The 123,170-nt window shown below is 38.2% G+C and overlaps 7 protein-coding genes and 1 long non-coding RNA gene across 15 annotated transcripts; 4 read left to right on the top strand and 4 right to left on the bottom strand.

The window, feature by feature from the left end:
• The first annotated feature begins 17,684 nt into the window (after nt 1-17,684).
• Nucleotides 17,685-21,400, top strand: LOC137941324 (mannose-6-phosphate isomerase 1-like). Its single transcript, XM_068786683.1, has 5 exons — nt 17,685-18,231; nt 18,737-18,904; nt 19,727-19,936; nt 20,039-20,305; nt 20,952-21,400. Exons 1-5 carry the CDS (start codon nt 17,812-17,814, stop codon nt 21,261-21,263), a joined length of 1,377 nt encoding a protein of 458 aa, XP_068642784.1. The 5' UTR covers nt 17,685-17,811; the 3' UTR covers nt 21,264-21,400.
• A 683-nt stretch (nt 21,401-22,083) lies between these two features.
• Nucleotides 22,084-25,794, bottom strand: LOC137940489 (small ribosomal subunit protein eS7-like). Of its 2 annotated transcripts, none has more exons than XM_068785583.1 (6): nt 25,690-25,794; nt 23,946-24,037; nt 23,794-23,867; nt 23,457-23,580; nt 22,402-22,584; nt 22,084-22,305 (listed from the first exon to the last, which is right to left on the bottom strand). In XM_068785583.1, exons 2-6 carry the CDS (start codon nt 24,018-24,020, stop codon nt 22,186-22,188), a joined length of 576 nt encoding a protein of 191 aa, XP_068641684.1. In that variant the 5' UTR covers nt 24,021-24,037; nt 25,690-25,794; the 3' UTR covers nt 22,084-22,185. The 2 variants fall into 2 exon arrangements, with proteins under 2 accessions (XP_068641684.1, XP_068641685.1); XM_068785584.1 differs by having other exon boundaries at nt 23,946-24,045; nt 25,690-25,770.
• Nucleotides 25,795-32,453: 6,659 nt separating this feature from the next.
• Nucleotides 32,454-66,069, top strand: LOC137941891 (glutamine--tRNA ligase-like). The gene is made up of 23 exons (XM_068787502.1): nt 32,454-32,887; nt 33,439-33,489; nt 33,581-33,652; nt 33,839-33,938; nt 34,426-34,521; nt 34,777-34,838; nt 35,569-35,664; nt 35,756-35,851; nt 37,522-37,674; nt 37,751-37,806; nt 42,767-42,857; nt 43,069-43,155; nt 43,291-43,488; nt 43,567-43,665; nt 44,033-44,164; nt 44,251-44,387; nt 45,037-45,136; nt 45,713-45,808; nt 45,959-46,059; nt 46,163-46,268; nt 46,378-46,467; nt 59,876-60,005; nt 65,786-66,069. The coding sequence occupies exons 1-23, from the start codon at nt 32,756-32,758 to the stop codon at nt 65,881-65,883; spliced, it is 2,379 nt and encodes a 792-aa protein (XP_068643603.1). The 5' UTR covers nt 32,454-32,755; the 3' UTR covers nt 65,884-66,069.
• A 5,621-nt stretch (nt 66,070-71,690) lies between these two features.
• LOC137941629 (MYB-like transcription factor EOBI) lies at nt 71,691-73,704 on the bottom strand. The gene is made up of 3 exons (XM_068787121.1): nt 73,267-73,704; nt 73,044-73,173; nt 71,691-72,702 (listed from the first exon to the last, which is right to left on the bottom strand). Exons 1-3 carry the CDS (start codon nt 73,385-73,387, stop codon nt 72,087-72,089), a joined length of 867 nt encoding a protein of 288 aa, XP_068643222.1. The 5' UTR covers nt 73,388-73,704; the 3' UTR covers nt 71,691-72,086.
• Nucleotides 73,705-74,357: 653 nt separating this feature from the next.
• On the bottom strand, nt 74,358-86,883 carry LOC137941630 (uncharacterized). Of its 3 annotated transcripts, XR_011110422.1 has the most exons (8): nt 86,833-86,883; nt 86,445-86,513; nt 86,259-86,327; nt 77,420-77,642; nt 76,599-76,733; nt 75,407-76,014; nt 75,180-75,234; nt 74,358-75,078 (listed from the first exon to the last, which is right to left on the bottom strand). It is a non-coding gene; the product is annotated as an uncharacterized lncRNA (long non-coding RNA). The 3 variants fall into 3 exon arrangements; XR_011110421.1 differs by lacking the exon at nt 77,420-77,642; XR_011110423.1 differs by lacking the exon at nt 77,420-77,642 and having other exon boundaries at nt 75,180-75,282.
• Nucleotides 86,884-95,257: 8,374 nt separating this feature from the next.
• On the top strand, nt 95,258-96,824 carry LOC137942014 (transcription factor BEE 3-like). The gene is made up of 5 exons (XM_068787676.1): nt 95,258-95,707; nt 95,816-95,929; nt 96,071-96,136; nt 96,222-96,290; nt 96,388-96,824. Exons 1-5 carry the CDS (start codon nt 95,300-95,302, stop codon nt 96,577-96,579), a joined length of 849 nt encoding a protein of 282 aa, XP_068643777.1. The 5' UTR covers nt 95,258-95,299; the 3' UTR covers nt 96,580-96,824.
• Nucleotides 96,825-99,587: 2,763 nt separating this feature from the next.
• LOC137941712 (cyclin-T1-3-like) lies at nt 99,588-111,915 on the top strand. 4 transcript variants are annotated; one of them, XM_068787242.1, is made up of 7 exons: nt 99,588-99,685; nt 100,633-100,952; nt 102,136-102,217; nt 109,565-109,699; nt 110,275-110,450; nt 110,544-110,695; nt 110,806-111,915. In XM_068787242.1, the coding sequence occupies exons 2-7, from the start codon at nt 100,792-100,794 to the stop codon at nt 111,501-111,503; spliced, it is 1,404 nt and encodes a 467-aa protein (XP_068643343.1). In that variant the 5' UTR covers nt 99,588-99,685; nt 100,633-100,791; the 3' UTR covers nt 111,504-111,915. The 4 variants fall into 4 exon arrangements, with proteins under 4 accessions (XP_068643343.1, XP_068643344.1, XP_068643345.1 ...); XM_068787243.1 differs by having other exon boundaries at nt 100,681-100,952; XM_068787244.1 differs by lacking the exon at nt 99,588-99,685 and having other exon boundaries at nt 100,885-100,952; nt 102,120-102,217.
• A 638-nt stretch (nt 111,916-112,553) lies between these two features.
• On the bottom strand, nt 112,554-114,816 carry LOC137942050 (gamma-glutamyl peptidase 5-like). Of its 2 annotated transcripts, none has more exons than XM_068787726.1 (4): nt 114,435-114,816; nt 114,175-114,330; nt 113,709-113,876; nt 112,554-112,830 (listed from the first exon to the last, which is right to left on the bottom strand). In XM_068787726.1, exons 1-4 carry the CDS (start codon nt 114,783-114,785, stop codon nt 112,696-112,698), a joined length of 810 nt encoding a protein of 269 aa, XP_068643827.1. In that variant the 5' UTR covers nt 114,786-114,816; the 3' UTR covers nt 112,554-112,695. The 2 variants fall into 2 exon arrangements, with proteins under 2 accessions (XP_068643827.1, XP_068643826.1); XM_068787725.1 differs by lacking the exon at nt 112,554-112,830 and adding an exon at nt 112,875-113,444.
• Nucleotides 114,817-123,170: the final 8,354 nt, after the last annotated feature.

Here is a 123,170-nt window from a genome sequence, read left to right on the forward strand (position 1 = left end):
GACAGCGTCGCTTCTTCCCCCCCCCCCCCTCCTGAAACTAAAAATCCTTTCTCATTTCCTCTTTCTCCTCTCCTCTGCTCTGCCTTCGTCTCCCGACGAATTTTTTCCCCCGACCTTCTTCTCTCGTTTTCGCTCTCTGCTCCCTCTACTCCTCTCGCTCGGCTCTCGTCTTCGTTCTCTGCTCCTCTGCTATCTCTGATCCCTCTACTCTCTCGCCTTTATCTCTCATTTTTGCCCCATCTCCCTCTCTCGTCTCTTTCTCTCTCGGCCTTTCTCTTCCTCTCCCTCTCTCGTTAGAAGCTATTCTTGGTTCTCTGCTGCTCTTGTCAAAAGCTATTCTTGCTTCTCCTTTGTGCTCACATCCTATTAGAGCTTTGCTTGTTGAAGGCATGAAACAGCTTCCTGAAGGAGACTAAGCCCTTTATTTTGAGCCAACCATGTGACTGGAGCCAAACATGCTCTCAACTTATTTCACATTTATTATTTCCTAACAATTGCATGATTAGGTTGAAGACAAAATGTTTTTCTATCCATGTTGGTGTCCTCTCTTCATCCAGTTCAATTCCATTTGACCATCAATTTAACAGGGTATTTTAACAGGGTGAATATTTAATCATCTTTATGAATTCAAATCATGAAAAATAGGCAAGGAAGAAGGCCAACAGATATGTGGGACAGTAGGAGAGTTTTTTTTTTTTTTTTTTTTTTGAGGTAAAAGATGTTGTGTAGGTGAGGTTTAAAGTTGTGATTTCAATGTGGTGCTTTCTCTTAAATCCAGCCTTTGTAAGATAATTACTTTGGCTGACCTCATGTTGAACTCACAATATGTATCCTGCACTCGCGTGTTTATTAGATTTTCTTCTTAAACTTTCTTCTATTTGATTGCATCATATTGTGATTGGTTGGACTTAGTAGTGTTATTGTTTAAAAGCATCACTACTTCTGTCTTCTTTTTTTTTGTGGTTTAATTTAAAGATGCATTTTGGCAGAATTATTTGCAAGAGTGGCCAAAAGAAGCATCTTCCATGTTTAAAAAGATCTTTGAAAGCAACAATGTCAAGTTTAAGTCTGTCCAAAAGTGACAAATGTAAGCCATCCACAACTATATTTCTTTTATTCTTTATTCTTTATTTTTTCCCTTAGAAGAGTTTGTTTTTCAGTCAATTGTTGTTGTGGACCATGAGATCAATCTCCCTCTAGTGCCCAAAGTTAGATAATTGTAATTTATAAACAGGTTTTATGTGGCCTTTTTGGTTCCATAAGAAAGTGCTCAATCAGGTTGCATAATCATGGTGCCCTGTTTATGTATGCATGTGTGGTAAAGTTATAGCTTCACTTGCAAATGGAACAGTTGGTCCAGTTGTAAGGTTAAATGACAAGGAGAGAAGCATTCAAAACTTGACCCCAATGACACTGCATTTCTTCATGGACATGTGAGAATATATGTTGTTGGACTATTGAACGAATTATTGGTGATAACTTCTGGGTCAAAGGAGCTTATGTCAATCTTGAAAGATCATGTTGTTAATGTTTTGGAGCGAGAGTTGGAAGTGAAAGTTGATAAGTTAAAGACGGTTCTGCATAGTGCAGCTGTATAGAAGATTGATCTTCTTGACATCCAAGCATTTTCTCTTATGGTTTTACATCCACCAATGTCTGACAAGACAATGAGGGGAAAAATGAAGGGGCTTTAGAATTGAAAAATGCTCAGGAGACTGTTAGGAAGAAACTAGCAATGAAATGCTTAATCACCATTTTAAAAAATTGAAACAAATGCAGGGGTTCCAATCTGAAGCTTCAATTGAGATAGAGGTTAGTGTGATAATTAGAGAGGACTGCTGGAATTGGCATTGGAAACTACAGTCTGGTGTAAAAGAAGAGATGAGAAACAGCACAATTGTAGCTGCAATTGTTGGCAAAGCTAGTTAGCTAGCTTCTAGCATCAACTGATGTTGTGGACATGTCTCAAATCTAGGTTTTGCTATTACAACAAGCACAATTTTTGTATTTACTATTAGATCAGCTACACTGGATTGAAGGGTAAAGAGAGGTTTTAGGTTCCCACAAGCCACTCTACAAAAGTGGCAGAGATACTTTATAGTAAAGGATTTTTATCACCTACAAAAATGGCAGAGATACTTTATAGTAAAGGATTTAGAATGAATTGTAATCATTAATTGGTTAATTATCCAATTGCTAAAATTAATTAAACCATTATGTTTATTTATTATATTCCCTTATGTTATTTTTTAATTTTTATTAATTTTATATGATATATTCCAGTCACGTAATTAGTATATTAATTTATAATGAATTGTAATCGTTAATTGGTTAATTATCCAATTGCTATAATTAATTAAACAATTAGGTTTATTTATTATATTCCCTTATGTTATTTTTTAATTTTTATTAATTTTATATAATTTATTCTAGTCACACGTAATTAGTATGTTAATTTATAATGAATTGTAATCGTTAATTGGTTAATTATTCAATTGCTAAAATTAATTAAACCATTATTTTTATTTATTATATTCCCTTATGCTATTTTTTAATTTTTATTAATTTTATATAATATATTCTAGTCACACGTAATTATTGTTTTAATTTATAATAAACTATAATCATAAAAGGTTACTCATTCTCTTCTTTAGTTAGAAAATGACACTGAAATCTATTTTCCAAGCACTAACACTGGAATCTGTTTTCCAGCCACTTCAACTGGCCTAGACTAACACCCAAACATGAGTTGGAGTGGAAGCAATTCATCTCACTTCAATTCAATTTTCCACTTTATTGTGGACTAACCCCCCCTAACACCCATTTCGAAGATGAAGATCATGTAGGTGCATAAGATTAAGATCAAGATCAAATTTCTAATTTGTTGACTAACTCCACCTTATGTCACCCAATATTCAGTCATAGGCACTAGGGGATTATCCGTTATATATTTGGTCATTCTTTTTACCCTAAAATATATCAAAATTGATGTAGACCATTTTACATAACTCGATTTATTCAACCAGATCGTAGTTATCTAAATAGGCTAAGAAAATTTTATATTTGAGCTTTAGTAATCTCTCCACTGTAACTTGTGTGTTGGATTCAACTATTAAATATTATTGTTAGAAGATAACCCCAAGCCCACACGTCCAAGTGTAATAGAAGATGGGTTTAAACCCATAAGATAAAGGAAAGCCACACATCCAAAAGATGTGGAAAATGGGCTCAAAACCAACATATCAAGGAAAAAACCCACAAGTCCACAGTGATGGCATTGATATAATTAAGTTAAGTTTCAAGGGTATTATTGTAATATTATAGTTCCATAAATCTATAAATTGAGATTAAGGTTAGGACAATAAGCCTATAACCTCTCTTCCTCCTGTTTTCACACAATGGGTGTCTGTCTCCTTTTCTCTGTGAACTAAATTCGTAGAGTATTGAAAATCAACATGGTATCAGATCATTGATTTTCAAAACTCACAGGTATGGTTTTCAAGTGATACCTGTCTTTCTCATATTAATAGTTCATTTTTCTCATATTAATGGTTTTCAAGTGATACCTGTCTTTCTCATATTAATAGGAATTCTATACGCATAAAAGGACTTTAATATAGCAAAACATCCAGAAATTGATGTCCACAACCTTCTAGTGACTAAGCTAATGCAGAGCTTCAAGTCAACGGAATACATGAGAGAGACCTTCGGTTGGATGCATTACAGTGCACCTGCTCTTGGCTCATCTTCAATGGCTTAAGATAATATTATTGCCTTTAAACGAGTATTGTTTTATGATCTTCTCAAATACAGTTGAAAGAGTGGGAGTTGTTTGTGGTCTTTCATCCGCATTGGCTGAAATAGATACGTTAGAGCAGTTTGTATCGCTTTTGTTCTGGATTGTGCACCATTTGGATTCTTCTTCAAGCTGAGGACTGGATCATTGTTGTTGCCGGAGAAGACGACACCGACAAATTGATTTCATCGTCCGAATCGACTTAGTGACCGAAGATATAGAAGGTTCAGACAGTATCCGAAATAATGAGTTCGGAGCCTTTTTCGAATTTGAAAGTATCTGAGTTGGACTGTTCTATTTCTGGAAGTTCTTCATTGGCAACCAGAGGTGCCTTCCGTCTATCCTCACGGAAAACATGATGTTGTTACCTTCTTCTTTTTTTCAGAAAATCTCGTGGCCTTCCTCTGTGTTGTCGATTGCTTGCCGATTTCTTCTAGGCTCGGACTTGCCAAATGATTATTATGCACGTTGATTATTTGAGTTGCTGAGAATAGAAAGAATTGGCGGCATTGCAGTAGAGGCTTCGAGCAGACAGCTCTGCCTCTGCTGTCTCCTCGGTCTCCTTCGCTGGCGAATCTGTTAACAGCAGCGACAATAGTTTTTTCGGTCACCGCCGAATCATCTTGCCATCTTTCCCTGAAGCCATTAGCCACCTTTTTCTTCGGACATTTTATTTTTCTGGAAGCTCCATGCTAGATCGAATTATTTACGAAAAGTTTCCTTACCTTTGCCGAGAATAACTCCCGAGTTGGCCTCCCGGATTTCAGCGAGTCAACAATAATTCTGCTCCGTTCGAAAGCGGGGAAGATAATGATTTTTTCAGAATTAAATTTCCTATTTAGGGGGGTTTAGTGCACGATGAAGTGGAAAATTGAATTGAAGTGAGATCAATTGCTTCTACTTCAACTCATGTTTGGGTGTTAGTCCAGGCCAATTGAAGTGGCTGGAAAACAGATTCCAGTGTTAGTGCTTGGAAAACAGATTTTAGTGTCATTTTCTAAATAAATAAGAGAATAAGTAACCTTTTATGATTATAGTTTATTATAAATTTAAAACAATAATTATGGGTGACTATAATAAATTATATAAAATTAATAAAAAAATTAAAAATAACATAAGGAAATATAATAAATAAACATAATGGTTTAATTAATTATAACAATTGGATAGTTAAACCAATTAATAATTATAGTTTATTATAAATTAAAACAATAATTACGTGTGAGATGAATAAATTATATAAAATTAAAAAATAACATAAGGGAATATAATAAATAAACCTAATGGTTTAATTAATTATAACAATTGGATAATTAACCAATTAATGATTACATATAAATTAATATACTAATTACGTGACTAGAATATATTATATAAAATTAATAAAAATAAAAAAATAGCATAAGGGAATATAATAAATAAACATAATGGCTTAATTCATTTTAGCAATTGGATAATTAACCAATTAATGATTAAAATTCATTATAAATTAACATACTAATTACATGTGACAAGAATAAATTATATAAAATTAATAAAAAATAAAAAATAACATAAGGGAATATAATAAATAAACCTAATTGTTTAATTAATTATATCAATTGGATAATTAACCAATTAATGATTAAAATTCGTTATAAATTAATATACTAATTACGTGACTAGAATATATTATATAAAATCAATAAAAATTAAAAAATAGCATAAGGGAATATAATAAATAAACATAATGGTTTAATTAATTTTAGCCATTGGATAATTAACCAATTAATGATTACAATTCATTATAAATTAACATACTAATTACGTGTGACTAGAATAAATTATATAAAATTAATAAAAATTAAAAAATAACATAAGGGAATATAATAAATACACCTAATTGTTTAATTAATTATAGCAATTGCATAATTAAACCAATTAATGATTAAATTTTATTATAAATTATTATACTAATGAAATACAACTTCCATGGGTTGTGATCTGTTTTTTTATCAGAAGTAGAACAGAAAATTCAAAAGAAGCAGAGTGATGACATCCCACAATGGCCAACATCAATGGGTCTTCAATAGATATGCGTTCAGTGCCTTAACATGTATCAACTGAAGCAGCATAGGACTTTGCAAGAGGAAGGAAAGCATTGCAAGGAAAATTCAGATTTTTCACGTTATTGGAGTGTTAGAAGTATAGTATTAGTTCTTAATGTGCTTAAGTTGTCAGTTTATGATTACTGTTTTAGTTTCCTTGGGGTTCCTATTGTATTAGTTTATTGTCCTTGGGGTTCTCTGTGGCAAACTCACCTCGATCAAACAGTCCATGGAACCCCAAGGAATCATGGTACAATAGGATTAGAAAAGGAAAAACTTTGAGACAGAAATTTGGATCAAAGCTAGTTTCTCTAGTAGATTTGGAAGTGACAAAGAAAAAAAAGTTTGAACAGAAAGCAACACAATGAATGCACTACTCTCCCATACAGAGAAAAATGCAGAAGAAACCTAAAGGTGAGCCATCATGTAAAACCATTCTGGTTCCATGTTCACTGAAACTCATATGCAAATTATTTCTAGCTTTAGAAGCCTTCTTTCTTTCTTTCCACCACCTCCTAGATGTCCATTCCTTGAATACATCTATTTTCTCTACAAATGTAACATGCCTAAGCATTTCTAGAAAGAACAATAACTTGTGTAGCAGTGAACTCAATAGACAAGCAACAAGGATATTAAGAAGATACAAATAGCAGATTGCAGAAATCCACTAGCCAAAACTGGATGATTATAATCTTCTCACAGACATTTCTTCAGCAATCACTAACCTAATCTTGAATTTGGATAAACCATTGATGGTAATAGGGAAAAATTTGTTCCATCTGCAACAAAAAGACAACAACCATCTCCTACAGAGTATTTCTGCAGCATTGTTCTGCAAGCTGCCAAGCGCCACTTTTTTTTTTTTTGAGATTGCTGTGAGGGACCCTGAGTTACCAAGAAGATCAGAGAGCATTCACAACTTAGCACCTGAGAAATAAAATCAACTGATCAGTAACAGTTCTCAAGACAAATCTGTTATCGCAACAAAATAAATTTGACCAGTTCTACATGTAAACTTCTGCAAGGAAAAAATATTTTTCAAGAAAAGCAGCAGAGCCAAGGACTTTTACAATCCTCAGTAGCAACACCTGCTTCTACAATTTCACTAATGCCCTAAAGGAAAGTTCCTTGTGTCTTGTTCTGGAAATAATACCAATATACCATAAGAAACCAACCCCGGAAAAATTCTCAGGATAATCCAAGACAACAAACACCACTACTGGAAAGGAAATAGGAGAGAAATTGCTATGATTCAACAAGTGATGAGAAAAGCAGGATTAGTTAAGCCACATGGCTACAATGAAATTGATATTAAGGGTAGACATCATGCTCTCTGTCTAGGAGATATTTGCAAAAGCTGAGTTTGGAGTGGAAATTGAAGGATGCGGGTCTTCTCCCTGACACAGTCTGTGTTGCATGGCCTGAATTCATAAGAAAAGGAGGAAAACCTCTGTAGTCATAGTGAGAGACTGGCAATTGAATTTTCTCTCATCAACACTGAACCAAGGACCACACTTCGAATTATATAAGCCATATGTATGCTTACAGAAACTACTACATGTTTCTTCAAAGTTATTGCTAATTTATATTAGAGTAAGAAAATTGGTTTCACTTATAACTTAATTGTGCATTATTTTGTATCAGTCGGTATCTACATGGCCTTTATGTTCTACAGAAGAAATTTTGAATGAAATGAGTTCGGTGGAGCTACAGAGGCTATTTGCAAACCATTTTGGTCTGTTATTGTCATAAACAGTTTGCAAGATCAAGTTTGGAGGAAAAAACTATTTAGAGCCAATGATTCAAGTATAGAATAGAATTAGGCCCTGTCTACAAGCTCCAAGACCATCAACCAGGCCTAGCTTAGAAAAGAAGTCACAAGGTATTGGAAGCATTGCAAGTACAGCAATGGACCTCCCGTCTTTTACTGTAGATTCTGAGACAAACCCAGAGGCAATATCATTTATAGCATCTCTGCTCTGCTGTAACTTGCAACAGACTTGGTTTGAAAGACAGAAAACAGAGGATCACTCTCACGGGATATTTGACTTTCATCCCAGGCAACTGATTCAAGGTTGCCTTGGCTAATGCTCCAAACAAGATTACTACAAGAGAGAGACGATCTACGTCGTTCAATCCTAAACAAAAGCTACTCTTCAAAACTAAACCCTAGACCTTAAAACCCTATAAGTCCCAAACCCCAACTCTAATCCCAAAATTAAACTCTGTCAACACGAATTTGAACCCTATATCCCATGAACCCTATATCCCATAAACCCTAACCCTACATCCCAAAATTTGGCCACAATCAAGATAAATTACGCACAAAAATTAAAATTAACTCAAACACAAAACTAAATTAGTTGAAAAAAAATTAGGGCTTCGGATTACCTTCTGAAATTTGGGGGAAATCACCGCCGAATGGGGAAATGTAAGCCCAATGGAAGAAATCAACGCCTAACTGTCGAAAATTGAAGAAGATTGAAGGAAATCGAAGGATATCGAAACTGGAATAGGTTAAATCAAAGGAAATCGGGGGAGGAGGAAAGAGAAGAGAGAACGAGAAGGAAGAGGGAGGCCGAGAGTGAAAAGAGATGGAGGCCTAGAGGGAAAAGAGAGAGGGAGACGAGAGAGGGAGAGGGAAGAGAAAGGTAGAGAGAGAAAGAGACGAGAGAGGGAGATGGGGCGAAAACGAGAGATAAAGGCGAGAGAGTAGAGGGAGCAGAGACAGTAGAGGAGCAGAGAACGAAGACGAGAGCCGAGCGAGAGGAGCAGAGGGAGCAGAGAGCAAAAACGAGAGAAGAAGGTCGAGCGAAAAAATTCGTCGGGAGATGAAGGGCGAGCAGAGGAGAGGTGAAAGAGGAAATGAGAAAGGATTTTTAGTTTCGGGGGGGGGGGGGAAGAAGCGACATTGTCGCTCGCGGTAAGTGGATGATTTGAAAAAATGGGCGGAATCAGGTTTTCGTCGTTTTTGCCTGAGGAGATGAAACGGTGTTATTTGGCTTCAATTCAATTCATTTTGCACTAACACCTTATTTATGATGACCTAGGTAATGCAGGGGGAATTCATTCCACTTCATTGTGGACTAACCCCCCCTTAGGTGCTGCCTTGCTGCTATGCCGAGGCACTGTTTTCGCCGAGTCCTTCGGCTTTAGGGAAGAAGACTCACTTGCCAAATTCAATGTTTTCCTAAGTTAGGAAGAGGTAGATTAAATCCGGCCGCGCCTATTTTGACCCAACCCGGACCGGGCTGACTTAACCCAGCGACATTGCCGACCCGAGTTTAGCTTATGTTCTGCCGAGTTAACTCAGCTCAACTCAGGTCCAGTTCAACTTGACTTGGCCCGTTTGTTTTTTACCTCGATATACATATTTGGGTCCCAAGTTCTATACCTATTTCTTCCGCAACTCAGCTACATTGGTTTACTATTTGACTCGATTCCCTTTCTTTGGCTAAATTATTATTTGAAGTATTGATAGTTCATTCGTTAGTCAGCATATTGTTTGGTGTAAATACTCGCATCGGATTATTTCATGGGTTATTTTTTAAGGATTTTTTTTGGTACGTGTTATTGGACCCAGACCATTTTTAGTTGTTGTTATTGTATCTCTTTGGATAGGACATTATTATTGAAGAAGGACTTCTCTGTTTTTTTATTATTTTCAGCATTGGCTATTGTGATGAAAAAGAAAACATATGGTGGCCCCAGAATATTATCTTCCCAGTATTTACCCATTACCCCTTTAATTGGCATTTTTACTCATACCATTTGAGAGTCGATGTCCTGTGGACGGACACAATGATAGAGGAGTTTTATTACACTTTTGAACATTGCTTATAAACCCACTACCTATAAAAGATAGGAGTGTGCCCTGCATCTAGGGGTGGCATCGAGTCGAGTCTAGTCTCGAGCCTAAAATTGTAATCGAGTTCGAGCCCAATATTTTTATCGAGTTCGAGCTCGAGCACGAGCTCCAACCTATATTTAAAACTTTGCATAAAATACAAGTCAAATAGATTGTATATAAAATTATGCATACATTTTACATAAAATTTGACATAACCTCTATTTAAAATTGGACATAACCCCTATATATTAACTCAGCATAAAATTATCTATACAACATGCATAAAATTATTCATAAAAACTACATAATTATATATAATCAAACACAAAAACATTCATTTGAAAACCAACACTAGTTTTGTCCATTTATACTCAATCAGATCGTTATGATTCAAGGACTAAAAAACTAGATCACGGAGATAGAGAAAAAGTTTTAGAAAAATAGTTTTGGATGATTTAATCGTATGCCCATTTTTTGTTTTTTCTTCAGAGCATGGATTCATACAGCAACAGTTCTAAAATGCTATCAATCTATTTTTTTCTGAAAAACTTGAGTGGAGTTAACATTAAGAGAGTACCTCAAACAATTTGAGTATCTTCAAGAGCCATGAGGAAGGGACAGTCAGAGTTCAAGAAAGAATTTTTTTTTCACTTACTTATGATCTCGCACGTGCGAAAGCCACACTAGCAAAAGTCGCACGATGTCTTCGCGAGGGAGGAGGGGGGACGGGGCTCGGCTCGTTAACTCAAACGAGCCTTATCTGGATTTCGAACTCGGTTTGAGATCCAGATAAATAAAATCGAACCGAGCCGATCTCGAGCCGCTCGCAAACCTGCTCGCTTCGATGCCACCCCTACCTACATCTAGCATGAGTTACTTGACTGGAGTATGGAGCGATGTCTTATGACTTAGACTGATTTTACGCTCACTTATATTATGCCAGTTGGGCCTCTTGGAAGAGACCACCAGCTTGAGGGGGAGTGTTGGAAGATATGGAGGACTGCCATCTTATACGAGAATATCTTATATACTATTTGCAACAAGTTGGGCGTTCATGATGTTCTCTCACCCCTAGCTTGAGGAGGAATGTTGGAAGATGGGCGAAGATAGGCTCAAACCTATAAGACCAACGAAGGCCCACACATCCAAAAGATGAGATCAATGCCCACATAGTGATGGTAGGATGGTTAATAAAGAGTCATCTCATAGAGATGATATTGATGTAATTAGGTTAAGTTTTAGGGGTATTATTATAATATTATAGTTTCATAAGACTATAAATTGAGCTTAAGGGGAAGGTTAGGACAATAAATCCATAACCTCTTTCCCTATTGTTTTCTCCCAATAGGTATCTCTCATTTTGTCCATGAGATAAATCCACGGAGTCTTAAAAATCAACAATTACTAAGCACCACAATTCAGTACACTAGACCGTTAATCAATCAAAGAGAAATACATTTCTCAAATTTTTATGCTTGTGTAGTCAAGTAGGCCCACACCGAAGTCAATTAGGGCAATTCAACACCCAATTCATTCAATTTCTAAGCAATAGTGATCAACTTAAAAAATTAAGACCATAAATCGATGAAAGAATAAAGTAATTATAATAAATTAGGATGATGCAAATCATATGAATGATGATGCATGCATTAGGGTTAATGACATAGGTAGATTTCAGAATTTTATTCAAATTGGGATTCACCAAACACTTCTAAATCCCAATAATCAACCAAATAGAATCAGTAGTCATTAGCCAAAAGACTAAGACAGGGAGAAAAAGGAAAAAAATTGAAATTTTTTCTCTACCAGTCCAGAAATCTAGGAAAATTCTTTAAGCAGATTGCTAAAATGGAGAGAAGGTCCACAAAAATGAATTAAATCAACCCAAGATGTATGTTACTGCTCTAATACAATGAAAAAATGAGATTTGGGGAGAATACAAAAGAGAAAATAAGAGAAAATAAGAAGATCAGCCTCACTGACTTGGAGAAAGTGCCAGAACAACATGTCCTCCATCTTTTTAATCAGGGTTTAAGAGATATTTTACAAAAGGATAAAAATGACTTTCAATACTCAAAACTACATATCTTCTAAAATATGTGTCTAAATTGAATAAAAATTGAACCATAGATAAAATAAGATATTATCAATCTAACAACCATATTATAGGAGAAAAATATAATATGGGAAATGGCCAAAATATGCCTAGCCTAGTATTTTAACAAAGACTATTATTGAGTGATTTCAAGTCCAATAGTAGATACAATAACTAGTGGAATTGCTTAAGAAACAAAATGAAAAGAGGCTCAATCTAACCTTGGCTTAAGCAAGTAAAATCTTATTGAATGACATAGTTTATATCACAAAATTTACACGACTTAAAAAAAAGCCTAATATATAAATTTGAGAAGGTAGAGAATGAAGAGAACAATAGGGGAAAGGGGCAATTCCCTCACCCTCCCCACCTTTATGTATCTTGACAAGAAAGGTAGAGTCAGAGGAGACAGGGCAGTGATCCACCCCCTTTCCGTATGCAATAGAGGACCCTCTCCCAAGTGAAGAATGAGAGACGCTTTCCTCTCCTCTCCATTTCTCCCCATTGTTATAAAATTTAGCTTTTCTCTAGACATCTTTGACTTGTGTTTAAGTTTTTTCAACATGAAGCAGATTTGAGTATCTTACCAGTGTGATCAATCCCCAACAAGAAATTCATGAACCACGTCGATTATGCTGCATTTGGGCAATTTTGTCATTCATTTTTCTTTCATTTATTTTCTTAGCCTCATAACTTGATCCCATAGACATGTTTTTGCATATATATTAGATAACATTGTCTTGACCCATAAGTCATCTAGTTCTAGATCAAACATTCTTTGTGCTGCAATTTCACCTAGCTCAACATCTTTGTAGAGAATCCCATATGACAACATTTGGCTTCATTGGCATCTTCATAATAAGATCAGATACTTCTCTCAAATCCCCCATTTGACCCAAAAGGTCAACCATGCAACCAAAGTGTTCAATCTTTGGAAAGATACTGTAAACTTTCTCTGTTGCAAGAAAATGTTGATATCCTTATTCTCACAACCAGCACGACAACATGCAATAAGGACCCTAATCAATGTGACATAATCTAGTTGGACGCTCCCTTAAATCATTCTAGAGAAGATATCAAGCGTGTTTGTGGCATGTTCGTGCATTGCAAGTCCACAAATGATTGAGGTCCATGAGAATAGATCTTCTCCAAGGACTTTGTCAAACACTTGGAGAGCTCTCTCAACACAACCACTCTTGGCATACATGCCTATGAGTGTTGGATCGAGGGACCCATTTCTATTCATCAAAGTATTCTCTACATAAGCATGAACCCATATGCCTATACCCAAAGCATCAACATTAGCACAAACTAAAAGCACACATCATCTTTAGATACAGGGTTGAGAGAGAGAGGAGAAGAAGAGAAGAGGAGGAGGCAGCTTTTGGAGAAGTCGTCAATTTGGACTCGGGTAAGACACAAACCCCCCTAACCCCTTTTATTAACTTAAGTGAATTTTAGAGGAAAAAACTCCTCTACCCCTCTATCATGTATACCTAATATCTCCATATATAAAAATCCAAATATTATGAACCTTATACCATAGGCACTTTTAAACTTCCTAAAACTAATGACAATCCTGTAGATACGATCTATTTTGAAAAATAACTAAAATATCCTTCCAATACATTTAACACTTCCTTTAAAGTTGAAGTGTATATATCATGTAGTCCCAACTTACAGAAAGTCCCAAACTCTCAATTGCCCAAAGCTTTAGTGAACACGTCACCAAGCTGATCACCTGATCGGACATAAGGATCATCAACTTCCTTCTTCTTTACTACATCTCGAATAAAATGACAATCTACCTCGATGTTTTTGGTTCTTTCATAAAATACTAGGTTGCTAGCAATAAAAATGGCAACCTGTTTATCATAGTACATTGTCATTGGTACATGAACTCATAAATTCAACTCTTGCAACACTGATCTCACCCACTTTATTTAACTAATTGTATAGGTCATTGCCCTATATTCAGTTTCAACACTTAACCAGACCACTACATTTTGTTTCTTACTTTTCCAACTGAGTAGATTACCTCCCACGAATACACAGTAACTAGTAGTATACTTTTTAGCTAGCTTAAAGCTTACATAGTCAGTATCTGAGAAGGCTTCTATTTTCAAATGATTGTGGAACCTAATAAATAAATTTTTTTCTAGGTGACCACCTCAAGTATCACAATATTCTCTGAGCTACCACTAAGTGAACCTTACGTAGGTGTTCCATGAAATAGTTTAACACACCAACCGGAAAGGATATATCTGATCTTGTGATAGTTGCATAGATTAGTTTCCCAACCAATCTATGAAATACAATCTTTTCCTTGAGTTCTTCACTTTGCTCGTCATAAAAGTTATTTCCAACTGCCATGGGTGTCTCTATAGGCTTTGTACCTAGTAAACCATACTCATGTAGCATGTTAGTGGCATACGTTCTCTATGTCAATATAATGCTAGTTCTACTTCTTGCAACCTCTATCCCAATAAAGTATTTTAGACACCTAAATCCTTTGTTAAAAAATGCTTAGCCAATTTTGATTTCATTTATTCAATACTTTGAACATCACTGCCTAACAAAACAATGTCATCAACATATATAACTAGAACCACAATGCCAAATGATCTTTTCATAACAAAAAATGGATGATCATAGTGACTTCCAAAGAATCCAAAAGATAGTGCAACTTGATTGAATTCTTCAAACAATGCCATGGGGCTTTGTTTGAGCCCATAAATTGCTTTCTTCAGGTTACATACCTTATGGGTTTCCCTCTACGCAACATATCCTGAAGGTTGTTCCATATATACCTCCTCTGCTAGGTCACCATACAAGAAAGCATTCTTAATATCAAGTTGGGAGAGTGGGCAATTCTAATTAATAACAAGTGAAACAAGTATATGAATAGATGTTTAATAGGCAACTCGAGAGAAGGTTTCAAACACATCAATTCCATAGGTCTTTAGTGTACCCTTTTGCAACTAATCGGGCTTTATACCTCTCAATTGACACACTTGCTCTATATTTCATTATGTAGACCCAATGATACCCCACAATTGTTGCACCAATAAGAACATCGCACAAACTCCGCATACCTCTATCTGTCAACACTTCCATCTCAACATCTATTGCATGCTTCCACTGTCTCAACAACAAAGCATCTTATACAAAGGAATGAATGACACAAGTGAACAAAGACAAGGTAAACCACCTGTACCCAGTGGATAAGGGATCAAAGGAAACATAATGAGACAAATGATGATGAGTAGAAGAATGAACCCCTTTACAAAGAGCAATAGGAATATCTAAATCAGTTACCTCCTAAGATGAAAAAAGTGTTCGAACTTGCAAAGAGAGGGAACTAGATCTTGTTGTGAACCTTGTTGCTTGCATTGATAGACCTATAAGGGCTTTTCTATAATCATAGATTGTGGCAAACAAAAAAATTTACCACTGGTACGAGTGCAACAACACTAGGAACTGTGACTGAGGTCAAACTGTTGTATTAGAAAAATAAAATAATGGTACATTCTCAAAGAAGGTCACATCAGCAGACATTTTTTTTGCAAAGAGAATGAGAAAAATATTTATATCCCTTTTGCATCCTAGAATACCCAAGAAAAAGACATTTGACAATATGATGAGACAATTTATCTGTAAAAGCACAAAAAACATGGGGCAAAGCAAACACGACCAAAAATTTGAAGAGAATGAAAATAATGTGTCAAACACATTCATCACTTGAAGAGGAATTCGATTACCAAGCACATAGGAAGGCATTTTGTTAATAAGATAACATGCAATAAGTTCAACGTCTCCCCCCAGATAACTTGGGTACATGCATAAGAATGAAGAATGTCCAAGCAATTTACAATAAGTGCCTATTCTTATGGTCTGATATTCCATTTTATTGTGCAGTAAATACACAAGAAGACCAATGAAGTATACCATGGTTCTAATAAAATGTAGCAAATTTATGATTCATGAATTCTAACCAATTGTGAGTACAAATAATATGAAAAGAAAGATCAAATTGATTTTTTTATTTTAAAGCAAAAAGTGTGGAATACATCAAACACCTCAGATTTCTCCCATAGGAGATACACCCAACTAGTGCAACTGAATTCATCAATGCTTACATGCATAAGAAACAAAATATTTGCATCCAAATATACTAGAAACTAGGCAAAGTCCCCATATATTAGAATGAATAAGTTCAAATGCTCTTTTATTTTTCTTCTAACTCAATGGAAAAACACTCTACTAATGTTTGCCTAGCTGACACAACTCGCATTGAACTGATAACTTCGACAAAAAAGTAGAAAAAACATGAGTCAACTTCTCATTAGAAGGATGTCCAAGTCGTAGATGCCGCTGGAAAGGTGAAACCGCAGTGTGTAATGCAGATGTAGGCAACTAGGATGTTCCTTCCAAGTGGTATAGTCCTCTCTCTCACATGCGGAACCAATCATCTTCTTCGTCGTGAGATCTTGAAACACAGATCAAGAATGATTGAATATCGCAAAATAATACAAAAGACTCAGTATTTTGACTAATCAATACTAAGTTATGAGGACATTTAGGTACAAGTAACACAAACATAAGAACCATAAATGGAGTCAGTGTGACATTACCGACTCCCTGAATAGGTGACATAGACTCATCATCTAATGTAACATGCATTATCAAAGAAGAATCTTTCAAACCAGTAAACAAGGTCAACATACCTAACATACTAGTAAATGTTCCTGAGTCAATAGCCCACGAGGATCCAGGACACACATGTAATATAGACATAGCTGACCTGGCTAGAGTGCTCGTAAGACATGAAGGTTGTGTACTCGATGTTGAGGATGAAGGAGCTACCATAGACATGCGTCAAACCAACTTTTGCATCTCATTAGGGACTTACCTATTGTGAGAAGAGACGAATAGAGACGTCACATTTGTCACATATATTATAACGAAAAGGCCAGGCTAAGTTGGTAAATTTTAACTTATTCGTTGACTATTTTTGGAAGACAAAAAAACATATATCCGCTTCTGTAATATTTAACACGTGATCCTGCACTATTTCTTTTATGATCCTCGCGTTGTTGCCCGTTTCGGCCATACGTCTCGGGTTTTTAGGTTGACATTACATGTCAAACTGATACAACGTATCGCCCGATATGTCTGCTAATATTTTATTTTATACAAGCTCGATGAAATGTTACTAATATTTCAATTTCAGATTTTTAAAACGTTACGTTACAGGGCCCGTATCGGCGGAGACGCACATTGGTGTGACGGACTTTTGCCGAAAAACTACATCGAATACCCTCCGGTATCTGTCGGCTTTAGCGGAACTAGAGCCCAAGAGGACAAAAAGGGAGGAAATTTCGCGGTCGCGAGTCGGGCATTGATGAGCAGATAAAGACTAGGAAAAAAGGACGGCGCCTCGGGAATCTCAAAAGGCCAAATGCGGCAAAAAGACAATCTAGAGCAGACGAGGAATAGAAGGCTCGAATGGCTTGTCTTGTAATTAATGACATGAAGGTGGTTAATTAAATGACCCTGGCATCGGATAAATACGGGAATAGATACGCGTGCCATGCCGCAGTCCCTGGCTGGCGCGCGACTTTGCTTCTCGAGCTACGTTCCTAGTAGGGACACCAGCTCGGCTTATAGCCAAGGGAGCCGTTTCTCTCCTGGTCCCCCCCCCTTCAGTTAAAGTCGGAAAAACCGTCACCGCCTCGGAACCGTCCCCATGCACCCACTCGGCGGCTCGGGTCTGAGACTCATTGAGCCGACTCTTTCTTGATAAGCAGCCAGCCATGAGCCGACTAGTAAATCGACGTTGAGAAGAGAGAAAAAAACGCCTTTCGCTGTCCCTCTGTATCAGGTCAGTTCTCCGGTCGTCGTCTCTTTCCAAACAGAGCAACTGAATTCTCTCCCGAGAATTTAAAAAAAAAAAAAAAAACAGAGCAACTCAACTCCTATCATGGCCTGTGTATCAGACCAGAAACATTCCCTTATAAACCATCCTTCTACTTCAACTTCTATCTCGGACTTCTCTGATTTATGTGAAATTGTTGATCGATCGTCCGTGTCTATGAAGCCACTGAGTCCCCTTCGTCTGCGATGCTCCGTCCAGAATTATGACTGGGGCCAAATTGGTGAAGAGTCACATGTTGCCACGTTGTTCTCCCGGAACTGTCTGGAGCCCATTGATGCCGGGAAACCGTATGCGGAACTTTGGATGGGTACCCACGCCTCCGGGCCGTCCTTTGTGGTGGACAGCGGAATTCATGATGAAACGGGGACTACCGTGTCTTTGAAGTCGTGGATTCGTGAAAACCCTAAAGCATTGGGTGAGAAAGTGTTGGCGAAGTGGGGGAGCGATTTGCCGTTTTTGTTCAAGGTATGTAAAGCTAAAATATGCGTCGCTTGTTTTATCTCTTTTGTAGTTTTAGCTTTGTTTTTCAGAAGTTTGCTCCTCTGTTTTTCTATGACGTGTGCTTTTTTATGGTATTTGTTCAGTTTGGATTTTTATCTCTCTATTGGAATTTTTCGAACTTTTTTTCGTTCTTCTTCTCTTTGATGCTAGTTTTTTCCCCCTCTCATTGCTTTTGGGTGAGGGAGGAATTACTTTTTACCTTTTGTTCTGTTTCAAGCACCAGAACGGTACTATAATTCTGCTAGTCTTGATATTACTTTTTTCTGCTGTTTCAGTTTAACATGGATCTAATCGGCATAAATTTCTTTATGTTTTTCACCTGTTTTGACAAAATATTGGTTCTATTTTGTATGTGTTATTCGGTAACTAAGTTTGAATCTAAAAATAGTTATCCGGACAAAAAAAAACGACTTGTTTCTGCTTATTTTATGGATTTCCTCTTGTTCGATTTCCATGTTATGCGTGGCAGGTTCTGTCAGTTGCAAAAGCTTTATCAATACAAGCTCATCCCGACAAGGAATTGGCTCGGCATCTCCACAAGTCACATCCAAGTATTTACAAGGATCCCAATCACAAACCTGAAATGGCTCTAGCCGTCACTGAATTTGAGGCCTTGTGTGGATTTGTCAGCTTCGAGGTAAAACTGATTGTACTTTGTAATTTATTTGGTGTAGTCGCAGTATTTTGTTGTCTGTTCAAACCCAATAAGATAGTAGAATCATTATCTTGTTTCAGAACGTACTTGCGAATCATATCCATTGAAGATCAAAGTGTTTGATGTAGTTAACCCTTCATAAATGCGGCATTTAAATACTTAGTTTGTGACGGATTAGAACGAGAAATTGGATTCAACTCAGCATGTGTTGTTGTAGTTTGGAGCTCATGAAGATTATCATATTGGTGGCTTTTGATAGAGAAAATACCATTCTGGATTTTCAAAGGCTACTAAGCCTTATCTTAGTTCTTTTGCTTGATTTTGTTTTATGTACTTCTAGTTTCTTTCTTCTAGACCACTTGTATCCATCAAAAGAGATGAATAATCCAAAACAAAATCCTTGTGCAGATTTTTAAGCTTTGTACATTCCAAGTATATGTTCATTGTTTGAAAGCAATTTTTTTACATTTTACGGGTTCAGGTCGTGATCGTTTCTCTCCCTGTTTTTTGGCTCTCCCATTGCTATGGCATTCAGGAAACCCACTTATGCTGCAACTTGTTCCTGCTTTTGCATCTCCTTAAAATTATAGTTTTTCTCGTCTCAACTTTTGTTCCCTTTTTTCTTGTCACCACTGCTATTACAAATATATTTCTGCAGAAATTTCATGCGTAAATTTCTGATGTGAATACTGATCGATTTGGAAAAGGCCTTCAAATGCATTCTCTGCTTTAGAAAATATGTTTTATAATGGTGATGAGTTAGATCTCCTTTACCATTTTGCTTGGGATTGCTATGCCATACAGGAGCTTAAGAGTGTACTTACTACTGTTCCTGAGATCGTGGAACTGGTTGGTAGCACTGCAGAACAGTTTCTCAAGATAGAAGAGCAAGATGGGGAGGAAGAAGTGAAATCTGCATTGAAGTTGATTTTCACCCAGCTTATGTCAACAAGTAAAGATGCAGTTTCTGAGGTGGTCAACAAAATGAAAAGCCGCCTGGACATGGAAAATAAGGTAGCAGGAAGTATGCAGTGATTTTTTTCTTGCTGCTATTCAGTGTAAACTGGTAGAAACTGATTCTTCTTTATTGGTTGTGATTTGTGTATTGCATGTCAGATGAGGGCATTAACCGATAAGGAAAAGCTAGCATTACGCCTTGAAAAGCAATATCCAGCTGATGTTGGAGTACTGGCAGCCTTCTTCCTCAACTATGTGCATCTTGAGCCTGGGGAAGCGTTATACCTTGATGCAAATGAACCTCATGCCTACATCTATGGCAATTGTGTGGAATGCATGGCTACCTCTGACAATGTTGTCCGTGCCGGTCTCACCCAGAAGTACCGGGATGTTAAAACTCTTTGTTCCATGCTGACATACAAACAGGTCAATAATACTGACTCTTATCCTTTGCACAGGGGGTTACCCTCAAACTTTGTATGTTTTCATGAGAAGTAAAGCATAAGGTTGGATTGAGATGCAGATAAATTTTTGCAACATGGTGGAAGAATTTCGTTTTGATGCAGAATATAGGGATGTCTATTCTTGCCTTCTTTTTTTTCTGGATGTTCAATTACACCAATCCAGTGTTGTTCAATTACCTGTTTGATGCCATCGTTAGTCATTGCTTTTGCTCTGCTTTTGACTTGTTTAAAGTTCTTAATGTTTGATGCCCTGCATCCTCCTAGCTCTTTGGTTTCCTCTGAATAAACAAAATTGCACATGGAGCAGTCATCTTTTCCTTCCTCTTACTAGTTTGCCGCCTCTGTTTTCCTAGTACTCTGGAGAGTAGGAGATTTCTTTTTCTTCTTTAATCATTGATATCCCTATGGTGAGAATCTTATCCTTGAGTTAATGATTCAAATAGTAATTGATTTGGCAGTACATCTATCTTCTGTTGTGGAACCTTCAAGTTTTCTCTGGATGGATTGCTAAAATCGTGACTCCTGTGATTCCTTAAGCCATCCCGCTTAAACATGACTGTGAAATGTTTTTTCTAAACTATGAAATCTTACAGCTACTCTCCGTGCAGGGTTTCCCTGAGATTTTGCATGGAGTTCCAGTGAACGAGTACGCAAGAAGGTACTCTCCTCCATTTGACGAGTTTGAAGTAGATCAATACACCCTCCCCTCGGCTGCGTCTGTTGAATTTCCAGTCACACCGGGTCCATCTATTTTCATAGTTGCATCAGGGGAAGGATTGATGAGGACAAGCACGACTGAAGAGATGATTGCACAGGGAGACGTTTTCTTCATACCGGCTGGGACTGAGATTACCATTAAAGCTCCGTTCACGGGATTGCTATTATACAGAGCAGGAGTGAACAGCAAGTTCTTGATATAATTTCACTGCTTCAAAATATGTACTTTAGTTAATAATTTAAAGTTATTTATAGTAAAAAACTTCAAAATGTATTTCTAGCGTAATGGGTACCTGTTGGTATGTTTATATGGAGAAATAAGATGTTCTTTCTTTTTTTCTTTCGTTTTTTGAAGTCAGAGACTCAAATTTAATAACAGAAAAGCCAACAGGTACCAGAACAAAAACTGATATTATGAGGTTCTTCTACATTTTCTTTGGTTCTCTCCACCTTTTTTGTGATCCTTATGAAAGGTTCTTCAAATAGTTTCTTTATTGGTAGGGAGAAGGTTAGATCTTGCACTGAAATAATTGAGAAGAGATTGGTATTCTGAGTTAAAGATATTTGCCACATATTTAGAAGATCTAAATAGTTAAATCAAGTAAACATGTTGCTGTAATTAAGGCTTAAGAGAGTCAATCAATAAACTCTCATTTCTTAGTAGGTGACTGAGAATCACTGAGCCGACATGCCGTTTTTGTAAGTCAAACTCGGAGTCCAACCATCATGTTCTTCTTCAGTGATCAGCTTTTACAGAGCAAGCCAGGAACAGAGTTTCATCTAGAGTGCCGTCTTCATGCTCCAATGTTTCGTCACTTGGAAGATTTTTGTTTTTTTGTGTTCTGGGATCAATTGAAGGCTAACCAAGATAAATCATCGGATGATGATTGAAGCAATAAGAATATAACTGAAGAGCCGAAGAGATCACTCCAATAGTGACAATCCTACCTAGTTGCCTTACCATGATTACAAAGATATAATCGAAACCAATTCTTAGTAAGACACAATATCAACTCATGATCCTACTGTAAAAATCTCAATAAATCTGGAATTCCAAAATCTAACCAGCATCACATGCCGACAGCAAATAGAAACATATTACAAAAACAGTTCTGGTTCCCAATTTTAGGCGTCTGTCACTGGATACTCAAACACAACATCTTTACCAGCAAGTTTCCGGTAAACTCCTGCAAATGTCTCCAATTTGTATTCTGTATTAATACGTTCCTTAGGATCCAAAAACACCTGAAAATACAAAGTGGAGGACACTATCAATTCAGATTATGCTAAGAGTACTCCCTATGTGATTTGGAAGATTATAAACATGCATTCTGAACTCACCTTCATAATCTTAGAGCCATCAAGGCGGTATCTGATGCGTTTCCCAACAATTTCTGCGGGGTAGACAACATCCTCCAATGTTGCATCATGCACGGCAGTAAGAGTGCGGCTTCGAGGTCTCACAGCAGCAGAACCCTTCTTGGGTGGCCTCAATATCCTCCGAGTGGCAATAAGGACCACATCCTAAAATAGCACAAGCATTAGATCACAAGGTGGTGTGGCAGATGATTGGAAAAGAATAACACCCATATAGAACATTATATAAAACTATGCACATGTTAACAAAGGCAGAACGGTTTAGACAAAGGTAACAGTCAAAGTTAGCAAAGCAAAAATGAGAATAACTATGGAAGCTAAAAGAATGATGAGGAAACATTTTGTTATGCATAAGAATATGAAGAGAACAAGAAAGCAAAAGACAACAAATGAGAAGACAAGAATAGTCCAATCGGCAAAACTCTTCCTCATTCACTATGTGAAACATAAAAATGTCCTGAAAACAGCAGCATAACACTATTGACATAGTAGAAATCTCAATAAATGCCCTGTGTTTCAAAGGAAACTTGAACCTATTCTTTCCTTTAATCAAAGCTTGAACCTACTTTAAATTCCACCAAATCAAAGGACAAATAATAATGTAGTACTGCTATTTTTCAAATAAATAAAACAAATGAAGCAGTCCTGTTCAAGGTGAAGAACAAACATATGAAGAGTTTATATAAAATTTAATTTCTCCATAAATAAATGGAATTTCATTCCAGTGGTGAGACTGAAATCTGTCGTTATGCTATTGACACTTTCCCTAATGAAAACCTCCAAAAATATCTGTTAATGATATTTTTTTAACGTCACACAGTAATCTGCATTAAAAGTCTAGTTTGAATTTAAAACACTTTCATCATTCAAAAAATAATAAATAATGCTTTAACAAAAAAGGGTAAAACCTGCCAAATGGACTAGCTGAATCAGTTGAATTGACTAGTAGTAAACAACTTCCCAAGATTGTCTGCAACTAAAAAGAACAAAGAAGGCATTATATAACAACACAATCCTACCTTTCCACTGAATTTCTTCTCCAACTCTCTCACGAGCCTCACATGAATTTTCCGAAAACCTTTCCTTAATCTATAAGGCACATGTACAACGACAGCTTTCCGATTTCCAGAAATATCCATTTGACTGCAAGAAGTAGTGATCATTTTAATAATTTTCTGAAAGCAGCAAGATTTCATTACATGACAAAGAAATAAACAGAAGCTCCAACTATAGCTTTATGCAGAACGAGACTATTTTTTTTTCATCAAACAGAAAGCTCCTTTTTGTCCGAAAAAAGAAAAAGGAAACGTTCATCAGCTTTTTTCTTGTGGAAAATTCTAAGAGACATGCTCTTACACAGCTGAATTTATGTAAAGATCCTTCAAGTCACTTTTTAGCTCCTGGTTGGTGTTTTCCAAATCAAACAACGCCTGTTAGGCCATCAAGAAAACACACGGGTAAGAATTGAAATTCAATCCAAATCTAATTAAATTATGGTAAAAATTTACCTGAGCCACTGATTCCTCAAATTCAGAGGGCTCCACATCCTTGTCCTTTTGGATTTTCCTCCTTGCCGTATACATATTGGTTCAATGGCCTCCTACAAAACTATGCTAAATTAGAGCATGCATAAGAAAGTATCAGTTCTATACATGCGCAGACTGATGCATGGAGATCATTAACCTATACAATACACTTAGAAGTAGCAAATACAAGGCAAAATTAAAACTCTTTGTCACAAATCAATATCAGACAGCCTAGAAACAAAACAAATAACGAGATAGAAAAATATCATGCTAAAAGAAACCTAATCCATCATTTTTTCAGCACCTGGGCAACATTCAAATTTAGATACTTCAAAAGAATGAAAATAAGGAAAAAAATTATAAAGGGGGTCACTTCATTATTTCATGAGAGAGTGATACAAGGAGATGCTAATCAGCTATAGTTTTCTTCTAAAAATCAGAAAAATGATTTTCAGAAATTTTTTAAAAAAGGGCTTCTTTCCTGAATAGTAATTGAGGAAACTATAAGAAAATCAGAATTGCAAGAAACAAATGCCTGCTCGCATTGGTTTCAAATAAAACGACACACATCAAGAATGTCAAGCAGAGGGGAAAACAGAAAAAAAAAAAAAAAAAAACCGTGGAACTCATCTTCTTTCAGCTCTTATACCTCCCGAGTTTTATCAATTTTTTCTGTTCTGTCCTCTACAAACCACTATTCATACATTTCCCAAAATAAAAAAAACACAGTAGTAATTATTGATAACTGTCATAAAAAAAATCAAGTACTGATTCTTATTAATTCTACTAATTCAGACAAATTTTAAAGTGGCATTTCATCATGATGAAGAACTAATTGCACGTAAGAGGTACGATCCACATTTTAATAAGAATTTTCAGGGATATTAAAAATGTGTAAACATAAGATCAAACAATACTTAACACTTCCATATGTCACCTCAAATAGTATATAGGGTATCTAGGTCCAAAACATAACAAACAAGGTTCGTTTTCATAAAAGACCCTGAGATCATCCAATGAGTTCCACATAAATCAAATAGATCGTACATAGACTAATGACCAGAGTATATCACTTCATAGCATGACCAAATTTAAGCACCAATTTCAGTCATATAGCCAAAAATACGTGGTCAAGGAATAAAATAGAACTATCTGAAAAAAACATTTGTAAAAAATTAAACTTTGTAAATCAAGCGAAAATTAACTTGATATTACCACACCAGTTTGATCCTATTAGCTCATTTTGTCAATCATTAGTTGCTCTACTTCTATGTCGTGGATAGTCAAAATGGGTGGAATCACATTGTAAAATCCAATATGCAGAAATATAACCGCATGCTAATAATAGATTAAAACTACACAACAAAACTATTATAAGACTCCGGGGAAAACATCGGCCACCAAGTGTCATATATAAACCTGAAAAGTTCGTATCCTCACTCTACAATGAACAATGAAACCCAAAAAAAGGAAATTGAATCCCAATTAAACATAGACCAGTAAAGAAATCTACGCAATTACCGATAAAAACAAACAGAGTGATGGAGCAAGAAGGATGGGAAGCGTAATTGAATTAGTTCAAAAACCTAGTTCCAATTAAAAAAAAAAAAGTGCTTATGTTGCTTACAAACTTAAGCACAAAGATGAAACCGACAGGTTAACTTTGACACCAGGATGAGAGCCAAACTAGAGAACAGAACGAACGTAAGAAGAGTAAAAAATATACCTCAACCACGTAAGACTGATAAAACAGTCGGATACGGAAGAGAAAAAGTATAACAATGTGAAGCACAATCCTCTCCGGCTCCCAAAACCCTAGTTGAGGTGCGAAGGACCTTTAAAAGCTATAAAGAACGGCAGAGATGGATTAAACCTCAATGACTTGGATTGATCTATGGAGGCGCTAGACTGACTCGCGAGTAGCGAGCTATGATGCAACTCTATTACCCATTCGAAGGAACGCTCTACCCACAAAAAATTTTATGCACATACACGTCACAATTAAATAACTTTTACCCAATTTTTATAGTTAAGAGGCAACTTAATTTTAAATTTTTTTAATTTTTTAATTTATCATAGGTAGGTATCAAAGGAGGTAGAAGAGGGTAGAAGCAAGAGCTAGAGAAAATGAAGTAAAGCCAATTTTATCCAATTATTCAATTTTTTTGTTTATTAAATGGAACAGTATGGAATAAAAATTATTATTCATATATATAATCGGATAATTTTACTAGTTAATACCTATTTTTATCCTTTTTTACCCAACCACTAATTATGTATGGGTATTATTATAAGTTTTTCCTTAGAAAAAACTTAGTATGCATGTTAATGTATAATTTTTTTACTGTCTTTAGATATTATAAACATGTTTTAATATTTAATTTTTAAAAAATTATATATTTTCTATTATTTTTACTATTTATATTTAATTAATCATTTGTTTACGTAGCCAATAACCAGGTAAATAAACAAAATCAAAACGACCTAAAAATAATCGAACAAAATAAATATGAAATACAAGTATGATAATAAGAACGATCTATAGAATAACCTTATTTTGTTTCGTCCATATATCATTTACACCCCTAGGAGCAATGGGGTAATCGCCCCCTTCTTAGTTGTTTTAGTTGTCTAATTGTGAGTACATCAACATCAAATTACTTGTAGTGTTTGATTTATCTCAAATTTCAGGTGAAATCGTTATATAACATATAATTGTATAATATGTAATATAAATTATAAGAATTTACGTTATAAACATTACAAAATATGACATGTAACACATAACGCCCAACAATTGACTTATTATTTCGGACTATACAATGAGAACCAAGTTTCGGGGAACAAAATTTTGGAAAACATTATGCATATTGATTTTGAGTAACACGACATATTATATTTAGGAAATATGACATATATCTAATTATGAGAAACACGATATGTATCGAATTTTGAGAAACATGATAATATGAAGCTTTTTTAAACACAATTAGGCTTCGGAAAATATGATATGTATTGATGTTTTGGAGAATATGACACATATCAGGTCTTGGGAAATAAGATATATATTGTGTTTCAATGAATTATCATGATACTCATTGGATTACTATAATACATACTCCTGATATAATTTGCCTCCTCTTCTAAAAATGTATAACTTTATCATTAAGCAAAAATTTCCTCCTCCTCATAGGTCCTACAGAGATAAACGTAAATGGGGTAAAATGATTTATCAAACTTAAAGACTAATTTTTACTTTTAATCGCAAACAATTGAATTCAACAAGCAAGAAATGCAATAAATAAAGTGAAAATCAAACAATTCACAAGTGCACAATGATTTGTAGTGATTCACAATCCAAACTTAAGTTGCTACATTCGCTCTTAATATATTTGCACGTTAGAGTTAAATCAACTAAGAATCAATCAAACAAAATTTATAGCAAAATACCACAAATATCCAAATTACAGTTATTACCCACACCTTTAGATTTACAAACAACAACTAGGATATTATAAAAGACTCAACTTCCAATTAGTTTACACAAGCCAACTGATTGGATATATAATGCAAAAATCACTTGTTTTATGAATATAACCAACTTACCTCTAATTAGGCTAATATTGCAATTATAAGATAAAAATGAATACACTTAATTTTGGGTGATTCTACCAAGGTAAAAACAACCCAAACTTAATGTAAAAAATGATATCAAAGTCAATTTGCATTGAGATATGTGGTTTTCGAGAGCTTCTATGGGACTTTCTCATAGGGAGAGTAAAAAACTCATAAGCTCAAGTCAGATATATAAGTTGAGCAAATTTAATTAATGTCAAATATGGGAACATGGGTTCAACTTTGAAAAACTAAGTACAATCATTTCATTTAAAATTTTTAAGAAAAAACATACTTAGCTCGATTTGAAACCTTCAAAAGAATCTTTTTTCAAATCAAAGGTCACACAAGCATGAGAGAGAACTAAAGAATAATTGAATTATAGCAATAAAAAGGCCATTTTCCACAAAAAAATGACATCTTATTCTATAGAAAAACATTACTCAAATGTGTAATAAAAGTAATTTTTTTTTAAACTATCGATAAAAATGTTAGCTCCCTTATAAGTTTTGATGAACTATGGAAGTTGAATTGAGATTGAAAAAATTTCTTTGTGGTGTTCTAAATTGCCAATGTTCAAATATTCATGTTGTATAGTGAGCCACTACTGAGGGGGGACTATTCGAATATCAACCTTATTCGAACATTCATCTATCATAAAAATTTCCATAAGTTGGTACTCAAGTAGTGCATCTAATTCAACACTTCATTAATTAAAAAAACTTTCTATTGGTTCAGGCCATTCAAATATTGATTTTAGTCGAACAATGGCTTTCTCAACAATGCTATTTGTTTCTCCACACTATACAGATATCTTCCCTATTCAAATAGTCGTCTTCTTGCCAAAGTTCTTTCTTGTTTCACTTTATTCAAATGTCACATTTGTTAGAACAACCTCGTTTACCTCTATTATTTCACTTTGGGAGTTTGTTCATAGTGGACAACCCTTTTTAACTTTGCCTTTTCTATTGTGGGAGCTCGTTCCAATAACCTTCACAATTCAAAAGTGATGTGTTGGTCCAGGTGACTTTTTAAGTGGTGATGAATTGAGAAGAATAATTACAATTAAAGTGTTTAATTTATAATTAAAATTTTAAATTTTAAACAAAAATACACACACAACAAGGAGACCAAGATTTTTTGGTTTCGATGTTCCTTACTGATAATCACTGCCCAATAACCCTAACTTCACTAATATGTTGTATTAGTTGAAATTACGAAAGAAATTCCAATTTTTTTTAGCCGAGAATGATACCAATTAGACTTCCCAATTTCTCCCAAAGAGATTCACAAACAATTAAGTTCTAGCTCTAGTGGGTAATTATTTTTTAGACAAAGATGTTAGAAAACCTCTTAAAAAGTGAAAATAGTATTAAAATAGAAAGCTTACACCTTATTTGGAGATATAGTTACTCCCAAAGTGTCTCCAAACTTTCAAAACTAGGTATGAATGAGAATGTGTTTGTAGCCATGGAATAACTAAGAATGTCAAAAACATGCAAGAGGATCGAAGGATTTGCCAAAATCAGAGTTCTCTTGTAGAAGGGTAATATTAGGGTTTAGGGAATCTTTCTTGACTATTTAGGTTTTCTAATAAATGCTCAATAATAGCTAAGGGATAAATTCGAGTCCCTATTTATAAGTTTTTTGGTGAAACTAACAATTTTAGTCAATTATGTAAAAAATTGTTAAAAAATGAGACAAATCGATCTAAAGTGCATGGTGTCACATATGACAAATTTTTAATTTTACCTATGAGGTGCTCAAAGGCTCCACAATCAATGATCCAAGGTGAACTACTAGAGCATGAGATAAAGGAATACATACCAATAGTATCAACTGTGGTGGTTGTGTTGCTTTGGGGAGCAACCATCATACTTGTAAACTTTTGAAATAAATCATCATCCTCTCCTGATAGAGTCAATCTTCTTGTAGAAGACTCTGAGAGTGCTTTACTATTGGCAGACGTAGTAGAGGTTGATGCTTGATTAACCTTGAAGTAAGGTGGTTTTCCATATAGGTTCCAACAATTTTCATCTAGATGGTTGTTGATCCCACAAAAAGTATACTCCCTTTGTTGACCACTAGTGTTAGAGGTAGGAGCATTCCCACTTCTACCTCTTCCTCTGACAGGTGTTTTTCCACCTCTTCCTTTACCTCTACTAGAATCGTTGTTTTGTCTCCCTTGGAAGAACATACTTGAGCTTTTCACTTGTTTTGGTTGACTGTTGGACTCCTTAATTACAATATGTGGCATGGTTGCCCATACATCATTAAAAGAAGGCTTTACAACTGGGTTAAGTATTTGACTTGGCAACATCCAAGTAGGGTGGTAGATTAACAAGATATATAGCCGAGACCAGGTCTTCCCTATGCTTTTTTTGTGTGGCAAAATCAAGTGCATATGGTTGTGTAACCTTCCACTCTCGTAGCAGCTCTCTGAATTAGACAAAGTACTCATGAAGATTGTCTTTATACTTTGTGTTGCACATCTCTTGAAAATTTCATAAATTTTTTGTAGACTATTAGGGGAAAAATGTAATTCAAAATTTGTGTCCTAGATCGCTTTGGCTGTCTCTAGGTATACCACATTGTTTGGCACATGTTCTTCTATATTATTAATCGATCAATTAATAACTAGTTTGTCTTCCTTCAACCACTTATGGTAAGAGAGTTGATCCACATGCATAGATGGTTGACTGATATGCTCAACAAGGTTTCTAGTAATTAGAAAACTTTTCACACATTGGGACTAAGACAAGTAATTACTCAAGCCTTAAGTGGAATTGTAGTAATCCTCAATGGATCACCTTTGCTAAAATTAGCATATGTAGAGGAAGATGAAGTATTTGTTAATTAAGATATTATGACTTACGATTTTTTATTTTTTTATTTTTGTAGAAAATCATTACCTTTAGGTGAACTTAGGAGGAAAGAGAACAAGACTTTATCAAAACTAAAAAATATTTGACGTTTTGGAATGCAAAACTATGTAATTTCAAGTGATCAAATTCAACAAGTAACAAACAAGGAAACCAGCCAATAGATCACACGAGCATGACCTCTTATTAAAAAAAATTGTTGTTTGGGATTCTAAACCAGAATTTGAATCACTCAATAATCAATGGTGATTAGAAAAGAAAAAAATGAACTAGGTGCAGGTAAGAAAGCAATAAAAAATAAACTAGAATGTTAAACACCTAGCCAATACTACCCAAAAGATCAGCCTGTTAGGAGCGGAAGACCTAGGTACTTAACCCAGGACCATAACATCACACCCCTCTTTTGCGGGACGACGTCCACGGTGGCCCACTTGCGACGACCCACTCCGCCAAGGTCGCCCCCTCCGCACGTGCAGTGGCCTACTCCGTCAAGGTCGCCCCCTCTGCATGTGCGGTGCCCTACCCAGTTAAGGTCGCCCCCTCAGGGATTCAAACGTGCGACGAGGGAGCTAGCTCTGATACCAAATATTAAGCACCTAGCCAATACTATCCAAAAGGCTAGTCTGTTAGGAGCGGAAGACCGAGGTACTTAACCCAGGACCATAACATAGAACTAATGATTACTTTCCCAAAACTATTCTTCAAACCCTAACTTATAGTTTTAACAACTTAATTGAGTAATCGCTCATGCTACTTGTGTGAACTTTTGATTTAAAACATATTTCAGAATCAAACCCATAGTCATAAGTTCAAACTTAGATTGTAGTTATACCCACGACAAAGCGAATTTGATAAACAATATCAATAATTAGTAAATTAACTACTTTATTGACGTGAGTTTAGTTGACAATCATTAATTTGCTATTCTGACAAGTCATGATATTTGAATATACTTGGGTAAACTATTCATTAGGTATTTTCCTAAAATTATAATGGTTACACGACGAAGGAAAGGTTAATTTGTTGGAGAAATGAGACCCGTGAAATTATGTACATCTATACAAACTAATCAAGTCTAATGTGATTGGAATGAAATAAGATCCTATTAGAAGATAATTAGACAATCTTTAGGTCTTACTTCCATTAGAGCATATGTAAGTCAAAATAAGATAAAATGTGACTACTTTGAATGTCTTTTGCCTAGTTTATGAAAATATATTGAAAACCTTACAAACCAAAAACATGAAAAGATTATTGAAAGTTCTTGGTATAGTCAAATTAGGCTTACATTTCCATAGCCTTACTTGGATAGTAAGAGCTAACGAGTTGGGCGAGTTAAAAAGGTAAAAAATTGATTAAATTCATATTAGGCATTATTACTTGGGTAGCTCATATGTCGAATAGTACATTGAGATATGACATGATCAATCGACCTACATGGGTTTGATTGATCATCCAAAATAAAGTTTGACATAACTTATAAAGCATGATAAATCATTATCTCAAACACGATCGATCATATGGAATGCGCCAGAAATATGCTATAAAGGGTGATTGATCATGCAATAAAAATTCCTTACTAATTTGGAAATGATACTTATTCAAATTGCCATAGTGAGAGTAGGTATTGTTTTCCATACTCAAACCCGGTTAGACACCGGTTAGACAATTTGAAAACCATACCTATTGCCATAAGAGAGTCCATAATGACTCTCCCTAGGTACGAGTGGGCACGAGTTGTGTTCCATAAAAGTCATTTAGCAAAAACCCATCATGGGTTTGGACAAGATTCAAGTCAAGTTCATAGGGTGAGATAAAATATAAAAATTTGAAGTCATAGAAAATCTACAATAATTTGTTGTAATAACTAGGTTCTTATAAAAAGCATAAGAACCTAGTTCAACTGGCATCCTTCTTCGTCTACTGGTGGAACCTTTCTCTCCTCTTTACAAATCCCCCTTATTCTCCCAACAGGGAAATGGTTTAATTTGATTCAATCGGTTGCCGGCTCAATCGATGGTTAAAACCAGGTTAAACTAGAAAGGTTACGATTGAGACTTGGGGTCCACGGAATATCCCATTCCTGTTGACCTTCAAATTGCAGATTCTTTTTGCTTACCAAGAAAAAAATTGAACATTCTTCTAGCTTCACTACACTCCTCTAAATATCTCTCAGCTTGGTGTTTTTGTCTGTCATCACTTTCAGCTTGTCGGTGCTTTAGGGTTTTATCATCAATTTCGACAGGGATTTATTTTCATAGATTGGGAGTTTCCTCTGTCGGGCGTGTTAGAAATATGGGAGTTGGAGAGGACGACAATAGAGAAAAAATGGATTTGTTCTTAAAAATTGGGTTGGACGAGAGGACAGCTCGAAATACGCTAGCTAATGCTAAGGTTACAGCCAGTTTAACGGCCGTCATTCACGAGGTACATGGATTTAGTTGGTCCTTTCTACATCGCTCATGTTTTCTGATACATTATTATGATCCTTTAATCCTTCCGTGTATTGTCTAGGAAGCCCGCTCTTGTTCTTTCCTCCTTGAAGTCCATATCATTTGTTTCTATATTCAACCTCACCATTCCATGCTCATTTTTCTAATTTATTTATTTTTATTGACATATTAATAACTTAATTACTTTGAAGATTTGTGTCATTGATCTTCTGGATACGTAGTTGAACATCTAACTGGCTTTTACTTTTAATAAAAAAGGCGCATCGTGTCTCATGAGGCCAACGTTAGACATGTTTCTTCGAACTTAAGTACTTTCATTCCCGTGTCCTATAGTATCCCTGAAAATACTTCTAGTCAGTTAATTCCACTGTGTTTGGACTGTGATTCTGCTAGAATTGATCTTCTTCATTACCTTTTTGGAAATGTCTTAATCTATACTCCAACTGCATGAACTAAGTTTTAAGCCGTTTCTGGTTAAAATATTTTTCTTCTTCTTTTTCATTCTTTTGTGTGTGAAATTTACAGGCAGGTGTTGTTGATGGATGCAATAAAACTGTTGGGAACCTTCTTTACATGGTATATTACTAGCGCCCTGAAAAGAATTTAGAAATATCAATACTGAGTGCCCCTTTCAACATTTTTTAACATCTTTTTGCCATCAAAACAGGTGGCCACAAAATTTCCAGCTAGTGCACTGAAACATCGACCAACTATGCTCCAATATGTTGTCTCATCAAAGGTGATAATCTCATTGTTTGTTGCATGTCTTCGATCCTTTTTACTGTTTCTTCAGAAGACAAGTGAAAATGGTATCATGTGCATATCCTTGATCTTGAGTTCCTTCAGCTGTCTGTTATATAATAGAAATTTGATAGTCCTGGTGGCTCTCTCACTATAAATATCTTTGTTTTTTTTTTCACGGCAGATAAAGAACCCAACTCAGTTAGAAGCAGCATTATCATTTTTGGGAACAGTTGGTTCAGAAAGTTTTAACATAGATGATTTTGAAGAAGCTTGTGGTGTTGGTATGCTCTTCTATAATAAAGTTTCTATTTAGTCACTATCACACAGAAACATCAGGTGGAATGTGTGGGCCTTATTTTGAGCAGATTCCTGTCAAACTTTTGTTAAGGTGTTTAAACCTCTCTGAACTGACATATTGTCTCAGCGGAACCCTATCATTGTTTGGCTAAGATGCCCTCAGATTTGTTTGCCACTATCATAAAACTGGCACCTGTGAACTTGACATGTAAAATGTTTTTGTGTCTTATCTAGCATAAAACGAAGGTAGCTTGCAGCTGGTGGGTCCAGTTGCTTTTTTTTTTTTTTTTTTTAGACTATTTAATATTAGGTTACGGTAGTTAAAAAGGTGTTTCTCTTTTCTGTAGGTCTATCCATTAGCCATTCCTTTTTGGCAATGGTTCCTCATCTATCCTTGTTCATTTTGTCCTTTGTTAATGAACTTCTATTTATAAAATACATTTATGACTAACATTGATTGTACTCAATCAGGGGTGAACGTTTCTGCTGAACAAATTGAGTGTGCAGTTGTGGAGGTTTTGAATGAGAATAAGGAAGCCATTTTGGAGCAGCGTTATCGAATAAATGGTCATTATTCTTTTATTTTCAGCTAATCAGAACTGGGACTTGTTTATTTATAGTAGTGTATACTTTTTTTTGTTATATTTTTCCTAAATGTTCTAGTTGCCACTTTCTGGTCCTTTTCATCCCTCATTCATGTTTTGACTTGTTAGTACCCATCATGGAGTGGATGCACTCATATTAGACAATTAAAAGACAACAAATAATACTCTGAGATCCCTTCTTTGGTTCTGATGTTTGATTTCTGCTCTTGTGTTCCAGTTGGCAATCTCTGTGGACAAGTTCGAAAAAAGCAGCCATGGGCAGATGCAAAAATTGTGAAGGTGATATTTTGCACTTTCCGTAGTTATATGAAATGAATGTTTATTATCTGAATTAATTTTTTCCTTATGTAGCCATGGAAATGACAGAGGGTAGTGGTAGACTAAGGTTGGAGGAGAAGGTTCATGTACTAGACCTCACCCTGGTTGGAATGAGGCTCTGATATAGTGATGTAACCAGAGAAGGGAACACCATAATTATAGTGTCTTGTGCTTTTTGGTTAAACAAGTTGGCTTGACTAACTGTAGTGCAATGAGCTTTTGTACCCTCAACTATGTGCTGCCATTACACTTTTTATTGTGTTTGCCCATTTTGAAGGAAGTAGAGCACATCCATACTAAGGAGTCTTTTTGTTATTGGTTGAGGGACCAAACGAGTAGAAGAAAGCTGAAAATATATGGATGGAAGTGGTGCAACTTATTGATAGAATAAGCTGAGGGTGAAGACGAATGATAATAATATTTACTCGTTTGTATTGATGTTGAAAAATTATTTACTTTTTGATCAGCTTATGAATAACTTCTATGTATTATAAATTGCTTGTTGATTGGTTTATGATTAATTTCTACATATAATAAACTGCTTGTTAATAATATTACTTTGTGCGTGAAATATAATTCTTTGTCTATACATGAAAGAGTGATGCCTAGTGTTACTAAGAGACACTGGATTTGAAATTAGGCACATTTCATGCCATCTCATTTTTTGATTATCGGCCCTTATCTGTTACAGCAAATGATAGATGATAAGCTTCACGGATTGCTTGGTGAGAGGACTACTGCTGATGATGAAAAGCCTTCCAGAAAGAAGAAGGAGAAGCCTGTTAAAGTAGAGATAGTGCACTTCCCTGCTTCTATGCTTATTTTAATGTTTTTTTCTTTCAAAACCAAAGAAGTATTTCTAGTTTGAACTTTTGTAGGAACAAGTTGTTGCAATCAATAATTCTTCTGCACAGTCATCTGAGGAGGAATTGAATCCTTTTACCATATTTCCCCAGCCTGAGGAAAATATGAAGGTAGTTTTGCTGTAAATTTTTCTTTTAGTTGCATCATGCATTGCTTTCTGTTCGACTTTCTTCTTTGAGCTTTTAAACCTTTTTTATCTAGTCTCGTGAAGCCTTTTGCCATTTGCTTATATTTTCATTCATCAGTGCTACTTTTCCTTTTTTGTTATTAGGTGTTTAGTATTTTTCTGTCTTAAATGTTATGCTGTCGACCAATTTACCCATTTTCCTATTTGAGGGGGAAACCTAGTCTTTCTGTTGTAGTATTGCAGTACTTATAAATTAAGGTTTTAAAATCTAAAAACAAGTAGGTTGTGGAATGATAAACTGAAAGTTTGTTCACAATAACCAAAAGAGAATGAAATGGGAGGTCAGGTTGCTGTGTGTTTTTTAAAACCCGCAATCATTCTTTTAACGCACAAATTGTAATTGCCCTCACTTGACTTGGCTTCTTCTTCTTCTTCTTCTTCTTATTCACTGACATAAATACAAAAACCTTCGTTATAGGAAAACTAGCATGTGGTATTTGTTGGGCTAATGTTGAAGGGTAAACTAATTTAAGCTTGAGAGGAAATCTTTGGTTCTATTTGATATGATCCTCAACACTGCTTCTTTTGAGAAGCTGCTTTCTTGAACTCTTTCTTTTTAATGCTCTTGTTGGTGGGTAAAAAGTCCTGCCTTTCTGTTGCTGCACATTGTTACACGTCTCAGGTTAGTTATCTGAGAGTGAGGCTTTTTTCTGGGAGTATGTCTTCCATAGAATCTCCCCTGGGTGAGTTAAGAAAAAGTTGTTTTATGAGAATAGTTGTAAATTAGCTTGGATTTTTTATTTTATTTAATATAAGTGATAATTTAATAAAGAAAACCAAAAAAAGATACAAACTAGAAGAGACCTTCCTTAACAACAAGGGATTCGAGGGAGGCTCCTTTTTTAGCAAGCGTATCAGCTAGAGAATTAGCTGAGCAGGGAACATGGGTCCAAGTACAAGTAAGGCTAGAAAATAAATCTGAACCTTGTTGGTGTTATAAATATCAACAGGCTATGGGCATGAATTTACTTTGTCCTCAATACAATATTTTTTCATGTTATAAACATTACAATATTATTTATCATTGTGTAAATAAAAATGTCCACATATTATTGGCATATAAGAATTTTCCCAGTAATTGTTAGAGAATCTAATTGACACTGAAATATTTGTATAAAAGTTAAATCTTATACTATCTAGACTAGCAGCCAGAACGGATCCACTGTTTTAGTGTCTAGGGGACAGTACACATCTGCTTCCTAGCAAGCATTAATTATGTGCACAGGCTGCAGTCTTTCGGACAAATAAATAGAGTGCCATGCCAACCAGTACCAAGTGGACAACAACCTAGAGAACGGTTGTGAGGAATTCGTTTTGGTTCTATTTACCTATCACTATTTTTAAGTGATAATGTTGAAGCTTAGAAAAAATTCTGATTAAATGCTCATCTGGATAATGTTGTCACTGTGAAGAAATTGCTTCATTTTCTTTTTATCTTTCTATTTAAAGTATTGTTTGCTTATTTTGGTTCTCTTCATTCTGGTTTTTCTTCATGACTATTTCATACTGGATAATTGCTTGCTTGTACTTGTTTGGTGTTTTGTTCTGTTTGCTGCGATTTTAAAACTGGATCATACTTTATGGGTTTGTCAGGTGCATACAGAAATATATTTCAGCAATGGGTCCATTTGGAGGCCTCATAATACAAAACAGAAACTTGAAAGGCATTTGGCAGTAACTGGGGGCAAAGTCTTCACTCGCTTCCCTCCTGAACCAAATGGATATCTACATATTGGTCATGCTAAGGTACGTGAAATTTGCTGTTAGAAAATATAAGTCAGCATAGATTTTCCTGCAATGACATCTCATAAGAACTTTACAGGCTATGTTTGTTGACTTTGGCTTGGCTAAAGAAAGGGATGGTTGTTGCTACCTTAGGTATGAGTCACTCTGTTAAGCACTTATGTTTCTGTTTTCTAAATCTTTTCTAGATTTTCTTATTTACTTAATTAATCTTTAGCACTATTTAAATTTAACTAGTGAGGTATTACTTGAAGAAGCCAACCTTGCAATAGAGGTAGCAAATGTGTAATGGGAGGAAGATTCATGTGTCCTACATCAACGTAGTTGGAATAAGCCTTTTAAAAAAAAAATATAGTTGGAATAAGACTATGATGATTTATTTTTTATTTTTATTTTTATTTTTTGGGTCTGAAAAGGGGTGAATTTTGATAGATTTATTTGTCTTTAGAGCTTTATCTCCTTTTGTAGTTGATGGTTGGACATGCAAATGTGTCATTGCATACTTGTTAACACTGAACTTGGCATGAATCTGATCATAATATGAAAGAAATGTCTGGACTACGAACGTTTTTTAAGAATTACAGCATAGAAATATTTTTCACTTATTTCTGTTCATGATTTTGTTTTTAAGCAAGTCATGATTTTCAAGGGAAAACTGAACAAACATTAAGGGAACACTTCCTTTACAACAAGAAATTGCAGGGAGGCTCATAATTTAGTACAAGAGTGAGCAACAAAATTTGTTGATCCGGGAATATGAGACCCAGAACATGAAATGGAAGATACAATCTCAGAAATATCCAAAAAATATCTCAATGATTCCAAGTAGGATTTGACAGGGAAGAGCACTAGCCAATCACTACTTTGGAGTCACCTTCAATGAATCAACCTTCCAAATGGGGGAGACTGCCAAATCATAACCGTAGGAGACTTACGAGAATGGGCATCTAAGCAACTACATGCTAGTTGGTGCCGAGAGGGACATTCTTCAGGCTATCAAATTCCTTCCTAGCATGAAGTCAAGTAGACGCAAGGCTAGTGGCATGACAAACAACTTCATCCACAGTACTGTACTTGTAGTTGAATATTTGATTGTTTCTTTTTTTCCAAAGGCACCAAAGGATGTGAGCAAGGCAGGCTAAGAGAGTTTGCCCATCTTGGGTATACGGATCCCAAGAGACAAACTATTCATCCTACAAATGTTTCGAGAGAGACAAAACTAAATACCCAATCTACTGAGAAGAGAGGACTAGACTTGCCATGCAATGGGGCAATGTAGAAGTAGGCGACTCACAATTTCCTCTTCCAGGTTGCAAAGGGGGCAAAAGGATTGAAGATTTTCAAGGACTATTTTCATGGGAAGTTGCTGATTAAGGGAGACTATAAAGTTGTCATTAGTTGGTGCTCCAGTTCGGTCTGCCCCCCTTAAGTGTCATTGGCCAATTATTTCCTCTATTGCAGATATTGTAACCTCAATTACTTGTACATGGAATCACATTCCTAGATCAGCCCAACTCCTTGGCTGATAGGTTAGTTAAATTTGGAACATCCCATCAATATCTCGTTGTTTGGAACGGTTCCCCCTCTTTGTAATCTTGCTTTTTTGAGCCTTTTAATATAACTTAGCACTATTTAAAAAGGGGGGAAGGGGGAAGGGGGAAGAGGGGGGGGGGGGGGGGGGGGGGGGTGGAGGAGGGCAAATGGTACTAGGAAGAATGTTGCCACGTTTTTGGAGATTATTTGTAGTAAGAATCTTCTTTAGGTGAGCTTTTCAGAGTAAGAATTTAATCTTGTTAGGATCCATGAGACCCCAATCAACAACAACATTATGTTCAACCAGGGGCCCTCACTAGCCATAAGATGCCGGTAAGCTGAAGAAACAGTGAACTATCCGCTGTCTTTGGGAAGCCAAATCATTTTATCCTTCACATGAGCCTGGATCTTGACAGAGTTAAGGCCATCCACAAAGTTGCAAGCAATAAGGGCTTCCTCATCAGTGAGCCCTCTTTTCAATTGCAAATTCCAGGACCCGTTCCCCTAAGCCTCAACAATAGTTATATTGTGTTGCTTCGTGATCTATAGTAGGGATTGGAAGGAATTAATGAGAGGGCCATTTCCATTCCACCCATTGGTCCGAAAGTTTAGACTAGTCCCATCTCCAACAAAGAATCGGGTTGTCGAGCAGAAGGACGGTAAAAGATGGAAGATAGATCTCCAGATTGGAGATAGACGTTTGCCTTCGATAATTCGCCTCGACCTGGTTATCTGAAGTTTTACAATAACCATAGGCTTCCAAATGGCAATTGAAGCGGAGTTAAACTGCCAAAACCATTTAAATAAAAGAGCCTATCCCATATCTCTAGTGTGTCAGATACCAAGTCCCCAAGGTGCTTCGGCATACAAAATCTTTCCAAACCACCAAATGATATTTGAACTCGTTGCTAGTTCCCCTCCATAAGAAATGCCTCTTGATCAATTCAATGAGGCGAAAAATAGAGGTAGGATAAGGCACAAATTAAAGAAAGAAATTTGGGAGCCCCACAATACAAAAGTTAAGAAGGGTAAGACGTGTAGCCTTCGAAAGCAATCGTCGCCTCCAAGTGGAAAGGTGCTTCTCATGATGCTCAATGATAGGGGCCCGAAGCCCCATCCAAGGCCTACTGTCAATTAGAGGGAGCCCGAGGTAAGTAGAGGGGAGGGTGGTGGTGGCACACCCCAGGGTGTCATCCATAGTATGGAGCAAATCTGGATTAATATGATATCCTAAGATGGTGGTTTTCTACCAGTTAATCTTCTGTCTGGAGGTGAGCTTGAAAATGCCAAGAAGAACCTTAATCCTCATAACCTGGTCTAGGATACCATCTCCAAAGCAAATAGTATCAACAACAAACTGCAACAAAGGGTTGTCAAATTCCTCTTGATTGACAATCACACTAAGCCACCCCACTCTTTTTTGTTGAGTAGACCATGGAGGACAAGTATTCAACAATGAAGTTAAAAAGGAGGGAGGATAGAAGATTGCCTTTTCTAATGCCTCTAGAGGCCTTAAAATACCCGCTAATTGTGCCATTAAGAAGGAGAGAGTAAGAGGCTGAAGAGATACAACTGCGGATCCAGAATTTCCAATGCTCTCCAAATCCTATGCACTCCATGATATCATCCATAAGAGCCCAGTTAACCTGATTGAAAGCCATCGAGGAAGCCCAAATCTCTTGAAATAGTCAAGGATTTCATGGGTGGCCATTGCTGAATCCAAGATGTCTCTCCCTCGAATGAATGCACTTTGACCACGGTGAGTGACCATCGGAAGGATAGTCTTGAGTCTATGAGTAAGGAGCCGATCAATAATCTTGTATGTGCTTGACCATCTCCTTGTAACCTGGTCTAGGATACCATCTTGGAAGTTCCACATTGGCTTTCTTAGGGATTAGGGCAATGAAGGATGCCCCAAAATGCTTGAAAGAAATGCCCTTGTCATAGAACCTGCAAACCATAGAGAGAATGCGTTCTTTCAAAACCGGCCAGCATCGCTTATAGAAATCTCCGTTACATCCATCAAGTCTAGGTGTCCGGTCACTAGGTAGGCCAAGGACGATATCTTCAATCTCTTTATCAGAAAAGGGAAACTCAAGAAATGCAACCATCATGGTAGAAATCGATGTGAATTGCAAGCGAAGGAGTGTTGGTCTAGCATGACATTCTTTAATATAGAGCTCTGTAGAGAAGCTAATTAAGGCATTTGTGATAGAGGCCCTATATGATGTTACTTCACTATCAATGAATAATGAAGTAACTCGGTTAGTCCTCCTTCTTGCTGAAGCCACTGCATGGAAGTAATGCCAGCCTTCTACACTCGTTTGCTAGCCCCCTTGGCATATCAGAGTCTACCTCGGCGGAGCCTTTGGGCCTCTTCAATGGTTTTAAGTATCTTCCGGGACCGCTTCTTTTGGCCCCTCATCATTGAGGGAGATTCAAAAGTGGTCATTGATTGGTGTGCAAAATCCAAAGCTCCCCTTGGAGACATTGAGATGTCTTTTTTGACATATCTAATATTGCCTCTTCCCTTGTACTTGAGCACATGTGTGCAGATTAGCCAACCACTTTGCAGATTATCAAGCTAGATGGGGCACATCTCTTCAATCATTTGATGTGTCGGGAGTCCCCTCTTAATTAGGTTGTATCTTTTCTGGTCTTTGCCTTAATAAATTCACACTTTCATAAAAAAAAAATAACTGCAACTCTTCGTCATCAGGCTCGCTTTCCCATTCCTCTTCTTGTTTCTGACCTTCAAGTCCCAACCTCTCTCTTCCAATTTCCTCCTCCAGTGAAGTCTCACATCTGTTTTTGTCACCATTCCATTTCTGAGACTACCGCTCGTCTTCCTCGCTGTTGTTTCTTCTCCTTTCTTGCTCCTTTTTTTGCTCTGGTTTTCTTTCTTGCTCCCTGAATCTTCATTGTCATGACTGCGATCATAATTTTCCGATCGTCACTGCTCCTCACAGTTTCTTCCTTCTCGCTGTCACAGTGCTCATTCTATCTTGCTCATCTTGCTCCCCCCATTAGGCTCTCAAAACTCACTGTTCTTTCTGTTTATGATATGAAAACTCCCTTGAAGTTATTCTTAGAATATGCGAGTTTCATTTCTTTTAAAAAACATCTATAGTTTTTCTGTTTTACTGAGGAATTGGGATTGTTGATTCTCAAAAAATTAAGAATGAATTGATTATGGGTTTCTCCTCATAACCATTTTAAGAAAACATGTATAAAAGGTAAAGGAAAATGCATTTATAACTTGATATCCAACTCTGAAAAGGTAGGGCTACATTTGAGTAGCTCCTTAGTGGGCTCTGCATGACATAGCTTCTGCAATGGTTGATGACTTCTGCAAGAGGCTGGTGGGTACTGAAAATTCTTTCTGAAGCTATGCCACCTCCACAATCTATCTTACTAGTACTGGTTGAAATATTGTCTGACTAAAGTTCTAAAGACTGAGTAGTTCGCTTTTTAATAAATCCGAGCAGTTAATTCATGCTTGGGTTCTGTGCTTCACATTAAGTTTACATGCAGAAGGTGATTTGTTTTTCCTGACATTTAGGTTTGATGATACAAATCCTGAAGCTGAGAAAAAGGAGTATATTGATCACATTGAAGAAATTGTCCAGTGGATGGGCTGGAAACCTTTTAAGGTAAGCTAATTCTCCATGATGAAGAGTGTTGATGAATTTTAGCTTAGCCTAACGTACTAGAATAACATGTTTACTCTCAGACACAAAACAGGTTCCTGGTAAGCATGTTCAATAGACATGACAACCTGTTTTTCATATGAATCTATTTGTTGTTGTTATTATCATATCATTGTTGTTAAGCAATTTTTATTGAGTTCATGAACTCCAACAGATTACTTACACCAGTGACTATTTCCAAGATCTTTATGATCTGGCTGTGGAGCTGATACGAAGGGGTCATGCATATGTTGATCATCAGGTTGTAATCAAATAGAAACAAAGGAATAAGTGTTGCTTATACATTGATGCATACATGCGAGCTTCAATACTGATGGGATAATTTGATATAAGAGGCTGAGATATCTATTTGTTTTATTTTGTGTTTGATTTTCAGTTGCCTGAAGAAATAAAAGAGTACAGAGAAAAAAAAATGAACAGTCCATGGAGAGAGAGGCCAATTGAAGAGTCACTGAAGCTGTTTGATGATATGAGAAAAGGCAAAATTGATGAGGGCAAAGCAACACTCAGAATGAAACAAGATATGCAGAGTGATAACTACAATATGTATGATTTGATTGCCTATAGAATAAAGGCAAGTCATATTTTCAAAGTTTTTGTATGTAACTTGTACTCAATTGCATTACTCATCAATGTTGTTTTGTTAAGGCAGTTTACTCCACATCCACGTGCTGGTGACAAGTGGTGTATTTATCCTAGTTATGATTATGCTCACTGCATAGTGGATTCTCTCGAGAATATCACGCATTCGGTGAGTTTTTATTTTTCCCAATCTCATTCCTGATCCATGATTTCACATAGATCTTCAAAAATTCGGGGACATCCTTTTGTTGGAACTTAGGAGTTTCTCTTTCTAAGACAGATTTTCATCATATCACTTCTCTCTTTGCTCTTCTTCTTAGGGTTAGTGGCCACTGATCTGCTATCTTACATTAACATCTTTTTGAACTCTGATTTAAATTTTGACATCATACATTTACAATTTTAGATATTGCTTGTTTTCATGAAATAACTTCTGTAGTGCTGAAACCTTAGACAGTCAGATTGACAAATTTGGGATTGGCAGCCGCTTTTGTCTGTATGAATGGCTTGAACCTGTTCCTAGCTTCATCTTGCAGCTATGTACTCTTGAGTTTGAGACACGGAGGGCATCATACTATTGGTTACTGGAAGCGCTGGATCTCTACCATCCTTATGTTTGGGAGTATTCACGTCTGAATGTCACCAATACTGTGATGTCAAAGCGTAAGGTGCAACTTTAAACTGCAACCTTTACAATATGGATATTTCGTTTTGAAAGTTCTTTTAATATTATTGCTTTGTTAAACTGCTGCAGTTAAATCGTCTAGTTACAGAAAAGTGGGTGGATGGTTGGGATGACCCTCGTCTAATGACCCTAGCTGGTTTACGTCGTCGAGGATTGACTCCAGCTTCTGTTAATGCCTTTGTTCGAGGAATTGGAATCACTAGAAGGTTCATATAAACTGCTTTTTTGTTTTGAATCTTTGTTATTTACCCACACAAGTACCCTATTACCTTTGAGACTTGAATTCATGACCTCTTAATAAGAACCCCGCTTGTAGTCATTGAACTAAAGGTTGATATAAAATATATGTTATCATTTGTTTATTTGTGTTTTGTATTATCTATGCTATTTATATATGGCCATTTAATATGCCTATTATGTCTGTGTTAGATAGTTTAATTGAGGTCTCATCTCTCATTGTGTGCTAAATCCCCTACTGTTGTCATTAAAGTGAAGGCTCAAGCTGAAAATCACTAATCTGTGTGTAATATATATATATATATATATATATATATATATATATATATACATGTCAATGGGATATATATATGATATTGTCAGCAATATGGCTGCATATAGTTCCTTTTAAGAGGGACCCGTGCGTATGTTGAATTAGAAGTGGAGGTAATTTTTTGTCCTAAGTATGAGGGTGACACTTTGTTTTCTTAGTTTTTCATTGTTGTACATTTCTCAAGGAAAGTGATAGTATACCTTGAAGATATGATGATGAGACTATTTCTTGTTATGTCATTAGAAATATATGCATATCTTTGTATAGCACAAAGTACTCACGTCCACCTGTATCTGATGTGGCAGTGATAACAGTTTAATTCGTTTAGATCGTCTTGAATATCACATTCGAGAAGAAATGAACCGTACAGCATCTCGCACTATGGTGGTGTTGCGTCCCCTTAAAGTATGTCAAGTAGTAGTTCCTTTAATGTGGATGTTGACATTGACTTTGTTGTTCATTTAATTTGGTTATGTGGTACTTGTGAAGCTAATTGGCTGACATATTGTACAATTTGAAATACAGAGAATTTGGTCTTCAGAGCCTTATATCTATTTATTCTTTGTGCAATTGGCTCTGTTGTGTAGCTTTTTTTATTGTTTAATTTTTTGGAAAAGTGAATGTTGACATTGACTTTGTTGTTCATTTATTTTGGTTATGTGGTACTTGTGAAGCCAATTGGCTGACATATTGTACAATTTGAAATACAGAGCTCTCCCATGAAATTTGGTCTTCGGAGCCTTATATCTATTTATTCTTTGCGCAATTGGCTCTGTTGTGTAGCTTTTTTTATTGTTTAATTTTTTTGGAAAAGTGATTTTTTATTAATTTTTATAATCTTGCTCTATTATGTACCTTTCATTTTCTTCCATGTGTATTTTTATTTAATATTGCTTTTAGTTTTAAGCTCCTGATTTCTGTAGTTTTATCTTCACTTTCTAATTTTCACTGTTTTTTGTGTTATTTTTCCATATTTTTCAGGTTCTTATAACAAATATGGAGGGTGGATCTATGCTACATCTTGATGCCAAAGTGTGGCCTGATGCTTTGGCAGACGATGTATCAACGTCTTATAAGGTGACAAAGATTAGAAGCTCTGCAGCTTATGGGGTTAAATATTTTTCAGATGTAACAGTTATCATCATTTTCTAGATGTAGCAATTTTGATCATTTTTCAGATGTTACACTTTTCATCCTCACCAATGACTTATATGTCTCCCCCTTCAGGTTCCTTTTACAAATGTTGTTTACATTGAACATTCGGACTTCCGGATTAAGGATTCAAAAGATTACTTTGGACTTGCTCCTGGAAAATCAGTCCTCTTGAGGTTTGTTGTTGATCTTTGTTGTCTCTTGTGGATTTTACTCCTTTTGTCTTTTTGTATTGTGATTGTGGTGCATCCATCTTCCTCCCGTCTTTTTGATACACAGATACGCTTTCCCTATAAAATGCACTGAAGTTATATATGGAGATGATAAGGAGACAATTTTAGAGATCCGAGCGGAGTATGATCCTTCCAAGAAGTCAAAGCCCAAGGTTTGGGGTTTTATTTCTTGATTGTTCTGTTTTATCTGAGTGCTATATTTTCCAAAAGAAGTAGCAAAGTTGGATGGTCGGAACTTATCTGAGCAACTGAATATTGCAGGGTGTTCTTCATTGGGTGGCACAGCCTTCCCCTGGGACTGATCCCCTTAAAATTGAAGTGCGACTGTTTGACAAACTATTCAAATCAGAGGTGTGTAATTCATGTTTGTTGGTTCCTTCTCATTTTGAGGTTCGCAAACTGCCTGTCTGTTGGAATGAGTTAACTAGGACCTGATTGTTGCAACTTTTTCTTTATCTGCATCACCATCATATGCAAAATGGAAGGTTCTTTTTATGCTTATCTTACTGGAGTTGCCTTTACATGAGTCTGTAATGTTAGGATTGGCTACTGCTCTAAGCAGGATTGGGCCAATGCAGATCTGACTTGAATTTTTCAGATTGCATGGATCCTTGACAGTACTGATCCAGGAAAACGAATACAGGTCAATCTGACCTGATTGGTTTGGAGAAGCAGCAATGTGACATTCATTGAGTTTGAAAATGGAAAATAAAACGTTCAGATTGGCAAAATCTGGGCAAGTCTGGATGATTGAGCTGTATTATAAATCCCAGTGTATATGGGCTTTGGAATTAATACTAGAACTGTCTATCCAGTTTCGAAACTCCCAATGTGAATCAGGTTCCTGTATGCTTCTAGAGCATTAGCTTCTTTATTTAAGAGTTCAACTTTTTTTACTTTTCATAATGATTAATAAATGAAAAGCAGAATAACAGAGGGAGAAACATGCTTCATCCCACGAGAGAATCCAAAAATCTGGAGGTTGATGGGATACCCCATCCTTTGCCAGCGTATCTACTGAACCATTTGCAGCACATACTATGGGTTGCCATACAACCCGAATACAATTGCATATTTCATTGTTTTCATCAAATGTGTCTGATCCTCCTCCTTGGAGAGCCTTTTATTAGTCAATTGATTACAAGTGTTGAATCTCCTTTTTCTATGAGTGGGTTGGTGAAATGCTGTGAATACAACCTTACTCCTGTGAAAAGAATCTTCAATTCTGCTTCTATTGAAACACGGTGCCCTGCTGGACTGGAGAAGGTTTGCAGTGTCTGACCTGAGCAGTCCGTTACTTTACCTCCAATCACTTCTGGCCAGGGGTTTCCAATAAATACGCACATGCCCCAAAGCATGTCCCATTGACTGCATGGATAGTAGTATTTCTCTAATAATCCTTCCAACTGATTTTTGTGCTCCTTTGGATATCCAATTTTTTTGTTCCTTCCATGTATGCCTAGAACGGCAGTTAGAGAAACCTTCCATAGTGCTCTCCCAGTTTTAAGAAAAGGACTTGCTATGTTGTATATATAGAGTTCAGATAGCTGTCTAGAAAACAGGTGCTTATGTTAAATTTGTTGAGAATAGCCCCGGATTTCATAACTTATTTTACACTGAAGGAACATGTGGCTGGCTACTCTCCTCTTGTCCACACTGCTTAATTAAAGAGTTTATCATAGACTGGCTTCTCTTGCTTAGTTCTTCACAGGTTAAGATTTTCTTTCAATGCTGCTTTCGATAAGAAGTTTAAAGTCTTTGCTGGTCCTTTTAATTTAAGTTGTAGCTCCTGATATCTTTCTATGATGCTTCATTGGGGATATAAAATTATGCTGGAGGGAAGAGCCCTGAGGAATCTGGGTTTCATATTGCTCTCTTCTCCTTGTCCTCTTATGAGATTCTGTCTATTTGCTATAACAGCCTAATGTGCTCATCAGTTTGTTCATCATTAAGATGCCTCAGAAAGTTGAGGTTCCAAGCTGGAGTTGAAGGGTTTTGAGCCCTTGACACAGCCATGATATGTTCTGGTTCATGGCAAGCCTGAATAATATAGGGAACTCCATTTAAAGTGCATTGTGCTCACCCAGATATCAGTCCAGAAGCACACTGTAGCATCAGTGAGGAGGCGCCTCAGATTTGGTGGGGATGTAACAATATGCACCCTCTTGAATGTCCCTTTATTATAACATTGACAAGGTTACTTGAACATTCGGTACACTTTTTTATTGAATTTCTTAGGTGTTGCATAATGTGGAAGGTCTAAGAGTTCTCATGTTATGAGCAACCTGATACATTTCAAACTTTTGAGACATCAGGTTTTGAGCAACCTGGAACATTTCCATTTAAATTTTTGTAAAATTGAGTGTATAAGATTGAATAGATAAGAAAGAGGAAAGAGAGAAAAGGAAGAAGAGAATTAAGAAATGCTGCAATGCGAGTCACTCTTCTCAGAGGTCAGAATTGGACCTCTCTCTTCATTAAGTAGGTCATTGAAGTGAAAACTTAGTACAATGATATAAATGCTCCTCTAGACTCAATTACTTATATCTCCTAGTATTCACATTTCAATTACTTATATCTCCTATTATACACATCATTTGAACCTGGTAATTGAATTCAATATACATAAAAAATAGCCGAATACTCTCCTAACCCTAGAGGGGATAATTAAGTATGTAAAATACCCAAAATACCTTTGACACTTACAACTTTAACACTCCCTCTCGAGCTAGAGCATATTTATCTAGAAGCCCAAGCTTGTTACAAAAAACCTCATGATCTTGTTTTTCTAGAGCTTGATTAAACACATCACTAAGTTGGTCAGTAGACTTGACATATGGTGTAAGCACTACTCCACTCATGGCTGTATTTCTGATAAAGTGACAATCAACCTCCAAATGTTTAGTCCTTTCGTGAAATACAAGATTACTTAGAATGACTATGATAACTTAATTGTCACATTTCATAGTCATAACCTCTTTAACAAGGAAGCCCAATTCTTATAACACAAATTTTACTCTACATAAGCTCACTAACTGTATAGCCATTGCTCTATACTCAATCTCTGCATAAGAATGGACAACCATAGTTGGTTTTTTGCTTTTCCAAATTACTAAATTGCCTCCAGCAAACACATAGTATCCCGAAGTAGATTTTCTATCTAGTTTAGAACCAATATAGTCAACACCATAATATCCTACAATTTGCAAATGTCCATCTGACTCATTATCAACTTTTTCTCTTGATGCACCTTCAAGTATCGCAATATTTTCTATGCAACTTCTAGTTGAGTCTTTCTTGGGTGCTCCATAAATTGGTTGACCATGCTGATTGCAAAGGCTATATTAGGTTTAGTCATTTTGGTATAAATAAGCTTGCCTACCAACCTCCTATACATAATCTTATCTTTGAGCTTACCATTGTCCCCCTCATGAAGATTATGGTCAACTTACATAGGAGTTTTGACAGGTTTAGCTCCTAGAAACCCATATTCATGTAGCATATTAGTCACTTGCTTTCTTTGAGTAAGAACAATACTTGCCTTCTTTTTGGCTATTTCGATCCCAAGGAGGTACTTAAGTGTCCTTAAATCCTTGGTTTGAAAGTGACTTGTTAGATGTTCTTTTACCTCTTCAATAACCTTTTTGTCACTGCCAGATAGCACTATATCATCAACGTTCACAATCAATAGTAGACCTCTTCAATATAAACAATAAGTGATCAGAGTGACTTCTCTGTGACATCACTATATGTTGAATTTCTCGAACCGGAGGCCATAGATCGCTTTACATTATCAACATACTTTTCCTGTCCTCCTGAGTAACATATGTAGGAGGTTGCTCTATATACACTTCCTCGAACAAATTTTCATACAAAAAAAGTATTTTTGATATCAAGTTTGTATAACTACTAGCGCTAATTAACTGAAATAGATATAAAAAATTGAACAAAAGATAACCCGACAACAGAAGAGGTCTTGAAGACATACACTGCATAAGTTTGCGTGTAACCTTTGGTCACAAGTTTGGCATTATACCTCCCAATGGAACCATTAGTATTATATTTGGCCATATACACCCACCAACATCCTACTATGGTCATGTTAGGTGGTGGTCCACACAAAGTCAATGTTCACTTATTAGTCAAAGCTTCCATTTCAACATCCATGGTTTGTTTCTGATGAGGTGACACCAGTGCTTCCTGTATTGGAGAAGGAAAAAAGCAGTTGGATAAGGATAATTTGGAATTTGACAAGTTATCGAAGTACATAAATTTGGAAATAGAATGTTTGGTGCCTTTTTGGGTACACACATTGAATACCCTTGAGAAGAGAAACTAGAAGATTCAAATCGCTAACCTCAGGAACAACAAACGAGGAAGGTGCTGGCATGGGTGGAGGAGGAGGCACTGTAGAAGTACTCTTGGAAGGTGTTCGTTGCTTGTATACTTGCAATGGCTTTGGTGATTCTTGAACAACTGCAGGAACTAGCACAACCCTTGGAACATCATCCATAGGAAACGGAACAACAATATCAACATCCATAGGTAGAGCAGTAGACTCGACTAACTGAGAAAAGAAAGGAACATTTTAAAAAAAGATAACATTTGTTGAGGTATACGTTTTCCTATTGATGGACAATAACATTTATACCCCTTTTGAGAATGTGAATACTCAAGAAACACACATTTAACTACTCTTAAGGGACAATTTATTAATAGAGGAACCATGATTATGAACATAGCAAACAAATCCAAATACACATGGGCAAAGAGGAAATAACTCACTGTCGGGTTCTAGGTATTTGTCCACCAAGTATAGAAGATGACATTCTATTAATAAAAAAACAAGTTGTGAGAACAAAATTTACCCCAATGATGTTTAGGAACTTCCATTTGAAACATCATTGTACGAGCAACTTTAAGTAGGCAGCGATTCTTGCTCTCAACCACACCATTCTATTGAGGTGTATACATACATGAGGACTAGTGAAGAATACCATTGGTAGTGCTAAAACAAACAAGCTTATTGGTCAAGTACTAATCAGCTCCCAAGAAAAAGAAATGATTGTACTTTCCTGGAATGCTTGTGGAATTGGACCTCACAGAAATGATCCTCCATCCGTAACCTCCTTTCCTCCTCAAAAGCCTCTATTGGTTTTATTTAAGAAACTAAGATTCAAACCATGGATGATCAGCTCATCCGTGATCTCTGGAATTGCTCCTCAATTGCTTGGACTGCTGTCCACGTTGTTGGCCACTCTAGGGGTATTCTGGCCATGTGGAACACCAACTTCATTGAGGTCCTAAGTGAGCACATTGTCTCATTCTCAACCAGCCTTACATTCGGGATCGTTACACTGGCTCATTGTGTGGGTATATGAGCTGACTCAATACATGGAGCGCAACAACTTCTGGGAGGAGTTCGACTCCCTCTCCCAACTTTGGCAACAGGTATGGCTAATCACAAATGATTTTAATGTCACCCGTTTCTGTGGGGACAAATCCCCTCTTTGTCGCTGTTATCTCTTCTTCCATGAGAAAATTTGCTGACTTCATTGGCGGAAGTGAATTAGATGAAATCTCCCTCTCAGGGAAGAACTATACCTGGTCCAATGGGCGCCAGCATAATCCTGTTCTCTCTAGACTTTGACCGTTTCTTCGCCAATGGAGAATGGCTCCAACTCTATCAGCAGACCATTGATTGGGTCCTCAATAGAATATGTTCAGACCATTGGCCTATCCACTTTTTATTTTATTTTATTTTATTTTTAGAGGGGCGTGGCGCGACTCGAACTCGCGACCTGACGCACCTTATATAAGAAGAATACCTCTAGACCAAACGACCATCGGTTATTGGCCTATCCTCTTGGATACCAAAATTGGCAATGGGGTCCTTGACCCTTCCGATTTGAGAACACTTGGCTCTACCAGGCGGATTTTGATAAGCTTATTACCGAACTCTAGCTAAGCATCGACACAGTGGGTCCTACTGCTTGGAATTTACCTCAGAAACTAAGCTCTTCAAAGCCCAATTGAAGGATTGGGCCTCCAACATTCGGACCACTGCAGTCGCGAAGAAAGCAGCCATCCTTGCTGAATTCGCTGATCTGGACAGCATCGAAGAATGTCGGCCTCTCTCTGTTGCTGAGTTTCAGAATCGTATTTCTCTCCAAAATCAGCACCAACATCTCTCCCATTTGGATCGAATCTGCTGGAAACTATCGGCCAAATTCAAATGGCTCACTGATGGGGATGGAAATACCCAGTTCTTCCATGCCATAGCTTCTGCTAGGCATAGGACTAACAAGGTCATGTCTCTTTGTCTTAATGGAGGGGTGACCTTAGACAGGTCCACTATTTCTAACGCTTTTGTTAAGGAATAGTCCCACATAGATTAGTGAGTATAAAAATCTTGAGTTTATTAGTTGGTAAAGAGGTTTCCTAAGTTGGCTAGTCATTTTGGGATAAGACCTTGGACCCAATTTAACATGGTATCGGAGCGGGTACTCATATGTGGGCCTGCACCTAAACTATCTATTTGTAAAGCCACAAAAGATGGCCTACACCTAAAACTATCCACTTGTAGAGCCTCAAAAAAGAGGGCCTACACCTAAACTGCCTACTCCTAAATTATCCACTTGTAGAGCCACAAAAGAGGGTCTACACATGAGGGGGAGTGTTAAAGAATAGTCCCACATAGATTAGTGAGTATAAAGATCTTGAGTTTATTAGTTGGTAAAGAGGTTTCCTAAGTTGGCTAGTCATTTTGGGATAGGGCCTTGGACCCAATTTAACAGCTTTTATAAGTTTTTTTATGCAGATCTCTACAAAGAGGAATGCCCTAGGCACCCTAAAATTAATTGTCTTCAACTCTCCCAAATCCCCTATCTATGGCTGCTGTATTGGAGCTTCTTTTCTCAACCCAGGAAATTTTGAAAGCCACTCTTGGAATTGCCGCTGATAAGGCCCCTAGCCCTGACGGATTTAATGGTGAATTTTATTACCGCTGCTGGCTTACCCTCAAGTCGGATATTCAGGCAATGGTGTAGGATTTCTACCATCTTGGCATTACATTCAGAAGCATAGGCACCTCCTTCATTTTACTAGGCCCCAAAAGTAACTCGCCTGAGCAGCTAGCGGACTATCAGCCTATAAGTCTCATCTCCAGCCCCTACAAAATTCTGGCCCAACTCCTTGCAAGAAAGCTCAAAGCTGCTCTTCCCCTTGTCATCAATTAAGGTCAATATGCCTTCATTAAAAATCGATCAATGCTTGACTCTACCATGGCTACGCATGAAATTCTACACCACTTCAAGATCTCTGGAAGACCAAGGTTTATCCTTAAGTTGGATATGCAAAAAGCTTTTGATCCGGTTAACTGAAACCTCCTTGATGACACAGTGGATAACATGGGATTCAGAAACAAATGGAGATTTTGGATTTGAAGTTGTATTTCTTCCGCACATTATTCCCTCCTTAATGGCACTGTGATTGGATACCTCAAAGGAATGAGGGGAATTCGACAAGGGGATCGTCTTTCCCCTCTTCTCTTCAAAGTTGTGGTTGAGCATCTCTCGGCAATGACTCTCGTTGCCTAGAATACGGAATGGCTACAAACAACCTCACCTCTTCTAGAGTTTGATATTCCCCTTCTACAGTTTGCGGACTTTTTTTTTGGAGTCAGTACTCTTGACGAAGTTAAAAGAATCAAGACCCTCCTGAATCTTTTTGAACTCACCTTTGGGCAGAAGGTCAATTGGAGAAAGACGTCTATCATTGGCATCCATATTGAGGACGACTTGCTTTGCCAAATGGCATCCTTCCTCGGCTGTGGGATTGGCTTACTCCCCATCACTCACCTGTTATGATCCTGGGGTTAAGTACTTGGCTTTCCGCTACCTACCAGGCCGGTCTTTTGGCTAGGTGCTTAACATTTGGTATCAGAGTGACCTAGAAGGGGCGACCTAGAGGCCAGATTAAAATTATTGTTAGTCTCAAAAAGTGAGTCGGGCCAATGTCGCTAGAGTGGGCTGCTAGAGTGGGCCACTAGAGTGAGCCGCCGTGGACGTCGGCTCATAACGGCGGGAGTATTGTTATGATCCTGGGGTTAAGTACTTGGCTTTCCCCTACTTACCAGGCCGGTCTTTTGGGTAGTATTGGCTAGGTGCTTAACATCACCTTGGCCTCCCTCTCTTCGACTGCTGACCCAACAAACAACTCTGGTATCCTGTTATTGAGAGGCTAGAAGGCAGACTTGCTACTTCGAGAGGTTGCCTCTTATCTAACGCCTGTAGAAACACTATTGAAATCTTGTCTCGCAAGCATCCGCAACTACTATCTTTCTTTTATGCGCTGCCCTGCCTTAGTATGCAATCACTTTGATGCCATTAAACACCGATTGCTATGGCGTGGAAACAGCGAGGTCTTTAAATGCCATTTGGTCAGCTGGATGGACGTCTGCCAACCAAAGCAGTGTGGGGGGTTTGGGCATTTGCACATTAGGGACATGAATCGTGTCTTTCTCTTAAAATAGTTTTGGAATTTTAACTTCAACCCAACGACAATCTAGAGGCCAATGATTGCTTCTAAACTGAAATTGAGTAGTCCTTGGTGGTTAGCTGGTGGAAGACGGAACCTGCTGTCCCCTCTATGGCACTCTTTCTTCCCCTTGCTCCACCACTTTGAGCAAGGTGTCAGGTATCCTGTGGGCAACCGCTCCTCTCTTTGATTTTGGTATGATTGGTGGATCGGCTCTGGTCCACTCTGCAACTCCTTAGCTTCCCTCCTCCAAATCAGTATGAGGAAGGACACCACCATTGCTGACATGTGGAACGCCTCCGAGAGCTGGAATATGTACTTTCGCAGGGGTCTACCAGTTGATGAATCCATCCTCATGGCAGACCTCCTTCAGCTTCTTTAGTAGATCAGAATTAGAGATCATTCTCTGGATAGTATTCTATGGCGCTAGAGAGTAGTGGAATTTTCTCCGTTCCTCGGCCTACCATATGATCGGTGGCTGGTCTGAGAACCTTGCTCCCCATGAGGCAACTATGGCCTTGTTTCTTTCGGCTCCCCCGAAAATCAAATTCTTTTTTTAGTCTGTCATCCGTAACAGCTCCTAACGGCCGACAATTTGAGGCAAATAGGGAACAATAACGCCACCGAGCATTGCCCATTTTGTAATTCTGAACAAGAAATCACGCACCTGCTTCTTCATTGTCACTATGCCTGGATTGTTTGGTGCAACATCCTGAACAAAGTCAACGTCCAGCTTTGCCTTCCGAATAGTCTTCTTGCGGCTGGTCACTTCATCCTTGGTGCTCGGTTTTCCAAGCTGGGAAAGTCTTTGCTCTTGGCCTACCTTGCTCATATTCCTTGAGCCCTTTGGAAGGAGCATAACAATAGGCGTTTCAATTACATATCTAGGAATGCTGATGAACTTTGTTGCATCTCATTGGGCAGATTTCCACCTGGCTCCACACCTAGAAAGAATTTGCTTGCTTCAAGGGTACTTCCCTTTGCAACAATTGGTGCATCCTGGCTAGCCTATCTGCGCCTCCCTACCCTCCCCCCAATATTACTTGGAAGCCCCCTCCACCTGGCTTCATTAAACTCAACTTTGATGGCAACGCTAGTGGTTGCCTGGGCATTGCAGGATTTAGAGGCATCTTCAGGAATTCCTAGGGTGCTACTCTCATCTCCATGCAGGTCCGATGGGCATTGCAGACTCCATTGAAGTCAAACTCTTTGTTCTCCTCCAGGGCCTCATACTTTTCCATGCCACCTCAGCGGGTACCTCATTGAGGGCGATTATCAGATTGTGATCAGATGGTGTTCCTCCTCCGTGGAACTGCTTTAGAGGCATTGGGCAATTTATCATCAGATTGTGGACTTTATCCCATCCCTCCCCCCCCCCCCCCCATGTTGTTTCTGGATTCTTGTACCTCGTTCCTGTTGTTTCTGGTTTCTTGTACCTCGTTCAGCCAATTCTTTGGCTAAGTAAGGTGCCTCCCTTCAAATTCTCTTTGTTGAGAGTGTGCCCTGCTAGCTATTGTATCTCCCCCCTCTTTAATAAACCTCTTATTTTCATATAAAAAATATACTCAAGCCCATTACCATAAAAAAAGTATGCAAACTATGTTTTTATTTCATTATAGAATTGGAGGAATACATAAAAAACTTCAGATTTCTCCAAAAGGAGATACTATTATTATCATCATTAAAGGAGACAAGATATAGATAACCAAAAAGACTCGAAACTCGATATGGACCTCTGTCCTACTATTATCATCAATAAAGGAGACAAGATATAGGTGACCAAAAAGACTCAAAACTCGATATGGACCTCATACATTTGAGTGAACAATCTCAAACAAACTACAACTATATTGTGGACGAAAAGGAAAAGATGATCTATAATGCTTCCCAAACTGACATGAATCACATTGACAAGCCAAAGTAGAAGGAAACTTTGGAAACAATTGACAAAGCTTCTTTGAAGATGGAAGTCCAAGCCTCGAGTACGAAAGAAAGTTATAGAACATTGCAAAAAAAATTGTAAGTTGATTTATAAACTACAAATTGATTGGAAACTTGGGAACAAATAAATAGAATCTCGAGACAAAGATGAAGTAACCTTTACTATCCCAACACCACTGACATAAGAAAGAAAATCATTTGCTAGTGTAACATTTTAAAAAGAATATGACTATCTAAGAAAAGAAAACACATTTGACATACTTGACATGTGTATAGAAGCACCTTAATCAATGATTGACTAAGAGACTAGAGTCACATGAAATGCTGACATACCTGAACTGGCCATAGTGATCATAGAAGTAGGTACAATTTGGTTTATGGATGGGGAGGAAGAAGTTAGTTGAGCTATACACTAAGCTAGTTGCTGAAGCTCATCAAGGTTTCAAGAAGAATTTAAACTGTACCAAAAGATAAGGACTACCCATTTTTTGTAGCACACAAGTCTGCCTAGGCAAGCTTACAAAATTTATCCCAACACTTATTTGAGTAATGGTTGGTACCCCTACAATGAACACACCTCCTACCACTTCTACTCTCTTTGGACCTTAGCCATGCCCTCCTAGGCCACATCTTCCTCGACCATGTCCACCTCTAGCCTTTGAGTGCTGTTGTGTTGGCTGAATAATAAGGGCAACAACCTTTGTATCTTTGTTCTCCTTACTACTAGGTGGAATTACAACTATTTCGACCTGAATAACCTCACTAAACACTTTGTTAAACATGTCAGTTGTTGCAAGAATTTGGGCTCAAATTTAAGTGGGCCTCCATCAGGACCTATTCGACACTTTCCAAATGGTGTTGGGGACTTGTGTGCTTAGAATTGGCAAGCTGCCTCTCTCTTTGCATGCTTTGCTCACATCCCGTCGTGTCTTTGGCTTGCACGTAATAACCGGAGATTTAAATCCAAATTCAGCATCCTGGAAAGTATTGTCTCTAATGTCGTGGGTATGATCTCTAGCTAGCTACACACCAGAAAGGAATTTGCCCCCCAGCTTGGTATATCCCTTCGCTAGAATTGGAGTCTTCTGGCCCATATGGTGGGTCCCAAAAAGATACCGGCCATGGTAGTGTAGGAGCCTCCCCCTAGCGACTGCCTTAAGTTAAACTTTGATGGGAGTGCTTTGAGATGCCCCGGGCCGGCAGATGCGGGTAGTCTTTAGAAACCACAGAGGAGACTGTTCTTTCCTATGCGAGGCCGTTTGGTATTGTCGACTCCAACACCACTGAAGTGACTGCCCTTCATCATGGATTGAAAATTTTCAAGGACCATCTTCCCGGGAAGCTGTTGATATAAGGGGATTCCAAAGTTGTCATTAGTTGGTGCTCCAGCCCAGCCACCCCCCCCCCCCCCCCCCCCCCCCCCCCCCCCCCCCCCCCCCTTTGGTGCCATTGGTCAATCATTTCCTCTATTGCAGACATTGTATCCTCAATTTCTTGTACATTGAATCACATTCCTATATCAGCCAATTCCTTTAGGGTTTAGGGTTTAGGTTAGCTAAATTTGGAACATCCCAACAATCTGTCATTATTTGGGATGGTTCCCCCTCCATGTAATCTTGCTCTTTTGAGCCAGTTAATATAATTCAGCACTATTTAAAAAAAAAAAAAAAAATTTGGGCCCAAACTATATCTTACTTTGGTCCAAACCATTGAGAAACTTTGCCACATACAACTTACCATGTTACTTTTGAAGATTTGTTTCATTGGTATTTAATGGATGATAAATCTCTCTCTTGTAAAATCCCTTGTAGCTTACCAAAGTAATCTACCAAGATCTATCTCCTCTTTTTAAGGCATACAACTGAGCATTACGCTGATATACTCTAGATAGGTTGTTCTTTTGAGCATATAATGACTCAAGAACAGTCAAATTTATTTAAGTCTCACAATTGATGACCTATCTCTTAAACCTTATATCCATACTATTGGGGCATAGCCTGATTATTTTTAGCCTCCTAATCATTTATAAGTAGCTTAGGAGGATCTTCTCCCAAATAATTACTTTTCTCTTGACTTTGAGGTAAATTTTAAAAGATTGACAAACTCAAATACTTTGAGCCACTCAACCTTTTCAGTAGCAATAACAATCACTTCCTTCTCTTCCTAATGCACTGTATTTTACCGAAGAAATAACTTCTCCCAAATCTGAAAACTTGCAATTCAGCCACACGATTCTAACCAGAATCACACAAACTCACCAAATTCCCTAAGTAGATGATGTGGGCCCACACAGGACTGATAAATTTAGGACATCAGATTGGCAACACGACAACAAGGCACAATAGAGGTTGTTGTTGCATGAAATCACTTTAAATTACACAATTCCATGCCAAACAAGAGATAACGCAGTTCTGGGAACTAGTCTGGGAGTTTACGCCAGCACCAAAATAGAGAGACATCCTCAAACAACCCTCTAGGGTTAAAGAAGGGGAAGAGAACTTGACTGAAACTTTACTTCAGGTGGATCGTTTGTTTTGATACCATGTAAAATTGCGTGGAAGAGAGAGAATAGAGAAGAAAGAGGAAAGAGAGAAGAAGAAGAAGAAGAAGAGAATTCAGAAGTCCCTAAACCCTAAATGTCCCTCTAGACACAATTACTTATATTTCCTGATATACACATCATATAAACCTGAAAATTGATCCTAATGTACTTCATAAACAAATGAATACTCTCTTGACCTTAGAGGGTAAAACCAAGTATATTAAATACCCAAAATACCCTTGACACTTGGAACTACAATATATATATATTTTAAATGCCAACCTCTGCACTGATATATTATCTTGCACATGGTATCCGAGGCCTGGCAAGAAGTGGATTTCAGACTACATATAGCTTTTGATGTGGAAGATGCTCAGTAGCCGTGATTAGCCAAATAGAGATGCTTGTCGTACTTTGAACATACCACTTCTTTCCCTAATTATGTTTACTTCTCAGTTGCAAGCTACCACATCCATTTAGCTAACAATACTAGGTTGATTTGTTTAGTTTCTTGATACCAGAACCAAACTTCTCATAATTATTTGAATTTTAAATATGTGATGTGATGAAAAATTCCTGATTTTAGAGAAAAAAGGATAGTTCTGACTATAGGTAGTCCTTTAAAGTGTTGAGAGGTCTACAAATATTTAATATTTGTAGCTGATTGTGTGATTTTGTTAAAAGTTTATTATCATTGCGAAACTAAATCAAGGTTTCACCATGTCTTTGTGCTTACAGAATCCTGCAGAACTTGATGACTGGCTTGCTGATCTGAATCCACTCTCTAAGGAAGTGATACCGGAAGCATATGCTGTTCCATCTCTCTGTTCTGCTGTAATGGGAGATAAGTTTCAGTTTGAAAGGCTTGGTATGCTGTTGAAACCTGTTAGACGGTTGTTCTGTTGTTTATTTTGAAATGCATTTCAAACTGTTTTGGTTTATTCCTTATTTTTTTAGCACGCTTCTTAATCAGCATGGTCAATTAATTGTTGTTTTAGTTGCATAAATAGAAATATTCCAAGTAGAGGTGTACTATCACATATTAAAAAATTAGCCTTTATATCATTTTTTACTTTTTTTGGTTATCTCCATTACAGTGGGTTTACTACTGTCAAGCCTAGTGAAACTGAAACTTGAGACCTTAATCTAGACCATTGCTCTGTAGTCCAAGTCTCCTTAGCTTTTTTTTTTTTTTTTTTTTTTGTGAAATGATGCTGAATTCTATTATGAGAGCTCAAACGAGTAGATTACATGAGGGAAAACCTTCCCAAACAATGAGAGATTGTTGGGAGGTTCCGAATTTTGCCAATTTATCAGCCAAATAATTGGTTGATCTAGGAAAAAGGTTCCAATTACAATGAATGGATGACACAATGTCAGCAATACAATCAGTGATTGGCCAGTGGCGCCAAGGAGGGGAGCTTTCTTTTGAACACCAGTTGATGACAGTCTTTGAGTCGCTTTCAATAAGCAGCTTGCCACAGAGCCGCTCTTTAAAGATTTGGAGGCCGAATAGAAGAGCACTCACTTCAACATTATTTGAATCAGCGATACCCACTGGCCCTGCATAGGATAGAATAGGGTCTCCACTGTTGTCTCTGAAAAGACCACCAGTTCCAGTCGGCCCAGGACAACCTAAAGCACTGCCATCAAAATTGAGTTTGATGCAGTCGTAAGGGGGAGGATCTCAGGTGGCCATAACCGGATTCCTACAGGGGCCAGCCATGTGCGCTATCAAACCCCAATTTTCTCGAAGGGAGACGCCTGATAGAGAAACAACCTCCTTCCTTGAATGTAGCCAGCTCGAGATAAGGCCCATTGCCTGAGAAGCTATATTATCCGGGTTGCTAGCCTTGGAGTTGAATCTACGGTTGTTTCGCTCTAGCCATATACACCATGGGACATGCGCAAGACATGCCGAGAAGGTGCCGAAAAGGTCTTGATGTAGCCCCATTTGGAGACCAATCTTCGGAAATATCTTCATCCAGACTTGCCATGAAAAGTCGCAATGTAAGAGAACATGCTGGATTGTCTTGTCACACACACCACAAAGGGGACAAGTGTGATCGGGGGCGGTGTAACCTCTTATATGGAGGTTGTCAGAGGTGAGGATCTGTTCCCTGATGGCCATCCATACAAAGAATTTGATTTTATTAGGCGTTGAGAGCTTCCATACCAGGTTTGCCTTGTGCTCATGCATGCTGTAATCTTGTTTTCTAATGTGAGAGTAGGCGGATGCAACTGTGAATCGGTTATTAATGCTGGGCTTCCATGTCAGTTTATCAACAGCACGCTCACGAATAGTAGTGTTGCTGAGTCTGGAGAGGAGACCTTAGCTTTTGTTTATTGAACACGATAAAAAGCTGTTTTTGTATGCATGCCTTTTTTTGCAAGATAAAATAAAGGAAAAGAAAAAAAAATCTCCCTAAAAGTAACAACTATGCTTCTATAACATGGGCATATAGTCCTAAAAATTTTATGTCGGATTTTTGCTCCACTGGGGACTAGTATTTTAATACTTAGTTTGTTTGGGTTTAGGAGCATCTTTTTCTTTTCTCTCTCTTTTTTATTTTTTTATTTTTGGCATCTTGGTCATATCAAGATGTGTATGCTCATGAATTAGTCAGACGTTTGTTAATTGCTTTGTGTAATGTGGACATGTGTAACACATGCCACTCTCGAGAGATATTCTTTGAAATAGTTTCACATGATCATGATCATGATCATTGTTAATTCTGACTTACAATTCTGTTCAAGTTTGCTACATGCAGCCTTCACTTGGTAGATTACACTAGTCTTAACTCACCATACCTGTCCATGTCATTTGTATTTTTTAATTTTTTAATATTTTTGAAACCAGTTGTCTTTCTCTAATCTCTTTTGGTACACTAGTCTGCCTTATTCAAACTTGCTCAAATAATCTGAAGTGACTAGGGGTGGCACTGAGCCAAGCTCGCTCGTGAGTGGTTTGGGCATAAGCTCAACTTGATTTGGTTTTTATCAACCTCAAGCCAAACTCTAACTCTAAATCAAGTTTGGTAACCAAAATAAGCCGAGCTAACATAAGCTAAAGTTCAGCTTGCAAGCTCCCTAGCAGCTCATTCCCTCAAGTTAAGGTGAAAAAAATTTCACTGGGTTCAAATTCATTCTCACCTATGACTCCCTCTCTCTCTCACTCCGTAATTCCTTCTCTAACCCATTCACAATAAATTCTCTGTTAAAAGAAGGTACTTTTTCTGTCTAAAATAGTAGATGTTGTACTTTTCCCTGTCAAAAACTATAAATGCTGTAGATATGTTATTGGGTTTTGAGCGGAGATTAACTTCAGGTGGGGTTTCTTCTCCTGCTTTCTTCCCTCAGCGGATTTCTTCTTTCTATCTTCTTCCATCCATGGTTTTGTTACTCAGCGAGTCGACTCGCCGACTTGGGACTAGCCTGAGTCGACTTGCTCTTTCAAATGATTGATTTGGGTTGGAAGGGCCGAACCACCCCAACTCCCTGAAGAACTGCTGTAGAAAATAAGGATCAGACAAGTCAGGTGGTCGAATTGGGGAGGCTTGCGGTTGCCGGCCGATTATCTGATTCATATCCATCTGGTGCTGGACGGCAAGTCTGGCCTCTTCTCAACAGTGATAGTCATTGTCCATGTCAGAGCTCTCTATTTTCAGCATCATCTCTTCCTGCTTAAATCTGTTGTCCATCTCAGACTCTCCATTTAAATACCTCCAAAGGTTGTTGGGAATTTTATAAATCCTTCCAGATGTCTTTCAGGAGAATTTAAGGAAACAGAGAATAGGGGATCAAAACTCACATTCCGGCTCCATAATTCATATATTGTCTGGGTGGAAAATTCTCCCTTCACCACTCTATCATTGCATCTTTTTCCTAGCTCCCATTTTTCTAGTCTAATGAGCTCCTTTGTTTCTGAATTGGGATCTCTTTCTTCTAGACGGAGGACCCAAATTGCAGAATATGGGAGAGAGGAGTGCATTGTGTGTGTCATTGATCAGTCTCACCTAATTAACCAGGTCATTGGAACCAGTTTAATAATATAAAAAATTATATTTGTAGTTTTCTTTTTGTAACTTTTGAAATTTTTTTGGCATTGTTTTGCTCTTAAGGAGCCTGTTATCCGAGTCGGACCGCTGAGTCGGGTGACTCGATCCGTCTTGGAAATCAGGTCTTGATTTCAAGTAAGAAAACCATGCTTCTATCTGCTCCTCTTCTTCCTCATCCTTTTGGCACTGCATTTGCCTCCACCCCCCCTCTTAACTTTCATTTTTCCATTTTGTAAATGGCGGTGGCCCCGCCACTTGAAGAAGGGGGTGTGACCCTTCCCCTCTTAACACTGGGAGGGGCAGCTGCAGCAGCCCCCTATTTTTGTGAATATCAGAGGGACGTTAGTGCTTTCTTCTTTTCTATCTTCCTCCCAACTTCTTCTCCTCTTCTTTGACCCAATTTCTTCCTCATCCCATTTCCTCCTTTTTTTTTTTAATCTTTTCGTTTTGTAAACAGCGCCATGCCACTGCCATTTCAAATACTGAAAAGGAGGCTCACACCCTCTTCCCCCTCACCTGTAGTCGAGTCGATCTTGAGCCAATGAAATTTTATTTGAGTTGAGCATTGGTTCATGTACTGGCTCTAGTTGAAGCTTAAGATCGAGCGCGCACCAAGGGGTTATGGAAGCCTAGCCTGACCTGCCATGGTTTGAGCTTGGGTCAGGTTATTGTCATCCGTAGTAGTGACTCTTATTATTTTCTAATCTTTTCAAGTTAATTTGTAGGCAATGGTACAAGAACCAGCCCTAACTATGAATCAGACTCTTTTAATCCTTTTGTGTATGTATGTGCTGATAGGAAACCATAGCAAAAAGTAATTGACAGAATTTTTTTGGTTGTTTGTACCATTTTTTAGGGATGGGAAAAAATTTCTCTTTGTTCCTCTTAATTCTTCTTGCCTTTAAAGAATGTTAAACAAGAAAGAAAAACGACGAAGGAACATTCAAGTGGTTCTTGATCACTCAACTCTTACTTCTACTTTTTTTTATTATTGATGGACGCAAACATTACAGTTAATTCTTCTATTGTATCCTATGGCAAAAAAAAAATGCAAGAAACTTAGGAAAAGGGTATTTTTCATCAGGAAAAGTTTCCAATAAGAAAATTAGTCAAAGGAAAAATGATTTTTTGTCATTTAGTTTTATTATCGTGTCATAAACAGGTCATTTATGTTCTGGGCAAGCATTGTTCCCAATAAACTGGCTGCAGTGTTCCCCAGTTTGATAGTTTGTTGGAAAAGTATAAGTTAAAACAGATGATTAAGTATAAGTTCATACTGTATGTGTTTTGCTTGGTTGAATCAGGTCAGAAAGAAACCAGCTATCAAACCAAACTGGTGCCTGTAGCATTTCTTCCTCATTTTTTCCAGATTTGCATTCTTTTGGAATTTTTGTATAAATTAGCAGTTTATATATTTGATTTAACACTGCTCAGCTCTAAGTTCTTTAAATTCAAAGGCCGGCCTCCGTATCTTGGTTACTGTTCAGGCCGTCTGTGTTTTTTTTTTTTTGAAAAAGATGTATTAATAAAACAGAAGAAAATTACAAAGTTTGAGGGAGCATTTCCCTTACAACCAGTGATTGTAGGGTAGCTCCCTGCCTAGCAAGTACATCTGCCGCTGAATTTGCGGATCTCGGAATGTGGGTCCAACATCAAGAAACAATTGAGTTAATATCTAAAATTTCCTTAAATGTATCCCAGTGTCTCCACGGAGGAGAAAACACTCTCACACCAACCAATCACCACTTTTGAATCCCCTTCAACTTGGAGGGGCCCACTACATCTTTCTTTGAAAACACGAAGACCGGAGAGGAGAGCCTGTAACTCAGCATTCGTAGAGTTAGAAATACCAAGGGGGCCCGCATACGTGAAGAGCTGATTGCCGGAATGATCTGAAATTACTCCACCATAACCAGAAATACCAGGGTTGCCAAGAGATGAGCCATCAAAATTTAGGCCATCTGTGTCTTCGCCCACTAACATTATAAGATTGAAAAACAACATGCCGATTTGAATGCAGAACCGATCCTGCTGTTTCTGAAATTTCCTAATAATGTGATCTTGTATGCTTGCCTTACTTTCCCAATTTTATCTGTGTCAGCTAAAATGAAAGTATCTGCAGAAATGTCTTTTTATGAACTCTATAAGCTTTGCTATGAGTAGAATAACCCAAAAAATTCTTATATCAGCCCTAGAATCAAACTTCCCTACTTTTTCGTTTGGTTCTTTCAATATGAACATTTTTCATCGTTTTAAAGTAGGTAATTTTGGGACCTTATTTGAATGGGAGCATCTGGAGAAATTTTGCTCAGAAAAAGTGCTAGGCCTTGCATGTGGCATAGAAGGGTAGCGCGGCAAGGGATTGATAAAGCAGTTTTCCTTGCTCATATTTATTCTGAGTCAAACATATTTTTCATCCATGTTATCTAGTAGAAAAATGTTGATGTACGAGGTGGAAGTCTTGAATTATCAGATTGAGGATGGATTTACCCTCCCACCCATTCCACCTAATAAAGCCAGTGAGTGGTGAGCTCAGGCGGTGCATTCAAACAAAATATCGAATTGAACACTCGATTTTTTATTGTTTCAGGTTATTTTGCGGTGGATCCTGATTCAACCCCAGAGAAACTTGTCTTCAACAGAACAGTCACCCTCCGGGATTCCTATACCAAAGGTGGCAGCAAGTAAGTGCGGCAAGTGCAAGTTTGCATTGTCAAATATTTTAGTCACTATTCAAAAGGAAAAGAAAAGTGATGTTATTGTGCTATGTATTTTTTTTCTTTCTTTCTTGAGAAAGATGTGCAGGTAATTTACCTGTTCTTGTAGTGGTTCTCACAGTATTACATGCATACCAAAATTTTGGCTTCCTTTCAACTGAATTGAATGATCAGTAGGTAGGGGGAAAATAATCTCCCCTCTCCCATCTCTAATTGCTTAGACCAAGAAGAGGCGTAGGGAGGCCTCTCCACCCACTCGATTTAGTGGAACTAAAAAATTAACAGGTGGGAGAAGAGCCTACACCACCCCCAGTCTCCATTCAAGTAGACGGTGAAGGTGAGGGTGGAGACCCCCCCTCGCTCTTCCTCTTTGCCGTTGGGAAATGGTGATCTTCCCATCAAGGCACTGGGTGGAGAATATTTCTTTCTAGGTGGGTTCCATCTCTTGCTTTGCTTATAATTTGTTGCTTATGTAGCAAATAACTGTTACCAATGGGCGTTTTAACTTTCACTCAACTTCGAACTGGCTGTCTTGATAACTTTATTTCATTTTGTATAATTAGCTAATTAGCTAACAAAAAGTTTTTAATTAGGCACTATGACAAAAACCTTAAACTTGTTACTCAGTTTTATGGCAGCCTTAAAGGTATACCATAATACAATAACGATATTGATATCGACTATTATGGGGTAATAATTGAGATAATAGAGTTATGCAACCTACATAATTTTTTTGTTTATGTACTAAAATATACATGGTTTGATGTATGTAACTGAAGGCTTAACATTAGCACGTTAGCACAAAGTGCATCGATAGCCTTTTTGCATTGACATGTCTAGTAGAGCAAGTGTTCTACATAGATGACCCTAAAGATGGTGGTCCATGGGTATGTTAAATAAAGGGTAATGAATCGAATTGTGTATGATTACTTCATAGTATCCAATAGGACAATGAAGAAGTAGTGCTAGTTAAGACAGATGTTCTATTTGAGTCTACTTCATTGCCACATTAAGGGGTAGCTGCTCAGATGTAAATAAAGCGACCAAATGGTAGTTTCATTATTGAGGAAGGTGAGGAGGAAGACTGTGTTAGAAGAAGTGTAAGACATGGGAAGATGAAGTTGGAGAAGAGATGAGGGAGAGGAAGATGAGGCTGAAGACAGAGAAACTGGGCGGTGGCCCATGATAGATTTAAACACAACATCACAATAATTAATTTTATTAATATGTAATTTAAAACATTTGTGTTGTGGTTCAACAACATTGACAACAGCCCGAGTCGAGCCAGAGTTTCCCCTTGTTCACGAGTGGAGGCATCTAACCGCTTAAGCCTGCAGTGTGACCCTTTGGTAGTGTAGCTTTGTAGCATCTTCCCTTTTTCTTATTTATAAACAATACTGATATTGTCTAATTTATATAGATACTTTTTCATTATAACTTTTCACATCCAAGCCTTCTACATCCCTTGCAGAAGTGATTTGGGGGGGTACTTATAGGGGCCAAACCATTAAGAAGGCACTGTATTAATTTTAAAAAATTAAAAAAAAATTATTTACCAGCAAAACTTTCCTATTACTAATGGATTTTTACATATTGTGATAATATAGAAATTAATTGATAAATACAATGCCATTGTTATTTTTCATCCAAAGATATTTGAAATAATATTTAAAATATATTTAATCGCCGACAGATACTTTCGCCACAAGTTTTTTTCACAATAAATAAAAATATATTGAATGGTAAAATTTTTCTGTAGACAAATAACTGTTTAGAAATAATATTATATTTTGACAACTATTTAAAAAAATTAAAATAAAAATAACTTCCAAAAATATGTCACCGATTTTTAAAAAAAATATTAGAATAAGAATTTTCATAGTTTAGGTGTCATAATTCTTTGCCAATAATTATTTTAGTAAAAAACAAAATTTGGTGAAATATTTTGCAGTCAATTATTTTCTTATTTTCAGCAGAATTTTCTGTCCAAAACATTATTTTTTACATGTTACCAACTGCAAAATTGGTCGATGAAAGTAAACTTAGTAGCAAAATTTTATTTTTTTTGGCAATTTTTCCCCCAAACAAAACTTCATTTCTTGAAGTGAATTTCTTAAAAATTGGTATTAAAAAAGGAAACAATTTGAGAAATACGAGCTTTAAACCCCTATTCAAAGTTATTTCTAGAACCTCAAACCTAGTGCCTTAATGCAATACAAATACTTTACATTTACATATAGAAGATTGTAGGCTAGAATATCAGATGCATTGTTAGGGAAAGTTCCATTAGCAACATGCTATGCCATAAGTGGCTCCACCGGTGCACTAAAATCTTTCACTAGTTTTGAGGCCAAGAAATCGAGTATTTATATTGATTTGCATACATTAATTTAAAATTACGAGTAATTTATTCTTGGATGATAGATACATGTTGAACTATTCTCAATACCCTAATTCATGTGTGGCTTCCTTTCGAAGTTCTTATTGTTAGATTAAATGAATTTCTAAATACAACATGAAATTCATAACCTATAAACGGAAGCGGTCACTTAAATCTAATCATGGCGATCAATTTCCATAAGAACAGACTTGTCTATTCGGAAACTCTTTGATAGAAAACACAGACTAGACCAGATCCGTAACCGCTTAAACTCCTTTTTCAAAGATGGGTCATATTTGAACGTGTCTAACACTTAAAGTATAAAAAGTTTTGAATGAATGGAGGTAGAGTTAAACTTTACAAGTTATTGGGAGAAACCATGACTTTTATGACCTGCTACAGGGTGATTGAAGATCATTAGAAGTTTTCTTTGATCTGTAGTTTTTGCAAACCTTCAAACTGGTAGCTGAATGCGAAAAAGAAGAACAGATGTTACAGTTTGGAGGTATCCAATCTTTGCTTTCGTATGGGTTGACAAAAAACTAGATCATTCTGTTGTTGTTCATTTGAGAGTCTCATGATTCTACAGGACTCCTCAGCGAAAAACATTCTCCCTTGGAGGAGTCCTGACAAAGGAATTCCAATCTGCCTTCTTGCTCTTATCGACTCCCTTCTCTATCTTCATCATTCAGCAGCCAGTAACGGCGTAGTGGGACCTAACTGAGACGATGTATTCTCCTTTCTGGGAATGAGAGAGCTCAATCTGTACATATTCTCCCAAGCCTCGACAAGTCCTGGTGAATTTATTTCGAAAAGATGTAAGAAAGGACCAGAAGCAGACCATCGATTCCTTGGGGAGGAGAGTATCCGGCAACCCCTAGGCACATTTTCCATCTTTAGCTTTCATCTAGTTTTCAGGGAAACCGAACAACTTCAATCATGGTTTGGATTCTCTGGCTCGGAACACAGAAGCGCATTGGAGGATAAGTCAGAGAACCAGCGGGCTCCTATTATTGACAAGCGCATGCTTCCTAGTTTGTTTGTTTCTTACTAGGTTGTTCCTTATTTTGCTTAAGCTTTTCTTTTTCTCGTCTGTCCTCTGTCCTTGCTGATACAGGAAAGGATAAGATTGAAACACCCAACTTCCCCGTCTCAGTTAATTAGATGCTTAAAACCGGAAGCATTTTAATCCAATTTTTTTAATAATTATTCCAAACGGAGTTTCGGATATATATATAATACGAAAAGCTATTTGGTGCAAAATTTCAGTCATCCGATCATGGTTAACACCTATCTCAGCCGTATGATCATAAGATAGTGTTTTGTATGTTTCGTACCAAATAGTTTTTCTTATTGGATTCACCCTTATATATATGCGAAACAGGTAAAACACTCTCTCAGCCATGTAATCATAATCAACGGCGCGAAACAAGGGCGAGGTTATGGGAGTCGACGACGACAAGGAGGGATGGGAGAGCTATGGGTTAGGCAAGAAATGAAAAGAGAAAAAGAAAGGGGAGCAGAGGAGCGGGAACTGGGTTTCATTTTACGGCGTTGATCATGATCGGACGGCTGAGATAACCGTTTCGCACCAAAATGAAAATGAATTTTTGGTTCAAGTTTTTTTTTTTACATTGATATACATGTTGTTTTGATACCGTGTTAAAGTTAGTTTATATTTATTTTAAAATAACTAGCCCAAGTAATGAATCTTTTCCAAATAACTAACAGCCAAAATTTTCAATGTATTAATCATGCAGGATTATTCCCACTAACAAGTCGTGAGAATATCAATGTATAGCTAACGATGCGAAAAAAAAAACCAGCTTTTCAATCCGACTTTGGATGCCATATATGCGGGGGAGTTGATACGTGATTTTCTTCCTAATGTTTATAAACGGATGAGAATCATAGAATATCATATCCAAACTGGCCAGTTTACAGCCTTATCTGTGCTTTCCACGGAACAAATGATGGAATGAGTTCCTCTTTAGTCCTAGTAATCGTCTTTAGCTAAAAAAAAAACTTGCAAGTTTATCTTCTTTTTACATTTTTCCATGCTTCTGACGTAGTTCTCACTAGTTTCAGGATGATCAAGCACTGATTAGTTTACTATTTTTGAAGCCATAAACAATGTTAAAGCTTTGGAAATTCTGAGCCACCATGAGTGGACCTTCCGTTGATGACTGAGGTCGATATTTATTCTCCAGGTGACCCACCATTACTGTAGAAACCATTATTGATTGGTCAGTAGGCTTTTGAACTCCACAGTAAGACGGCTCCACTTCCGAGGGGATAACAACTGTTTGCATTAGATTATTTCGATCGTTTCAGGATGTATTGTTTCTCATCCAAACGAAACTTTGCCCCGAGCCCTGGAAATCCTTTCCCATCCAAAAGAGGAAAAAGACCGATGAGACCCAGGTGGTTCATTTCGGTTGTAGACTCTGGTTGTCCGGGATCTCTGCGACTCATGAGTGGCTTTAAGATAAGCCCCCTGCCATGGAAAGCAGAGTCCATGCAACGTGGGGTTGGCTTGGATTTTGATGGGGAGACGACTAAGGGAAGGGAAGGGGGCTCTTTTGAAGGACAACCGTGCCTCTGTGAGACTTCAGTCGCTTCACGGGTCTCTGTGAAGTGAAAGGTCGAAGAGATTGAAAGGCGACCGCCGAAAGCTCAGCCGCTCGTCACTGTACGTATGACGACGTCCGACTATCTTCTGGGATAAGGTTCCTGAAAGTGACCATCTTTTACATGAAAACCCCTTTCCCAAGATGATCTGCATAGTTTCCGCATTATGATGCTTGGTGGAAATTATAGCCTTTTTTTTTTTAGGAAAACTTTTGGGGTTTGGCACACACCGGAAGATCTGGCAGCTAAATGTTCCATTATTCTGAGGCAGGAGCAAGCTTGCTGGGCATTTCCATGGTTCCTCTTCCAACGAACTAATCTTCGAATTGCCCATAAATAAAAAAAATTCCCAAATTCTTCTTTCCAAATTACCAGTTGGGTACGACTGGTTCCCTGGACTGACTAGGCTACTGAATGTAAATGGTATAAAACCAATCTTCCAAGTTAATTAAGCGGAACTGTCCAGGTTCAGTGAAGCCAAATTCTCCAGAAAAGAGATTCTTTGACAAAGGCATACGCAATAAACGCATAGATCGTCATGCCAGGGGTGGGGACACGAAGACACTTGCGAAGGGTAAAAGATTTCTGAGCTTGTGGGTGGCTGATCATCGAAGGAGTCCAATCCGCCATGATTGATTCATCATGTAGTAGCGTCATCGGTCCAAAGAATCAAAACCATTCTTGTGGAACGGGGCATCTTCCGTAAGAGGAAACATAGCAGTATAATAGTGATCAAGGCTGAGGAACCCTTTTGTTTCATTGTATCAGATCAACAAGTTACCAGGAATAATGTTCCACTGATTCGGAAAGAGAATCAAAGAGAACAGAAAAAGAAAGAAAGAAAGCTAACACAGTAAGAGAAGGCTCCACCAAGTACGCTTCCAAAACAATCACATTCTCTTAGATTTACATGAAGTGACTGTGCACATGATCCTCTTAGTTGGCCGAGGACCACTTAATCAATCGGCAAATGATTCGCAGCTCTCGAGTTCTGCTACTTCAATCCTAAGAACATTTCCATTACACTTACAGCAGACTTTTAGGGGAAAATTTAAAAGAAAAGGATCTACCTAGGTTTAGCAAACTTTTCGTACCTGCAACTTGCACCTTTGCAAACTAAACATGTACAATGGGATTCCTCATTCCACGGTCCCTGAATTGCACTATGATGCGGTCCTCATGATTGGCCTTAACTCGTCCATGTCCCACAGATTCTCTGTCATGTCGTGAACCCAGCTGCGATCGGCCATGGAGGAATCGGTGGCGGCACAGTCCAGCCCTGCTGCAGACGCGTACCCCAGGTTTAATGACTCAAAATCGTAGCTGGTGTCAGCACAGTAGCCTCTGAGTAATGGGTTGTACAGAATGCTGTCAAAGGCATTGTTAGGACTCGTTGGAAACTCTGGGATTTCTGGGAATTGAGTGATCTTCTTCGTGTCCGAGGAGATGCTAGGACTACAGTCATCCCCCAAACTGTTGGAGTTACTCTGGGTTTTGTTACAGTCGCTTGTTGGGGAATCCGGTTGGGATGACTCAAAGGCCTGGTTGAAGATGGCGGGCGTCGAGTTCGACGCGTCAATGGCTGAAGAGGACTGCATCTGAGTTGATTGCATCTGTTGGAGAAGTCTGGGCATCCAGAAGAAACGGATTGCGTCACGGAACTTTGTGCTGTTTGCGTCGATCTTTAATTGTCTCGCTTGCTTTTGAACTCTTGTTCTCCAATAATTCTTGATTTCGTTATCTGTCCGTCCAGGGAGATGTTGTGCAATTCTGGACCACCTGCAAGATCAAAAGAACACGATCTATCTCTTGGGTAGCAAACAAATTGCAGAAAAACTAGATTAAAACACTGTTTTGTTCCTAAAGAACTTCGAATGATAACTCTTTGGGTATTTCATTTGACGATCAGTTAAAAGAGTAAACCATCAAAAAGAACAAATGCACGTGTTACAGAATTAGATTTGGCAGGCAAAACTGCAAACCTTGAAGCAATAGATGACCATATCACAACTTGTTGATGTTTTCCTCTTCTTAACACATGGATGTGCTTTCTAGAATGCTGAACTAAATTAACATGGGCGAAGAAAGAATCAGCTAACAAAACTGGCTGAACTTCTCACCTGTTCCCCCATTTGGAATGGAGTTCAAGAATTAGAAGCTGTTCTGCTGGTGTAAGGTTTCCACGTTTCACATCGGGTTTCAGGTAATTGAGCCATCTCAGTCTGCAACTCTTTCCAGTTCTCTTCAGACCTGTGAAAAGAGTAAAATCAGTAGAGGACATGGCATGAAAGGCGTATCAATTAATCAAAACAAATTCACCCATTCTAAGAAACTCGTCTATACCCGAACATCTAGCGAGAAGATTCCAACGCCCTTCACCATGAGAAGATATGTAGTGAATCAGCACACTGTCCTCTTCGAGAGTCCATGGCCCTTTCCTCAGCTCCGCTTCTTTGGAGGCCATTGCTGCTGCCTTTTTCTAGACTCAAAGAAGACCAAGAAATGTACACAAAGACGGCTTGTAGCGACTGGAAAGATTTATAGGGACCCAGCAGGAAAGAGTAGTTAAAAGTAAAAGCCTGCTGGAGTTTCGACTCTTCCGATCAAATCCCTTGCTTTAAAACGAATCAGGATTGGATTTTCTGGGGGTAAATCTCCAAGGACCAAGACCTCAAATGCCAAAATGAATAGAAACTTTGCTGCTTTTCGTTATTGGAAAAGAAGCCCGACTTTCATGGGGAATCGGTCATTCAACTTCCTTAGTTTCTAGATTCTCTTTAATCTGAAACGTGTTTGACTGAACAACAGAACATCGAAATTAAATAACAATGTAAACATGTGGTTTTTTTTTTCTCGTTTCTTCCTGGTTTGTCTGCATTTCAACTTTAAGCAGTTAAAAAACTCAGAAATCACCGCATACCCTTTTGCTTGAATTCCAAAAGGATGTCTCAGTGGGTGTGAGGAAAGAAAGAACACTTCATTTTCCGATGCGTTTCTTGTTCCTTCACAGCCATCAACCAGACAAGGAGAAAGCAAGTGGAACGCCGATCTGCCAATCTTAGTCCATAGACGTGTCAATGCAGCAAAATTTGACTTCTGTCACTGTTCTCTGTTCGAGTAGTCAAGATGCGCCTCAAACATTTCAGAAAATATTTACCAAACAGAATCATAGATGAGAAGCAGAAAAAAAAATTGAATTTGCAAGCGTTAGAACATCCGAAATGGCAATGTGAATGTTACCTGGGTCGAGGTTATCGTTCTCTCTCGTGCCATCTTTGGCATTTGGCAGCAACAGCTTCAGTTGAAAAGCGATTGATACCACAGAAGAAGCACATTAGAACTAATCGAACACAACCTGCTTTTTCCATGATTGATCGGCGATAAGAAGAAGATGACAAATCAAAGTGTTTTTAAACTACTAACCTCATCTACAGTTTAGATAATTGAAATCCACTTAATTTTTCCAGTTTTTTTTTGCTACAGCAAGACCTTAACAGTGTTGAATCACAGTAGTCTCATGGTTGTTGTCGAATGTAGAAGCTCCGATGAAGTGGAGAATCCAAATTTCTTTACATCGTAGATCCACCGAGTCAGCCGCAGCATTAGACAAAATATATTGTTTGAATTCGAAGCAACTCGTTCTGAAATTACAAAGAGTGCTCACAATCGACTTGTTAGCTTTCTCCCGTGAAATTTTATTTCGTATTATCTCGTCTTAATACATAGATTGACACGATTTCCTCCTCTTATCTCTCGGAGGACTTCCTCCTCTGATTTTACGGAAGACAGCTCATGCCAACACGACTTTTGCTGATTGTTCTTACTTTGTAGCAGCAGTTCTCCTCCACCTGTACTTGGGAGAATAAGCATAAACTGTTTCTGGGCCAAAAAAAAAATTGACAGAAGGGGATTGATCTGGGCGCGTGAGAGGCAATTATTGATGGGGGCTTTCAAGTCGAATTTTCTGATACGGGGAAGGCTTATAACATTTCTGGGTCACAAACCATTCACTTTGGTATGTGATGCTCTTGTCAAGTACTGTTTCAGGAATTGAGAAAGAGAACCAAGGACGAACAGCGAATTTGAAGCGTGTGGCACATTCCAACAATAATTGTCATGATTATGACAAGACTTTGTTACCGAAGGTGAGGATTCCTGCAATGATCAGAATCATCGCTCCAGGGGAGTGGCAAAGAACTGGAAAATTACCACTGCAAAGATTTGACGGTGATATTCATCAATTCGAGCTATATTACCGTTGAAATTTGATTTTGCCGTGCTTGGCTCCCGACTTTGATTCTGGACGCGTTTCTGGAAAAAGATAATTCCAAGCGCAGGACAAGAAAGTTGTTAAGCCTCCTGCATAGCTTAAGACCAAATCAGCAACAGTTTTAAAAGATCATTAATGAGCTTCATTTTTATGGTATATTAAAAGGACTGTGATGTGTAATTCCTAGAAATTTTATCAGCAGTGGGTCCTTACAGAATCAGCGAAATCGTTTCCACAGAAGAAGTTAAACGGGCTCTGGATTCACCATCACTTTCTTTCGCGGCTATCCTTGGGTTCCTGTGTCACACTAGAGAGAAAATTGATCAGAGCGATTGGTCTAGTCTCTGTCAAAAAAATGGGTCATGGGTGGCTGAGGCAGATGGCCGACCTTTGACCATTTATTAATTTTGATTTATTGGCCAGTTTTCTTCTACGAAGAGTAATTTCTCTCATACTCTTCAATCCAATGACAACAACCCAACCAGATCGGATGGTCACGAGACCAACCCACCACAACATGACCAGTTGTAGCACGTTTCTGATTAGCTCCAGTGGCCATTGGTCCGTTCATTAATGAAGAAGAGCCGCTATGGACCAGCGAGAAGAGAAATGGAACCAAATTATATAAAAGAAAAGTAAAATAGTTTGAACTTTGAACTGGTAAAAGATGCTCTCTAAACGTTCAGACTGTGTAGCCAAGACGAGATCACTTGAGCCCCGTTCTTCCATGAAACATCGAGTATCATATCATGGGCAACCCCTTCAACACCGACTGGTGGCACCCCCTAATGTCTGACATTTTCATTGAGTCCCTCAGCATCCTACAATCATGATAATATTTCCATCACCAACAGCTCATACAAAATGGAAGACAGACTAGATTTTCATGCTTAGTTATCTGCAAATAAACTGTACTCCAGGAGCTTCTCTTTTATTTATTTTCACTTAGCTTTTCTTGTAAGCCCATTTTAAATAACCTTCTGACTAAGTAGAAGCACTATCCTGGTCAAGATTATCCAATGAGCTGTTCACAGTTTCAGGTATTTCTACTGAGAGATTATGTATCGGCATCCTGCTTTGGTTAATGCCATCAAAGGCCATTGTTTAGGCTCTCCCGATTGGCTCTACTATCTCATATAGACCTAGATATTGTTTGGACAACCCTCAGTTCTCTCACGCAGATCTTCACCTAGGAAATCATGTATCAAGTTCAAGTAAAAGCTATATATTTCTTTTTTGCTTTTTTTATTTTCTTATTTTCATCCAGATGACCAACTAAACCACTGAGCTTATTCACCAGGCACCAGCCTCCTTGGGCAATCAGGACTATTAATAATCCGGACATGTCTCCCATGGTCAATGTATTGCATCCTACATTAAAAGGAATTAATACCTCAGCACTCACCACTATGAAGTATCACTTTCCCCTAACATGGGTAAGTCTAGAAAATCTCTAGGCACTGCAAGAGATGGCAATGGTGCATTCAGCTTCTTGAGATTAAATAAAGGGGCCTTTGTTCCCTTCATGAACTTCTGATATCTGTAAGAAAGAAAAATACGGAGCAAAATACAACCTAGTTCAAAATCCTGTTTCAAGGGGTTAGAGAAGGATTATCTTTCCCTATCAGCAGAAAAGCATTGACAAGAAAAAATAAATAAATAAATAAATAAAATGAGAAGCTAACATGTTCAGGTGCAAGAGAAGCAAGAACTGTTGTTACAAAAGAATAAAAAAAGAGGTTCAAGAGACATGTCCAGTCGTAGCAGTCCAACCACTAGATGCTTCAGTGATACTTGAAGGTGACTAAATTTGCCCTCAAAATGTAACTTTTATGTAAAGAAATTGTTGAAAAACAAGCATAAGGGTATTTTGGTCATTTCACTTTATTCTTATTCACATATCTTGATGTAATCTTGTTCCTTATGTTGAATTATGTCTATGGTCCAATTTCATGTATAATGGGAGATATAAGGAGATTAGGGTTTCACTTAAGTGAGGGGCATACTTGTAATTTTTGTTCAACCTCTTTTTTTTTTTTTTTACAAAGAAGTATTTTTATTAACAAGATAAAATTACAAAGGTGGAGGGAACAAATCCCTTACAACAAGAGATTGATGGAAAACTCCCTCTTTGGCGCTGCCGAATTTACAGATCTCGGAATGTGAGACCAAATACATGAAAAAGAAGATACAATATCCAAAATCTCCTAGAATATGTCCCAGTACCTCCATGGGGGAGTAGTATTGCGCTTGCACCAACCAATCACCACCTTGGAATCCCCTTCAATGTGGATAGGCCCACTACATTTGTCTTTGAACACCCGCAGCCCATTAAGAAGGCCATGTAATTCAGCCGACGTTGAGTCGGAAGTGCCTAAAGGACCAGCATAATAGGAAAAACAACGATTGCCAGATGAATCCGAAATGACGCCCCCAAAACCCGCGATTCCTGGATTGCCAAGAGAAGATCCATCAAAATTCAGTTTTTGTTCAAACTCTTAATAAATAGGTTGAGGGTCGTACACAATCCCCAACACAGCTCTTTTTTTGGAGCTCCTCTTCTCCACTCTCTCTCTCTCTCATTCTCTTTGTCCATCTCTCTCTTCTTACTTTTTTCATGGTATCAAAGCAGTAGATCACATCTGGGAAGGTTATTTGTCATTCTTTTTATCATTTGAAGCTGATGTCTACATAAAAGAGGGATCTTCTCAGGTACTCTGGTTAATGGTTAGTAAAAATCTAATGTTTTCTTCTCTTTTCTCTGCCATAACCCTAGGGTTACTGGTTTTGCTGTTCCTAGAACAGATCTTCATGTTTTAAACTGCCCAAAGGGTATTTTTTAAGCTGTTCTTGGGATGTGTGCCAACTCCCAATCTGCCCATGCTGATGTCAGCCCTAGTTGATGATAATTTGGGTTATTTGATCTGGAATTTGAAGTTTATGCTATATTTTTGGTCTTTTGAACTGCGCACATGACAATATATTTCTTTGTGTGGTGGGGCCTACCTAGGCTGGTCATACAAAAAAAATTGGAAAGTTTATTTGATCTGATTAGTGTTTTTATATACACATTATGGCTAATTCTGGTGAAGTTTATGCTCCATCTAAAGAAACTTCTAGTTCTTATGGGAAAGAAATTATCACTATCACTTTGGAAAAATTGAAGGGTGACAATTATCTTAGGTAGGCCAAATCTATTTGAATGTATTTAAAAGGCAGGAAGAAGCTAAAATTTATTAGGGATGATCCTCCTGTACCTCAAGATGATGATTGGGAAGCAGAAGACAGCCAAGTTATGACTTGGATTGTCAATAGCATAGAGACTTGGATTGTCAATAGCATAGACTCTTCTCTTTAGAATCGAGTTATGAATTTTGAGACGGCCAAAGCTATATGGTTTATCTCTAAGCTTTATATGCTCAAGAGAGCATTCTTCCACGGTGTATGAGTTATATACAAACTTCTTTGGCTTGAAGCAAGGCAACAGGACAGTAACGAAATATTATAGTTCTTTTCTAGGTATTTGTCAAGAAATCAATGTTTATCATCCATTTACTACAGATGAACGAGAACTCAGGAAACAACAAAATGAGCTCCTAGGGGCAAACTTCCTTGACGGTCTGGGTGCTGAATTTGATAACATAGAGGCACAAGTCCTCGCCTCTAATGAAGTACCTAACCTCTCTACTACCTTTAATAGGGTAATCAGAGCTGAAAATTTGTGCCCAAAGCAGGGAAAGATGCAAAAGTGGGTGAAGCCACCACTCTTAATACATCAGCTGCAACAACCGGTTCCACTGAGTCGTCTAGAGGACACACAGGGATTGGCAAAGGCAGAGGCAGAGACTATTCAGGTCGGGGACGAGGATGAGGGGATGGCAATTCTGATAGAAAGTGTGTTCATTGTGGATGCACTAATCATTACTCGGATAGATGCTTGATGAAGTTTGGGAAGTCTGCATGGGCAAACTCTACTATTCAAGAGGGCATCGCACCTATACCTAAAGTTACAACACTTGTTGCACCTAGTGCCATAGGTGAATTTTAGCAACTAATTCAGCAATAGCAACAGATTGTTCAACTTATGACACAACTCTCCATTCCTTCTCCTTTTGCATCCTTGGCTTATACTGCTCCTCCCACAGGTATTTATATGTTTACAGTGTCTCATTCCCCATCTTGGGAACCTGATTCCTAAGCTACTAAACATATATCAGGTATGTCTTCCTTATTTTTTGACTTAAAAGAGTCTCTCCTTATTAAGCACGTTAACCTTGCTGATGGGTGGGTGGGTGGGCTGGGTATCCAGGATATCACCACCACAAACTCTGCTCTTCGTCTTAAGTGGATTAGGAAGTTTAATATGCAATCTGCTTTGATTTGGAGAGTTTTCGTTGCGAATAAAGCAAATCTCCACCCTGGCTAGTGGACAGAGGGGGGGAGAGTTTACTCACTCTCATCTGCTTGGAAAAAAATCATTAGGCTCCTCCCCAAATTCAAAATGGCAGCAAAATGTTACATTGGAAATGGAATCTCAACAAAATTCTGGAATGATTGGTGGGCTGGCCAATCCCCACTCAAAAATAGTTTCCCATAAATCTCTGGCCTCTCTGGTAACTCAGAGGTCTTTATCTTTGACATCTGGTATAAAAATGGGGGCTGGAATTTAAACCTTAGAAGGCGCCTTACTGATCCTGAAGATCTCCTTGCCTCCGAGCTCATTCACAACCTCCCAGTCAAAAAGCCAAATAACTCAGGTGATACTTTAATCTGGACACCCTGCCCACAAGGATCTTTCTCCACATCCTCTACCTACAAATTCCTACGCAACTTCTCCACAGCTCACCCAAAGCATCCTGCAGCCTATGCCTGGGACCTCCTTGCCCCTCCACATGCCAAATTCTTCATCTGGTCTACATGTAGGAACAAAATCTTAACTTCTGATTCCTTAATCCGTCGGAGCACCCTTATCTTGGACCCTCTCTGCCCTTTCTATAAAAATGCTCCAGAAATAGCAACCCATATTCTCCTATCATGTCAGTTTGCCCACTTGGTGTGGATATCCCTTCTAAACAAAATTGGCATCCAATATTGTGCCTCGGGAAACTTAGCAGACACTATCCTCTCACTCATCAGTTCCAAACTCCCAAAGACAGGTAAAATGATTATATCATGTTGTATTGGCCATATAATTTGGGCTCTCTGGAAATAACGTAATAGGAAGAAATTCAAATTCAAAACCTCTCCTATTGAGGTTCTGACTGAGCAAATCACTAGCCAAGTTACTGTCTAGCTCCTAAATAAAAAAGAATTCAGAAACTTCAGTGATACAAACTTCAGAGGGAACTGGCAGACATTCGTTGGGCTATCTCTGCCCTCTCGCCCCCCAACCATGGTTACATGGGCCCTCCCTCCTCCCAGGCACTCAAAGCTCAATTTTGATGGAAGTGCTCTCGGCTGCCCGGGTCCAACAGGGTTCGGTGGTGTTATCCACAATGAAAATGGTGACCTCCTCTTCTCTTATGCAGGCCCCCTTGGCAACTCAGACTCTACCACAGCAGAATTTTCAGGACTGTTGCACGGGCTCAAAATCTTCTCTAGCCACCTCTCTGATCCCCTTTGTATTGAAGGCGATTCAAAAGTGGTCATCAATTGGTGTGCATCCCCCATCAAACCCCCATGACATCATTGGGTTATGTTCAATGAAATATATAATTTTATTTTCCCCTTTAAGCTGTAAATGGAATCACATTCCGTGCTCTGCTAATCGCCTGGCAGACTCCCAGGCCAAGGCGGGCATTTCTCTCCAACACTTTTCTATGGAGTCAGGCCCCTGGACCTAGGTTGTATTTTTTCTCTTTTCTTCTCAATATACGCACTATTCATCCCAAAAAAAAAAAACTTGTTGATGGGTCAGTTTCACCAATACAAGAAGTGGGAAATGTTACTCTTGCTTCTTTTCTTACACCTCAGTCTGCATTACTGGCTCTCAAATTTCTTTAAAATTTGTTGTTTGTCAAACAAGTTGCTAAGTCCATGAATTGTTCTTTAACTTTTTAACCTAATCATTGTGTTTTTCAAGATCTCGTGATGAGGAAAACAATTGGTTTTGCTCGTGAGAGAGGGGGATTATATTATTTGGACAGCCACAAACCAGACAATACCCTACATGCGCTACACACAATTGATTCACCTCTACAGTGGCATCTCAAACTAGGTCATCCATCACCTGCAAAGCTGATTCTAGTTCCAAAATTTCCTTCTAGAATTACTTTTCAGCACAAGTCATGTCAACTGGGCAAGCATCACCGGAGTTTTTTTATCCAGTTTGATCTCATCAGACAAGTAAAATATTTGAGCTTTTCCACTCAGATGTCTGGGGTCCTTATCCTGTGACTAGTCAGTTCGGTCATAAGTATTTTATTTCATCCGTTGATGATTTTAGTAGATGTGCATGGATTTATCACCTTCGAGAAAAATATGAAGTTTTTTATGTATTTCAATTTTTTTATAATGAATCTTGCATACAGACAATGGTCTTGAATTTATGAATCAAAACTTTAACTCTTTTTGTCAATCTCAAGGGATTATTCATCAGACTTCTTACGTGTTCACTCCACAGCAAAATAGAGTTGTTGAATGCAAAAAGATGACTTGAGATTGCTCAAACTATGATGATTCATATGAATGTTTTGTTCCAGTTGATGACTGTATTCAGACTTCACATGATGCTCCTACTAAGAAACCATTGTAGGTATATCGGATCAAACATACACCATCTCATTCTACTCTAGACCTCTCTCTCACATCGGACTATGGCTCTACATCATCTCTTGATCCAGAGGTAAATGATCTACACCTTCCTATTGCTCTTCGAAAGAGTGTCCATGAAGGTACTTGTCATCCTCTATCTCACTTTGTCTCCTTTGATTCCTTCTCTGACAGTTATCGTAAGTTTGCATTGTCTATCTCCACTTGCGCTATTCATTCTTCAGTACAGGATGCTCTATTGTCTCTTCATTGGAAGAAAGCCATACATGTTGAGATGAAAGTACTAGTTGATAGAGGGACTTGGGAGTTATTGACTTACCTCCTAGGGCTGCAGTCGGTGGGTATATACAATAAAATATAATGCAGATGGATCGATTAAAAGATATAAAGCTCGTTTTGTTGCTAAAGGATATACCCAAACTTTTGGAGTAAATGTATTTGAGAATATCTCCGGTTGCTCACTCGTCCTCTATTAGAATACTGGTCTCTATTGCAATGATTCGAAGTTGGTCTCTATTTCAGCTAGATATTAACAGGTGCACATGGAGCAACCTTCGGGGTATGTTACTCAAGAAGAGATGAATAAGGTATGTAGACTCAAGAAAGCTCTTTATGGTTTAAAATAAAGTCCACAAGCATGGTATGAAAATTTTAGTTAAGTGGTTAAGTTCATGGGATTTTTTTTTTTTTAAATGATGCTGATTTTTATTAAGACAAAAGCTCAAAAGAGCAATTTACAAAGGAGGGAAGCCTTCCCAAACTATAAGAGATTGTTGGGAATTTCCGAATTTTGCCAATTTATCAGTCAAAGAGTTGGCTGATCTAGGAATGAGATTCCAATTACAATTGAGTAAAAGATACAATGTCAGCAATACTATCAGTGATGGGCCAATGGCGCCAAGGGGGGAAGTTGCCTTTGGAACACCAACTAATAACCGTCTTCGAGTCGCCTTCAATGATTAACTTGCCATGGAGACGATCCCTGAAGATTTGGATGCCGAACAGCAAAGCAATAACTTCAGCAGTATTAAAATCGGCAATGCCCATCGGACCAATATAAAAAAGAATAGGGTCTCCATTGACCTCTGAACACACCACTTGCTCCAACTGGCCCAAGACATCCAATAGCACTACCATCAAAATTCAGCTTAATGCAGTCGCAAGGGGGAGGATCCTAGATTGCCATACTCGGAGTTTTGCTGGAGCCAGACATATAAGCGATCAAATTCCAATTTTCCCGAAGGGAAACCCCCGATAGAGTGGTGAAATCCTTCCTTGTATGAAGCCAACTCGAGATGAGGCCAACGGCATGAGAAGTCGTGTTGTTCGGGGTGCTAGCTTTGGAGTTGAATCTCCGGTTGTTCCGCTCGAGCCAAATACACCATGGAACATGCGCAAGACAGGCCGAAAGTATTAACTTGCCCAGTTGAGGAAGGAGAATCCCTCGAACCATCTCAAAGGTGCCAAAGAGGTTCTGATGCAGCCCCACTTGAAGCCCAATTTTCTGAAAAATCTTCATCCAAACTTGTCACGAAAATTCAGTGTAAGAGGACATGCTGGACTGTCTCTTCGCACTTAGCGCAAAGGGGACAAGAAAGATAGGGGGCGGTGAAGCCTCTTCTATGAAGGTTGTTCGAAGTAGGAATCTGTTCTCTGATGGCCGACCACATGAAAATTTTGATTTTGCTTGGTGCTGAGAGTTTCCAAGCCAGATTTGCCTTGTGCTCGTGAATATTGTAGTCTTGCTATCCGATATGAGAGTCAGCAGAAGTAACAGTTAATCGGCCATTATTGTTGGGCTTCCAAATCAGCTTATCAGCTGAGTGCTCCGGAATAATAGTACTGCTGAGTCTGGTAAGGAGAGAGCAAAAAGCCAACAATTCCTCATCATTTAATCCCTAACGGAACAAGTGACTCCACGACTGATCGCTCCATGAAGTAGCCACAGAGCAAGAGAGGTCGCTAGCCACCCTATGCAACCCCGGGAAGTCCTCCGAGAGGGATCGGGGGCCACACCATTCAACCAACCAGAAAAGAAGGGTTCTTCCATTGCCCATGTGAAACGAGGTAGCATCTCTGCATACTGGAAGGAGCTTGAAAATTGATTTCCATATCGAGGATAGGAGGCGAGCAGCTCCACCAGGCACCTGAAAATTGAAGGTAGAATTTCACCATATTCCTCCATAAATTGTTATGCTTGTTGTTGAAATTCCAAATCCATTTGAGCATAAGAGCTTTGTTCATCTCTTGTAGGCCAGATGCCCAATCTTCCCCTATTATGAGGCCTACAAATATCCTTCCAATTAACCAAATGGTATCTGAAGGTGTCTTCTGAACCTCTCCATAGAAATCGAAGACGGATGGCATCAATTTTGGAGCAAACGGAGACCGGACAGTGCATGAATGATAACAGATAATTTGGCAGCCCAACAGACAAGACTTAAGGAGAGTGAGACGCCCCGCTGTTGATAAGAGTTTACCCCTCCAAGTGGCTAGCCTCTTTTCAAATTTCTCAATGAGGGGACCGAAGGCCGAGAATCAAAAAGTAGGAGCCCAAGATATGTAGTTGGCATATTTCCCACAGAGCATCCCAAGTAGTCCGCCATATCCCGAAGCCCATCTAGATCAATGTGGTAGCCAAGAAGAGTGGTTTTTCCCCAGTTTATGTTTTGACCAGAAGCCAATTCAAATAATCCCAAAACATCCAGTGGATACTCTTATGGAAGCCAATATTAGTCTCCATGTTGATCAGAGTCTTAAACTTAAGGATAAAACTTAGTATAGACGCTTAGTGGGTAAATTAATTTATGTCACTATTATGAGGCCAGGTTTATCTTTTGCAATACTCCTATGGAAGCCAATGTTAATCTCCATAATGATCAAAGTCATAAACTTAAGGATAAGACTTAGTATATACGCTTAGTGGGTAAATTAATTTATGCCACTATTACGAAGCCAAATATATCTTTTGCAGTGGGAATAATAAGCCAATTTATGGAGCACCTTTGTAAAATACACTTAGAGGCTGCACATAGAGTTTTGAGATATCTTAAAGGTGCTCCAGGGAAAGGTTTGTTGTATACCTCTCATGGCAAAATTGATGGGCTAGGCTACTCTACTGCGGATAATGCAGGATACGAAATGGATAGGAGGTCCACAATGGATTGCTATTGCTTTATTGGAGGTATTCCTGTTAGCTGAAGGAGTAGGAAACAAAGTGTAGTGGCCGGATTCAGCACTGAAGTTGAGTATAGAGCGATGGATTATACAGTGAGTTAACTCATATGGGTAAAAACTCTTTTGGTTGAATTAGGTTTTCACATCACACAGCCTATGGTTATGAAGTGTGAGAATCAACAACAATTCTTATAGCAAATAATCCAGCTTTTCATGAGAGAACTAAACATACCGAAGTAGACTATCATTTCATCAAACATGCGGTAATACAAGGAAAGGTTGTTACACCGTATGTGAAGACATCTATCGAACTTGGTGATATATTTACCAAACCTCTTAGAAGACATGAGTATCATTCATTCTATGACAGGCTGGGGCTATTAGATATTTATGCTCCAGTTTGAGGAGTACTAAAATTGTTGAAATACACGTAAAAGGGCATTTTGATCATTTACTATTTTCGTGTGTCCCTTTAAGTGTTGGAGTAAGTTAGTCGACATGATAGGAATCTATGTTTCAAGTTTCAAGTTATTCTGATAAGTATTTAGGGAGTAATTGAATTTTATGTAATAAGGGGCACAATTGCAATTAGACTGACTTTCACTTAACTTTGTTAATTAAACAGAGAGGGCCGGAGTTTCAGCCCTAACTTTGCTTGTTCCACATCTCTTTCTATCTCCCTCTTGCCTCTTCTTCCTTTCTTGTTCTTCCTCCTCCTATCTCTCTTCTTCTTTGCTATTTCTCACTTGAAAAGAGGGAAAGAAATTGCAAAGGCTTTTGCAGCCAAGCTGGGAGTCATCTGGTATGAATTGAACAGTTAATAAAAGCCACAAACTAATGAACTACATCCCCAATCTCCTGGTAAAAGAACTTGAATACTGAAGAAAAACGAGTTTATAAACTATCCAAGTAACATTGATTGATTGACGTTTTAATTTCTGAATCAGTGGCAATTAGAGGATTGGATCATCGCCTTGATGGCAGCAATTGGTTTAGACAACAGATACAGCCGAACTAACCCACTAGTTAACAATAGTACAAAATAATGAACTTTAAATGCAGTTAAAGAAAATAGATTTATATTAATGCTGAATTGCATGTTGATATTGTTTCTCACCTATTTCGGATGGAGGGACAAAGCAGAGAAGCACAGCTCCTGTAAGTGCTGGGTGTAAATTATCCTTATCTGCAATTAAGCATAAGAGATCCACAATTATCCATACCAAAAATTGTATATAAATATTTATATTAGTTTTTTTTTAATTGTTGAAACCAGACAGAGAGAGAAAGGGATATGCATTACCTCAGGCTGTTCCATGAATCAGAGGTGCAATTGGTGAAATACCATAACTTTAACTGAGACAACGGAAACCTAATCACAAGATCTAAAAATTAATAGCTACTTAAAACAAGATATGAACCCACGTAGCTAGACTAGTTACGAGGTTCATGTGAAGGAGTCATATTTCAGATGTAATTCTGAACAATGAGACCTCCAAATGAATGCCCAATCAACACATGTGGTGACATGACTTCTTTGAGTATGAAATCAGCTATATTCCTAGCATGTGTCTACTGCAGAGATTGGGAGCAACAACAAGAGAAGTAAATTGAGAGCTAAAAAAGGTTCAAGTTTAAAGTTGTCAAGAGATTCAGACAGAAGCAATTATTCAAGAGTGCTACAGGAGTACCTGAAGTATACCAGCTGCAGGTCCTATATTCCTAGCATGTGTCTACTGCAGAGATTGGGAGCAACAACAAGAGAAGTAAACTGAGAGCTAAAAAAGGTTCAAGTTTAAAGTTGTCAAGAGATTCAGACAGAAGCAATTATTCAAGAGTGCTACAGGAGTACCTGAAGTATACCAGCTGCAGGTCCTGAAGGCACATCACTTTCACCCTGAGCATATAGCAAAGACATGCAAACATAATGAGAGCTGTTGTTGGCCACCATTTGTATCTAAAGAGAATTTTACTAAAGATAATCCATAATTGCACGCAGCAAATACTTGAGAGAGCTCAAGCTGACCAATTGAAGAATCCTATTTTCAGACACCTGAGTCAAAATATCATCGCCCTTACAACAGTAATGGTACTTTAATTAAAGTTCAGGCAGATAAGACAAGACTCAAGGGCCTAGAAGTGTTCTCTCAGTACGAATCTGGACTACAGTTCAGCCACATAAGTTAAACATGGATAGTGTTGTGCACGCAATAACATTGCTAAGTTATTTAGAGTCTAATTATTTGTTTTTCTTTACTTTATTTTATTTTATTTCAGTTAAACAATTAATAGGCCACAAGGGCATTTTTGTAATATTTTATCTTGAACCTTGTAAGGGTGAACCCTATTTAAGGGGTAAGAGTAATGAGAACAAGCAAGCATTGATTTAGAGTAAACAAGGGTTTTGAGTTCTCCTCAACGAGCTCAGGAGTATGCGTTCTCCTTAAAGAACCTAGGGTTTTCAAGCTTCCCTTTGGCTTGATTCTTTTCTTTTCTTCTTCTTCCCTACGAATCGTTGTGTTAGATCCGGGACCGTAACAACTGGTATCAGAGAAAGGTAACATGGGGGATACCAGCAAAAGTGAGTTAAGAGAGTTGCTAATCAAAGGGCAGAATGCGCACGCAAAGGCACGGGCAGAAAACGAGACAAGGTTCACTCAGATCATGCAACAGTTGGATCAAATCCCAACTCTTAACCAGCAACTCAACAAACTCAAAAGGGGAATGGCAGCAATGCGTGAAGGGGCCGCAGTCGAGAAGTATTTTGCCCAGGCCGCAAACAGAAAGGTCGTGGAGCAAAAGTCTCGAGCAGACGCTGTCTCGGACAGGGAGAAAGGCCACGGGCCAGAAAAAATCAATGGAATTATAGAGGCGCAGTCTAGAGCCTGGAAATCCGAAATTTGGGACCCAAAAAATCTGAAATCGGAGGGGTATTCAGCACAACCCTTGTTGGTAAGGGCTGATTTGGGTTCGGCATCAACAACCCCCTTCTCACGGGAAGCAAAACACCTCTCAGACCTGGAGACGGAAAATCCCCAAGCTGAGAAGCCCCAAAGGGCTGCTGTTCGCCATCGGAAAAAAATGAGACTCCGTCGGAAAAAGGTCCAGTTGGGACTCTCAATCTCACTCTCGGTCTTGGCAGCACAGCGGGAACCCGACTTCAACGAATTTTGGGGTAAGCTTCTAAGACGATTTTCTCCAAATTTTGTCTTCTCCTTTCTCAAATCCCTTGATATTTTACAAAATACCTCTCCAATGGCGTTGGGATTGTTCTGTGAAGCAGAGCAACAAAGAGATTACTCCAATTTTGACGAAATTCAGGCTTTTGTGGGTTTTCTGGAAATGGTAGAGAACATGCTAGGGGTGATGATTTTTATTACAGTTGATGAGAACAGAACCAGTGCGTTTGTTCTTTTTCATTTATCAAGCAGTAACAGTCAATCTGAAAACTTCGTGCTTAATTTTCTGGGTCATATGTATTCCGCTCGGACACTGTTCGTTGCAATCCTTCAACCAGGTGTGAGTTCTGGAATTAATATCGTAGCCGACGTGAGAAAAACTGGAGAGACTGCTGGGTTGAACAGTCTGACGAATTTTCAACTTGCTGCTGCTATTGCAGTGCAGAAAGGGGCACAACAGCAGCAAATAAACACTGTTAGAAAGGTTGCAGATGAGCAGCACCTGGAATATGTAAGGAATAAAAGGGACCATATCAAATTTCTAACAGGAGCAAGCACTGCAGGTCTTGGTTTTGAATCAGCAGCTTTTGTGTCCAATGCATTGATTCATGGGTATGCAAACTTGGGTTGGACAGGAGAGACATTTAAAGATCTTGTGGGGACTAAGCTTTCAGAATCTGAATTTAGGCAACTGATGGAAGCAATTTCAGTCCTCTCAGCTTGTGGCCAGTGGAAGGTGTACATACAAGTTAATTATTTCCAAGAGGCTTTATTACTGTTTCCAACACTACTAGCCCTGGGTTTAAAGCCTGATCAAATTACTGTAGTGGCTGGACTCTTGACCAGGAAGATATGGCCAGCACTTGACCTTCCAAGGGTGAGAAAGCACAAATTTATTGAGACACTTCCAATGACTGTTGGTTGTTTAGATGCTTGCAACTATTGCAAGACAAAGCATGCTTTGATGTATATATCATTCACTTTGAAAAAATTCAAATTCTGTTCCCAACCTGTTGGCAATGGGGCTTGTGTGCAGAAGTTAAACAAGCAAAGTTCAGCAGCCCGTTATGTGGATATGGAATTGGATTTTTGTAACGAGAAGAACTTTGCATTTTTAAGATTATACAGTGATGACAGTGGCTTACTAGAAGCTATTGTTTATATATTATGTATGCAGCATGATGGGACTGACTTCCTCCACTTTTGCTTTGCATCTAAACAGCAGCTCCTCTCCTGGTCAGATCTTAACAAAGGTCTTGCAGTTGTTCACCATGTCTTGCAGTTGTGTTTGAAGCTCCTTACGGGGATCTTGAAAGGAAAGCGGATCCTCACTTTTCATTGGGTTACAGCTTGTTTGGCAGCTCAGTATCCTGGACCTGACGAGGCGTATGAAGTTAGCCCAAATATTCAAAATCCAGAACTTCATGTGAGGAAGCAGCATTATGAGCTACTGTATCCGATAGATGATATTGATAAAGAACAGCTACAGGTAACTTACCTGGGTCTGTTCAGCATGCTGCTTAAGTGCTTGCGCTCATGGTATTTTAGTACAGCATGCTGGCCAATGTGATGAACTTGGACGGGCTCCAATGACTGAAAACTATGACTGCAGGGTGGCTGTTCTCAGTACAGCAGGGTATGCACCTAACAGGCCACCTGAAGAGGCTCATGGGTTCTTCAACAAGATGATGTCTGCAGATAACTCCTTGGCGGTAATTGAGCAGATGCTCCAGAAATTTTTTTGGTATTTGACAGCCTTAGTTCTGGGTTTGGATAACATAAAACCCAGTGAAGATGGAGATAGTGGGGTGGGGACTGTTTTGGCTCAACACTCTCAGAGGGCAAGTGAATGCAGGATGGCAGCCTTCTATGCTGGTTTTCCAGAACCTGTGCCAATCAGAATTCTAGCCTTCAGGCCGTTACCGCTGTTGCTGCAGCGATAAAAGCTGGCTTCTATGACATAGGAATTGGAGCTGGATTAGAATCGATGACCGCAAATCCTATGGCATTGGAAGGCTCAATACACCTAAAATAAAGAATTTCGAGCAACCTCAAGATTGTCTTCCTCTGGGCATTACTTCTGAAATGTTGCTCATCGATTTGGTGTCACCAGGCAGGAGCAAGACCAATTTGCTGTTATCCATAAGAAAGCTGCTGCAGCAACTGCATCAGTGGCTACAAAGACCATTGACCCTAAAAACTCAGGAGGAGAAAAATGTTGTAATTTCTGTGGATGATGGCTTTCGACCTAATATATTTGTGTCCAACCTGGCTAAGCTGAAGCCTGTTTTCAAGAAGGATGGCACGACCACTGCTGGTAACTCGAGCCAAGTAAGTGATGGTGCTGGTGCTATCCTCCTTCTGAGAAGATCACTTGCAGAGCCAAAAGGATTACCAATTCTTGGTGTATTCAGGAATTTTGCTGCTGTTGGTGTGGACCCTTCTGTAATGGGCATAGGTCCACCTGTTGCAATTCCTACTGCAATGATGGTAGAGTTGGTAAATCCTATGCACGAAATCAATGAGTTGCAGAACCTTGATTCTCTTATTGAAGCTTCACTACAGGAAATTAAAGTTGAACCAAATTCACCACCTCTGGCCTCAAAAGAGATGGTTGCCAGCCTTCCAGTCACATGAAATCTTAGTGAACCTAGGGAGAGAGACAGAATGGGCAGTTTCAGGGAGCACTTGGGTATCGATGCCAACATGCAGAAGTTGCCTTGCAAGCAATTATTGCACCCCAATGACCTCAAGGGATGGCAGGATGAGCATACTTCGTGCCCAATTTGCAGGAATGAGCTACAAACAGATGACCATGCCTATGAGAGCTGGAAAGCGCATGAAAAGGAGTCTGAAGACAACAGGATAGGAACAGACTCCGATGTAGATTAAAAAAATATATATATTTTGCTTATCAGGTGGAATGCTCCATTTTTGTCGTCCAGATGGCTGAAACAGATAACGCAGATGCTACATGGGAACAGGTGGAGACGTTCGGCAAGCAGCCCTTCCTACGAGCTTGAGGACAAGCTCTTTCTCCGAGGGGGGTTGTAATGTTATGCACGCAATAACATTGCTAAGTCATTTAGAGTCTAATTATTTGTTTTTCTTTACTTTACTTTAATTTATTTCAGTTAAAGAATTAATAGGCCACAGGGACATTGTTGTAATATTTTATCTTGAACCTTGTAAGAGTGAACCCTATATAAGGGGTAAGAGTAATGAGAAAAACCAAGCATTGATTTAGAGTAAACAAGGGTTTTGAGTTTTCCCCAACGAGCTCAGAGGTGTGTGTTCTCCTTAAAGAACCTAGGGTTTTCAAGCTTCCCGCCAGCTTGATTCTTCTCTTTTCTTCTTCTTCCCTATGAATCGTTGTGTTAGATCCAGGACCGTAATAGATAGTCCCACTTTACATGCTAGTTAATGAGCATAGATTCAAGAAGTATGCCATCTTCAGGAATGTGCACCAAAACATCAAGACCAGGGCTCAAAGCAGAAATTCTCCATGAATTAAGCAACCATAACAACAAGTACTTCATCAAGAATTTTCATCATGTCCCCTTTTTAGGCTATGCAGAACATGGTATCCTTGAAGATTTAGTATGCTGTTGAGCAATATAAAGTTGTATCTTTAGCTGTTTTAGGCATGTCTATAAGGTAATTGCTTTAAAATAAACAATAACAAGGGTGTTGGTAGTACCTGAGGATTTGGAACAGAGGGAGAAAGAAGCATTTGACTGCCACCAAGTGTCGGATTTCCACAGACTAGAGCATGCTTTCTCGCATTGGATTTGGCAAAACTTCAATAAACCTATTAGCATCCGTACAAATCCACCCAGAGATCACATAAATGTCTATGAGATGCTATAAATAGTTTGAGAGTATCTGGTCTGCGAGACCCCTTCAGTAAGAGTTCATTTGAAACTGACTCGTAGGATTCCACTATTTCTCAATCAGTAAGTCATGTGTAGGTGTCCATGGAATACTGAAGCACATTCAAAGAGATGATTTTCCCATACTAGCGGAGTTTCACTCTGTGGTGGGGAAATGAAATAGAATTCCAGAAAAGAGTTCTCCATTCCATCGCTCTCTTTCTTTATCCTTAAGCAATAAAACCAGAGAAAAGAGTACTCCCGTATTAACTAAAAAAAAAAAAGCAAGAAATCTACATCTCGATGACGAAAATCCAAAATATGATCCATGAATGCAATTCCGAACACAGTAGCTCATGGGACGTCGTCTTCAAACGTCAACTTCGAGAGAGGAACGAATGTATCTCAAATTCGCACTAGCTACTTTCTTGAATAAAACGAATGACATTTTTAAGCAAACTTGGTTCAAGAACGATCAGAGACAAAATGACTTCCAGAGCATTTCAAATGGAGCAGCGATTAGGTTATTAATTAACAAACATTTAAAATAGATAAATATAAAATTTCATTTTTTTCTAAATCCAGTAAAAGTGTTACCGTAATTATCAGGATTACAACATTAATCAATTCCATAGTAACAAACAAAGGAAGATGCCAAAGGAAAAGGTCAGGGTAAGGCTGTTTGTCCTAGGTTTCATACCTTAAAAATCTCATAATTTTGATGACAACAACTGAACAACAAATCAAATCAAATAGATAAAATGAAAGACCAAAAAGAACAGAAGAAAGAAAGATCAATTAACAATGTTTAAAAGTTGAAGAACAAATCAAATCAAATCAAATAGATAAATTGGAAGAACAATAAGAACAAAGAAAGGAAGATCAATTTTTAATTTTTGTTTAGAGTTTTGGATGTTAGAGAAGTATTTTAGCCGAATATAAAATCTTATACAAGTGTAAAAAAATTTGTAACTTTTAATGTTTTCATTAAAAAAACACTAACTTCAAATTTACATATTGAATTATAATAACAATTTAATTAATTTTCTTTAAAAAAAATCAATTTCCCATATATTTCTATTTTTATTAGCTTTTAAGAAATATTTCTAATGAAAAATTACAATAATATTTATATTAATTATGTATATTATTATAAATTATATTTGAATCATGTTTTATCTTAAACATACATTCACTCAAAGATGGGTAAGATTTTTTATTATATTTTAATTATATTTAATAAATAATAAAGAAAAAGCAAATAAATGAGTATCATGATAATAATTTCAACAAATCAATTTTTATGAACCTTGACGTATGCCCAAACATTGTTCCATGTCTCACTTCTAATTAGTAGTCACTAGTCAGCATTAGAGGGATGTATTAGCTTTACATAAATGTCTGAGAGCTAAAATCAAAGGTTGCTCTAACAAATCCCCTCATCATTAACAAGAAAAGGATACCCAGTTCCAGTTCCACATCAACCCATCACCACCTGAAACACTCTTCCAAAACGAAGCTTTCAACTCTTCACTCATACCCACCAAAGGAATCGAGAGGCAGAAGCGTCTCCGCTCGAGTTTTTACTGATTCAGGTCGTGCCGATGAAAAGAGACGCATTGACAAGCATCCCGATTCCGTCCATGGAGTAAGTTTACTTTCTTCCTCCATTTACATACCATCTATCAACCATTAATTTATGCAGATTTCTCCGCCTATTCACAGCCCAGATTTAGAAGGGCCAAATTCCTCCAAAAAGAGGGAGAATGATCGATGCGGGCTTATTAAATCCCAGTGTTTTTGTGGGCGTCGAAGAAAGGGACGTCTACGGCATGAGCAGATCTTGCGTCGATCCTACATTTATGTACAGTGTAATTCGGGGAGGTCGATCGCATTTGGTCAAGCGTATGTTAATGGTGTTTGTCGACCCTTCGCTTTCGCTTTCTATCGCGTCTGCTCCGTTCTAAGAAACAGGGGCATGGGTTTTTAGGGTTATATAAATGACATAAAATTCCCAGATTTGTAAACTAGGTTCATCGACTTGAACTGGCGGCCGGTGTGTATACTAACGCATGTGAGTAACAGTGCAATCGAATTCATTATCACTTGACCCAGGGGTGCTCTAACAGGCCTGTGCAAAACTTAAAAAGTTTCCAGACAAGCAAATTTCAAACCAAATCCTTGCAAATTAAATGAGAGCCAGAAAAATCTACTCCCACAGTCCCACTGGAAGCAGAAGCCTCTATCTAATCCCAGATTTTTCTTTTCTTTTTCTTCATTCCCTGTATCTTGACAGTGCCGTGGGGACAGTAGTTCAGCAGCAGTAGTCTTCGGACACCTCTCCTGTTACAGGTCAAGCTCAATCTCCTCTCGTCGTTTTCATTTCTGTTAATGGTCTCCCTGGATAATGATTTTCGCCAAGGCGATCCACATAATGGAGAGATCTTTTTCTTTTCTGGGTGTACACGACTTTTTTCTCTTTCTTCAATACCAATCCAACAGAGCAGTTATCTCCATTGATAAACCTTTCACTGAAACCCTAACTCCGATGCGACCGTCCATGGCCATGAGTGGAAGAATATTCAGTCCATACAGAACCACTCTGCATCTTTTCCGTCTACCTTTTGTATCTCTTAATGGCTCTTTGGAAATGTTGCCGATGCCGGCAAACGGTTCAAATCCGAAACAACTAACTGAGAGAGTGGAGGAATAATTGAAGTTTCGGCTTGAAATTTCTCAGCTTTTCAAAGCAGAAGCTCCAGATGTGGAAATGATTTATTAATGGCTGCTTTTATGATCTTGGACATTCCATGCTACAAATATTTCCACAAATTCACCCGTGTGGTTATTATCCTCTACCACTAGCAGAGTCGGCAGTGTCCAGAACTGCCACTGGCCCACCTTATTTTCTGGGCCCGCCCGCCAAACCCAACTACAGATCCTGGACTCGCCACGTGCACCCGAAATACGTACGAGACCCGTAAATACAGCCTTGTACGCCGAAACTGAGAAAATTGAATTTCCATCTCGCTCCTCGTGCTATATAAGGTCGTTGGGGGAGTCGGGTCTTGCTTGCAGCTCTGAACGACTGTGACACACCCAAATCCATGGCGGAGTTTTCTAACAGTCTGCAGAGCCTGAGGTCCGTCTTCCCTTTCATGGAGAACGATTCAAATATCGAATTGGTGAACCAGCTCTTGGAGCTGAGTGGCGGTGCTGCCACGGAGAATCACACCTTGAATTTGCAGAATTTGACGGTTTTCTCGAACGATGGTTTCCTGTCGAACGTGTCGGATTTTCCGGCCTCCTTCTGTGGGAATGGTTCGGGCGTTTTTGCCTCTGAGTGCCCGAATTCTTCGGTCGTTTCGAACCCCCTGCCCTGTAATAGGGTTGTCGAGAGGAATAACATGAAGAGGAAGGCAACGAGTTTGTCGGAGAGTAGCTCTGGGAATTCTTCCAATCCAGTGTTGGAAAATACCTCTGGGCAGGAGGGGAAGACTACTAAAAGGAGAAATGTATGTTTGTTTGTTTGTTTCGTTTTGATGTGAGATTTTTTTTTTTTTCTCGTTTTATAATTTAGTGATTACTAAATTGGGTTCTTTCGCTGTGTTTCGTATCTGCAGAGTTCGGGCAAAGGAAAGAAAAGCAATGAGAAAGTGGTGGAGAAACCAAAGGAGGTTATTCATGTCAGAGCAAGAAGAGGCCAAGCGACTGATAGCCACAGTTTGGCCGAAAGGGTGAGTTAGTCACTTTCTCTAACATCAATGGAGACTTCAATTATTTATCTCTGAGATAAGAAAGTATAATTCTTTGATAAAATGTGAAAGACGAAAAATTACAAATTGTGTTTTTTAACTTTTCGCGGCATCTTTGATCAGGTGAGAAGAGAAAAAATCAACGAAAGAATGCGATGCTTGCAGGACCTCGTTCCTGGCTGCTACAAGGTTTAAATTCTCTCCCTTATCTTGACCGGAAGAAAAAAAAATAATATGATATATATAGCCCAATTCTAAATGCTTGTTCCCGCAGACAATGGGAATGGCTGTAATGCTTGATGAGATAATCAATTACGTGCAATCACTTCAGAACCAAGTCGAGGTGAGCACACTCGACCGACTTTTCTTCTCCACTCTTCAATCAGATTTTCATTTATAAATTAAGTATTTATTCTCCTTTTATCCATTCCATCCACCAGTTCCTCTCGATGAAGCTCTCGGCAGCCAGTTCGTTCTACGACTTCAATTCAGACACGGACGCCATGGGAGCATCTCAAGTACTCTCGCAGTCCAGTTCCCTACACCAGTGTCTGCTTGACCAGCGGCACATGATCGATATGGAGAGAAGAACAGCAGTCGACAACTACTGGCCAGGTCCAAATGGTCCCTGACTGTGACGACGAGGGCCCCTAATTGTAGCTCACAGCCCCGACAACTGCAACCATGGAGTACCCATCTCGATTATTACTTCTGAGCCTCACCAGAAACTAATGAGACATTTCTCCATCTGCATCCCTCTGAAAAAAAAAAAAAAAAAATTATAAATTCCGATCCCTTTATCTGTATCTAATTCATCAACATGAAAAAAAAAGAAGAATGTAATCTCCAGTGTTGACAATAAATGAAAGAGACGATTTACAGCCATTCTTGCCTGCTCCCGTGTTTACGTAGCCGTTTCTCACTGGAACGAAAGCGAAGACAAGCGCATATGAATACGGAGCAGTCAACATTTCTCCTTTTGACGCCATGCTTTTGGTCCCTTAAACACATGGGCATCGGAAATTTCTCTCTCTCTCTCTCTACTGTTGCAGACTCGTGTGAGAAATCGAATATCCTTCCACACACGTATTAAAATGTGTGAGACGATTGTAAATTGTGGAACAGTTGTGAATTGATTGGTTAACGTAACAAGTGGGGCCCAGAATCAAATAATTGGAAAGATCGGTCTCGTATTGAAAGCAATGTGAGAGTAGTAAGTTGAAGAAGCGGCATGTTCCATATTCTTCAATTCAGATGACCATGTCGGATGGTCGCACTTCTTAACGAGTGGGCCCAATGGACCCCATTGATGGGGGCCGCGGCTGTCAATTCGGGTTGATAAGGGGGGCGAAGCAACAAGAAGAACAACAAATATCAGAGTGATGTGGGCAATTCATTGAGTGAATGATTGAGACGAGGAAGTTAGGGAAGGAAAAAGGAGATTGGGGGAAGGTGCATTGCATCCAAGGGTTTGGGTCATGTTGCCCTTCGTGGAATAGGGGAGGACAGCTTCGATGGGGTCCAACAAGAAGATGGGAAATGTAATGGCTCTCCAGCCATGTAATATATGATAATCAAGATCGTCGACAAGGAGGTCTTACCTTTTCTGTTTGACCCCTTTTTGACCAGGCTTCTCCAGAGTCCCTCCCCTCTTGCATGCATGCACAAGGCGATGAAGGGTGGGTCCCTCCTCTCGGTGGAGGTCAGGTGTCCTATTTTCGGAGGGTCTTTTGGAATCTGGTTAGTCGAGTGAGGTTGGAAATGAGGTGTTATGGGCAAGTTCAAGGATCCAAAGCGGAGGATCTGCTTTCTCCATTGAAGGTTGTTAGAGAGTCAGATATACCTGAAAACTGGATACAGAGATGATGAATGAGATGTGTCCTTTTGTTCCGGTTGTTTTTTTTTAATCGAAAGAAATCCAAACTAAAAACAAAATCGGAAAAGCTGGGCCTCTTTTTAATGGATAAACTGGAGGGTTTCGTCGTGGGTAGCACGTGGACGCTTCACCACTTTCGTATTATACAGAGAGGTGAGCGACGGAGCCTTCTTCCCCGTTTGCCTCTGGGGCCAATCACCACTCTCCGTATTCACTGTGGTTGGTTTTCAGGGAATCGAAACACCACTTTCACCGGAAAAGTTGACAAATGTAACTGGTGGCTCCGGTTGGACTCCGATATGAAAACGCGGTTTTGGAGTTTCATTCCAACAAGCGGCGGCGAATAAGGGGTTTGAGCTCCTGTTGGGGAGCAAAGACGGGTAACTTGTAGGAAAATCCAAGAGTGGCTTTACTGACTGTGATAGTGTCCGTTGCTGTTCTAACCAGACGGAAGTTTAGGAATTACGATCAGAAAATATTTCACAGGGAAGGCTGGTTTAAATGTTGTAATTCATAAACAGTTACGTAGATGGCCAAAATTTGAATATGATTAGTAATATTTGTTAAATAAGGATAATTTTTTTAATAATCATTAAAAATTAATTATATTAATAAAAATAATTATGTCCCCTCTATTTAAACAATGAGAGGGAATGGGTCCCGGATTTTTGTTAAGGGCATAATGGAGGGTATGTGACCCCTACAAAAAGGAGAGTAGAATTGTCCCTCACCCTTGAGCATTAAGACTCCCTTCTTTTTTTGTTTGTCATATGGTGGGTGGCACTGCCCCATTCATACAAAAAAAAGACAGGTAAAGGGCTGCCTCCTCCCTCTAGTCCCTCCTTGTTTTTCCTTATATGGTAACAAGATGTTGTTACAATTGAGACAAAAATGAAACCCTTACATTTATGCAGAGATGGTAGGGGTAGGGGCTTTGATTGGAACAATCCGACCTAATTTTTTTCATTAACTAAAACACTTCCGAGTCAGAAAACCCTTAAATTTATATCATCCACAAATACAATTTTTTGTTTTTAAGGAGCCAAGTAAGTGTCCTACATGGTTACACTCTAATGTTAGTCCCATAAGTGTACAACTGATGTGTACAACTATCCCTGAACCTCAACCAGATTGAGACGAGGGGCGACCAGTCGAGTTTAGACGACACGCCTACATGCCCACCACACAGTTCCACCCATAATTACAACCTTGGCTGAGTATGCAAATGTGACCTGGAGGGTTTAGAGTTGTTTTCTTAATACAAAGTTGGGTTTTTCTCTTCCATGTTTTTTGTCTTTCTGTTGTTCTTTTGTCTTGCAACATCTAGGGTGGAGGTTGAGTGGAAGATCCGAGGAACAAGGAGACTGACTAGTTTTTGGGAAAAATTAGGCCGTACGGGATAGATATTCGGTTTGGCTAGACAGACTTAGCCGAATCTAACTGCGTGACATAGTTGAATAAATTTTATAAAATCAAGTTGGGCCGGGCACTTGGTTGATAGGCTCAATTTCGCTGGGCCAACCATACTCAGGTGGGCTCCAGCCAGGGGAAAGGGAGTTCAGGTTACGATAGCCGATAGGCTTGATGCTAAACAGGACCAACTCCCACCAAAATTATGAGCTTAAAGGAGACGAAAAGTGAAAAGACGATCTGAACATTTATCACGTGCTTTTTGCTTCGTGATATTACGACTATGCCCCCCATCTTCGCGGCCATCGAAGCGACTGTTCCAGAAGCCTTCGTATTCCTACTCCTTGTTATGGAGGAAGCTGCACTGCTTCTCAGCTCCCAGTGAAGGCGATAAAGCTGGAAAAGCCGTGAAGACTAAAAACTCGGATTTTTCGTTCATAAGCGCTCTATAGGTATGCTTTGTATGAATTCTGAGCTGGCTCTTATTTGTTTTTTTTTATTTTGTGGGTTTTGATTTCTAGGTTTTACGATTTGCTAATGGATTTGTTGGTGACATGAACTATGAAGCTAGATATTTAGGGGTTATAGCATTTCGAAGCTCACCTTGTGTACGCGTTCTTCGATCTTTTAATTTTCTGTGTGAAATTGATCAATTGTTTCACGGTGTTTTCCATTTTTTATTTCTTTGAGCTGGAATTAACAGCAGTGAACTGAAATAACTGTCACATATTTAAAATTCTCTCGTTGTTGGATGGTTGAAATTCATTTTTGCTGCTGAACCAGAAATTGCTTTTCTTTCACGGAAGAATCTAATTTTTTAGAAAAATCGTGATGAAGTTAGGATTTATTAGAAAGGTAAAAAGTATTTCATGATGCGTCTTAGTTCTCCGTTGGTTGGAATATTTGTCTCTGTAATTCCTTTTAAAATATAAACTAATGTAATATGATAGTTATAAAAATTCCGACAGATTAGTCGTTAAATATTTGTCACGACAATGCCAGTCATATTCTCCCTGGTCGCCATTCAAAAGAACGAAAAAACTAATTTATTCTAGTTTGATGCCTCCACATTCGGATACATTTTCTAAATAGGATCTTTAAGAGGTCTTGGCTATCAATTTCAGTCATTGCAGAAGAGTGTTGTTTGTTTTCAGAAAGACACTGTTCAAAAAACTTTAAAAAAATTAAAAAATCTGGCTCTCTGAAAAAGATTAAATTTTTGGTGATTGCTAGTAGATAAAACTAGATTGAGCCGAATCATGTTGGTCATCTTTGCCTAAATCAACCAAAGAAAGGAGGCATTCTGATAATGGCTGAAAATGTTACTTCTTTCCACGAAGGTTGCATCTATAATTGTATGTTTTGTACTTCTGCTGAAATTCTGCTACTTGATGGGCAGGACTTTGAGTGACTGACACGGCCTCTCTATGGCAATGACAATCTACAGATAGTAATGTTTGGCTTCTCTTCAAAATCGAAGGACATCAACGATTAGTTCTGGGGATCCTTCCCATCATGGAATGACAGAAAGTGGCCCATACAGCTTTTCTCTGCAAAAATGGATGAGCATGATCAATCAGGTCCTGGTTGGTACTTCTCAAGAAAGGAGATTGAAGAAAATTCTCCTTCTAGAAGAGATGGCATTGACTTGAAGAAGGAGACTTATTTTCGCAAATCATACTGCACCTTTTTACAAGATTTAGGCATGAGGCTTAAAGTGTAAGTATCATTATCGCTCTTTTGCCTTGCAGGATTTTTTTTGTTGACATCAACTGCTAAATTTTTGAGATTTACATTGTGTGTATATCCTTGCCATGGCCTTTATCATTTACCTAATTATTTTGACCAAACATGTTACTAAAATTGCAAAAAAAAGGAATAAATAAAAAAAAGGTAAACAAAGAATTTCCGTAATGGAACCAGATCAGGTTGGTAGCTAAGATGTAAATATCATTTTTATTATTTACTATATGTGAATCAGTTTAGCATATTATTGAAATACGAAATCTTTATTTTAAGATTCTTTTGTGTTTTAATTATTGTTTAAATCAATTTATTCTGTTTTCACAGGCTTCTGATCAAGAACATTAATTATGCTTTTTAACAGTTTCTGTTTGATCTTTTCTTATTTCCTTCCCAAATAACTCACATTTTTTCCTTCTTCTTTTGTATTAATGCTTGCTAGTTTTATATCTACTCTGTTCAACATATCCATTTCACTATTTCAAAAACAAAAACAAAAAAATCATCTCCTTGATATTTTTTCAATGACATTTCCAGTTTCATTGTTTACCTTTTTCTTCTCTGTTTTCTTTTCATTTCAGTGCTCCAATTCACTTACTTTTTTCATGTGGATAATGTTTCGTTTAGAAAGGAGTGTCGATGAATCAGAACTTATATTTAAATCCATTCCTGTCATAGTTCCTACAGGGCCACGGGTTTTCTGGTTTTGTAACTTATGGTTTGTTACCTTTAAATTTCCAAAATCCATGATGTTGTGGGGTTGGCCTTATTGGCACCAGCTTCTTGGCTATGGTGCTTTTGCCATAAAATCTCATCATTATGTTGATTAAAACTTCTCTTATCCGTGATTTCATCTTTTATTGGATTTTGGAGTGTCTTCTGTTCTTGTTTTATCTAAAATAAAGTATTAAATTGTCACTCTAGCTGGTCCTATTGCAAAGAATCGTGTAAACACTTTGTCAACAACTATTATGTCTTTCGTCTTTATATGTTTGTCATTTATTGTTATTTTTTTGCGTGAGCATGGAAGGTGTTTTTGTTCCCCCTCAGGTTTATCTGGTTTCAATTTTAAAAGTTTTCATGGACGTGGATTTTTGTTGTTGAAACTTGGTGAAAATATTCTGTAGTGCATGATGACTACAGTTGTTCTTTAATACAGCCCTCAGGTGACGATAGCTACTGCAATAATATTTTGTCACCGGTTTTTCCTTCGTCAGTCTCATATGAAGAATGATAGAAGGGTGAGTATCTTTAGACATTTTTCTTAGTAAGTATATTTGGCAGATATTTTCTATGCGTTCTTTTGTCCTCCTCGAGTTGGATTTATGCTGTTTTTTTGTGTGATTGAAATGGTATCGCATCTGCTGCTTCACCTAAACAACTGTAAATATGGGTTTGGTTTAGTCACTACTTTAAGATTGCTGTGGAGATTAGGTGGGTTTAATTATAGATTACAATATTGTTCTCCACCGATAAGAATGTATATCAGTGTTGCAATTCAAATATAGTGACCATGTCAGTGTAGGACAATAAAGAGGTTCGAATTATGAAGAGTTAAGAACAGGATTAAGCAGACTAAGGACATGGGAAATAATATGCTAACTAGCTATTCACATACTACTTAATAAAGAAGAACCATAATTTAAAGAAACTAGTTAAATCCTGAGTTGGATTTATGGTGTTTTTTTGTGTGATTAAAATGATATCACATCTGCTGCTTTACCTAAACAATTGTAAATATGGGTTTGGTTTAGTCACTACTTTCAGATTGCTATGGAGATTATTGGTTTAATTATAGACTACAATATTGTTCTCCACTGATTAGAATGTAACTCTGTGTTGCAGTTCAAATATAGTGACCATATCAATGTAGGACAATAAAGAGGTTCAAATTATAAGAATTAAGAACAGGATTAAACAGACTAAGGACATGGGAAATAATAAGCTAACTAGCTATTCGCATACTAATTAATAAAGAAGAACCATAATTTAAAGAAACTAGGTAAATCAACCATGATAGCATCTAGATACAAAAGAGAGATATTCTCGTGGTTGAGAGTCTTCCAGACCATTGGTTGAGGATAGCAAAGATATTTCATTGAGAGGGTTCAAATAAATCAATTGGACTATGGACATGGATGGTTATAAAAATTATTTCAGCATAATTAATTGCTTGTTAACTTTATAAAAATATTCTGGAAAATTAAACTGAGCATCCACGAAACATCTAACAAGATACTCGAGAAGAAGGAGATGTCTTTATGATGGAAAATCTTCCATGCATTGAGTTTTATGATAGAGTTTTTTTTCCAAAACATACAATGGTCTTATTTTGAGTTTGTTGTTAGAACCGACTAGATTTTATAAAAAGTTAGCTAGAATGACAGTCAGCAAAAAAAAAAAAACTCGTAGGACTTTTGTTTCAACATGTCATGTAATTGATCACAGGCCATGTAAGTGATTCATCGATGACGTAGCATGTATTTTTTTTGTTTATATACTTTGATTGTTCATTGCAAAGTTGGCTTTTGGAGTACCAAGTTCACAATAATACAAAAACAAGTGATTTCGCTTCAGCGATACTGATGTTCAGAAGTTGTGAAACTAGACCAAGTCATGTAGTTGGTATTAAATCTAAAGTTAGTAGTTGTGGTACCAAGTTTTGTTCAGTTAACTAAAGTCAGTTTGCCAGTACCTTCTTTATTTAGTGAATAGAAGTCAGTTTTTACATTCCCAAGCTTATTTGGTGAACTCAGTATTGCAAACACTACATCATTTTCCTAGCATTTGGAGAAGTGCTTTTCTGAAGTTCAAATTCGCATTTCAGGAAAAGTTCAAATTCCAAGATTTGACACTTCGAAGAACCCTTTATCATAGTGTCTTGGTTTCTAGCTGGCTGAAATAGTCAAGGAAACGAATTCGTTAGTGCCTTCTCACCTAATCAGACGTCCTTCCAAATTCTTTCTTTAGATCTCTCACCAGGCTTGTATCCGATACATGTACCAAAATCAGTGCAGAATTTACAAATAACCGTCCAGAGGGGGGAGGACTGCTGATTTTGAGTACTTGGAGGCCACCAACATGTGCTAGAGAATCGGTATTTACAAGATACAGTAGATCTCCAAGGCTTCTCTTATCAGCACAAAATTTCCATTGTCGTTTCATAAGTAGTGCCTTGTTCGTAAGTCTGATCTTCTTCACTCCAAGAGCACCCAATTTCCTTGGCAAACACATTTCATCCCTTCTTACAAGACGAAAAAACCTGAGGTACCGGCACTACTACACCAAAGTAAATAATGCTCCAATTTCAATTCAATCCGGCCACACTAGTAGTAAATTGGAATAGTTGTAAGTGTAGATTCAAGAGAGTCAGCCAACCAGCTTTGGGTAGCAGATTACCCTTCCATGTGGCCAGCTGCTTCTCAAGTTTTTCTGAGATAGGTGTCCACATGAGGTTTACTTGGCAGACTAGAAAAAAAATGAAGACCAAGTTGTAAAAAAGACAGTTAATTTTTTTTTAATGAATAGTGAGAAATTTTATTAAAAAGTGAAAGAAGGGAGTCTTAAGGACACCACATGAGATGTAGCCCAAAGGCAAACAGCCAAAAAAAAGAGGTGAAAAATCTAAAAATTACACTAGTACAAGGTCATATAGACCAATTAAGGGGGAAGGCTATGGAGGAGAGAGAATTCTGAGAGGTAAACTCCTTTTTTAGCCAGGAGTCACAGTAGCCATATTTGCTGACCATGAGGTGTGAAGCTAGATTCTGGAGGAGTTGGCCAAATAATTGGTTTATCCATAATGTGGACAAGATGCCCCCACGGGGCCAGGGGGGTGCAACCTTTTGCCCCAAAATTAATTCAAATAAGTTCATAACCTCTTTGAAAATTTGCAGTTGTTCAAAATCTCCCTTGCAAAAAGAAATTGCATTGCCCACAAATTGGACAAGAGACATAGAGCTGGTTCATGAGAAAGTGGTAGGAGCCATTCTACTTGCGTGGCTAATGAGGGAAGAGTGAGGAATGCTTGAAGAAGTACAACACTTAATCCGACTTCTCCACTTAGGAGCAAAACCCATTTTGAGAAGTAGAATATCCAAAAAAGTTCTAAAATACTCTATCAAGTGCTTTCGTTTAATCAATCTTGATTACCACTCTAGGATAATTACCTCTTTTATGTAAATGCACTTTAATTGAAATTAGGCTTATCAGTTTGAACTCACTTGTGCTTTCTTCTTGTGAGAGGAGCTTTGGGAGAGGAGAAATTTTCTAGAGCTCTAGACAAAAGAAAATTCTGCCAATCTCGCTAATATACAAACATCAATAGTGCTGCCATAATCCGCACAGAGTTTGGAACAAACAGAAATTTTGTTGCAATTTTGTAAAAAAAATTGAAGTTGTCACAGAGCTTGCGATATGCAGAGACTATTTTGGAGTTCTACCTAACCTCTTTGGACTATCAAACAAAAGCGAAATCAAATTTCCCCCGTTGGATTTAGGGTTTAGGGAGTACAAATTGTTACCCAATCAACGAGACAAATCCAGCCATTGGATCAGCTATGGAACCATCAAAGGTTGTTTGTGGAGATCGATTCACAAGAGAAAATCAGAGATAAGACCCTTCATCACTTGAATTCTTGTAAATTCTTTATTATCGTGCTTATGGTTGGCTCCCTTGGTGGACTAGATCCATTTGTACATTGACAACTGGATGGCTTTATCAACTGCACAGTTAGAGAACTTTCTCATTGTCTTTGTGTTTGATTGCCACTCAAGCAAGCTAGCTTGCTGCTAAGTAACATGGTTTTTTGATTCACTGAATCAACCTGTGACTCAAATGGGTCAACTCGGATTTGGGAGGGGGTAGGTCAGGTTAGGGGTCAAACTCAACCCTTCTGTTCTGGGCTGACTCTCCCTGAGTTAGACCATCAGACTTGCGAGTCCTGATACTCAGGCAATCCAACCTGGGTTTTCAGGTGCCTGAGTTCAGGTCCGAAAACCTTGCTAAGTAAGGCTGAGTATAGAAGAGTTGGGAAATGGCCTGTCAACAATCTCTTTCTTGTAAATACCTGAAAAAAAATTAAAATTTCTTTAGTAATCAATGACCTATCAAAAGTCAACCTTGAACTCAAGACTTCACACTTGAAACCTCCATGTGAAAACTAGGCCAAAACCTCAAGCCACTTCTGTAACTCTCTTTTAATCACTTCAAATGTGCCCTTCACTTCCAAAGAGCACTGTCATGATTGGTGATACTGGTGAAATCATTTTTAAAAAGATCACACAAATAAGGCTATCAGCCATTTAGTTGGACCAACTTTTTAATTTATCTTTAAGAAGCTTCAATTTTTTAGTGAATCCAGATTTCTTAATTGCTTTATGGTTGTTTTGGTACAAGATTTTAGTCGTGTTATATAGCTACTAATCTAAAATCCAGCAGCTCATATTAAAGCACGATAATAGCTATAAACTAATGCATGGGTAGGCATATTGCTGATACGCATCGCATATTGGTTTATAAGTATCAGACTTTTCCTTGGGGAATACGGCCGATACTAGCGTGTATTGGCCAATCCATGGGAGCATATTGGCTGATATGTATCGGTTAAGGGATTCGATACATTTGGGAAAACTGATACACCCACCCCTGAACTTAAGGTTTAGGATTAAACACAAAAAGAAAACCCGATGGTCCCTAGCCTACTGCAAAAATTGGTAACGGCCCAAACAAAAATAAACCAATTCAAAATACAATGAAAATTAAAACTAAAACCCAGATGACACAATGTCATCTACATAGACAACCAAAAACCACCATACCAGTCTTCCTTTTTAAATAGGAACATAGAATGATCACAATGGCTCCTATAAAACCCAAATTGTAGTACCATATCACCAAACTTTTCAAACCAGACCCGTGGACTCTGTTTAAGTCTGTAAATAGCCTGTTGTAGCTTACACACCTTTCTTGTCTCCCTCTAAGCAACATACCCAGGAGGTTGTTCCATACACACTTCCTCATGTAGATCACCATATAGAAAATCATTCTTCACATTGAGCTGAAAGAGAGGCCAACTCTTATTAAAGACCACAAATATTAAGATACGTACAGAAGTAAGTCGGGCCACAAGAGAGACTTTCTCAAAGACATTAACTCCAAAAGCCTCTGTATACTCCTTCGCTACTAGCCGAGTTTTGTACTGTTCAATAGAGCCATCAATATTATATTTGATAGGATAAACCCAACGATACCCCACAATAGTTGCTCTTGCAGGTGGATCACATAGACGCCCGAGACACCAAAACACTCATCTCATCATCCATATTTGTGGCTATTAATAAGGGTTGGCCTCTCTTTTAGCTCGATGTGAAAAATGTCTTTTTATATGGTGATCTACATGAGGAAGTATATGAGGCAACCTTCTGGGTATGTTGCTCAAGGGGAGACAAGAAAAGTGTGTAAGTTGTAGAAGGTTATTTATGGACTTAAACAGAGTCCACGGGCCTGGTTTGAAAAATTTAGTGATGTAGTACTACAATTTGGATTCTATAGGAGCCATTGTGATCATTCTATGTTCCTACTTTAAAGGAAGACTGGTATGGTAGTTTTGGTTGTCTATGTAGATGACATTGTGTTATCTGATGATGATCCTGATGTTATTATAGAAGTTAAACAATATATGGTCACACATTTTCAGACAAAGGATTTGGGCTCTCTCAAGTACTTCCCTAACATTGAAGTCACTCGTAGCAAGTGAGATATTGTTCTTTTTCATAGAAAATATATATTGGATATGTTATAGGAGTATGGTTTATTAGTTGTTAAACCCATATACACCCCTATGGAAGTTAATCATAATCTACATGACACCCAGGATCCTACACTCAAGGATAAATCTCCATACCGACGGTTAGTAGGTAAACTGATCTATGCTACAGTTACCAGGCCAGATGTCTCATTTGTTGTGGGAGTTGTGAGCCAGTTCATAGAAAATCCTCAAAAGGTCCATTTAGAAGTTGCTCGGAGGATTTTGTAGTACTTGAAGGGTGCACCTGGAAAGGGTCTTTTGTATACTTAGAATGGGTAAGTTGTCACCTCGTTCTGTCAAATGTGTTTTTCTGGGATATTCTCGTCGACAAAAAGGGTACAAATGTTATGATCCTATTCGAAGGAAGACATATATGTCAACCGATGTGACCTTCTTGGAACATACTCCATATTTTTCATCATCTGCTGAGCTTGTATCACCCGAATCTCCTTCAGACAGTCCTGTTGTTGTTGCATTATTGGATATACCAACTTCATCGAGTTCTTCATTGCCTCTTTACGTTTACAACTGTCGCTCTCGTGCTCTTGCAGTGCCTCTTGCAATTACTTCTACAAACCTCTCTTCTCATGATCCACCAACTTCCTCATTGCCTACAAACCTTGCTGTCTTTGATTTGGACCTGCCTAGTGGTCTACGAAAAGGTAAACAATCTTGGACTTTTCATCCAATATCCAAATATGTGTCTCTTGGTTTTTTGTTCCCGATTTAGGGCACTAGGTGCCCCAAAGCTGTTCTCAATCATGGTATGTATCTGTTTTTCAGCAGGTGCTGCCATGGAGAATAAGTGCTGGTGTTACCTCGCCCTGAGTCGGGGGAGGAAGAGGACCTACCTTAAAGAGGACTCTAAGACTTGTCCGGTTTGGTTGGCCTTCATCGACGAGTGATTCAGAAGCCCCCATTGCCCATCGGTCTAGGTTCCCACGGACTCAACCCCCACTTATGGGGGGGGTCTCGGATTCAAGTGAAAATTTACAGATGAACAAAAATGCCCCTCAAAATCACATCTCTCCTAAAATACATGTGTAAGTTGAATGAAAATTTAACTAGAGATAAAATAAGACATTTTCTATCTAATAGCCATACTATAAAATAAGAAAATGACCAAAATACCCCTGGGCTTGTATTTTAATAGATATGATGTAGCCAGGTTCAATTCTTTGCTATTGGATAGTTGAATTTGCTCTCTTTTAAAAAAAAATAGTTTCAACTTGTCATAGTAATCAGTTAAATCACAAATAGTGTTGGGTGGTTGTGAGCTTCGAATGAGGAAAGAGGTGAAGTGACAGTTTACTGGGGTTATTCCACAAGTTCCTGAAGATACGATTCATGTTGTGTTATGCACCACAACTTTTCCTGATTGCCTCCTGTTTGGTCGGTAAAGATCCTGGGTGTGGCATCCAAGTAGTGTCTGAAACCATACATGGGTTATGATCCATTGGGAAATTTGCTTTGCCACCAATATGTGGGAGCAAGTAACAATTTCAGTACAAAAAATTATATATTAGTCTGCAGTGAAAAATAAAAGAAAAAGATATCAACCATGACTTGAATTCACAAGTTATAATTTGGCTTCTACTTTGGGTTGCTCCATGTTTACAGGAAAGCCATCTTGCAGTCACTGGCATGTCATAATTTTTGCATCAAGGACTATTATTTCCATTTTGATCAAATAAAAATATGTAATTAAAATTGTTCAGATTTGTATCAGATTTCTTGTTCCAGCTAATGATGCTTATTTCGTGCTAATGTTCTCTACAGACCATCGCAACTGCATGCATGTTCCTTGCAGGAAAAGTTGAAGAAACACCTTGTCCACTGAAGGATGTTATTCTTGTTTCCTATGAGATAATACACAAAAAAGATCCTGCTGCTGTCCAGAGAATAAAGCAGAAGGTACCATGGTTTCCCAACTTGGCAAGTCAACTCCTGACTCAACTGAGTCATTATCAGACTTGGCCAAGCCCTGGTCGAGTCAAGAGGTCAAACTTGGACTTAACCTGATTTGGTCGACAAAAGTTAACCTAGCCTGTGGGGACTGTGAGACTCATGTTAGATGCTTTACAGTTTGGATTTTTTTATTCAAGTAATTTGAGGAAGTCACTTGAAACCTTTTATCACGAACTTTTCATGCCCAAGTGTGCAATAAAGGAGGTTAGGTTTATTTTTTATTTTATTTTTGTGATTTTTCAGAGTTTTTGACATGTCTTAGGGTGACCAAGATTTGATCCAATTCATTCTTTCTGTATTAACCAATACAAACCATATTGAATGATATGACTCGGATTTTTGGTTGCCTGCTATGGGTCCCGAGTCCGAGGCCGAAAAGTATGAAGGTACCATGTAGTTTCTGTTGTCATGCCTCCTGCCATTCTAGTGATCACCAATTTCATTTTTTTCTCTTTGACTTTTTTTCCCCTTTCTGCCAACTTGATTTTTAACAGCGAACTAGTTTTATTCAATATTTACAGGAAACGTATGAACAACAGAAGGAACTTATTTTACTAGCTGAGCGGGTTGTGCTGGCAACTCTTGGCTTTGACCTAAATGTCCAACACCCTTACAAGCCCCTCGTTGAAGCAATAAAGAAATTTAAAGTTGCTCAAAATGCCCTTGCTCAAGTTGCATGGAATTTTGTCAATGATGGGTATGGTATTATTTCACTGAGTTTCTTCTTTTTATCAAATTTTCATTTCTGGATAAAGTTGGTTCTATGGACTCTCTTGGGAGTGTAATGCAGGCTTCGGACATCACTGTGCCTGCAATTTCAGCCCCACCATATTGCGGCAGGTGCCATATTTCTCGCTGCAAAGTTTCTTAAAGTGAAGCTTCCCTCTGATGGTGAGAAGGTGTGGTGGCAAGAATTTGAAGTAAACCCACGACAATTAGAAGGTTCGTAAGATTAGGTTTTATCCAATAGTTATCAATAAGGTAAACTCTCATTTTCAAAAATGGAAAAAGATATTACCATTGTATTATATGCTGGTTTGTATTTCATACAGAGGTTAGCAATCAAATGTTGGAACTGTATGAGCAAAATGGGGTGCGTCCAGTGCCTTCTCATGGGAGTGAAGTAGAAGGAAGTGCAGGTGGTGGAGCATCTAACAGCCATAGAGCCTTATCTAAGATTCCGACTGTTGATGAACCAATGTTGGTAAACAATCTAAGTGGTTCCCAGAGAACTGAAAACACGAATGATGCCCTTGGCAGCACTGAGAGAAGATCAGATGGCTTGGATCACAAAGCAGATACTGCTGGTAAAGAGCGTCAGCATCATAATGATTTGGAGTCCTTTTCTTCTAGCAGGGGAAACATTCTTGATGCTTCTGACCAATCCAAGGATGTTGGCTCAGAGCAGCCTAGGGATGATGATCAACGAAGGGATGGAAATGAGGAAATTTTAGAAGCAGGAGAGTGGAAGAAGGATGAGAGTTCTTTGTGCAAGGCTTCAGGTGTAGGTGCATCAAATTCTTCTTTATATAGTGAAGGTGGCACTAAAAATTATGGACCCACAGATGCCATTAAAAAAATTGACAAGGAGAAGGTCAAGGCTGCACTGGAGAAGCGGAAAAAAGCACGGGTTGCAGATACAGCCCGGAGGCTGGATCCAATGGATGACTATGATCTGATTGAAAGGGAGCTGGAAAGCGGTGTTGAACTGGCTGCTGAAAGCGAAAAATCGAAGCGGTCAGGGAAGTAGAGGTGGCACCTTCCTTCACATTGGATAGCGAGGAAACAGATTAGTGTGAGGCCGATTTTTTTAATCCTTGATGGCCTCTTATGGGCAATCTCGTTCTTGAAATACCCAAAGCTACCAAAGCAGCATACCGGTGATACGGCAAGACGTTGAGGAAGCTGTGCAAGTAGAAAGAGGCTAATTAACCTGAATTGTTTTTCAACGAGAGAATGTTGCTTCCATGTATTTGATTTCTACATGCAAGGCCGCTGTTTTAGAAGGCTGTAAGATATCTTTGAAAATTTTCAAGGGAATGTAATGGAAAATGAAATCATTAGCATTTACTTAGCTGGCCAATATATGGATCTACCAATCAATGTTGATTACTGAATCGGGAAGAACAGTACCCGGTCGTGTGCCAAAACTCTCATCTTGAAGAAATGCAATAGTGTCTGTCTATCAACCCTGTGATCATTCACCTGAATAGCGTACATTTTACCTTGCAAAGTGGAAGCTTTTGATATAAATGGCTTTGCAGCGGGCAGAGGTTCAAAATAAAACTACCGGGAGGAAACTGGCTTAGCAATTCCTCCTAGGGGTGTAGGCATAGGTCGGTTTTTACAGAGAACTTGATCTGGCCCGACTTTGAAAAACTTGGGTTCGGGTTTTTTATTTCACCCTGTGGTCAGAAACAGGGCAGGAAAAAAAAAATCTGATGGGTTTTGGATCAAAACGGGTTTTCCCAAACCCAACCTGAAAACTTGACCCAAATTTGACTCACAGACGATATAAAAACTTAAACTGGGGTTGAGAGAAGTCGGATTGAAGAGAACAGGACGTTTACAAGAACGGGGTTACAAAGACTGATCGGGTTGGGATTGAGTTTAACAATTCTGGTTTCTTTTAGGTTCAAGTTTCGGTATCAGGTTTGGGTTTTGGTGAACTCATCCCTGATTCCCTGTAATTGTTTATCCTGCTATGCTTCGTCTAGGTTAGTCCGAAACTCTGAATCGCTTCGTTGGTTATGCAAGATATGATGGACTAATATTTAATAGTCTTTTCTTCCAAGATAGATGACTAAAGCATAGAGAACTATGAATGGATTCATTTTTGCACTTGCAACTCATTCTTAACTTACATAGAATGGTTGTCAGTTTTTGGAAGGTTCACATTCTCAAGTAATAGATGGTAAAAAAACCGGTTTCCCCATCTGCAACTAACAGAAATTAGAAATATTTTTGGGATTTTCTTCAGAGTTTCCTTTCAGGAATGCCTTGCACAGAACAATAAGCTCATCTAGGTTCAACTTGTTCTCTTCAAAACTTTGAATAGCCTCCTTTGCAACTTCAGCCTACAGGATAGATGGTCATAAAGAGTTTATATTTCAGACTCAGATAAAACACAAGAGTACTGAACCTAAAAATGAACAAGTTCAGTATTTGATTGCTAGATCATAACCACACTGCTGCAAACACTTTAGTATAGCAGTTGTCCTACCACAGAGATATGTTGAAAGTCATTATATATTTCAAACCGAAACACTGAAGCACAAGCATGGTACACGGAATTGTTGTCTCCAGCAGAACTGGACAAACTAGAGCAACCACTACAACATGTTCTGGTCTCCACATCTTATTTCAGTCTTTTTCAAGGTTCATCACTAATGCAATCCAACAGCAAAACCAAGGCCACCTACTGTCACCAGGCATACTTTTCAATCCGGTTTTCCTAAAGAATAATGATTTTAACACATTTGTGTACCTCAAAACTTGTACAGTCTGAGGTGAGCTGATTATTGAATCCAAAGTTAGCTGCAGAAACTCATAACCACATCAAGCTATACAAGTTCAGAGAAACAATTTCAAGGTATATGTCTTGCATGTGAACTTCTGAACTCGTTGAATAACTTCCATGAAGGTAACTTATTGATTCCACAAAAACATTTTTTGGTCTTTTGCCAGATTCCTGCAACCATACAAGAAACTTACTATTCCACAACCTGGACTGAAACTTGTCTTAATCACATCTTCTGTTTACTGAGAAAATAGCTTCCTTAATGGCATTTCAAGAATTCATAGCTTTACTACAGCAAATGTGAAGAAAATGAGAGATGCTTAATTATCACATATACAAATAAAGGTGAAGATTTTTTGGCAGAAAATGATGAAAACCTAAAGCCAAAAAAAAAAAAAAAAAGAAAGAGAGAAAAACTAGAAAGGATACACGTACACTTATTGTATCTGTCGCTAGTAATCCCTCAATGATCTCTATCATGACATCCTTGGTAAATTCTGGATGGCATTGTATGCCAAGAACATGGCTTCCAACTGAGAACATTTCAATATTCGTTTTTGCTGAAGAAGCCAAAACCACAGAACCTGGAGGGGCGCATGATACCTGAAATATGGTTAATATTTAAGGACAATTCGTTAGATTTGAAGAATCTGTAAGTACTTCATTCTCTTTCTCCAAAAGAAACTCATCCCAGAGTGGTCTAGATAACAGGGATCATTTTTTCTATTCTTTGAAGTACAAGTTCATATGATCAAATTCACTGATGCTCTGAATTATGATTTAGGCATGATTTACGATTCTCACATTTTAATCCATTAAGGCATTCACTACCTTGCAAGAACCTCTGTACCATCCCCTGCCTTTTTACAGAAGTAAGAGAGTAGGTGCAAAACTGAGGTACCTGATCGCGATGACTCTCGATCACATTGAGAGGGGAAGTTAGCTGCAGTCCGTAAAGTTTGGATACAGCCCCAGTATCGATGTTAACACTTTTCACGCCGAGCTCCCATCCGACTGATCCTCTTCCAGTTTCGCCACCAAGAGCGCGCGCTAAGATCTGGCTAGCACCGATACGATTATGCTGCCAATTATATAAAAAAAGAAAAAATACCAAAGAAAATAAAGAAACCATGAATGAAGAGTCGAACACGATCGCTGTACCTGGTGACCGAAGCAAATTCCGAGGAGGTTCTTCTTGTTAAGGTGTAGGAAGCGAAGGAGGTCGCAGAGGCGTAGAATCCAGGGGATGTCTTGGGCGTGCGCGTCGGCCGTGCTTCCGGTGATGACGAATCCATGGTAGGAGTGAAGGAGGTGGTCTTCACCCTTTTCCTCGAAGCTGAAATCCCCGTCGACGACCGAGAATATGTCCCACTGCTCGTCGTCGCCGTCCCTCAGGAGGAGCTCCAGCATTCGGCCATATCCTCCGTACGTGCGCTTCATGGATTCAGTGGAGTGCACCGTCTGGAGCACGGCGAAGCGGCGGCGAGGGCAGGCCGACGGCGTTTCGTACATCTCCGCGCGGGTCCACTTTCATCATACACGAAAACTAGATTCCGGACCATAAAGAAAATTACATACCTAAACCATGAAATCTAGTCTAAGGACCCACGAAATTTGGACCAGGGCGAGTCAGGTTGGTCCTGGTGAGTGTGAAAGGTGTACTCCAAGTAGCTCAGGAGGACTCGAAGAGCATAGAACAAACCCTTGACTCAGCCCTGCAAGTTGCAAAACCATGCTTAAGGACAGGTCTGCTTCCTTACCTCATAATGTGGTGCCTCTGGTGCCTCCTTTGTTTCTCTTTCTGTTTTCACCTAGAATAAGGGGCGTGTTAGTGCATCCAGAGGGAAAGTGATTTCACTCACTTTCTCACTTAGGGGGGCTTAGTCCACAATGAAGTGGAATGAATTCCCCCCGTATTACCTAGTTCATCCCACTTATGGCGTTAGAATGACTTGACTTGAAGTGAGATAACACCATTTCATCTCCTCAGGCAAAAACGACGGAATTCTGTTTCCGCCCTTTTTTCAAGTCATCCACTTATCGCGAGCGACGGCGTCGCTTCTTCCCCCCCCCCCCCCCCCCCCCCCTCCGAAACAAAAAAATCACGCTCATTTCCTTTCTCCTCTCCTCTCGCTCAGCCTTCGTCTCTGGACGAAAATTTTCGCCCGACATCTTCTCTCTTTTTCGCTGTCTCTGCTCGCTCGGCTCTCGTCTGCTCGCTCGGCTCTCGTCTGCTCGCTCTGCTCCTCTCGCTCGGCGCTCGTCTTCGTTCTCTGCTCCCTCTCTCTTGTTATCTCTCGTTTTCGCCCCATCTCCCTCTCTCGTCTCTTTCTCTCTCGGCCTTTCTCTTCCCTCTCCCTCTCTCTCGTCTCCCTCTCTCTTTTCCCTCTAGGCCTCCATCTCTTTTCACTCTCAGCCTCCCTCTTCCTCCTCATTCTCGCTCTTCTCTTTCCTCCTCCCCCGATTTCCTTTGATTTAACCTATTCCGGTTTCGATATCCTTCGATTTCCTTCAATCTTCTTCTATTTTCAACAGTTAGGGGTCGATTTCTTCCATTGGGCTTACATTTCCCCATTCGACGCTGATTTTCCCCAAATTTCAGAAGGTAATCCGAAACCCTAATTTTTTTTTCAACTAATTTAGTTTTGTGTTTGAGTTAATTTTAATTTTTGTGCATAATTTATCTTGATTGTGGCTAATTTTAAAACGTTAGACAACTTTGGAAGCTTATTATTCTGTTGGCCAGTTTTATACGAGGCAGGTTTCTGGAATCTGGATGCCACGATGGATATTTAATCTAGTGGTAGCTGATCTTTCATTTCTGGTTCCACTCTTACTTATCTTTAGGTCCATTATCATAATATGTTTCACCCACAATGTTAATGTTGGATGCAGGGCCCTCTTTTCCAATTGAGAACCGAATAAATCCAGTCACCATGAGGGCACTGAAGACCCACTTAGACCGTGCAAAAAGCCTTCCATTTGTAAAAAGAATTTCTGATTTCCATTTGCTGCTGTTGTTGGCTAAGTTTCTGGATGTCAATTCTGATGTACCTGCATTGGCTGAGTGTGTGCAAGTTCAAACTCCTATTCCAGAGGGAGAAACTTCTCTGTGTTGTATGTTGTGTGGTTGAATTTAGGTAAAAGTAAACGCTAGGCGGTCTCCAACATATCGTTGAGGGAGAAACTTCCCCATCGGATAAAGGCTGACTTCTTTGCATTTTGTTTTCTTGGAGCTGTTTCTATGAAATTCTCACGATTTTAAAATAAACTTGAGGTAAAGTAGAGTGACATTCAGTGTTTCACTGAAAGGAGGTTTGGAAGACCACAGAGCGGAGATTATTATGTGAGAATAGATCCAGAAATTTTATCAGTGCTGACTTAGATGAGTCAATATGGTTCCTTTAGAAGATATAGCATAAAAATCAGTATTTTGTTTTTGAATTTATTGTAGAATCATAAACCGAACTAAGCAGTAAGTCTTTTATAAATTGGCTTGAAGACAGTTGTTGTACCTGATAGCTAAAGTGTATCAGCGCGACCTTGTAAAAGGTCTTCTCTTCTGTGAATAGCCAGTTCAGTGAACTAGTTAAGGCTTTTCTTTGCATAGCCAATTGAGCGAACTAGTAAATGCTGTATGGAAAGGTTGCATATGTCTAATGGATCTTTGATACGACTTGGATATGATGCCGATTCCTTTCAGCCAATGCACTTGTTGATATTTATGCTAAATTAGGAGATATTGAAGCTGCTATGATGGTTTTTGAGAAAATTTTGCTACCTGATATTGTTTTATGGAACACTCTTATTGTAGGTTGTGCTCTTCATGGTTTCCATGATCTAACACTGGAATTGTTGCAAGAGATGAAAGTGTTAGGCACAACTCCAAACAAGTTCACTCTATCTAGTATTCTTAAATCTTGTGCAAGCATGGGAATGATCGATTTGGGCAGGCAAATTAATTCACATTTGATCAAAGTGGGTTTTGATACTGATGTATTTGTCTGTGTGGGACTTGTTGATATGTACTCAAAATGTGGTCTTATGGAGGATGCAAGAAGGGTTTTCAATTTGATGCCTATGCATGATTTAATTTCTTGGAATTCTATAATCTCATCCTACGTACAAAATTTGAATGATGAAGAAGCCATATCACTTTTCTGTGAGATGCAAAAAGAAGGGTTTAACTGTAACCAGACAACATTGTCCACTATTCTGAAATCAATTGCTAGCTTGCAGTTAATTGATGCGAGCAAAGAGATCCACTCATATGCTATCAAATTGGGGTTGGAGTCTGATGTTTATGTCACCAATAGTCTTATCGATCCATATGGCAAATGTCATTATACTAAGGATGCAAGGAAAGTTTTTGTCATTTTATACCTTTTTGTCACGTGTTTTATTTTTATGTATTAAGCATTTTTATACTATATATTATGTTATTACAAAATAATTTATTTATTAATTATATTCATTTATGTTATTTTTAACTGTTTTATGTAATTTAAATAATTTATTCTAGTCACACGTAATTAGTATATTAAGTTATAATCAACTGTAATCATTAATTGGTTTAATTATGCAATTTCTATAATTAATTAAATAATTAAATTTATTTATTATATTCCCTTATATTATTTTTTAATTTTTATTAATTTTATATAATTTATTTTAGTCACACGTAATTAGTATATTAATTTATAATGAATTTTAATCATTAATTGGTTAATTATACAAATTCTATAATTAATTAAACCATTATGTTTATTTATTATATTCCCTTATGTTATTTTTTAATTTTTATTAATTTTATATAATTTATTCTAGTCACGCGTAATTAGTATATTAATTTATAATGAATTTTAATAATTAATTGGTTAATTATCCAATTGTTATAATTAATTAAACCATTAGGTTTATTTATTATATTTCCCTTATATTATTTTTTAATTTTTATTAATTTTATATAATTTATTCTAGTCACACGTAATTAGTATATTAATTTATAATGAATTTTAATCATTAATTGGTTAATTATCCAATTTCTATAATTAATTAAACCATTATGTTTATTTATTATATTCCCTTATGTTATTTTTTAATTTTTATTAATTTTATATAATTTATTCTAGTCACACGTAATTAGTATATTAATTTATAATGAATTGTAATCATTAATTGGTTAATTATGTACTCATTCTCTTCTTTATTTAGAAAAGGACACTAGAATCTGTTTTCCGAGCACTAACACTAGAATCTGTTTTCCAGCCACTTCAACTGGCCTGGACTAACACCCAAACATGAGTTGAAGTGGAAGCAATTCATCTCACTTCAATTCAATTTTCCACTTCATTTCCACTTCATTGTGGACTAACCCCCCTTACCCAAAATCATTAGTGCATTCACATGATGGAAAGTGAAATCGTACTCACTCCACGGAGTGTAAAACAAGTGAATGTGAATTCTTACCCTAAACCCATTTCATTAACCTTCACTTGCTAGTTTGACACTTTTTGCATCCCCCTCTCTTGACCTTCCCTCTCCATCCTCTCTTTCGACCCTTTCTACTTCCCAACCCTCATTTCTCTCCTCTCTCTCTCTCTCTCTCGACTCATCATCTCACCGTGCAGCCTCCTCTTGTCGTTTCTTCTTCCCCCTCTCACTGTCTCAACTCCTCTCTTTCTTCTCTCTCTTGCCATCTCAACTTTCTTTTTTCTTCCCCCTCTCATCGTTCGAACCCTTTTCCCTCTATCAAAGTCTTTTTATTTTTTATTGGTTATAATTAATTAAACTAATAATTTTATTTTACTTCATAATTATATTATTAATTTATATTACACTAAAAACTATCTTATGTTATTAATAAAATACCATATTTATTTATTTATTATATTCATTACTATTAATACGATATTAAATTACTAATTTAAGAGTGATAAGTAAGATATTGTTAAACTAAAAATTTGATCAAGTATCTAAGCATTATAAAAGTAAACATTTTTGTTTGAGTATTCTATATTTTATAACTAATTAAATAAATAATTTAAAATTAATCATACTTTTGAATTGGAAATTTTAATGTATTAATTTTTTTAAAAAAATAATAACTCAAATAACTAACTTTTCAACTTAATATCACAAATGCCCAACTTTGATCGGTAAAGTGCATATGTACAGTCAAAGGTAACATGTAAGTTTTGACTGTTTACATGGTGCCACATCAACACCCGAAGAGTCTAACAACATGTCACCCACCATGTCATCAAGATAAATATTAAAAATACATATTACTTTTTTTAATATATATATTTTTAATTAAAATATTTTAATATTTATTATATATATATTTATTTATTTATTTAAATATTTGAAGAGTAAAAAATATTTAAATTTTTTTTTTAATATTTTTAAATATAAGGTAATAAAGCGTGTAATGATAAATTAGAATTTTAAACTCTAAAATAATTTTTCAAAAAAAATCAATTCAAAATATTTTAAATTGATAATAAAAGGTGTTAAATAGGTAAGAATAAATTTTTTAATTAATTAAGATACGAATTTTATATTTTTTTATTATAAAAAATAAGGTAGAAAATTTGTACCAACGAATAAGGATTTTAAAACTAAATTATTTTTTACTAAATATTGTATTAAATTAAATAATATATTAAATTAAAATAATTACATAAAGATGTTAAGATGTGTTAAAATAATCACCTTTGATTGTACACATACACAGTTGATGAGTCAAAATTGAGTATTTATGATATTAAATCGAAAATATGGCTATTTGTGTTATTATTTTAAAAAAAAAATTGGGTAGTATAATCAAATTCCCATGAAAATTCAGGGTGGCATTTTATGCCAAGACTCCTCACACCGAGCTCCCATCCGACTGCAGCTCTTCTGGGAGCGAGAACTAGGATCTGGCATAAAGGGAAGAAACGATGATGACGCCAATAATGTGAAGAAGCAAATACCGAATAGAACACCATGTTTGAGCACAGCATACCTTATGGCCAAAGCAAATTCCGAGAAGCTTCTTCTTGTTAAGATGTAAGAAGCGGATAGAGTTCAAATTAATTCGACCAAATTCAGCTGAGAAAAATCAAGATGGTGTAAGAAGCGGAGTTTGAAACGGCTTGTTCCTCGTAATTATCTTTCTTACAGGACTAAAAAGCTAATGCAGATTTAGAAAGAAAATTATAAAAATCTAATCCAATTTTCAGATTCTAAGCGCTCTGTCCTTGCGTGACTGCGTCTTGTTCAGCAACTTGAATCACAAATTCAGTCCCTTCCAACTACCCATCTGCTACTTCTCCTTCCAAGTTCGTTACGTCCTCATATCTCTCGTGTTGGCTTCCAATTCTCCTCATCGGCATTCGTCTTCCATTTCTCTGGAATCAGTAGCAGCCAGTCTGTTTAGAGTCTTCGACGTTTGATTGTCTGGATGATGAAGATCCACACCTGGGGAGTTAGTTTACTAGTGCTCGTGCTGCTGGGAGTTCTGGCACAGAGTATAGAAAGCCATGGTCGTTTGATATTTAACGTGGAATCCTTTGGTGCCAGAGGGGATGGAGTCACCGATAGTACTGAGGTTGCGCTCTGGTTCTTCCTGTTCGTTTTTATTTTACGGGATACCATGTTGATTAATCTTAATTTGCTGGCACTTTACCTTCTTTAGGCTTTGCTCGTTGCATGGACTGCAGGCTGTAATGAGGAGCAATCGGCAGTCGTGTTCGTTCCCAACGGGACATTCTTGATAAAACCGATCACCTTCCACGGTCCTTGCAGAGCTAATTTCTCTTTAAGGGTAAATGTCTCGCAACTTGAATCTTGCCCTCCGTTAGTCCTTGCAGTTTCAGTTTAAGCCTTTCCTCTGTTGGCCATCCCCATCCTCTCGTTCGTAGCCATCCTTGAAGGATGAGCAAGAGAATGGAAGAGCAAAGGCTCGATTCACTAACTCCAATGTTTCTCAACTCTTTAATCGTCTGGTAAGGTCGACGGCACATTGATTGCGCCTGATAAACCACAAAGCTGGGGCACTGTAAGGAGCTGGTTAACATTCACTGACCTGAAGCATTTTGCCCTACGAGGGAGAGGCACCTTCCTGGGAAGAGGACAACAATGGTGGAACGCCTCGTGTTCCTTTGTTAATAACAAGGTAACTCAATCACCAGCGCCTGCATTCAACTACGTTGACCTCTTTAACTGTTTTAGCTTAGAAAGAAAACTAAAAAAGGTTTTTTCTCATTCCCTGTCACAGAGAATCTGCACAAGGATGCCTGCTGTGAGTGTGCTGGGCTTTCTTCTCCCTCTTCAACTTTAGGATCATCGGCTGTTTAAATATTTGAAATCTTGTTTGTACTTGTTGTTTGGATTCTAGTCCTTGAGGTTTGAAGATAGCAAGCATATAAAGGTCAAGGGAGTGACGATTCTAGAGAGCCCTCATTTCCATTTACAGTTCCTCAACTGCAACCACGTAACTGCTCTCTCGCTTCAAATAATGGCGCCTCCCACAAGTCCCCAGACCGATGGCATTCATGTTGAACGTACAAGGAACGCTCACATCCTCAATACTACCATCGCAACTGGTTCGGAAGCCAAAAACAAACAAAAAAAGCTTCTGCTTTTGAAGTCTTTCTTATTCATTCAATTCTGAACTCTGCGCTTATTCTGCGTTTCTTGTCGTTGCCGCTGTCTGTTGCAGGGGATGATTGTGTCTCAGTAGGAGAGGGATCCGTTAATGTGACCATACGTGGACTAATGTGCGGGCCTGGACATGGAATAAGGTCTGATATATATTTTCTAGCATCGATTCTACTACTCCAGCATTATTACTCGGCTATCATGCCAGACTTCACTGGTACATTTCATCGAACATTTCAGTATAGGAAGCCTAGGGAAGCGGTACTCGAGAACTACAGTGAAGAACATCCTGGTGGATGGAGCAACGCTTACTGGAACAAAGAATGGCGTGCGAATCAAGACATGGCAGGTAAATTAAGATGGATGAACAGCATCTTGTTAGTTTGATCATTCAAACAGCAGGACTGACAGCAGCAAACTTCCATCGTTCGTGGTGGTATTGGAGTGGCAGGGCGGACATGGATGGGCCAGAAATATTGCGTTCAGGAACATAAAGATGATCAATGTCTCTAATCCAATCGTCATCGACCAACACTACTGTGATTCTCCTCGTCCCTGTGCAAATAAAGTAATACAACTTCAAAACAGCTGCTTTCTCCCTCATAGAACTCATTACACTGAATCGTGATAGAAAGTTGCCTTCGTTTTATTTCTTCTCTTGTTTGTGTAGACATCAGCAGTGAGGATCTCCAATATAACATTCGAAGGCATCGAGGGGACTTCACGAACAGACGTGGCTGTGAGACTGGCTTGCAGTGAGTACGTGCCTTGTAAACACATTCTGCTCAGGGAGGTCTCGCTGAAGCCCTCCGAGGAAGAGGGGATGGTCTCTTCTTATTGCCATAATGCGCAAGGACAAGCAAAAGGAGAGGTCATGCCACCAAGCTGTCTCAGCTTAAGCTAGCTTTATCCCATTCTTCTGCTTCCTTTGCTCACACCACTGCAACTGTAAACATCTACACTGCCTGACTCGATCAAAGATTGATCCAGTTATAGTGATTTTAAAGGGAAGGAAGAAAAAACCCAGTCCTTGCAAATTCTTGATTCTTCTTGATTCGTCTTATCTTAAGTAAATAGGAAAAATAAACCGATAAACCCTAAAGAGATTTTTTTACCACTTACCTCTTACTTTTAACTTTATTTTTTTATTATTTATAAAAAATACAATTTATTTCTAGTGTAAATACAAAATCATAACTAATTTTCTCGTTTTTTCATATAGCAGCACAAACACAAGAAAACCGACCA

The sequence above is a fragment of the Aristolochia californica genome, unplaced genomic scaffold (genome assembly GCF_029961685.1).
Source record: "Aristolochia californica isolate CCGP_79_NKW_82.1479 unplaced genomic scaffold, dmAriCali1.0.hap1 SCAF_9, whole genome shotgun sequence".
Taxonomy (NCBI): domain Eukaryota; kingdom Viridiplantae; phylum Streptophyta; class Magnoliopsida; order Piperales; family Aristolochiaceae; genus Aristolochia; species Aristolochia californica.

Excerpts from the sequence above, each read along its gene's own strand:
- LOC137941324 (XM_068786683.1), top strand. The coding sequence starts at position 17,812 with ATGGCCTGTGTATCAGACCAGAAACATTCCCTTATAAACCATCCTTCT. Across the intron at positions 18,232-18,736 it reads ATTTGCCGTTTTTGTTCAAG|GTTCTGTCAGTTGCAAAAGC; the intron begins GTATGTAAAGCT and ends TATGCGTGGCAG. Across the intron at positions 19,937-20,038 it reads GCCTGGACATGGAAAATAAG|ATGAGGGCATTAACCGATAA; the intron begins GTAGCAGGAAGT and ends ATTGCATGTCAG.
- LOC137940489 (XM_068785583.1), bottom strand. The coding sequence starts at position 24,020 with ATGTATACGGCAAGGAGGAAAATCCAAAAGGACAAGGATGTGGAGCCC. Across the intron at positions 22,585-23,456 it reads AGAAGAAATTCAGTGGAAAG|GATGTGGTCCTTATTGCCAC; the intron begins GTAGGATTGTGT and ends GTGCTATTTTAG. Across the intron at positions 22,306-22,401 it reads ATGGCTCTAAGATTATGAAG|GTGTTTTTGGATCCTAAGGA; the intron begins GTGAGTTCAGAA and ends TTGTATTTTCAG.
- LOC137941891 (XM_068787502.1), top strand. The coding sequence starts at position 32,756 with ATGGGAGTTGGAGAGGACGACAATAGAGAAAAAATGGATTTGTTCTTA. Across the intron at positions 37,807-42,766 it reads GATGGTTGTTGCTACCTTAG|GTTTGATGATACAAATCCTG; the intron begins GTATGAGTCACT and ends CCTGACATTTAG. Across the intron at positions 46,468-59,875 it reads ACAAACTATTCAAATCAGAG|AATCCTGCAGAACTTGATGA; the intron begins GTGTGTAATTCA and ends TTGTGCTTACAG.
- LOC137941629 (XM_068787121.1), bottom strand. The coding sequence starts at position 73,387 with ATGGCCTCCAAAGAAGCGGAGCTGAGGAAAGGGCCATGGACTCTCGAA. Across the intron at positions 73,174-73,266 it reads TCTTCTCGCTAGATGTTCGG|GTCTGAAGAGAACTGGAAAG; the intron begins GTATAGACGAGT and ends CTCTTTTCACAG. Across the intron at positions 72,703-73,043 it reads CATTCCAAATGGGGGAACAG|GTGGTCCAGAATTGCACAAC; the intron begins GTGAGAAGTTCA and ends TTGATCTTGCAG.
- LOC137942014 (XM_068787676.1), top strand. The coding sequence starts at position 95,300 with ATGGCGGAGTTTTCTAACAGTCTGCAGAGCCTGAGGTCCGTCTTCCCT. Across the intron at positions 95,708-95,815 it reads AGACTACTAAAAGGAGAAAT|AGTTCGGGCAAAGGAAAGAA; the intron begins GTATGTTTGTTT and ends TCGTATCTGCAG. Across the intron at positions 96,291-96,387 it reads CACTTCAGAACCAAGTCGAG|TTCCTCTCGATGAAGCTCTC; the intron begins GTGAGCACACTC and ends TCCATCCACCAG.
- LOC137941712 (XM_068787242.1), top strand. The coding sequence starts at position 100,792 with ATGGATGAGCATGATCAATCAGGTCCTGGTTGGTACTTCTCAAGAAAG. Across the intron at positions 110,451-110,543 it reads TGGAATTTTGTCAATGATGG|GCTTCGGACATCACTGTGCC; the intron begins GTATGGTATTAT and ends AGTGTAATGCAG. Across the intron at positions 110,696-110,805 it reads AAACCCACGACAATTAGAAG|AGGTTAGCAATCAAATGTTG; the intron begins GTTCGTAAGATT and ends TATTTCATACAG.
- LOC137942050 (XM_068787725.1), bottom strand. The coding sequence starts at position 114,785 with ATGTACGAAACGCCGTCGGCCTGCCCTCGCCGCCGCTTCGCCGTGCTC. Across the intron at positions 114,331-114,434 it reads GAATTTGCTTCGGTCACCAG|ATCTTAGCGCGCGCTCTTGG; the intron begins GTACAGCGATCG and ends GGTGCTAGCCAG. Across the intron at positions 113,445-113,708 it reads TAGCGACAGATACAATAAGT|GAATCTGGCAAAAGACCAAA; the intron begins GTACGTGTATCC and ends GTATGGTTGCAG.